We start from the raw sequence: 140,345 nt of genomic DNA on the forward strand, positions 1-140,345 counted from the left end.
TATAGTTGCAACTAGGAGTGTAAAGGCAGTTACAATTAGCAGTTATTAACTAAAATCATTAACTATAACTACTTAGACAGTTATCGATTAGTAACCTTAATAACCGTTTTTTTTTTTTTTTTTTTTAAAGTTAGAAAATTAAATTAAAAATCAAAACGTTGTCTTTTCTACGATAATACAATAATACCTTACTATATATAGATATATATACCGGTTAGCAATATTATTCGCCCACCTTTTCACTTTTAGTTGCAACCAAACCAATATGGCTATACCAAGAGCTATTTTTAGCCCTTGCCCTCCCTTGAAACTTAATTATCATTTAATTGACTACTTAGCGGGTAGCGATATTAACCGTCCTTTCACCCCAAGTTGCAACCAAACCTATACGAAGAGCTATTTTCAGCTCCTTGTCCTCCCTTAAAACTTAATTATCATTTAATTGACTACTCATGCTTACGTGTCTCTTAAGTAATGCCATTTATATAATGTCACATAGATGTCACGTTAGTCAAACCTTTTATATTCATATTCTTTTTTTAACGAAAAGATCAGGTATAAAATATACAAAAGATTAGATAGACAATTTTTTTTTTCTTCAATTAGAGTTAATTTTACTATAATTTTGTAAAGCTCATTAAGATAGGCAAATGAGCAAAATATAGAAAAATAAAAATGATAGAAGGCCTTTAGTTTGATTGCTAGTTAAAGAAGATGCATATTAATTAGATAACAAATAGGGAAAATTACATTTTGCCGCATGAACTATAATACTATGGCACTTTCTTTTCATGAATTGTCAATTGTACTACTTTGCTCTCATGAACTACCATTTTGTGCAAAAAATCTCATTCTGTCAGTCAAAGCCGTTAACTCAAACGATCAAAGTGACGGTGCGTTATAATTCATGGGGGCAAAGTGACGCAAAATGATGGGTTGACCATCTGAGTTAACAGCTTTGACTAACGGAATGGAGTTTTGGACACAAAATAGTAGTTCATGGGAGCAAAGTAGTACAGTTGGCCGTTAATATGACAAAAGTGCTAAGATGTTATAGTTTATGAGGACAAAAAGTAGTTTTTACTAACAAATAATATGGCATAATATCAGAAAATAAAATAATATAGAGTTGTTCTATGATGTTTATGTTATTAAAGTTCTTTCAAAAAGCATAAATGAAATGAAGTAAATTGGGAAAAACTTCCGCAACACTTCACTCACCAGGTTCCAAACTGCGGCAATAATCTCAATTTTCTGTTAATTATCTAGATTTGGCAGTAGCGTCTCCGTCAACAAATAGCAGGCCTGGGATGGAAACTGAGTAGATTGGGCCTGAGCCCTGCTACCTAGATGGTGGTTCAATGGCCTGGGATCATTTCCATAATTTCAAACTGCAGGCCCAAGATCAAATTTACCATTTAGGGTACTGATGGTTCAATAGCTAAAAAAAAATTCCCAAAGTGGTTAGGTACATCGCAATTCGTACACGCTAGGATTAATATAAACCATCTCAGTTTCCATGATGTTTTAGTGGGGTTGAATCAAACTATAACTCAATTGAACTTAAAAAAATGCTTGCAGTTTTCACCGTTTAGGTTTCTTTTGTGTGGCTCTCATTGAATAGGTACTACTATGATCATGCCTAAGTAAAATAGCAACTATTGATCTCCACTGCCTACCTTTTTTAGTAGGAAAAAAAATTGCATCAAACTTAGTTAAAGCGATTGCTTGGTTTTTCAAAAGTCATATCATAAATAAATTAAAAAAAAAAGGGTAAATTCACTTATTTCCATGAAGTTACGCGCATTTTACAAACACCATCTTAATGTTCAAAGTCTCTCACTTTGGTGTATCGAATTTTGATTTCCTTCTATTTTCCTCCTTTCGTTACATATTACAGTTAAATTAAACGGTTAAATGAGTAATTTCAGTAAGGGTATTTTAGTAATTTCACATATTTTTCGTTAGAATTTAACAGAAAATACACCAAAGTGAGAGACTTTAAACATTGAGGAGTATATGCAAAAGACGCATTACTTAATGGGGTAAGTAAAATTACCCCCAAAAAATTATTAAATCATAGAAGGAAAATTCATTAAAAATGTCAACTGGATAGAAGTTGGTGTGAAGTAAGGATCAAATTGTACGCATTACTATGGAGACCCTTCCAAACAGATTAGGCGGGGTGGCTCGCACTTAACATCCAGATTCGGTATAAATGTTTCTAGAAAACAAGGAAAGCCCCACTGTTCTTGCTTCTTTTTCTTTTTTTCTTTTATAAAATTATATATTGCACAAACACCAATGGATAATGTATATATCATCCATCGTCTTCACTTCATCTTGTTTGAATTTGTTGATTGACTTTAAGAGTTAACAAAAATTGAAAAAAGTTAAATTGGCGCCGGCGGGCTAACTAATTGTTACTGCTATGCTTTGATTGGACTTCAATTTTTTGTTGACTATCACCGACTCGATAATTAAATATGGGTTTTGTTGGTGCTGAGATCTTGTAAAATTCTTCTGGTCTCTAAATGTCAACGAGCCTATTATTAGCATATTTTCTTCTGTCTAGCTTGCTAGGTACTACAGTTTCTAATACCTGCCTTGGGAATGTCTTGATTGGGGGAAGATATTCGATTATGGGAGTTTTCAGAAATTTAAATTATTTTGGCAGAAGAAAACTCAAGATATATATTGGGCAATATCTGTTATAGATGTGCGAGGTCCAGTTGGCTCCTAATGAATTAGTTCTACCCTTCTGAAAAGGATCTATCCTTGCAATATTGGGCATGATTGAACTGAGCTATCATAGTATAACACAAAGTCAATTAAATCTTGCAAAGTCCTGAGATTAGGTTAAGTACCCATGAGCAACACACACAAGTTAATATTTGAACTTTCATCAGTGATCGATATATATATACATATTTCAACCCATGCAATAATGATGCATATATCCTTAGATCTGTGACGACCCATGTGCATATCATGTATACAATAACAAATGCAAGTCCCCCCCACGCACCATTAATTCTCATATACTGTCTGGGAAAGATTACATCTCCCGACATTTCCCTCCCCCACCCTTTATTAGTTTCAACAACGTACGACTATTTTTGTTTGTGGTTTAGATCTAGATCTTAGATTTACTTCAACATTAATTTCCACCTACACAAGTCACATGCTCCTCCTCAACTATCTCCGGCCACCTATCCTTCCACACCGACGTCCTTCATTACAGCACATGTATGCCAAGTGCCACGTGCCGCCACAGCGTGTATGAGTGCTATATGTGCCACAGCCCTAGCCTTTTTTTCTTTTTTTTTTTGGGGTAGATTTAACAAATCTTTACCCCTACTCCTTTGGCTCTCTTTCGATTGAGCTTTTTGTTGCAAATTAATAAGACTCTAAATTAATTAGATCTGAACCTCAGATACACCGACTTTACAAAGTGAGGACTCGTTATCTATTTGTAAATATATCTCTTAGTTTTCGAATCTCTTTCTGCAACTGGTTTGAAATTAAGAATATTTTGTTAAAGTAATGATTAAGTGATTAAATTTATCTCTTCCTATAAGCTTTAGAATGCCATCAATGAGTAATTATACCCTAATTAAACTTAAGCTTTTAAGATAATTGGTAATTTAACACATTTTGAGCGCCATCAATGACAGTCACAAATTTTTATCATGGGCTGATACAACTAGTTTTGTTACCAGCTTTTTTCTCACATCCTCCTTCTATCTTGAGGATCCTCTCCGAGGCTAGCTAGCTGTAGCATAGATTGTTGCATGAATAGTGTTATTTTGCTTCTTTTATTTTTATTTGGTTTCAGATTTTTTTTAAAAAAATGTTATGCTGTTATAGTTTCTTTTACTCATCTATATATATAACAATAAGAGAATTTTTTTTTTTTTTTAACAAAAAACAAAAAACTGGCCGGGTTTGATATCAACAGTAAAAAATGTTCAAAGTATGCAGGCAGGGTCTTTTGTATGAGAAATATGTGGACATAAAGAGACATAAACGTGGCGATATATTTAGACCAACAAGTAGATGTCCTGTCCCCAAAGTCTAGGTTTTAGATGTATTGGTTGGAAACCTATTGAAGCAAGCAAATCAGTTGTTTATCTGACACCACAAACAAAGATCAGTTTAGTATAAATATAAAAACAAAACAATTTATCTGACATCAGAGACTCCTAATTAATTTATTCAAATCTATATATGGTCCATCCGACAAGGAACCTTGGCTGAAGGACCATAATCACCGATTGTCTTCGTGTTTGAGTATGAACCGTTTACTAACAAATTGTAAGTAGATGGGAAAATGAGGGTTTAATTACATCATTTCATATGACTCACAGGAAAAAGAAAGAAATTAAGGTTTATAAAAAAAAAATTGGCCTCTTTCCGTTGGCAATTGACACTGACACTCCACTTAAATAAGAAATTAGGTTTGAAATTTTCTAGTTGTGAATTAAGCTGTAAGCACCATTTTGAAACAATTTTGTATCATCCCAAATTCCAGATGGCTGGCGCCTGCCACTACTGTATGATGGAAATCAAAACATGTTTTGGCCTCGATCGTTTCACTAACGTTTTTTGGACGGCGATTTTAGGGCCTGTTTGGGATTGCGTTTGAGGGGCCTAAAAGTGTTTTTAACATTCAAAAAGTCCGTTTGAAGAAAAAAAGTACTTGTTTGGTAAAAAATTAAAAGCACTTTTAAGAGACCAAAAAACTTAAAAATGGCTAAAAAACACTTTTGGCAAAAACTTAAAAATAAAGCTTTTATTCAAAAGCTCTTTTTGACTTTAAAAAGCTCTGTTTTTCAAACGCAATCCCAAACATGCTCTTAATCATGTTGTTAGGGGCTATAATAATAGAGGTATTTTATGATTAAAATACTTTAGGATAATATGTTATCTTTATAGATAAATTAAATATTAGAGATAAGCATTATCATTAGTATAATTTAAATATTAGAGATAAGTATTATCAGTAGTTTATTCTAATTAGTTTTTTATTTTACTATACATTGTAATCGTTTATTTAAAGACATCAAGCTCATTAATAAAAGGAATCAGAAAATTAATCCTAAACATTGAGTTTGAAAAGGGTTTTTTAGGTTTCCTCAAAATCCAAAAGGTCTAGGTTCCATTTGAATCTAAGTTCTAAGTTTCCTCAAAACCTAAAATCTATCTCCATTACGTATTCACGTAATACATGTTGTGGCACGTGACTTTGTAAGAGTTTTTTTTTTGTAAAATATTTTGTAATATTCTTAGCATTTCTGTTGTTTAATACATTGAAATTTGATTGGCATATATTTAATTAGATGCTCCAAATCTGGGTTCTAGACTGGTTGTGATTGGTGCTTCACGGCTCACGCACTGTGGCATATATTTTATGCCAATTTGATTGGCATAAAATACAGTGGTTGGTGCTACAGGATAACCTTAATTACTTTAATTAGTTGTTCATTTGAAGCATTCTTTCAAGCGTGTAGAGAATGTGTTAATATTATTGGTTATAAATGGTTCCGCTTTGCATGGGCGTTTGCTGCACCAACTTCCGCTCCAACTGCCCAACCCTCTCGGTCAAAAGACTCACGTCCTGATCATCTTTTGTCTCTTTCTAACGAAAAATCGAAAATATCTTTTTCCTATATATATATATATATATATATATAAAAGGGAAATCTCATTCATTCATAACAAATCAAAGATTACTGCTATCAACGATTACAATGTTATGAAGCCATATATATTTGGATTGCTATCTTTATCAAAGTATGTGCCACCATATTTACTTTCCTTCTTGTATGCTCCACAACCTAAGCCTTATAAGTGATAATTGTGCAAAATAATCTTAGCATCCTCGATCAACGTACCATATCTCTGCCACAATTGATCTTCGCTCCAAAAAGCATAGACTATCTCCATGGCATCATCACCTTTCAAAATAACTTTTTGTATACCCATGTCTCTTCAAAGTAGTACCGCTTTTCAAGCCGCATAAGCTTCCACAATTGTAGGGTCAGTAATATATGGGACAGACATACACATTGATGCCCGAACTTTACCCATTTTATCCTTAACAATTACACCAACACCCATCAATTTCTTAGATTTGTCAATTGCCGCATCGATCTCAGTTTATTTTATACACACCATCTGGAGGGGCCTTCTATCTTGTGATAACATTATTTTGTCTTCTTACCTCACTTTTTCCTCCTTGTTCCGCTGCAATATAGACCTCTGCAGCTTCCTTCGCACTTTTAACAAGTTGAGTTGGGTGCATTAGATCTTCCCCAAAGATGTACAACATCATTTCATAAAGTTGCACATCCGGTTAGTTATCTCGAACGCAATGAAAGTAATGGCCTCATGAAATAGGATAATGAATTAAAGTTGATCAAGCTAATTCGTGGCATGAAGTTCCTCCGATTTGTAATTTTGCCAACCAAATTAAGCAACAAAATATGACCATGAAAAACTATGGCATATATATAAATATGCTGTTCTAGTAGTAATACTAATATGCTAAGGTGGGAATAATTGTAGCATATTGATATAGCGTGACTTAGTAGGCTGCAGCGAAAAACAATAATAAAGCAGCGGATAACTAATTCCAGATATTGAGTTTATCAATTAATCTAAGAATTCTTCTAAAAACAATAGATACTCTCTAAACTTTAAAGGAAAAGATAAATAAACTTAACTCTGAGTATTCTCATTAATCAAAATCAATAATAATCAACAACTGAATTGTTAAAGGTTATAAACATATATTTATACCCCAAGACTCTTAGCCCTAAAATAACAATGAAATAAAGTTAATTTAGAAGTAAAGACAACTAAACCAAATAAAAGACTAACAAAGAAACCTAATTCAAATAAAGACTGAAAGATAAATATAATAACTAACAAAAAAAAAAGTGGGGAAGAAGAAGCATTATGCCATTACAAAAGTAAAAATAATATTGCCAATATTTCACAACTAAGGTTCCATTTCATCCATTGTCAAACAGTAAAAAATTGATGAATGATTTGATTTCTAAATAAATAATTAAGAAAATAACATTATAAGAATGTAAGTGCATGTGTCATGTGTCACGTTGAGTCCCTACTTGATTATAAAAAAGAAAAAAAGAAAAAAGAAAAATAAAACAAGAATATGTAGATTCCCTAGGGTCTTATGAATCCAAATTAAATGTATAGACATAAGTCCTTTCAAGCCATGCAAACAATAACGAAATAGCTTCTTCTTGCGTGCATGGAATGAATTCCTTTGACAAGTAGGCGCCTGCAGTTCAGCCTTAACGAAATACTGGCGTGAAGAAAGAAAAAAAAAAAAAAAAATTGTTTTATAGAAGTAATTGTCTTCGATCTCCTTTCTTACATATAACCATTTTTTTTTTTCATCAGTGATATATATATATATATTGCACAAATCCATATATATATCATCCCTCGTCTTGGCTTCAACTTGTTTGAATTTGTTGATTGACTTTAAGAGTTAAAAAAAATTGAAAAAAGTTAAATTGGCGCCGGCGGGCTAAGTAATTGTTACTGCATGTTATACTTTGATTGGACTTCGATTTTTTGTTGACTATCACCGACTCGATAATTAAATATGGGTTTTGTTGGTGCTGAGATCTTGTAAAATTCTTCTCGTCTCTAAATGTCAACGAGCCTATTATTAGCATATTTTCTTCTCTCTAGCTAGGTATACTACAGTTTCTAATACCTGCCTTGGGAATGTCTTGATTGGGGGGAAGATATTCGATTATGGGAGTTTTCAGAAATTTAAATTATTTTGGCAGAAGAAAACTCAAGATATATATTGGGCAATATATGTTATAGATGTGCGAGGTGCAGTTGGCTCCTAATTAGTTCTACCCTTCTGAAAAGGATCCATCCAGGCAATAATATTGGGCATGATTTAACTGAGCTATCATAAAATAACACAAAGTCAATTAAATATTGCAAAGTCCTGAGATTAGGTTAATTACCCATGAGGAACACACACAAGTTAATATTTGAACTTTCATCAGTGATACATATATACATATTTCAACCCATGCAATAATGATGCATATATCCTTAGATCTGTGACGACCCATGTGCATATCATGTATACAATAACAAATGCAAGTCCCTCCCATGCACCATCATGCATACATCTGACTTATCTTTAACCATTAATTCTCATATACTGTCTGGGAAAGATTAAATCTCCCGACATTTCCCTCCCCCACCCTTTAGTTTCAACAACTATTTTTGTTTGTGGTTAAGATCGATCTAGATCTTAGATTTACTTCAACCTTAATTTCCACCTACACAAGTCACATGCTCCTCCTTTACTATCTCCGGCCACCTATCCTTCCACACCGATGTTCTTCGTTACAGCACATGTATGCCAAGTGCTACGTGCCGCCACGGCATGTATGAGCTATACGTGCCACAGACCTAGCCTTCTTTGGGTTTTTTGGTAGATTTTACAGATCTTTACCCCTACTCCTTTGGCTCTCTTTCGGTTGAGCTTTTTGTTGCAAATAAGACTCTAAATTTAGATCTGGACCTCAGATACACTGACTTAATAAAGTGAGGACTCATTATTTATTTGTAAATATATCTCTTAGTTTTCACATCTCTTTTTGCAACTGGTTTGAAGTTAAGAACATTTTGTTAAAGTGATGATTAAGTGATTAAATGCATCTCTTCTTATCAGCTTAAGCTTGTTAGGACAAGTGGTGATTTAACATGGTATCAAAGCTAAAGGTTATGAGGTCGAACATTGACTCTGTCAATTTACCTCTCATTTGAATTAAATATTTTACGTGTTGGGCACACGTGAGGGAGAATATGAAAGTAATAATTAAGTGATTAAATTTACCTCTTCCTATAGGCTTAAACTTTTGAGATAATTGATAATTTAACACATTTTAAGTGCCCTGAATAAGACTCACAAATTTTGATCATTGGCTGATACAACTAGTTTTGTTAGCAGCTTTTTTCTCACAACCTCGATCCTTCTATCTTGAGGATCCTCTCCGAGGCTAGCTGTAGTATAGATTGTTGCATAAATAGTGTTATTTTGCTTATTTTTTTATTTGGTTTCAGATTTTTTCTTTTTTTTTTTTTTTCTTTTGTTATGCTGTTATAGTTTCTTTTACTCATATATATATATATATATATATAGACCAACGAGTAGATGTCCCCAAAGTCTAGGTTTTAGATGTATTGGTTGGAAACCTATTGAAGCAAGCAAATCAGTTGTTTATCTGACAGCACAGACAAAGATTAATTTAGTATAAATATAAAAATAAAACAATTTATCTCATGACATCAGAGACTACTCCTAATTTACTCAAATGTATGGTCCATCCGAGACAAGGAACCTTGGCTGAAGGACCATAATCTCCGACGACTGTCGATCTTCGTGTTTGAGTATGAACCGTTTACTAACAAATTGTAAGGAGATGGGAAAAATGAGGGTTTAATTACATCATATGATCATATGACGACTCAGAGGAAACACGAAGAAATTAATTAAGGTTTGTAAACATAATTGGCCTCTTTCCGTTGGCAATTGACACTGACAGTACTCCACCTAAATAATAAATTAGGTTTGAAATTTTCTAGTTGTGAGAAGTAAGCTGTAATTAAGCACCATTTTTAAAACAATATTTCTGCATCCCAAATTCCAGATGGCTGGCTGGCTGCCGGCTGCCACTGTATGATGGATATCAACGTACATGTTTTGGCCTCGTTTCACTAACGTTTTTTGGACCGTTCTTTTTCTTTTGTAGTTGAAAATGTTTTAATTAATGTAACGTAAAAGCTGTACAGTTGACTATTTAAAATACAGTGGCTTGTGCTACAGGATAACCTTTTACGTACTTTAGTTGTTCATTTGAAGCATTAATCTTTGAAGCGTGTAGAGAATGTGTTAATATTATTGGTTAAAAATGGTTCCGCTTTGCATGGGCGTTTGCTACACCAACAATTAATCCGCTCCAACTGCCCAACCCCTCTCGGTCAAAAGACTCACGTGACTCACGTCCTCTTTTGTCTCTTTCTAACGAAAAATCGAAAATATATCGATCTCTCCTATATATCGTCATTTCTTTTCTTTTCTTGGTTTTGGCTTCAATTTTTAATTTTCTTTATATATTTTTTTTTCATATGTATCTGTTTTGATCTAGTTAAAGCGCGCGGTGAACTTCCTTAAGGCATGATGTTTTGATTAAGTAATTTTGTTGTCCAAATTACTAGCAATTTAGACAACAAATATAGGAGCGCTTTTATAATGGTTTTTGACATAATAAAATTTGGTTACTGTTTGCCACGTCAGAAACCATTCGATTTTTTGTAGTGTACCCAAGTAAGTTTCAGGCTTCAAACCCGCGTACTCTGGCATCAAACCCCTAGCTTGGTACTTTCCCACCCCCTTAATTCCTCCTATTTTCTGAGGGAAAAGGGTAGAGTGTCAGTTGGAAAATGAATTCTTTCAACTTTATGTAAGGGGTCATATAAAGAAGTGCTAGAGAGCCAAACATTTGAACCCAGAAAAATTTTAAATTGACGTGACAAACTGTAAGTGGCAGACAAAGGAGAGAGAATTACATTTTTTTTAATTTAAAAACTGTCACGTTAGTTTGAAAAAAAAATTAGTGTTCAAGTGTTTGGCTTTCTAGCACTTTTCGGTCATATAAAAAGGTTAGGTTATGTTCTTATATATATATATATATTTTTTTTTAAAAAAAGTGAAATCTCATTCATTCATAACAAATCAAAGATTACAACTACCAACGACTACAATGTCATGAAGAAATTTAGGATACTCATCCATCCAAATTTTCTCCATAGATGTTTAATTTGGACCGCTATCTTTTCCAAAGTATGTGCGATCATATTTGCTTCCCTTCTTGTCCATGCTCCACAGCCTAGCTAAACTTGATAATTGTGCAAAATAATCTTAGCATCCTCAATCATCGTACCATATCTATGGCTCAATTGATCTTCGCTCCAAAAAGCATGGACTATCTCAATGGCATCACCTTCTAAAATAACTTTTTGTATACCCAGGTCTTTACCAAGTAGTACCTCTTTTCAAGTCACATAAGCCTCCACCATTGTAGGGCCAGTAATTAATATATCAGACAGATATACACATGATGCCCGAAACTTACCCATTTCATCCTTAACAATTACACCAACGCCCATCAATTTCTTAGATTTGTCAATTGCCGCATCTTAGTTTATTTTGTAAACACCATCTGGAAGGGCCTTCTATCGTGATAACATTATTTTGTCTTCTTACCTCACTTTTACTGAGCTATAGACCTCCGCAGCTTCCTTCACACTTTTAACAAGTTGATGAGTTGGGTGCATTAGATCTTCCCCAAAGACAACATAATTTCTATCTTTCATAAAGTTGAACATCCGGTTAGTTATCTCAAACCTAATGAAAGTAATGGCCTCATGAAATGGGATTACGGAAGTTGATCAAGCTAATTGTAGCATGAAGTCCTCCAATTTGCAATTTTGCCAACCAAATTAAGCAACAAAATATGACCATGAAAAGACTATGGCAGTTGCTAAGGTGGAAATAATTGTAGAATATATATACTTTTTGATAAATAAAAAAAAAAGGGAAGAAAAAAGAAAGAAAGCATTATGCCATTACAAACGTAAAAATATTGCCAATTCACCACTAAGGTTCCATTTCATGATTCCATTATCAAACAGTAAAAAAATTGATGAATGATTTGATTGCTAAATAAATAATTAAGAAAATAACATTATAATTATGGAAGTGCATGTGTCATGTGTAGACCTTTGTGTCCCTACTTGATTATAAAAATAATAATAATAAAAAATACAAAATACAAAATAAAAATAAATAAATAAAAACCAAGAATACGTAGATTCCCTAGGGTCATATGAATCCAAAATGTAAGAGATAAAGTCCTTTCAAGCCATGCAAACAATGACGAAATAGCTTCTTCTTGCGTGCATGGAATGAATTCCTTTGACAAGTAGGCGCCTGCCATCTGTTACGCAATCTGATTTTGAAAGATTCAGCTTAACGAAATACTGGCGTGAAGAAAAAAACAAAACACATAACAAAACAAATGTTTTAGCCGGATAGAAGTAATTGTCTTCTATCTCCTTTCTTACATATAACCATTTTTTTTTTTCTAATAGAAAAAGCAGGTAAGCTACTCTTTTTTTTTGCATGCCGTGATTAAATGTGTTGCGAGTCGCACAGAAAATGGCTTAGATGATGGGAGAATTGTAAGCATTTTCTTAAGTCTGATTAAATTATGGTCTCACTCAATCTTATTACGACATTAGTAGAACTTAAAGCGGTTAATATTAATAGGATTACAAATTATCATTTCGAGAGTCAAACTCTCACCCCTAATATATACACAACCACTTTAAAAAAAAAAAAAAAATTGAGATTGTTGAACCAACACCATTGATAATTCTTACATATAACCGGGAGAGTTTGACTAAGACCAATTACACCACGTCCTCCAAGACTAATGTCAAAAAATGTTTGGCATACTTTTAATAGAACAATTACATTTTTATATCAACAAGAGTGGCATCTCTTAATTATTTTACCAATTATAAACGGACTCTTTAGTAAATGTTGTAGCATCCAAATCATTTTCCAATATCTTAATTAGTGAATAATGTCAAAGGATATATAGGTCATTTCATAGAAGAGTGGCGTACGTCTCTCATATTTTAACGAGATGGGAGAGTGTACCAATCTTGATCGACCAAATAAAAATTGAGAGTGATTATTTAATTAAGACAATTGACGACAAGAACTCCCATTAAATAGCGAGCCGAGTCTTTGCTGCAGCAGGGGGAAACAGCAAAAAGAAAGCAAACTTAGATACATAGATCGAGAAACAGGATATGGGAAGGTCTCCTTGTTGTGACGAAAATGGCCTCAAGAAAGGACCCTGGACTTCTGAAGAAGATGAAAAGCTTGTCCAATACATCCAGAAACATGGCCATGGAAGTTGGAGAGCCCTCCCTAAGCTTGCAGGTATTAGTTTACAAATTAAACCCACTACTCTCTCTCTCTCTCTCTCTCCGGGCTTTTTTTTCATTTCCTTTTTCTCTTGGCGTGCAGGTCTTAACAGATGTGGCAAGAGCTGTCGGTTAAGATGGACAAATTACTTGAGGCCGGACATCAAGAGAGGGAAGTTTTCTCAAGACGAGGAGCAGACAATTTTACACCTCCATTCTGTCCTGGGAAACAAGTAATTAATTAATTAATTAATTTGTTTCAATCTTGACTACTTGTGCTTATTTTTGATTAATTATCACAAACTTACTAATTTTATCTGCATTTGTTTTCAAGATGGTCAGCTATTGCGACGCACCTACCAGGCCGGACTGACAATGAAATCAAGAATTTCTGGAACACACATTTGAAGAAGAAGCTGATTCAGATGGGTTTTGATCCAATGACCCACCAACCAAGAACCGACCTCTTTTCCAGCTTGCCACACCTCTTAGCCCTTGCTAACCTTGGAGACCTGATGGAGCACCACCCATTTGATGAAAATGCTGTGAGATTACAGGCAGAAGCTGTCCAGTTGGTCAAGCTTCAATACTTGCAGTATCTTCTCCAATCCGCTGCCAACATCACAGACAGGGAGACTAATATCAATTTGTTGAATTCAAGTAATCCTGCTATCAAACAAAAACCAGTTTTAAATTCATTACAAGCGGAGAATCCAGCAACATTTTCTCTTGGAAATGATACCACTCAACCACTCCACCACCCAAGCTTATTATCTCACCTGTCTTCAGACCCACAAGTCCCTTTCGGTTTTCAAACATCTTTCAATAGTCAAGGAGATATTAACCCACCTGAAGACTCTTCATGGTTATCCCCATTTCCCACCACTTCTTCTCTTCTTTCAACCATTATCGAGGAGACGTCGATAAGCAACCTCGGAGATGCTACTAGCAGCACCTCTAGCTATGGAGGAGGAGCTTCTTCAGGCTGGCCTGAACTATTTTTTGACGACCATATTATGCAGGAGATTCTTAGTTAATTATTTCAGTTTTCGGGAGATTTGGAGTTGCATCACCGTGTATGTTTGCTGTTACGTACTGTTTACTCTCGCTACAAACACTTATTGCATGTATATAGCACATCAACCTCATGCGTGCTCGAGTACGTGTATGTTATATATGCATTTATATGACACTCATATAATACGTATTATCTATATAGTCTGTGGATAAATAAAACATGTTTTATGGTTTTTATGAGCAGATCTAGAACTATATATATATTTTCCAGTGTACTATTTATCGCTAACGGATACTCAAAGGCCAGAGCCCATCCTCTTGGAATAGGATCCTCTCCAATTTATTTGAGCCGGTTAGTTATATTTGAGATATATTTTTGTCTTTTTACTTTTTGAGATGACAAAAATACTCTTACAATATAACTAACTGGATATTATTCATGATCCTAATTAATTCCATCCTCTTGGCTTCATTGTCAAGAGTGCAGCTTTTCATGGAACTGATTTAATGATGCAAATGATTAATTATTTCGTTAAACTTCCATTGGTGAACTTTGAAAGAGAGAGAGATATGGTGGGAGAGAGAGATATGGTGGGGGGGGGGGGGAGTAAGTAAGAAATAACAAAGAATAATGTTATTTAGTAGACGGTCATACAATTTGGATGACATGACAGTGAAAATCAGCCTTTACATCAACAAGGTCTTGTAAAATAGAAAAATCAATTGTTGATTTTCACTGTCATGCCATTCCAATTGTATGGCAATCGTATAACAGTTTACTAAACAACATTATTATTTTATGGCAGTTTTATAGCAGTCTACTAAATAACATATCTTTTATAGAAAACAGTATATATTATTTAGTAGATCGTTATACAAGTAAGATAAAATGACAATGAAAGTCAATTTTTAGATCAACCGGAACTTGTAAAAACAAAATTAATAGTTGATTTTTACTGCCACATCATTTCAATTGTATGACAATTATATAATAGTCTACTAAATAGTATTAGGATTCTTATTTCTTTAGTGAGATGATTGGACATAATTCTTTTCTTGCAAGAAATTGACTGACATGCACACGTATCACCTTCAAAGTTTCAAACTAACTAATCCATTTATTATGAAGTAGCTAGTCTTGGTCTTGGTGATGAAGCTAATTTTTCACACGCACGTGTTGTTATCGCAATGGACTTTAATTAACCAATTACTTATATATATATCTTTTGTGAGTAACCTGCATATAGAGTAATCGCAGAAATTGATTGATTTAGGTCAAGTGGTCGTGGTTGTCAAAGCAACATAGAAAAAAAGGATATGGTTAGGTTTCTTCTCCATCCTTATTAAAAAGAGAAATGGAAATTTTCACCACCTAATCCTACCCCATTTGTTGAATGCTACTGATCAACGTTTCTTATGTCATGGCAATCATGTCAAATAAGATTTTCATGTATAATTTATACATGTTATATATATATACAAATATAGCCAGCGTGACGAAATATAGTTGAATTGGGACTCCATCATCAGATCTTACAATATATATAGAGTTGGTGGCAACGACATGGAAAACATGGGCAGTGGCAACATCAAGACAGGGATGTTTTGTTTTCGAGTAATATAACCTTATATACACTAATCAGATTTTCGATCGTATTTTATAATTAAATATGACATTATAAGTTTTTTTTTTTTTTTTTTTTTTTAAGTGAAATCTCATTCATTCATAGTAAGTCAAAGATTACAACTATCAATAATTACAACGCCATCAAGAAATTCAGGTTATTCATTCATCCAAATATTTTTCGTAGATGTTTGGATCGCTACCTTTGCCAATGTACGTATGTGCCGCCATATTTGATTCCCTTCTGGTATGCTCCACAACCCAAGCCTGGTAACTATGCAAAACAATCTTTACATCCTCGATTAACGTATCATATCTCTGCCACAATTAAACTTCACTTCAAAAGGCATGGTCTATCTCTAGAGCAGCAACTTTTAAGATAACATTTTCTTAGAGTACTAGCAGCAACTTCCCTTTGATTTTTCTTAAGTTTAGGGCACAAAACTACTTATTGCTTCCCTATGAAAATATATTTTACAATACATTCCTTACATTTCCCTATACCATTAAAATATTATTTCTTTACAAAATACAAATTTCCTACCTACCCTCACATTTTTCACAAAATCCCAACACAATCTTCAATTAAAGACAAAAAGATGAAAGAGAAGAAAAAAAAAGAGAAATGTTTATATTAAAATAATGTGTAGGGAACTACTTTTGGTTCCCTACACATTGGGAAACACTAGAACAACCTTTGATGGTCAGTTAAATGTAGAGAATCTAATATGAGTAGATTTTTATAATTTTTTTGAAATTTTTTCTAAACATAAAGAAGAGAATGAGATATGTTTTTATACGCCCAGATCTCTGCCAAATACTTGTCCCTTGTGCTTGTTTTATATTTCTTGAATTTTTTTTTTCCTTTTTTTTTTAACTTGCTAGGGACAAAACGCCTTTTATGGTTTACCTGGGTTTTTTATTTTATTTTTTAAAATCTCTCTATCTAATTTCAGACTCCAATAATCAATATTGGTTGGTTGGGCAGGCCCATCTGCAAATAGCACATGAATAGGCCTACTCTGGAAGTGATGGGCCTGCCGTAACTCTATGTATCAGTAGTAGGAGATGATGATCTATCTAGGATTCAACCTACCTAGAATACTCAATTATTCTTATATCACTTTGTTAGAAGAAAAAAAATTAAAAAAAAAAAAAAAATGTGTCAATAATTGTTAGTGCTCATAATTAAGTTATATTGGTCACATAATAAAATCGGATTAATTAATATAATGGATGGTTGATGAAAAGAGATGGTGGGGAAGGGATCAGGTGAGGCCCATGACCATCAAAACAATATCAGGTACGTAGCATACAAACAGAAAAAGACGGACCACACCCCCCGGCCCCCACTCCCCACATGACATGTGGTGACATTTTTCCAGTCCTGGAGTCCTGACTCCTGACTACAATCGTCCTTTACACGAATTCCAGGGGGTGATCGATCTTCATTATCTTGACCAGACGGTAACGACCACTCTTGTTGCCGAGCTAAATTTTGCTGATCACTCACTTTTTTGGGAATTTACCTCTCTTCTCTCTCTCTCTATCTCTCTCTCTCTCTCAATGATGGTGAAGGTCAACTCTGGGCTGTAATTCATTAGGAGCAGGATCCACGGCAATTTCTTAAACAATTTTGATGTAAGGTCAGCAACATGCCACGTCTTCTTTCATATTCTTTTCTTTTTTTTTTTACTTCTCTTTCAAACACAAGACCTTAATAACGTGGCATATTTCTGGCCTTACAAATGATGCTACTTTTTTTTTTTTTTTTTTTTGGGTAATTTTACTTATCCCATAAAATTACACGCCTTTTGCAAACACTTTTCAATATTCAAAGTCTCTTACTTTGGTGTATCGAACTTTAATTTCTTTCCACTTTCTCCCTTCCCTTAAGATTTTTTCTGTTAAATTCTAATGAAAATGTGTAAAATTACTAAAATACCCTTACTAAAATTACTCATTTCACCGTTTAAATTAACTGCAATATGTAACGGAAGGAAAAAAATAGAAGGGAATCAAAGTTTGATATACCAAAGAGAGAGGCTTTGAATATTGTGAAGTGTTTGCAAAAGGCGCGTAATTTCATGGGGTAAGTGAAATTACATTTTTTTTTTTTTAAATGCCAAATTATTACATGTAGTAAGAATGTAAATCAAATGACTATTTCAGTTTAAAAAGAATTATGGTGGTACTTGTCGTAAAATTAAATACTGAGGTGTACCTTTTGTTGAAGTTTCATATATTTTTTCTTGGACATTTATGTAGAAATTAGAATATGAGTTTTTAAATATTATTTAAAGATAAAAAAGCGACAGTTGTTGTGTTTTTAAGCGCTTCAACATGGATTTTTGTTTTTTTAAAAAATGGACGCAATGCAAGTTGTATAAGAAAAAACTAGATTTGTTCCTAAGGGGTAGTGTTGTTACTATACATAATAATGATGAATAATATGGAATCTAAAAAAAAAGAATTAAGATACTGATTTACATAGTTCGGCAATGTGTTTACATCTACGTACCACAGAAAGTGCGGTTGTATTTTATTATTAATAATTTAGGGTTACAAAATAACACATATATATAGGAAAACCTTAATTGTACTGATGTATTTTGAAAATTATCCCCAAAGTACCAGTAGACTCCCACTCTATGATTGTCGCTTCACTCCATTCTGTTTACTTAGCCAACCACTAGTGTTCTAATATGAGCCACTAGTTCTAACAGGTAGCTTAATCGGTTGAAATCCACACCTTATAAAGTGGAAGTTTCTAGTACAATCTTCATATTCCTCTTGTGTGGACAATGGACATGTGAAAAAAAAAAAAAAAAAAAAATATTGAAATTGACCACAGGACACAGATTATCTAAAGTTGGTTATATTTATAAGGGTAAAAATAAAATTGTTTTTTCACATTTTCAAACAATTGGACCCTTCAATAAAATTAAGGGGAGAAGATCAAGTCTTTCTTATAAATGCCGCATAATGCATTAATTAGTAGCATTAGATTTTCTCATTATTGTTTCTACACGTACTCACAATTTAACAAACAATGGTTTATCAATGATGAAGACTCTCTGGTGGACTCAGCAGCATAAACATTACACACGATCTTTCCCCTTATTACGATCGGGATTCAGTTTCTCTTTAGAGACCAACAAGATTCCGACACTTAAATAATATGGTAACACATCGGTTCCTTTCCGGACAGCATGCCCATGTGGAGCTAAACAATGATTTTAAAACATTAGTACGGCAGCTGTGATTAATTAGGAGTCACCTAATCACAAAAATTAATCGGAGAATATATATCTACATACTAGAGAATGTGCATGCATGTTATCTGGAGTACATTTCGTACGGAGAATATTATCTACAAAACCCTCTCAAACAACTAGAATGTTTGATAAATTTCAAAAGTTTTTTTTTTTTTTTTTTGGGTCAAAACAATTATAGCAGCTTTTTTGAGACGGATTTAGCGGGGACTGTCAGTGGCCTTGGTCCCCCCAAATTACAAGAAAAACAAAAATTTAAGACAGAAAAATAATAATTTAAGATATTTTTTATCAATTGGTCATTTTCCAAAAAAATTTTGACCCTGAGCCCCCACTTAAATTTAAAGTCGGCTCCGTCCTTGATTGTAATTGCATAATTTTACCTTCGATTAAAACAACTAGCAACTTCAAGTTTCACATAGCATAAATGGGAACCAATTATAAAAATTGAGCAAATAGAGTATGAAGATATACATGAATCTCGTACGAGAAGCAAAAGGACAGTCTTTTGCAGTGATGTTATTGTTAGAAAGAACAGACAAAAAAAAAGAAAGAAAGAAGAAGATATTCTTTTAAAGAATTAAAACACAAGAATTTAGCTTGATTCGACAAAGAAATATATATATTCTGCGAAAATTTTCAGTCTCTCTCTAAAATCTTTAACTAATTTATGATACAATACAAAAGCACTAAGCTTAATTATTTCCAGGCAAAAACATTCCTATAAAATTTAGGATTCACAAATAGAGTTAGAGTCTGTTTGTGATTGCGTTTGAAATGACTAAAAACACTTTTAACACTCAAAAAAGTTCGTTTGAAGAAAAAAATTAGAAGCGTTTTTAAGGGTTCAAAAAATTTAAAAATTATCAAAACGCACTTTTAGCAAAAGTTTAAAAATAAAACTTTTGCCCAAAAATTCTTTTTGACTTAAAAGTTCTATTTCTCAAACGCAATTACAAACAGACTCTTAGCCTATAACCTACAAATTAGTATTCTTAAAAAAAAAATGACAGTAATTTTTAATCCTAAAATAACTTGAGTTCAATCAACTCATGCTGATTTATTTATTTATTTTTTAATAAAAAAGTTAACGTTGAGTTCTAATGATAGATTTATAAAAAGATGGCGACAGAGACATCATTAATCAGCTTTTACAGCGACACAAATGGAATCTCGGGTAGCAAAGGCCCACCTCATGAGAAAAATGCCAAATCTCATGCCTTTCTCTCCCACTTGCCGTCGCCCTCCAATATCCGAGCTTCCAATGCTAAGTCCAAGTGCAAATAATATAAGGATAAATCAATCATAAACAGAAATGATAGGGTGAATAAATTCTTTATTTCTTTATATTTGGTTTATATATTTTTATAAATTAAATAAATTAACTGTTAGATTTGGGAGATTCACTTATGTGGATCGATTCACATAAGTTAACAAATTTAATGATTAAATGTAATTTTAGTCATATGATTTGGGTTGTGGTAAATAGCTTTTTGAGTTGTGATTAATCATTCTTTGGAATAAGGAAAAAAATAATAATTGCATTTAAAAAGGTTGACAAAATCATTTAATTTGCTAAATAGGGGTGGTTCGACCAGATACAAATCTCCTGGAATTCTTATGAGAATTTTAGTTTCTAAAATTTCAGATTCAAACAATTTATTTTCATTTAAGAGTCATTATCCTGCCACGTGTCCTATTACTAATAAAATAATGATGATTATTAATATCATTAAAAATTTATTAGTAGTAAGACACGTGGCAGAATAATGAAACTTAGATGAAAATAGATGACCTAAACCTAAAATTTTAAAAACTAGAATTCTCATAAGAATTCCAAGGAATCTGGATTTATGGCCTTACAGTGATTTGGTTATCCCCTATGAGCATTTCTAAGGGTACTTAACCACTTTGTAGCTACCCCAAAAGTAAAATATAAAAAACAAAGTTGAGAAGATGGTCGAACTACCTCCAATAACTATGAGATGGTTTGACTATCGTTTATGTGATTAATCGCCTTTTAAAACTTAATAAATTATTTGTCATAACTCCAAACATTATAATATCATAAATATAATCCCTCACAAGTGGCACTGATGGCACCAAGCAAAAACAACTGACAAAAAGAAAAAAAAGAAAAAAAAAGAAGAAGATAGATTTATTAAAGAGCAAATTTCTGTATAAAACAGAATCATTGTTGGACAATAATGGATAAATGTCTAATCGCTCGCAACGTGGTGCTCCCAGTCGGAAAATAGTTTAATGGGCGCCCGCATAGCTTCAAAAGAACGATGATAATGGGTAGAAATTCAAGGCATCTTTCGATTGACAATTTTCCACCCTGTCAAACAAAGGATTAGAGAAGTGGGTGGGATTTGTTGTTGAGGATAAGAAAAAAAACTAAATATAAATAAAAACAAAATCTGCAAAAACAAAATTTTGTGGCTGCAATTTACCAGTCAATTTGTATCCCCACCCCCACTAGCCAATCGTCTTCACTCACCCCCTTCCAACCCCATCTCTCTCTCTCTCTTGCAGAAAGCCCTTTTGTTGCAACTAGTCCAAAAAAGACCAAACCCCATATGCATGAAAAAGAGACTCACCCAAAAAAGTGGGAAAAATGAATAAATAAATAAATAATAATAATAATAGTAGTAGTAGTACTATGATCATATCGGAAAGAAAAGTAAAAGATAAGTGCAAAATCCATCCACACCAATATCAAATGTGCTTTGTTGTTGCTTATGCAATAAAATCCCATCCTCAAACTACCATAAAAAAGTACAGCGGAAAAGGCAGAACGCAAAAATTAATTACAATTTTTTGGAGATGTCGTCGGGTGGTGGTTGTAGCATAGTATGGTTCAGGAGAGATCTGAGAGTAGAGGATAACCCGGCGCTGGCTGCCGGAGTAAGAGCAGGCGCGGTGGTTGCCGTCTTCGTCTGGGCGCCGGAGGAGGAAGGCCACTACTATCCCGGTAGGGTCTCACGGTGGTGGCTCAAGCACAGTTTGGCTCACCTTGATTCCTCCTTGAGGAGCCTCGGCACTTCTCTCATCACCAAGAGATCGACCGACAGCGTTTCTTCTCTTCTTGAGGTTGTCAAGTCAACCGGTGCTACTCAGCTCTTCTTCAACCACTTATATGGTCTGTTTCTGTTCTTCCCTTTTTTCTGTATTTGAATAGTATTTTGAGCTCCCACGGATTTTGATATTCTTGTTTATGCTTTTGGATCATGCTGACTCAACTTGAAAACTTCATATGCTTTTTCAACACTTGTATTCTTTTGGGTTTTCTTTAATTTATCATCTGGTAAATTGGAATTAATGGTTTCTTTCAATAAGATAATATGTTCTTTCTGGGTGATTTGTTGCTCAGAAGCTGTGTACAGTAATAAAAATGTAGGATATATATTGGATTTTCCTTATCTTTTTCTGTTCATCTGTTCATCCTTCTACCATCAGCTAAATTTCTCTGTTTCATTTGTATCTATTCATCTTTCTTTAATTAAGAAAAGGTAATTAAAAGGTATTTTTGTTCATCTTGTTATTATGAACAAGTTTTTGTGCCCTCCGAGAACAAGAAAATAAAATTTTACCATAACACCAGATCACACCAAATCTAACAGGTATGGACTAAAAAAATCTCTTCGTTTACCTTTTATTCTCTCACTTCTCTTCAGACAACCACAGAAAAACCCACTGCCCAAACTTGACCCACCGCCCAAGCTTGAAAAGAAGAGGGTGAGAAGGCTCTCGAGTCTGGAAATGAAAAAGTTCCATAAATATCAAACACCCCAACATTGAGAACCACGAATTGGGTGTGGAATGCTTGCAAACTTTTGTATCTTATAATTTAGAATCAGTCAATATAAGGACTCCTGGGCGGTGGCGGTGGCGGTGGGTTTTTCTCAGGAGGTGGTTGTCTGAAGAGAGATGAGAGAATAAAGGTGAATGAGGAGATTTTTAGAAAGAAAGGCACATTTATGCCGAGACTTTATTATAGAAGTTATTCTCTGTCCAATTAAAGAATTGAAGAAAACAAAATTGACTTTTACATTTTATTTATTTATTTGGTGGAGAATTTGTGTTTTTCAGATCCTTTGTCGCTTGTTAGGGATCACCGGACAAAGGAGGTTTTAAGTGCCCAAGGCATAGCTGTACGTTCGTTTAATGCAGATTTGCTCTACGAACCGTGGGATGTTAATGATGATCACGGCCGCCCATTCACAACTTTCGCCGCCTTCTGGGAAAGATGCCTTAGCATGCCCTATGACCCTGAGGCTCCCCTCCTCCCACCTAAGAGGATAATTTCAGGTTAATTTTCTTCCATTTACTTATTTTCTATACATATTACATATAGTGATGAGATCTTTGAGAGGTTATGTGTACTCAAATTATTAATTCTCTTGAGTTGGGAAATCTTATGCTTGTTCTTATACGAGAAATGTTACTTACCATTCTTACGCGTCTATTTGCTATATATATATACTTTTTTTGTTTTAAAAAAAATGAATATGAATGTGCCTCATAGACAAAAATGGTATGAGATGAACACTTAAGAATACAGTAACATTATTCTAATTCTAATGAGCAAATTATTTTGCACCATTAGAAACATCAACAAAACCCTACTCTAGAATTCGGAAAATGTTAGGTAATTTTTTGGTGTTCTTTTGTCCTAGGTAAATATTATTTTTCTAAAAACCAAATGAGAGAAATAAGGGTTACTTTCTTTTTTATTTTTTTTAGAAAATAATAGTCACTTAGGACCTGGAGAGCACCTAGCATTTCTTAGAATTCTTAGGGCATTCTATTGTTTTGAAATTAAAGGGTTTAAATTTTGTCATATCAATATTTATTACATTTAAAATATGAAAACAATATAATAAAGATGAGTTATTAAAAGTAAATATGTTAATAAATGTTAATGTGTCAAAATCTGAACCATTTAATGTCAAGTAGATTTAAAGAAATCTACTTGAAATGCTCTAAGAATTTTAGAGAATCTTGATCTCCACTCTGGTTTTTGACCCTTAAGGTTTATACAAAATTCCACTCTGGTTCCTAATATTTAAATTCATAAACAAGCTTCTAAATTATTAATTTATTACTGTTAGTTGCCGTAAATCATTTGAAGAGTTAGATTCCGACTTTTTAAATGTTATGGACTATATTGAAACTTCTTCTGAACTTTGGGGACCAAAATATATGTTTGTCCAAGCTTTTTTATGCACATGGAATTCAAGATACTATAGAGCCATTTGAGTGACAGAGTATTTTTTTTTTGGAGGAGTTGGTATTGGTCCATAATAAACACAAAGTTGATAGAGATTATTAACGAGTTTTTCGCTTAAGAAGAAGTTTAGGGGAAAAATGTAATTAACCCAAAAGTAAAACTTGTTAGATTTGATATAAGTTGAGTCTAAAAGACCATTGATTATATTTTTTAGAATGTAAACAATTATATTTATCAATATAGTATGTTTGAAAAAAAAAATGAGTATTTTAAATTTCCATTAATGTAGGGTGAAAATATTACTATATTGAATCATAAGCACCTCTACGGTTGACGATAAGAGGCTCTTATGATTCGGTTTGAATTTTTTTTTTTTTTTTAAATCAGAAGTAATGCTATTTAGTAGGCTGTTATACAACTGGAATGGGATAACAGTGAAAATCAGCCTTGGAATTAGCACTTGTAAACAAATAAAATTTTAAAGCCATTTTTTTACTGTTATGCCTACTAAATAACATATCTTTTGACAATAAACTTTGGATTGTGGGATTAGCTTTATGCAAAGAGTATGAATGGGTAGTTTTAGTAAGGGAATCCATCAATAAGGGGAAATCTCCTACTTGTATCTAATTGATAAGATAACTATCTATTCTTGATCCATCATCAGTTAAACGGAATTAACTCCTTTAACTAACTACCTGAAGAAAACAGAATACAGTAAAAGGTTCTTCTACATCAAAAGTGTATTTTATTTCCATATCATAAGTCTTGCAGTAAACTCATGACATCTCTTGCACTCTTCTCAGGTAATGTATCAGGGTGTCCATCTGATGCATTAGTCTTTGAAGATGAATCAGAGAAGGGAAGCAATGCACTTCTTGCTCGGGCATGGTCACCTGGGTGGAGCAATGCTGACAAGGCTCTGACTACATTCATCAATGGACCATTAATAGAGTATTCTAAAAATCGCAGGAAAGCTGATAGTGCTACAACCTCATTTCTTTCTCCCCACCTGCATTTTGGAGAGGTGAGTGTGAGAAAAGTATTTCATCTTGTTCGCATCAAGCAGGTTCTCTGGGCCAATGAAGGAAACATGGCTGGTGAAGAGAGTGTCAACCTGTTTCTCAAGTCTATCGGCCTTAGAGAATATTCAAGATACTTGAGTTTTAACCATCCTCAGAGTCACGAAAGGCCTCTTCTTGGGCACCTCAAGCACTTCCCTTGGGTCGTGAATGAAGGCTATTTTAAGGCATGGAGACAGGGTAGAACTGGTTATCCATTGGTGGATGCTGGCATGAGAGAGTTATGGGCCACTGGCTGGCTGCATGATCGGATACGAGTAGTTGTTTCTAGTTTCTTTGTGAAGGTTCTGCAACTTCCATGGAGATGGGGGATGAAGTATTTCTGGGATACACTCTTAGATGCTGATCTTGAAAGTGATGCTCTTGGTTGGCAGTATATATCTGGTACTCTTCCTGACGGCCGTGAATTTGACCGCATAGATAATCCACAGGTGCGACCACCGTGCGAATAGATGTATTTAATCATTATGGCTATTAAATCACCATTTATCTCAAAAGCTTAAACTGATAGAATATAAATTTTATCATTTAATTTATATTCTAACACTAGCCAAGGTTCTTTTCTTGACCTTCTAAAAACAGACAAACATCTTTCAATTTGCACCATTTGTTATTTACTCATCTAAATAATTCTGGCCTTTCAAGATTTTAGATGTTTCACATAGGTCAAGATTTTAGTATTCCTAATAAATGTTTTTTTTTAACAATAAATCGAGTCTTAGTGTAACTTCTTGTCAGCCTCTACACCTAAGTGCAGGAGACAAGTTTGAGGTTTTACTGTCCTAATCAGTTACGTGACTGTCAAAATTTGATTTACTGAAAGAATCCTTAGTACTTTGAAGTTTCCAACAAGTTTATATTCTTTGTGACCTCTATATACTTTTCAATTGATCTCCTCTTTTTTTTTCTTTTTTTTCTTTTTTCTGTGAGATTGCAATTATAAAAAATTGACATTTGATTTAAGTTGTTATATCATTACAGTTTCAGGGCTACAAGTTCGACCCCAATGGAGAATATGTACGACGTTGGCTTCCTGAACTTGCCAGGCTACCAACTGAATGGATACACCACCCATGGAATGCACCAGAACCTGTACTCCAAGCTGCAGGAATTGAGCTGGGGTCAAACTATCCTCTTCCGATTGTAGGGATAGATGCAGCGAAAGCCAGGCTGCAAGAAGCACTATCAGAGATGTGGCAGCAAGAAGCAGCTTCAAGAGCTGCAATTGAAAATGGAATCGAGGAGGGGCTTGGAGACTCCTCTGAATCAACCCCAATTGCCTTTCCTCAAGATATACAAATGGCGGAAAATCATGAACCATTGAGGAACAACCCCCCTATGACAATTCGTCGCTATGAGGATCAGATGGTACCAAGCATGACTTCTTTGGTGAGAGTGGAAGAGGAAGAACCTTCTTCGGACATTCGAAATTTGGTAGAAGAGAGCAGAGCTGAAGTGCCAATGAATCTGAATGGAACTGAAGAATTAGCAGCAAGGACCACATTAAACCAAGCTTTTCTTCAGACCGTTCGCAGCAACAATCTGCCACAACTTAATACTTCAGTAGTGATGCGGAATGCTGCTGAAGATTCCACAGCAGAATCCTCTAGTAGTAGTAGGAGAGAGAGGGATGGAGGTGTAGTTCCCGTTTGGTCTCCTTCGACTTCTAGTCACTCTGAACAGTTTGTGGGTGATGAAAATGGCATTGCTTCTAGTTCATCATACTTGCAGAGGCATCCTCAGTCCCACCAAATAGTTAATTGGAGGCGGCTATCTCAAACCGGGTAAGAACTCTTGAAGCATTGCTATTAAGTCCTTGTTGATCTAAAGGCTAATTTTCACTATCACGTCATTGCAGTTGTATGACAGTCGTATAACAATCTATTAAATAGCATTGTGTAAGGACCAATGTGTCAAAACAAATGTCATTGAGAGAACAAAATCATGTTTATTTTTCTTAGTTGTCTCTCTCTCTGTGTTTGTTTAAAAAGTCCTCAAAGTTGTGTAAAGTTTTCTTTTGTTAACAGGTAGAGCATATGGCACAAGAAGTCTAGTAGCTCAGAGGTGGAGACAAAGTATCATGAACTCCTAAGGGTCAAAGGGATGGTGCAGCAGCATCCCACATACATCTTATACCACCTTTTCTTTTCACCCGTCTGACTGATGAGCTGCAGACCTTCCATGCTGTGAGATTCCACAATGATACAGAGGCAGCTCATCTGCTAGGCGCTATCCTTTATTGTTGTACCACATATATATATATATAGCTTTGCTGTATAGTTGTAAGGGGAGAAGAGAGCCATATTATAGGGTTGTGTAGTTATCCAATAAACCAGGTTTGTACTTTCTAATTTTATTAATTAGGCTGAGAATACATTTTTCTTCTGCCTTGAAACTTCGCTGACCACCTTAGGTTTGTTAAACACATTTACATTTAACTATGCTTCAACAGGCTTGAAAAATTATAAAGATTTCATAATCACCAGAAGCTCATTGCAGGGTTCATAGAAAGCTCCAATGATTGGCCTGCCAATCCAATCATCCATATAGGACAAGTAGAGCTGAACAATGCTAAAGGTCAAAGGCCTCATGTTGTAACTAGTCAGTCAACTGGCACCATATAGTGCTGGAGTAGTCCAAAATATCTGCAATTACAATGTGAAGATAGAAGCCCTTTTCCTTCTCTATATAATTTTCTTCTTTTTCCTCCCCTCCCGGCCAAACAACCAAACAACCCAACGATCCAACAGCCTCAGACCCAAGTACGCCCTCACTCAAGTATGACGCCCAGTAGTTGTGCCCTTGGTCCTCCCAAGACCGACGGACTTCTAACGACTTCTTTTAGGTTTTGCAAGAGCTGCTCCTCCTTAAAAGGCGGCATCAAGGCTTTGTTGGTTTTGAGCACCAACATAGTTCAATATTTTGGTTGGTAAGTTAAGCTCTCCACTAACACCCACAACAGACCCTACTAAGTACTAATTGTCTTTAGGGTTTAATTAATCAGTCAAACTGGCCGACTAAGAGTGTATACTAGTATTACTTCATGGGGCAATTTATGCTAATGAGTCGTCAATTTTTTGTCACATTAAGTTGGAGACACTTTGATGCCATTAGATGATTCCCAAATACTCACGCTTATGACATCCAAATCTGCACCTTTACATGTTGAACTAGTCCGGCTTCCAATATATCATGAACACTTAACCATATTGGTAGTTGGTACGCTAAGTTACATATAAAATTCATTAAAACTTTTTTTTTTTTTTTTTCAATAGAAGAAAGATCCTTGACATTTCCACTTTCTGTAAGAGATTTTCGCTCAATTGGACCGGTCGAAAGGACACTTGCAAGACAAAAAGAGAGAATTTAAAGTGACACCAGTAAAGAGTCTCTGATGGTTAAGTCAGTAGAGTATTCATAAAGAGAAAGTAGAATAAAGAGAGTTTAGGGAGAAAAAGACTCGTATCTGATATGATATGGGAGTGATCCACTTCCTTTATCTTAGACTTCTGGTTTAGTTACCACTTAGCGAGCATACGATTGTGGAAGCTCTTAGGCTTTTTTAACCTTCCTAATGAGTAGGCTTTTTAATTGTCTAATGGATCCAAAGCTCTGAACATGTGCCTTATTTATGGTATCACCAATAAAAGATTCTCCAAACTAATTGCAAATCAAGGGTTTGGCATGGTGTTGTAGCTCTAGAGGTACAAAATTCCCAATTAAATTGTTGAGTTAATTTCATGCAATTACATCACTCAACCTCCATGAAAAGCATTATTGTGTAGCATATAATAGCACTTCTGTTAACCATTTATTTATTATTATTATTGGATATTGTAAGATTTTGTACATTAGATTCAGATTTACTAAAGATGGTCAAATGTCTTGGCACACAGTTGGACATATTCTCCTATGATAACGTTCTTGTAACTTTGTTTGATTTTATTGCATTTTTTATTCTGGAATTTAGCTGGTAGGTGGGCAGGAAGAAGAAAAGAATGCATTATATATATTATGATAGTCTAAAGAACTCTTATTGGTCTCTAATTTGTTGCCATACTAAGAAGCAAGAGATTAATGAGAATTCTGTGGTGCTGAGATTAGAAATGAAAGCCATAGCCATAGAGCATGAGGTCTAATGGCCTATCATTGGTAACGCAGCATGCGATGAGCCATCAGCCTAATTAATCTTCTTTTTTTAATTTCTATCTTTTCCTCTTGCGAATCATCAAAGGCTTGAGCATTTTCTAATTCAAAGCAAAGCATTGGATTCCCACTTGGGACCATCCCATAAGTCAACTACTATAAACCTCGAAAGAGAGATATCATTATATCAATCCCTTACTTATAGGGAAAAACAAAAAAGATTTGGGCAAATAATATGATGATCACCTTAACAAATTTGGTTGTTTATGAGGTTTATATAAATAAGAGCTACTTATGCATTGGTTTAAGTCTGTTTGGTGTAGAATCTGCTGTTTGATTTGAAAATTAGTTATAAATTAATAGATTTTGTATGAGTCTGGAATATAATACGTCATCTTTGACGTTTGTAACCTCGTAACTTCGGCTATGGTTGCTTCAGAGCTTTGCTCTATGTTGTTTGAACTTTATGCTCGTTTATCAATGAATGAGATTGAACTGTTTTTTTTAAAAAAAAAAAAAAAAAAAAAAAAAAAAAAGTTAAATGCTAGGCCTCATTTTGCTAACCATTTCTTAATCATCTTTTTTTTTTTTTTTTTTTCAAATGAATTCAAATCCACCATTGGATTTGTAGGTCTACATGTGAGTTCTACATATTCAATGATAAATTTATTATTATTTTTTTTTAAAAAAAAAAAAATGTATGGAGATGGTTAGGAATATGAAGCCTAACATTTCTCCCTTAGAAAACCATAGAGTGAGAGAGATGTGAGTTTGAGAAAGAGAACAATTATGACTTAATTGTTCTTTCTTTGTAAATGCTGTCAAATATAAGTTTGATTATTTCCTTGTAGACGTGGTCAAATATGATATGAATTATGATTCAATGTATAGTGCACAATCGATAAGAGAATCTAAAGAAGCAGAACAATTTGTGGCCTCTCTCAAAATGGCCTAAGTGATTGCAACGGTTGGATTTATATATAAATTTAGAATTAAGAATTCTTTAGATTTGAAAAAAAGAAAAGAAAAAACCAACAACAACATCGTTACTAACAAACTGTTAACAACTATTGCAGCCAAATGTTTTCTAAAACCTTGCATAACGGATCCTCAAACTGCTGAGGCAGTAGCAGCTTGAAAAGTAGTAGATTTTATTTGGCAGCTGGGGTTCATGGACATCGATCTCGGTTGCGGTGATGCAGGTTCTCTGTAGTAAAGAAAGTAGTGGGGCGCAATTTGGTTATCTTATGGATGAGGCTAAGATTCTCCTAGAGAGCTGTCGAATGTAAAGTGTTCAACATGTGAAAAGATATGGCAATGAAGTAGCCTATCGGTTGGCAAGATTGGCGTTGGACCAAAATTTAGAACATATGTGGACAGATTCGTTCCCTTCTTGCATTAAAAAAATAATAATAATACAAACTGTTTACATACTTGAAACAATGCATGGCAAAAACATTTGTACATTAAAGAACAGTTTTATGTGAATAATATTATTTTACTCGTTGTTTTATGAAATTGAATAGGTTAAATTTAGAATTACCTTTTTCATTATATATAGCATTTTAAACGTGTGTATGATAAACGTGTTTTTTCATTTGATATTTTGAAATATTACGTGGTCTCAAAGGATGTCCGGGTGGGAACATTGGTGCACTTGTGGTCTGCCGGCTGCCGCCCCTGACCGACCAAAGGAAAAGATATTTTAGGTTAGATACAGGTACGGAATTAGAATTTTAGGCCGGGTTAAAACTAAAAAATTTAAAAATTTAAAAAAAAAAATGAAAAGGGTAAAAAATTAATTTTAAAGAAAATTTTATAGATATTTTTAAAAAATTTGGGACCCCCTCCTCAAAAAAAACCAACCTAATTCTTGTTAAAGTAGTGATTAAATAGTATTTAATAACAAATTAAATCAACAATAATCACAAATCAAATCTTCATTAATCAAAAGGATTTATATCCTTAACATGAACGGTGCGTTAACGATCGTTGATATTGAACATATCGAGTGGCTGGAGTGAGCTAATGGCATCTGATTTGAAACATCAGTACTCTTAAACTTTAACTTCGTCAACTATGGCCGGAACTTGAACATCTACAACTTTTTGACTGGCATCAGAGACTTTGACCGGAATTTTGACACTGGCTACTATAGCCGAAATGAGCAAACTATGAGCTTGAAATGGGCCAAGGGCCAAAAAAATTTGCCTCTTCGGGCTTTTTTTTTTTTTTTTTCTCGGTAGACAAGCAATGGATCTCATAGATCGTTTTCTTCTCGATACATGTTAAAATCAGAGAGAAAACGATTAGAGGAGAAAAATGAAGTATAGAAAAAAAAAAATTGCAATTTAAGATCTAATAATTGACATTAGTCTGTTAGCTCTGATACCATTATGCACTTAGTTATGTATACATACTAGAAAACATCTACACATTTTCCTTCATAATATCCTATTTAAGTCATATATTTTATTTCTTTTTCTTCAATTTTTTTATTTGTAAGTTTTTTTTTTTTTTTTTAAGAAAAAATATTTGTGATAATCCTATTCTCCTAAAAGGGGGTAGTTGTACCCTGAGTAATACCCTTTCAGGCTTTCAAGAACCATAGAGGAAAAATAATAATAATAATAATAACAATAATAAAGAATGAAAGAAAAGTTTAGCACTGTTTCTTTCATTCATTGTTGAAATTGTACGATATAAAGCCTAAGATGTTTCAACTTTCAATAAATGTTTTTGAATTGTATAGCATATCTGACCCTTCTGCCAAGATTCCTCATTTTTTAACTTATTTTTTTTTAGCTTTGGAACAGTTTTTTCTTTTTCTTTTTTAATGTCAATTCATTCGACTTTTATAAAATTATTTATATTCTTATTTTTGACCAAGAAAAATTCTTTCTTTTCCGGCTAACGTCTCAGAAAATAATAATAATAAGAAACAAGAAAGTGAACTTGTACGAGACAGCATGCGAAAGCAAGCAGGAGTTCATTTTACTTTCTAACCATAGCAGTTAAAAATATTTACTGAAAAAAAATGTAATTTTTTATTTTAATTATTGTTTTTTCTATACAAACTTTATCAGATTCTCTATTATACTCTCTATTTTATTTAAATATTATTTTTCAAAGTTTTTATTAAAGAAAGAAATTAAGAAGGTAAATAAAGAATTAATTAATTTTTTTTTTTTTTTAACTTGTCCACACATAAGGATGACTCGAACTAGAAATCTCTGTAATTGGGCTATCCTTTAGAGAGAATTAATACTTTATTTGATATATCAAACAAAAAAAAAATAGACAGAAGAGAAAAATAACTCATATTAACTATATTTAGCTAATATGAATTATTTGACTAATTTGCTGGCCTATGTAGGTTTATGGGGAGAAGAATAAATTTAGAGAAAAAGGCATGAAGAAAAAATGCCATGTTTGCATGTACTAATTAAGTTGTACAAAATATATCACACAAAATAAGATTACAATACCTCTTTGTGATTCATAAAAGATACAATACCTCTTTACAATGCCCTTTGCCTCTTCGAGATCCATTATAGATGGGATAGATTAAAGAGTTATGGTCTTTTTGACTTAGTCCTATGCTTTCTTCAATATTGGTTAAATTAAAAAATTTTAGTTTCTACAATTTAATATTTATTTTTGGATCAAGCTTTATAATTTCTTACACCTTGCATGCTTCTATAGTTCTATATTGAATAATAGCTGGCCTTGTAGGAGCATATATCATAAGAAATAGTCAATTAGGATCATCCCAAAGCAAAAACATTTGAACAAGTCCAAAAAAAAAAGAAAAAAAAAAAGAGAAAATCAAAGTTGTCATTCGTGAATGAAGTCAACCCCTCACCCTCTCCCCAAAAAAACAATAAATAAATAAACTCAAGCATTATCATACGATGTATATATAATAACATAAACAAAAGAAGAGGAGTAGAAAAACAATTAGAATATTAATTAAATTATTAAATTTTTGTTTTATATTAACTCGTGAAAAAATGTTTTGAATTTGAACTTTGTCTTTGTTATTTATTTATTAAGGAGAAATTTAAACCTATACGTAAATTTTAATTGAAGGACTAATTTATATTTAGTTTTAATAATTCTCAAAACAACTACTGAATATTCTGTCCCCAAAAAGTACCTCAATCGGCTGTGAATCATGTCTCATGAAGCGGAGATCACTAGTTCAAATCTCCTTTTCCTCTTTTTCTGTGTGGACATGTAAAAAATAAAAAAAATAAATAAAAAATAAAACTAGTGAATATTCTAAAGATAAATCACAAATAAAAAATAAAAAAATAAAACAAAATAATTAGGACACAAATCAAAGGCTTTTTTTAGTCAATGAAGTCTGGTCGGTCGTGGTCAGCAAAAGCATGAAACATCAAACACAAGGAAGCTTCTTCTCGTGGCCGTGGGGTCGGTCACCGACTCACCCGCCCTTTTGGTTAATTCTATGTATTTTCTCCATCTCTTTTTCGCTAGGTTTTTGAACTATGAATTTGTCTCAATTAAATTTTAATTTTGGTATATATATATATATAGCCACAAAAACAAAAAGAAAAAAGAAAAAAGAAAAAGAAAAAGAAAAAGATATTCAACTCTAACACACCAACCAAATCATTCATATATAGCGAAACATATATATTAGAAAGTAATTAATTTGATAGCTTTTGCAAAACTTGTGAATAATAGATTTGACTATAATTAATGACTTGAGAATTTGGTCAATAACTATTCTTATTATTATATGTTGTGCCCCAAGCTTGAGCGAAAAATTATCAACTGATTTATATTTGTAAAGAATGCTCACAAACAAGTTCGTAAACAAGATTTGTAAATTAACAGGCTTGTTAACAAACTCAATACTATATATATATAAGAAAAATAATTTATATATGTGTATTAAAATAAAGAATATATATTGTTTTTAACTTATGTTATACCAGGATATATATATAGATGTGAATAAACAATTAATTTTTTTATTCTGAAAACAAAAATATTAACAAACAATTTAAAATACAAAAATAAATTTCTTTAGAATATTCGTTCAAATTAAAAAATACAAAATAGTCCTCAAAACACGTTAACGAACATACTAATAGTCTTATATATCTTTCAGGGTATTTCTTTCTTTCCTTGGCTCTCTAGTTAAGGCTCATCTCCACTCTTATTGAGAAAGCTCCCCAATGCATCTCTAATATTATATTTGTTAAGCGTTGTATGAGTTGACGATATATGAAAGTTCGCTCATTTTATCTATAAAAAAAAAACCATGAAAGGAGTGTGAGAGCATTTCCAGTAAAAGTAAGCAAAATAGTTCGCTCGTTTTATCTAAAAAAAGGTGTGGGAGCATTTCCAGCATAAGTAGGCAACATAGCTACTGAAAAAGTATAAATTTTTACTTTAGCTACTCATTTTTTCATGTACACTTCAACAGATTCTCTATTATATTTTTTACTTTCTTTAAATATTATTTTATATGAGAAAGAGTGAAAGAAAGATAATGAGAGGGACAGTAAAAGAAAGAAAGTGGGAAATAACAAATAATAAACAAAGTTTACAGTGTAAATAGTAAATAGGTTAATCAGCATTTCACAGTAGATAAAAAGAAGTTAAGTTACCTATTTTGTTGAGGACGAAAAAATACCCATAATAGTTAAATTTGACTACTCTTTTGTAGATGGTTGGTCCTATAATTGTATACACAAAAGCTTCCATAGTTTTTCCTTTCTTTTTTAATATGGATAAAAGTACAATGCTACAATACCATGGAAGGGTAATTTCTTTGAACATTTACCGTTTACTTTGTTAGTGGAGCCGCATGAACAAATAAAGAAAAAAAAAATGTTGTACTTACAAGGATAGAACTTAGAAGCATAAAAGCAAGAGCCAAACAGAGAAATCAGACTCAATAGTAGAACTGGAAACAGCAAAGTCAACAGGAAAGAAGTCCGCTGGGCAGCCCGTTTTCTACTTTATTATAATATCTTTTTTCGCATTGGCAAAAGTCCAGAAACGGTTATACTCATCACGGAGAATTGAGGAACACCTTCGACTCCTTCCTCTCAGGCTCTCATAAACTTCCTTTTATATATAATTGGTTTTTTCTTCTCTTTTTGAGATAAAGTTTCAAATATTCTCTCTCCCTTTCTCTTCTTTTTTATTTTGTTGGTTAGGCCTTTTTCTTTTTCTTTTTCTTCCTTTTTTTTTTTTTTTTTAAAATAATTGTCATTCTTTTATTGAATGACTTGTGCGAACTAATAAGGAGAAGGAGCAGAAGTATATACAACCAAAACAACAAGCTCAGTCATTTTTGGCGTTCAATTGGATCGGTAAGATGAAATTCTCGATTACCCAGTTCCTGTTTTTTCTGTTTTCGGCTTTTGTGGCTTTCTGGGTTTTAGGGTTGTTTTTAAAGGTTGTCTTTTTTTTGTGTCATATTATGAATAATGATCGAGTATGTTTTTGATGATGCAATTTGTGAATTTTAGGGTGGTGGGTTGGTTTGAATTTTTAATTGGACGTGGCTACAGGAGTTGGATGTTGAGAATTTAGCTGAAGAAAGTTGGAGGGACTGAGGAATTATTTTTATGGATAGGTTATGCTGTTTCAAATCTTCCTACTCTCAGGTAACGATGCTTTCTCTACTAAAGTTGGAGGGACTGAAAAGGCATGTCATGTCTGAGGACTTTAGTGTATGTGCTCCACTTTTCTTCGTGGGCTTGTCGATTCTGGGTGAATATGATAATTGTGTGGTTTCATTGAGTTGAAAAATCCACTTTTACATGTTTGATGTTATGCTACATCTGTTATGATAAAGTTCTCCAAGGTATTTACTTCTTCGGTGAGTTTGATGGGAATAACTTAGCCCATAGTTTGACTCTTGTTTGCAGGGTTGCTGAAATTGGGTGTAAGACATTTTGCACCATTAAGCCACATATTTTAGGATGGGCTGATGCTCTGAATTGAACCAACTGCATGTTGAGTGAAGGATCTTATACTTGGAAGTTGGAAGTCCACAAATTTTTATTTTTTTATTTTTCTAAGCACTTTGATGCCCCTCTTTGCACCCCCACTCTCTCAACCAGCACAGACACGTAGAGTTACTGAGACCAGAAAAGAACGGGTAAAAAGAGAAGTAGAAAAAAGAATAAATACAAAATAAGAGAGAAAAAGAAAAAGGAAAGTTCCAATCATGATAACTTTCAATGCTTCATTTGTTTGGAATGATATTTTTTAAGAAATATGATAGTCATTTATTTGTTTAATTTTCTTCCTGCTGCCTTATTGCAACTAGTTTTTGTGTGCTTCCATACCTGTAACTGCCTCTAAACCATACTATTGAGGTTTTTCTTATTCGTAATTTTGCTATCTAGCTTGTAGGAGTACGTTCCTCATCTAGCTCTGGTAAAGGAAGAAGCCATGAGGGGTTAATGAAGTATGGTTTCAGCCTAGTAAAAGGGAAAGCTAATCATCCAATGGAGGATTATCATGTTGCTAAGTTTGTGCAGATTCAGGAACATGAGTTAGGGCTGTTCGCTATATATGACGGCCATTTGGGAGATAGTGTTCCTGCCTACCTACAGAAACATTTGATGTCCAATATCCTAAAGGAGGTGGGTTGTTGCTTTGAAACTTTAACAGATAATCATAGATTTCACTCTTGCTCAGTTACATAATAAATTTGAAGGGATGTGTTCTTACACTTTAATTTGATCATTCTAGGAAGAATTTTGGGTTGACCCCAACAGGTCAATCACAAAAGCCTATGAGAAGACAGACCAGGCAATTCTCTCACACAGCTCTGACTTGGGGCGGGGTGGATCCACAGCTGTAACGGCAATTTTGATAAATGGCCAAAAATTATGGATAGCTAATGTCGGAGATTCGCGAGCAGTTCTCTCAAGCGGGGGCCAGGCAATACAAATGACTATAGATCATGAGCCCAACACCGAACGAGGCATTATTGAGAATAAAGGCGGTTTTGTCTCAAACATGCCAGGTTTTATCACAACCATGCCTCTTTAAAGAGTTTGTCTGAATGCCTACTTATCTGAAGTTGATATACACATGGCTGATATTTTCCCTGAAATAATTAACCATTCAGTATCTGTCAATCATCATTGAAATGGAGTTGCAGCTCTTTCTTATGCACTTAAAATTGTTGGTAGATCTCTATACTTGAAATATAATATAAAGAAATACAATTAGTTATCTGATTATCAAGGATTGTTGTAGCATCAATGAGATTTTATGGTTAGGTGGCCGTCCATTTACTGTGATATGCACCAAAATAATATTGGAATTAAAAAATGAATCATGTGCTTCGTTTCATAGCTTGATCAAGCCTGGAAACTTCCCAGCTTATTCTTAAGATATTTCGTGTTGGGATGATCAGTTTTCTTGTCTTAAAGCATAACTTTGTTGATTCACATTTCAAGGATTAAATTATGTTGTATCCCTGCTTCTACCATGCAAATCATATCCCAGTCCATTAAATTAGTAGCTTTTTTACCCATTAAAAAAAAAATCATTCTTTCTGAGTTTGGTTGTTCAGTTCAAATTTCTCTTATGATTACCTCATTGAATTGTCATGACTCTCTTTTTGGGGGCTTCAATGATGGATCTCTAAGGTACCTAGACGTTTCTCATGTTGAGAGGTTGGATGGATTTAATGCTCCATACTTTGGATACAAGACCACCCAGAAAAAAAGAATTAGCGTACACTATCTATTGGGCACAAGTGCAATAGTGTGATACCCAAAATTATCATGATATATGTTAATTCCTACATTTGATGGGAAGCTTGTGAAGGTTTTGCATGGATACTAAACTTAAATTATAACTTTGATTAATTATTTTGGAGTATAGCGTAAATATGGTTAGCGTTTCTTTGAATCATGACAAATGGTATTAGAGCTTAACTAGCACAAATAAGTTGATTGTGGGTTTTTGCTCTCTAGTGCAGCCAGGTTGATTGGGTAGAAGACATTTTTTGTTTTTTTTTTTAATATCATAAACCTCTTGGACGGGATAACACAAAAGTGTGGATATCCTTCTTTGCTATTAAGAATTCAAAAACAAGAATATTTTCCACTGTCCATGCGGAAGGTGATACTAATGTCATTAAATGGATTACAGTTGTAGGCTTGTGGAGTTAGTAACTTGGTACCATACCTTTGTATGTGTCTTGTACCTCTTGGTGGTCCTGATGCTGTTTTATTGTTCTCCTGAGAGAATATATTTTAGTTAAATATCAGATGACACCAAACTTTGGCTGGGTGAGAAAATTTTAGGGTTTTCCTTCAAAATGGGACTTCCAATTCTTAATATGGAAGTGGGTTGGTCCCTAGTGCATCTATCTTCTGTTAATGTGCTGCTCTGTATGTCTTAGGTGTCTCTTGATTTCTCTTCAGCTTCCTTTGACAAGTCTTTGCTGCACAGCAATCTGCTTACTATCATGTTGATCATATCTAAAAGTAGATCCAAGTTTAGGAAGAAGCTCTCGTGCTAATTTTTACATGTTTATATTCAATTTGCTTTAAACCATGGTAAGATTCTTAGCTTTTGTTCAATGTACTCTTACCATTGGTTATTCTTGACCACTTCATCCTTGTCTCAAAGGCACATTGGAGGCCTTCCAGAACTTGACATGATGTTCTTGTATGTTAAATAAATATTGGGACTACAACATCCATAATATTAAATGAGAGTTTTATATATGGTCGCTGCCATAATTGATGTTTGAAGGCTGGTTCCTGTTGCAAATTTTAATTAGTTCAAATGATACCTTGTTTTTCTTTCCAATAATGTGAAACATCTTTTATTTAAAGTCCTTATTAACTCCAACGCTAGTTGCCAATGATAAGCCAAAGATGAGTGTATCATTTGTATGCATCATCAGATGCAACGTGGCAGCTTTCGTGAATGAAACAGTAAATCCTCTGGTGTTCGTTCATGTTAACAACCCCTTGGATATTGTATGCTTTTTGCGGTGCTTTGATTTAGAGAGTTTGGTAGTTGGGTGATGTTAATCCTGATTTCTGCTGCACTTTCTTATCAGGAGATGTCCCTAGAGTCAATGGGCAGCTGGCCGTTTCTCGTGCTTTTGGAGACAAGAGCCTCAAATCACATTTGCGATCTGACCCTGACATACGAGATACTATTGTAGATATCAACACTGATATTCTAATCCTTGCTAGTGATGGTCTTTGGAAGGTAATTGTTTTACTTTCCAGATCTGTTTCCTCGCTGCATTGATAGTAGCCACAGGTTCATGCAAAAATAGCATATGATTGGTGATGCATCACATTTCCTATCTTCTGTTTTGTGAGAAAATCCTTCCTGTGCTGTGTCATGGGGCTTGCGGTAGAAAACGTTTTAAAAAGATCATCTTTCCCTTTTGTATGTTATAAACAGGTAATTGCCAATCAAGAAGCAGTTGATATTGCAAGGAAGATCAAAGACCCACAGAAAGCAGCTAAGCAATTAATAGCTGAAGCCTTGAAAAGGGACAGTAAAGATGATATATCCTGCATTGTTGTTCGATTTAGGGGATAATACCTCAAATCATGTTGCTCTGCAAGTGCAGTATAAACCTATAATAAGAGCTTTTTTTTACAAGGGATGCCAATTTAAGGTCTCAGACCGACAGCAAATAGACCTGCTTAGGGTAATGCACACCGAATCTTCAGAGATAAGAAAAAGGAAGGATTCTCCCAATGTAAAGTTATTTTCTCCATCGGTGTTTGATATTGTTTGATTTATTTTTGAAAGTGGATTAGGAGCTTGATATGATATATGTTGTGTTCTACTCTCACGCTCTGTTTCCCTGAGGCTGTGTAGATGAAGAATATGCTTATTGTTATGATTGGAGAATTTGCCTGTTGTTACATCAAACCAAAATTTGTGGGTACTTTTATTTTGATTATTTCAAGTCTTACAAAATAAAAAAAGGAAAATGCAAGATGCTGATGATAAATTTGCTAGTATTAAATCTACATTTGGGTCATTTTCTTTCTAGCTATTGTCAAAATGGAATGATCAAAGTTTATTTTATTAGTTCTAATTGTTGTTTTAGTGATTTGGAGAGCATTTAATTGGCCTTGCTATCATTTTCTTTCTAGCATTTCTCAATATAAATCAACATCTATTTGGTCCTAAAGATAATAATTTCTATAAGGTCTTGGCTTGTGCCCACCAATAAGAGGTTGACACCTTAGCTTGGAACAAGAAAACAATATGAGAACAAATCACCGGATCATATCAAATGTAAACCTTAAAAAACTCATCATTTACAATTTACACTAACCACCCATCTGCCGCCGCTACCATCACCCAATTGAATGTCGGGCGCCACTACCTATGCCGGTAAGTTATTCCCCCTATCTCTCTCATCTACTACCCAGACCGTCAAATTTGTTAGCTTCCTCTCTTTCTCTGAATCTACCACTCAACCATTGATACATCTACGCCCAGATTGGATCTACCGCTTAACCACTGATACCTCAATTTTGCACTACCTATGCCCACCGCAACAAGCTTAGACCAAAACCACCATTGGATATTGCTTGATGAAACTGCGACAAAGAGAGAGATGAACCTAACTGAGCTTTGTGCGATGAAGTTTGTGCCCTCCAGGGTGGTGGCGGCCGGCTTTCGGCTAAGTGGCAGCGGTTGCGTGAAGGGTGGTTAATGTAAAAAGTAGATGATTTGTTTTTTTAAGGTTTAAATTTGGCATGATCCGATGTTTTGTTCTCATTTTGTTATCTTGTTCTAAAATGAGGTGTTAACCTCTTAATAGTAAGCACAAAAGTCTTAATTTATACTAAGACCTTATAAAAATTATTCTCCTAATAAAATATGAAAATTGGAACCTATAGTCTATAGATGTTAAGTTTGGCCCACGGCAATTGCCTCGAAGTTTGCTACTGTACTGGAATGGAATTCCCTCGATGTGAAATGAAATTTCGTTTGTTGGGGCGCCAGCCGCCAGAACTAGAAGGCCCAGAACGGTAACCAGTTCGTTCGTATCCAAGAAAGCTTACGAAAGCTCTCCGTGGCAAAAGTGGAGCCCACAGCCTCGCTAATCCAACAGCCGTCAGTGCTCGTTTCAGTCAACATCACCCCTCATGTGACCTCGCTCACGCATAATTCCCATCCAACGGCGATTTCTTCTCTAACCCGAGTACCAACCGCTGAGATCTCACCTCCCGAGGATCCAAAGGGTTCGCAAAATCAAAGCCCCGTCTGCCACCGTGGATCATACCCCCACCCCTCCAAAAATCACATCCAACGGCCCGATCGCCTAGTACCGCATATCAGAAAGCGGTTGGCAAATTCGTAGGCTTGCATTTGCAAGAGAGAGACTACAGCATAGAGAGTCGCGTAGAGAGAGAGAGAGGCGATGGAGAAGGAGAGAGAGCAACAGGTTTACTTGGCGAGACTTGCAGAGCAAGCCGAGCGATACGATGGTATGATAATCTGTGGATCTCTGTATTTCTTCTTTTTTGTTCTTGATGAGGAGCTTTGGTAATTATTTCTTCATTTCGATTATTATTTGTCCGATCGGTGTTGTTTAATCATGTAAGTAGTTATGATGTGTTTAACCAAGTGTTTCCCTTCTGGATTTTTGACTCTACCGAATCCAACACAAACTGAATTTTAAAAAACTTAAAGATATTTGGTGAAATCTGATCAAATCCTTAAGCAAAAATCTCAGAGAAGACGACTTGTAGCTTAGTTCATCGTAGCTCATTTCGAGATAGCAGATGAGAAATAACTCTTCCGTAAAGTGAGCTTAATGGTTTCATTTCCGTTTGGAATTTGAGCAATAATAGGTTAGGAGAATACTTCTACTATAAATGTTTGAAGAAAGCTGAAGAAAAGGAAGGTATCGTCTATGAGTGTTTTTCCTCCCCCTTGTATTTTTCCAGAACCAAAAGAAGCGTTGATTATGATTTGTGATTTACTTAGCATTTGAAATGAGTCTGTTCATCATACTTCACTTCCTTAGAAAATTGTTTCGAATGTGGTTTTGTGAAATCTTTCCTTTTCGTATTTTGAAGCAGTGTTGTTTGTGGTGCAAATGTAGCGCTTATTTGTGTTGATAGTTTTATCTTTTTCTCAGTGATTACATCCATGAAAAACGAAGTTGAATCTTTATGTTATGTGGGGCATCCAGAGGTGGATTTATGCCTCTAATCATTATTGCAGAGCAATAGCTGGCGATGACTAATTCTTTGACTTTTGATTTTTATTGTATGTTAGATGTGATGGTCCATTTGTTTGTATTATCTTGAGATGGTTGAAGCGATGAAGACAGTTGCTAAATTGGACGTGGAGTTGACAGTGGAGGAGAGGAACCTGGTGTCTGTTGGGTATAAGAATGTTATTGGGGCAAGAAGGGCATCATGGCGGATATTGTCTTCTATTGAACAGAAGGAGGAGGCCAGAGGGAACGAGCAGAATGTGAAGAGGATAAAGGAGTACAGGCAGAGGGTTGAAGATGAGCTTGCAAAGATCTGCCATGACATATTATCAGTCATTGACAAGCACCTCCTTCCATCTTCCTCAACAGGGGAGTCGACTGTTTTTTACTATAAGATGTGAGAATTCTTTTACTGTTATTCTACTTGTTTTAGGTGGTGAGATACTTTGAAATAATGACCTATTGATTATCAAAATAATAGCATTTTGGGTGGAGATTAATGGTTTCAAACCATTGAACATTAATTCATGCAGCAGTTTATACAGTTTGATTCTTGGGCAATGATGAGGGTGAATAATTTACTTGCCTTTTTGTGTATACATTTTCCGTATTGAAGGGGATATTGGTTTTGGAAGCGCTTTATCATGATATTCTATATTTCTTTCTTCCACAGATTCTGTGATTATGCAATTTTGGTTTGTATATGAAACATGTGTATCTGTTCGTGTATGAAGAATACATCTGCACTGTGATCCTTATATTTCACTGTCGCAGGAAAGGAGATTACTATCGATATTTAGCTGAGTTTAAAGGGAGTGATGATCGTAAGGAAGCTGCGGATCAGTCACTGAAGGCCTATGAGGTGTGTGTAGTTTGGCTTCTCTTGCTGAAGCTCCTTTGATCTCCCAGTATTTCACTTTTCCCTCCCTTTTATGTTTCCATTATAGTTATACATTGCTATCTGGGTTTCCTCTTATGCTGCAGGCCGCTACAAGTACTGCTTCTTCTGATTTGCCTCCAACTCATCCCATCAGACTTGGAATGGCTCTAAACTTTTCTGTTTTTTACTACGAGATTTTGAACTCCCCTGAGAGGTTGACATTCATCTCTCTCTCTCTCTGTCTCTAAGTAGAAGTAGTAGTGCCACTTCTGATTTTGTTTAACTGTGTCTGGATTGTGCAGGGCCTGCCACCTGGCTAAGCAAGCTTTTGATGAGGCTATTGCTGAACTTGACAGTCTCAACGAAGAATCCTACAAGGACAGTACCCTTATTATGCAGCTACTTAGGGATAATCTCACGTTGTGGACTTCAGATCTGCCAGATGAGGGAGGTAATTGTCATTCATCTCTCTCTCTCTCCCTCTCAGTTTTCTGTACATTTTATTGCTTCTTTCTTTCTAAACTTAAATTCTGTTATTGGTGGAAAAGAAACGCAACTTGATGTATAACTGCTTTTAGCAAGAAGAAAGCTTAAAAAGCAACACTTTTTATACTTTCCTGTAGCCTAACTTAAAGAGTTTACGTGATTAAAGATTTCTTGTTCAATTGTAAGTTTGAATAGCCGTAAAGCATACACAAAATGGGATCTGAAAGTATTTTGTTGTGGGTTAATCTTTGCAATGGGCACGCTCATATAATTCAAATTTTGATTTTCAATATGATAATTCATATAAGACCTTTTAGGATTGTTTTTGTCATAATTATCTGGTGGCATGTGAGGTAATTTTTCGAGATTAGCCTCGAAACAATTCCCAGACCTGGTGCCTTGGTATGCACTTCATGGCACTGGATTTCATGTGCCTTATGGAGTGATATCTTCAGCCATGTTGGGCTGTCTTGGGTTATGCCTAGATGAGTAGTAGACTTGTTTGCCTGTTGGAGATTATGTGGTAGCCTTTAGAGTGCAACTATGTGAAAGATGGTGCATTCATGCCTTTTGTAGTTTATTTGGAGGGAAAGAAATTATAGAAGTTTTTGAGAACCGCAAGAGGACGGTGGTAGAGCTTCTTCAATACTCTTTACCTTTGGACCGTTGTGTTTGTCTATCCTAATTTACTTGGTTTCCATAATTTTTTTGTTCTTTTTTTTTTCTCCTTTTAGCTAGGTGTTTCTTTTGTATACTTTTTATGTACCTGGGTTGCACTTTTCACTTTTTAATGATATTTCAATTACTTTTTTGAAAAAAACTACTGGATTGCATTAGGTTTTTGCTTTTGTAGAGATAAACTTGAGAGGCGTATACTCTTAAGGCCTGATGTTCATTCCAAAAGGGACTACCATCAAATAATTGAATAAATTTATTTTGTTTGAGATGTCTAAAATGTCAACTTAGTTTCATTATTATCATTACTATCATAGATTTTTGGTTTTATGAATTTTACATTCTGATTCCTTTTATATTGATTTGCTAAATTTGCAGGTGAGCAACCGAAAACTGATGAAACTCAAGCGGAGGTGAGATATATTTGATTTCTATGCTGCCTGAGAAAGAAAAGACCATTGTCTACTTGTTGGTTTGGCTAGTTTAAAATGTTTATCAGCTCTCTTATCCCCGTTTGTTTCGGCATAAAATGTTTTTTGTAAAATGGTCTCCCTATTTTTGAGTGTTTGACACGGAGTAAAATGATTAACCAAAAAATGTTTTTAATTGATCAAAGAAAGTAACCTTCACAAGGTGTAAAATGATTTATGCTTCTTATCTACGTAAACTATTTTTGGCTACTCGTCCACACTCCTAGGTAGGCAATTGTGAGAGGGCTCCTTATAGGGTCTATCTACTTGAGCAGGTCTTAGGCTACCCGAACACTTGTTCGGGCAAATGAGCCGCATAGTGTGTTTTCGTCCCCTGCAATTTTTGTTATATTGATTTGGGCAATGTTGTTGTGATTTTTTTTTCTTTCCTTTGGGCCTTTTAATACCGTATATGGCACAACATTAATCTGCATCGTAAATCACGAACACATGATTCTAAGTACACAATGTGGAAATCTTTAAAGTTTTTGTTAAATAACTAGAAAAACTAGTTCCAGCACTACTTATTACCTAATTTGTATTATTTTAATGTTGATTGATGATTGTCGAACTATATTTGAGATGATTTATCACATGTGCATGGAAGATTTGTTTTGAAGTTTGTGGTATATAAATGAACATATATGATTATTATTAGTCAATATGTATATATTTTAATTACACATAATTTTTAGGTTGATTTTGTTTAGTTTTTTTATATTAATATTTTTATGTTATGAACAAAAATTGATATTTATAGGTTAAAATATGATTGAATGAAAATATAAGAATTTTTTTAAAAAGTTTTCATATAAGCCAAATGCCAGAAAATGTTTTCTGACTAAAAATATTTTCCGACATAAAACATTTTAGGCCGAAATAAACATGGCCTTATTTTGTTTTTCAAATTGATTTTGTTTTTCATTTTTGTCCCATAGATTTTGTTGTTTTCTTTTTGGATCAATTACTCACGAGCATTGAATTTGCAGAGTTAGTTGGAGAGAGTAATTCTTTGAACCTGGGTTCGATGAAGGAGGAATGATAGGGTTTCCTGCCGGACTTATCTCCTCACTAGCTGTAGGACTGAGATTTGTGACTATTGGCTTGTATTAATTATTATCTGGTATTCTAAATATTACAATATCTGCTACATTTGTGATTGTTATGGATATTCTATTGGCATGATTTACCTTGTCAAAGTTGCCCATTATGAACTTGAGCCGCAGGCTATTAGGCTGCCTCCTACCTTTTCTGCTTATCAGTTGCAACTGATTGTTTCCCCTTGTTAATTGGATGCTTGGTCCATGGACCTGAATGATGTTTTTGTTCTTAGAAGTAGCACTTGGTTTCTGTTCAACATCCAGACACATAAATCTAATATTTCTTAATTTAATTTGCCATATTACAAGAGGACATTGATTACTGAGAAGCTGATTCTAAGGGTTGTAGTATCTCTGGAACTGTCGGAAATTAAAATTGTTTAATTGCATGCTAGAATGACAATTTGTCTGCCTTCGGCCCTGTCTGAGTAATTTTAGAAATTTCTCGCATGTCCTAAAAATAAGGTGATTTTTAAAATTATCATTTGATCAAATTTTAACGGTGATTAGTTATGAGTCAATGATGATTTTAAAAATTGCATCGTTCTTAAAGAGGCCCAATAAGAACTTCTTGCATTATTCGCCATTTCTAGCCCTTTCTAACTGTTGGTTAATGGTTATTATCAAACCTGGAATTGCATCACCAGATTGATGTTGTTATTATGTAGATTTTTGCCTTCGAATCTGTACCTCAAGGGTTTTTAGGTCATCTACTTTGAATATAGTTGATTGGCTGATATACTGATCAGCAGTTTAATCACAAATCAAAACGAGTTGATTTGGGCTGAATGACACTGATCCAGTCAATTAAGAGCGGAGCAAGCAGATGGCTTATTACGTTCATCCTGCAGCATCTTTCACGTGCATTTGTGCAGATGTACTTGGATGGTAGCTAAGTGTTTTTATTTTTTTATTTTTTGGTGCAAGTGGTAGCCAAGTATTTAAGTGCTCACAGGTGGAACTTGAAAGCATATGACATTATATTTGTAGGAAACTATATAATTTCTGATATTAATGTTGCCGAAAATGAGGTATCCAATACCTCTGTGCCTAGGGAGTCACAAATTTAACCGCAAGTGAAAAGTTACACGTCAAGCCTTGAAACATAGAATGAACTCCCAAGAGTTGATAACATATCTTTGTTTATGCCTCCCTTCTGTGTTTAAGTCGGTTGTGGCTTTGATGCTTGGGAGACGGGGTGAATGGCGGCTGCTGCAGCCGGCAAATCCACCAGAAAGGATATCAGGTGCTTACAGAAATCCTTGGGTTTCTCTACATTGAAGGCATGCCCAGCATTCTTGATTACTACCAGGTGAGCATTATCCCCCAAGTGCCTGCATTTTCCATAATACCCAGTTCAGAAAAAAGAGTCGATCAAGCTTCGAAATCAAAATAAGGGGTCAAACTTAGGGTGGACCTTTTTAATCTGTAAGCTAGTTCCAATGGGAATACTTGATCATGCTCTCCCCAGATTATCAACGTCGGCTGCATGAAAAGTGAAAGAAAATTATCACCCATTTTGCATTAGATACTTTAATTTGTGGGGGAGAGAGAGAGAGAGAGAAATGTCGAACCTGAGAAATTTTTGGAAGGTCTGAAAGTTTCCGATCTTTTGGAATAGCTCGGATCAAGTCTCTCTTCTCCTCCACATATTCCGTGCACATTGACTGCCCATATCATTAAAGCCTTGTGAGCAACTCATTGTGAAACTTAGCCCAACCAAGAAATGGATGAGAAATGAAAAAATAAAATTTTTCTTAGAAAAATGTTTGGTTTTCATCTTATCTCCATAAAAAATAATAATAAAACATGAATTTATTAAAAAAAATATATTCCCGTTAATATTTTTTTTAATCTTTTCTTATCTTATCTTATGGTTAAAAGATTGATGAAAAATGAATGATTATGTGTCATGTGAGAGGTAGTCCCAAGTTTTTAATGCTGACTTGGTCCAATAGAATACAAGTTACTAGAAGTAACTAGATGTGTCATGTGAGTGCGATTCCAAGTTTTTAATGCTGACGTGGTGAAATGTGAATGGTCCAAAAAGATGCAACGTTTTTCCACCCAGAAAGGGGGGGGGGTGGGTCTCTCAGATTCGATCAAGAATCAAAAGAGAAAGATAAGAATGAATGTTGGAGATGGCTTACGTCAATGAAATCGGCGAGCAAGCAAGAGGGCAGCAATCCCACTGGAGGCGGCCTGAAAAACGTGTAGCCCGTCAATTCCCGAAGCTTCTCGGGCGTCTGCGGCACCAAAATCCTCGCCGCCTCCTCCAAGTTGGAGACCTTAAAAACTCCTCCCCTCAGGTCCTTCTCCTCCATGCACACCCCGGCGCAGCATATAACCACTCTCTCCACCATCTCCTTATACTGCCACGCTATGCTGTATCCGACGAACCCGCCGTAGCTGAGGCCCACCAGGCTCAGCCTCCGCACCGAGTGGGCCTCCATGACCCGCATCACGCACTGGGCTTGGAACGACTCGGTCCGTTCCGGCCGGGTCGTGACCGAGTCCCCGAAGAAGACGAGGTCGGGGACGTAGACGTTGAAGAAGGGGATGACGTGGCGGACGACATCGGCCCACTGCCACAATGCGTTGGCTCCGAGTCCGTGGATGAGTAGAAGGTTGGGTTTGCTCTCTTTGCGGGCCTTGGGGACCCAGCAGTGCATGACGGTGCCGTCTTTGAGGTCCGTCACGGTGGATTGGAGTCCCCACTTGGTGAAAGCGGATCGATAGCACCAGTTCTTGTACTCCGTGAAGCTGAAACACTTGGTCATTTTCGAAACTATTTGAGTAGTAGAAACTAATCGGTCTTTTTTTTTTTCTCGTGGTGTCCGATCAGTGATGCCGATTAAATTAATGAAATAGTGGGTTGAAGATATAAAGAAGGGCAGGCGGATCTGGGTTTTGTGTGTGGTGGGGGCCGGGGGGAGTAAAGAAGCAAAGCCGGGGCTGGTAAGAACAATGAATTAGGTGAAGTAAATAAACCTAACTACTCACTCAGCCTACTCCAATGGAGTCTGAAGGCAAGATTCGTACGGCCTAACCCGGGAGAGCAAAAGTTAACAAAAAAAAAAAAAAAAAAAAGAATCAAGAAATTTGGATTACGTGTTGTATGAATTGATTATTCTTTTTTTTTTTTTTAATATAATGATATGATTGGAAGTTTTTTTTAAAAAAAAAAAAAACAAAAAACAAGTGATCGAGGAATTTCGAAGGCAAGATTTGTCACATCACGTGGTCTATTGTTGATCATTGAAGGTTGGGCTTGGGCTTACTTAAGAATTGTCTAGTAAAAACACAGACTGCTAAAAAAAAAAATAATGAAAACTGAGGGCTGTGAGGTGTGCTGGGAAATCCTTTTCCATTCATGTGATATGACAAACTTGGAATTTTCTCACCAACTCGAGCAAAATCATTTATTAAAAAAAATAAAGTTCTCAATAATAGTGTGACTTCGTTTGAGTGTTTGTTTAATCTGAAAGGTAAATTATTAATAAAAAATTATAAACAGAAAATATTAAAAATTATTTTCCCCATTACGTTATAAAAAACATTATTAAAGGAATCCCCTTTGAAAAATTATTAAAAAACATTTTTCAACAAAAAGCATCCTCTATAATGTTTTATCAAAGGAATTTAATATACCCCTTCTCTCAAAAGACAGTTTGACGTGTAATTTTCATATAAAAAAGATAGCATAACACTTATATATAAAATAATAAATTGATTGATTGATTGATGTGTGCAGTTATCTTTCGACTTATTTTAATGGAGTAGTGATTTAGTAAATATTGGCGTGCATGAACAGTATGCACGCCGGTATTATAATATTATAAAATATAATTAAAATAATATTTAAACAATTTTTATAAACATGTTCAAGGTTTTGTCCACAAGTAATGTAAGATTATTCCTCAACCCTCATATGCAGGCAAGTATTTTTTTTGGTTCTTGTCACGAGGTAAGTAGTGTGACCTTCATTCGTCTTGTGGTAGGCTTTGATACTATGAAGAAATTTGTGGACCTAACTCATCTCATAAAACCGGTTTTATAGGAGAGGGTTGTTCATTCCTTATAAATATGTCCAATGTCTTTTTCATAAGCAATGTGAGATTATTCCTCAACATCCTCCCTTACATGCAGACCGGTATTTGTTCTGGTCCTTGTCTAGAGGTAAGTAGTGTGAGCTTCATTCGTCCTGTGGTAGGCTCTGATACCATGAAGAAATTCGTAAGCCTAACTCATCTTATAAAATCACTTCTATAAAATAGGGTTGTCAATTCCTTATAAAGATGCCCAAGGTTTTGTTCACGAGCAATGTGGGATTATTCCTCAACATACCCGAGGTCTTGTTCATAAGCAATGTGAGATTATTCCTCAACGCTCTCCCTTACGTGCAGATAGGTATTTGTTCTGGTCCTTGTCAGGAGGTAAGTAGTGTGAGCTTTATTTGTCTTGTGGTAGGCTCTGATATCATCAAGAAATTCATAAGCCTAACTCATCTCATAAAACTGGTTCTATAAAATAGGGTTGTCAATTCCTTATAAAGATGTCTAAGGTTTTGTCCACAAACAATGTGAGATTATTCCTCAACACCCTCCCTCAAATGCAGGCCTGTATTTTTTTAGGTCCTTGTCATGAGATAAGTAGTGTGAGCTTTCATTCGTCTTGTAGTAGACTCTGATACCATGAAAAAATTTATGGGTTTAACTCATCTTATAAAACCGATTCTATAAGAAAGAGTTGTCAATTCCTTATAAACATGTTTAAGAACTTGTCTACAAGCAATGTGAGATTGTTCCTCAACATGTCCTACACTGTGCTCCTCTCAGATGACTTGCATAATAAGCTCCTTCAATTGCTTCTCAAGGGTTGTTCATTCCTTATAAACATACCTAAGGTTTTGTCCACAAGCAAATTGGGATTATTCCCCAACAAGTCCTATACTGTGCTCCTCTCATATGACTTGTATAATAAGCTCCCTCAATTGCTTCACAAATCACAAGCCTTGACTCAAATTATGTCTCCAGAGTTTCCTCTTTGCGTATGGGATTACTAACGGAGGCCATTGCATAAGCTATTAAATCATAAATTTATAGCACTCGCTTTTGGTTGCGTGTGTAGGGCATGCTCTTTTTTTCTTTTTCTTTTCCTTTTTTTTTTTTTTTTTTTAAATATGTTCATACATAATTCTGATTCAAATTAATGAGCTCTGATTCGTGGGCATGTTACTAGCTGATTGTATTCAAAGAGTATATATTTCTCATATATAGAAGACATTTTTTTTTTTTATAGATTCAGTTGAGTTTGGAGAAACCGAATAGAAATACCCCAAGATGTGCAACCAAACAGCACTCTCTTCTTCCGCCAAATAACCCACACGACACAAATCGCGAAACAGAGACAGTCACAGACTTGCAGCGCCAACGGCTGCTTCCCACGGCTGCATCCCACGGCTGCACACCGTCTATTCCAGCCTTCGCCACTACCGCAGAGAACGCCGTCAGCCATAGACTTCCGTTCCCGCACTCAGCTCAGCGACACTGCTCGGACGTTGCATGTCAGGAGCCCCTGCCACGCGTGACATTGCAGCCCCACGCACAGCCAGTGGCGGAGCCACGTTAGCCTGTGGCACCCCTAAAATTTGAAATATATATATATATATACCCAAAACAGACTCTTTAGACACGGCACGCCCAAAATCAAAGTCTCTCTCTCTCTCTCTCTTTCGTTCTTTCCATCTCACGACAGACGCTCCATCCTGGCATCCTCCAATCGGCTTTGACAGAGCAGTCGAACTCGAACAGGTCTTGTTTTGGTTTTCTTTTGTTTTTTGTTTTGTTTTCTTTTTCTTTTTCACTGATTCACTGAAGAAAATGGTGTTTCATTTGGATTTTGGGTTGATTCAAATCGTTTCAAAATTATGATCTTTGTTAGTATTTGCTCCTTTTCTTCCTGTTATTTTGTATAAAATTCGTTTTTTGTTATATGTAATGCTGTATCTTTTCTTTTTCTTTTTTTCTTTTTTTTTGGTTGGGGTGGGGTGTTTGGGGTGGGGGTTGCTGGGGATGTAGAATCAGGTTTTCCTTTAATGATTTGAGCATTGTTTGCAAAGTTCATTAATTTTTGGTTGGCATCATTTTGTGGTTTTTCATGAATTGTCAGTGTCCCTAATTAGAATTTCAAATTTTATGTTGTTCTTCCTTTATCTTTTATCCTTTAATGTTGGCTTATATAACTTAAATATCTCACATGTTCGTAGTGATTTGAAAATGTTGTGTTCTTGACATCTTGTAGTTGCAGTATTATGATTGCAGAATCACAAAATCATATCAGAGATCAAACATTGATTGTAATTCTTTTGATATAACGCTACTACTACAATTTGCCCTTTTTCCGGTTAAGAAAACTGGGTTTTTCTTCTAACATTTCAAGAGTTTGTGTGGCTGCCATTAATTGCTGATTGTGGTTTCCAAAAGCTTTGACTTGATTCGTACAGTTTAATGTGAACGAAATAATCTGCAACACTAGGAGTAAAATTTGATGCAATCTCAGCCTTAACAGGCATTCAGACTCTCTTTAGATATGTTTTTTACTCTTGTGAAATTATGTGCTTTTGTTAAGTAGTTGAGGATGGTTCCTCTCTCTCTCTCTCTTTACTGAAACCTTTTTTCTGTAAGTCTGTGCAGGCAATTGTATCCATAAAGAAGGGTGCATATCTTTTGAAGTGTGGACGAAGAGGGAAGCCCAAATTTTGCCCTTTTAGGCTTTTTACGGTGTGTACATGACTTAGCATCTTTGTTTAGAATTATGAGAGTGTTACACTTTAGTGTAAATGCAGGTTTATAGTGCTTCACATTTATAGTAATGATATTTGCTGGATCAATGGTAATGAATTGTGTTTGAGCAGCTAGTTCCCCTATAAAGGAAAGACCTAACTAACTCAATTATCTTATCATGGAGAGCTGTGCAATCTTTGATAAATTTCTTTCCTAAAACATGTGTGGGATCTTTTAGACATTTGAAGCATCACTTGTTGTGGATAGCCTGCTTGTAGCATTTCGTTATACAAAATATGATTTAGATTCGATACTTGACGATTTTGTACTTCTAAGAGACCGTAAAGTGTAGCTCTAGACACCTTTTTTTTTTTTTTTTTTTTTTTTTTGTATTTGTCTTTTTGATATAGTGCCGGCATGTTACATTTCTAATATATCAATTTAAACACATATTTATGAACTTTTATAGATATATTTTTCGTGATGCATGTATTGTGTGAATTACCAAATTTTTAGGGCACCAAAATTTTTTTTTGCAGTACCTCCAATATAAATTGTCTGGCTCCACCACTGCGCATAGCGTTACCCGCCGTGACAGCAATCACCAACACCCACGCCCAGCGGAAATCAACCCACCCTTTGCACGACTTCTGCACAGGTAAACCACTCTAGAACGGTGGCTTATTTCGCTATAGAAAAACACCTCAAAAAAGAACTCCTTTGATACCGGATGATAGGAACCCAAGGGTTTCTATCGATTAAAAATCATAAAATACATAAACTGAAGGGATAATAATCGACCACCTCCAATGACCACTTCGAGGAGGTCTGGGCTCCACAAATTGCTTATAGCAATTGATTGAAATTATTCTCTTTGATGGATTTGCCATACAGCATCTACATTGGAGCAAAACAAGCCTAACATGGAAATAAAATCAAAGGAAACGTAATAAGCAAGCATACTTGAGACAAATTAGGAGAGAAATGTGGGGATTATTTGAGAATTCTACCATGTTTCTCAAGCAATCCCATTTATTGTCTTTATAGAAGAAAAAAAAAAAGTAGAAAGAATTGATTGATGGTTGATTCTACATGCTAATGGGCATCGAGAATGTGTAATGAACATCAGTAGTGATGACAATGGTCTACGCGTGAGGTGTGGGAATCCCAACTGAGAGCCTATTTAATTCGTCTTTTGTCCTTGGTGTTGCCTGAACAGGACTCAGGTTTGGGATTTGAGACGTAACTTGAATTGTTATATGTCGTAATTCTATCTGAGGCTGGACGACTTGGCAAGGCTTATTATTCAGTTAGCTTGATTAAATTGGTATGTTTCATATTGTGCTCGTGTTAAACACGAGCCAAATTTGAAACTAAGCGTAGATGCGTCATGGTATATGATATGAAAACCTATAATGGCAAAACTTTTTTCAAATCGGGTGTCTCTCTCCCCACTCACGTACCAACATGGCCTCTTCTCTTGCTTCTTTTCTTGATATGCATCTTTTTATTCATTATTTTCCCTCTTTACTGTTGTTTGATGGGTATTCTAATTGATTGATACCCTGACATCAATTTCAAGATCTTAACCCCCCAGAAAAAGGAGAGAAGATACTAAAAAAGATTGTCCTTTGAGGTCTAATTTTATGTTTCATATTTATGGATTTTTGTTCTGCAGGATGGCTAGTGCTGGAGAAGATTTTTCTCAGTTTGATATTTCAAAAGAGGTATAGTTTTGTGTTTCACCTTCCACTTGATCATTCTTATGTTTTTGGGTTAGAAAATATGTTCCTTCTAATGCACAAACGCTATTCTTCCCCAGGAGAAGGACAAGCTTGTTGCGGAAGTAATCCGTTATGTCCTTTTCAAAACCCACCAAAATTTAGGGTGCCCAATTAAGAGGGATGAGCTCACTCAACTGGTTACTAAAAACTATCGTCAGCGTGCTCTTCCGTCTTTTGTGATTAATGAGGCTAAAGAAAAGCTCTCAAGCATTTTTGGCTATGAGATGAGGGAACTTCAAAGATCTCGTCCTTCCTCAGCAAATCAAGGGCGCTCTTCCCAGCAAAGTGAGAAGCTATTACCTTAAAGTTTATGATGAAGCATATCATTTTGTATAGCAGGCGTGAGGTGTTAGGCTCCAAACATGTCTGCCCATGTGTTTGTTTGAGTACAAATCCATGTTTTGCTTGTTACAGAGGTGTGACAGCTCTGAGACTAAATGAGGTTTCCATGGTTAGGAACAACAGTAAGGGTGGTCCAATGTTTTTGCTTCATTTATTCATTTTTTAGGTCCCTTGCCTTGTGTCCCTTGATTTGACCATTTTACTCAAAGGACAAACTTGTCTGTGACTTCGATTACATTACTTTTAGGTTTTCATTAAATAGCATGCCTGATCTATTTTTCTGATAAGTTGTAGTGGATTGGCTGTGATCCAAATATAGGTTTATCTTCTTCATATTTGTAGTATTTTGCATTTGAATTCAGTCCTGGATAGACAAATTATAAGAAATTGCAGTAGTGTTCATGGGTTGGCAATGGAAAAGATAGGGCCAGCAGGCCAGATGTCTTAAGTAATATATTGTGCGGTTTCATTGCATATGTGCAAGCATGTTCACGTTTTGGGATAATTTGGTCTGGAACAAAGTCACTTGTGCACGACAGTCACTTGAGCACGAGGCACATGAATATATACATACATAAAAAATATGAATAGATATATGTATTGTCCATACATACATACACATATTAACTTATATATTTGTGTGTTTGCGCGCGCGCATTTTGATACATTGGATCAACAAAGTGCAGCTTGATCCACCCTATGAAGCTTTAGATTACAGAGTTGGATTATGAGATCAGGATTTTTTTCTGTTGCTGATTTCACCAATTAGTTGCTGCCCAGCTGATGATCCACTGGATCGTCACTTCTATTTCTTATTTATTACTCGGTTGTAAGAACTTCTACCTCTGGCCACCCTGTAGCAGGCCTCTTCCATAAGTGGCTTCAGCTTCCTTTCCACCTCCATGTTTTTTTTTTCCAGCACCCCTGATCACCACTATGATCACCACCTTGCTACTGAGATTATACTTTTGTAAAAGTAGTAAAAAATTATCACCGCCTTGCTGCCGGAAGCTACAACAATCACTGAGATTATAGTTTTATAGTAGTAAAAAAAAAACTTTCCTAAATGCACTCAAAGCCTATTGATGTGTTTTAATAAGGAAGAATAAGAATCTTGGAGTATCTTGACATGTTCCGCACCATCTGGAGATGGCATGCAGTGCCGAGATATCTTTTCCCTTTTTATTTTTTTATTTTTTTATTTTTTTTATTTTTATTAATTTTTTTAAAATTTTTTTTATTTGGGGTCTAATATAGCTACATTAATCCATTGCTCCAGGTGTTGCAGATGCAAAATCCTATGTTCTCATAAGCCAGCTACCTGCTGATGTCTACAGAAAATATGTTGAGGATGTAAATACAACGCACCTGACTGGTTTCACTTTCGTCATTCTTAGTGTTGTATATTTAGCAGGTGGCAAAATTCCAGAAGGTATATTTTCTGGTTAAATTGGTATTATGTAGTGACCCGGAAAGAAGGCAGAATATTTCTGTTGGAAACATGCCCAACTTTCTTCCAAATTCATGGTTGAAACTTTCATCTTTTGAAGACCCTGCTCATCTCTTAGTGGACTCTCTTGCCTCATGGCGATCAGTGGGTTATTTAGTAAAATGTGAAAGATCAGATTGTTAGCATCACCTCATGAAGTTTTTGGCTTACGATTCTCACTTAAAATTTTGAGGGAAAAACTGCCATATGTTACTTCACTTCTTATGCTTTACTAACATAATCGAGCTTATTCTTGTGGTGAACTCATTGCAGAGAATCTTTGGCATCATTTGAGGCGAATGGGATTGTCTGATAGTGATGAAATCCATCCGGTCCTTGGAAACGTGAAACAGGCATTGGAGACACTTGTCCAGCAAAGGTTAGAATTGTTTGATTGGGTGGATTTTTTATTGGGAAATCATGATAAGACCCCTAAACGATTTTAACATTAAGACTCTGGTTTTCAATTTGATAGATTTTTTAGATCCAAGTTTGGGTTCAACATAAATGCAGAGAGAAATGATAGGGGTAATGACTCTTTTATTAACATATGAGTACTAACATGATGTAGAGCTTATTCATTGGAGATGATCAAAACAATAAATAAAGAAAAATGCTACGAATACCAATGAATAAGCTACACATCATGTTAGTACCCCCAGTATTTCTAAAATGCAAAACTTTCAGCCACTTTTCTGTCAAATAAATTACATAAATCGTCTGAAATTACAATTATGTCCTTCACATAAAAAATAATAATAAAAGAAAAGAAAGAACCATGGAGGCCGTGGACTAGGTGCCATGAAAGCCGACCCCCATTGCCCCCATGGCCGTGGAGGACCAAACTTCCCGGGCCATGACTGGATGACAGCCCGTGACTAGATTCCTCCATGGCCATGGAGGGACCTCCACAAGGACCACAACCATCGACGTCGACCTCCATGGCTGTGGGCCATGGAGGACTGATCTCCAGGGCCTCTAAGGCTGTGGCCGTGGAGGTCATCCACAGCCACGGAAGTGCCTCCTCCGTGCTCATGGAGGTATTGGCTGTTCGCTGTTCTCCATGGTAATGGAGGCCATGGGGGTCGACCCTCCATGGCACCCAGCCCACAGCCTCCATGGAGGACCTCCCTGGTTATTTATTTATTTTATTATTATTATTTTTTAATATATATTTTTTTTATTTTATAAATTATGTTAGGGGTACTTTAATATGATCTATGTTACCTATTTGACTAAAAAGTGGACAGAAGTCTCGCATTTACACTGAGGCCAAACACGGGTCTCAAATTGATTAAATTAGAAACTGGGGTCTTAATGTCAAATTGCCTAAAGCACATGGAGGGCTTTTCATGATTTTTCTTTAATTGGTCATTTGTGTTGCTTTTAAATGATGCAGACAGCCAGTTGTATTAATCCCATTTCTTGCTTTTTGGCAGATATTTACAAAAGGACAAGGTTAGTGGCCCTGAAGGTAATACCTTGTTTTATGAACTGGCTGAGAGAGCTTTAGATGGACCAGTCAATGAGAGGGTTAAAGAATACATATCTCAGGTATTGAAAAGCAAATAAGAGTATTTCATTAAGCAATGTTTATATTACATAATCAGTTCTGTTTGAAATGCATAAACTCTTTAATAAGTCTATGAGAATTAGTATTACTTTACAATTTTTGTTCGAAATTTGACATTTTTGGTGAACGGATGAATGTAGCTGCTAGTGGAGCTTTTCCACCTCATTGATATTCCAGAGTCTGCTCTTTACTGGACATGGTTTTTGTGCCCATGTTCATCTGATCAGAAGTATCGGTGTGTAAAATATCTCCTGTTGAACCTGTTTGATGGTGGGGTTGTTGCTGCATATTTGCAATCTTGTGTGGCTCTAGGTTGTAGCGGATATAGGACATGGGGACTAATCAATAGCTTCTTAGGGTTGGTTTAAAAAGGAACAAAGGATACTTCTGATGCTTTAACTTTGGCCAGATAGGTAATAACAAAAAGCATGGAATTTGTTGGCTATTTAGTTTTGATTTTTATGAGGGTTATCATATAACTTGAGTAAAAAAAATTTAGTCAGTTGATGAAACGTTGCGATGTAAATGTTTGTGACGCTGGCACATGATAAATTGATAAGTGGATACTTCTTTTGGTAAAAATCTCATCCAATGTTATTTATATTTTTGGTCAGTATGGCTTTCTGAAGGTATTTTGTGTTGGCAGACTGTGAAGAAAGATGCCACCTCTGTGGACGTTGACTAGTGTTCTATCGCCATCTCTTAGCTAACCCAATTGAGGTAGAATATGATTGTGTTTTTTTCTTCTTTTCCAAGTTACTTCTGTTTTGCCTCTACTTACCAAAGGAGGCATGATGCTCATGAAATATCCTTTTGCCTTGCAGACTAAGGATTATGGAGTTTGGGAATTTTGGGAAGTTAACTGATAAATAGTAATGTGGTGGAGTCCCTGCTTGATGTATATGCTCTGAAGACATTAAGGTAACAGTTGGCATGAGTAATCCAATTACTTGTCGGGTCAGAATTCCCTCCATGGACTGTATCTGATTTATGGCCAATATATATATCTTTTGCAAATCCGAGGCTCGTATTTTCCCATGTCATTTAAGATCCCTCTAATAAATAAAAGAAGAAAGAAAGAAAAATCAATGGAAGACAACTGATAGTGTTTTCAATCATCACAAAACTCAATCATCACGAAACTGATCGTTGACATCAACAACCAATCAACCACACCCCAACCATCTCTCCCAACTTTCACTTCACACACACCAAAAAAAAAAAAATTGTTGATTGCTTTTGAAGATGAGAGCTCAAATTATTGGGTGAAATGAGTTTCCAATTGATAATGCAGCTGCCTGTAGCCATCAAGCCTTGCCTCAGATTGTAGGCAAACGCATTGGATGCTCGAAGTAATTTGGTTCATTTGTCAACTGTTTATGTGCAAACACATGATTTATATTTATCTAATTATGAGTCTCACTATAAATCAATTCGACCTTCTTTCTTTTTTCCCCCTTTAAAAGATAAAAAGAAGATCAAGCAGCTATAGCAACATATCCCCCCCTTTTAAGAATTGAACCCAAAACATCCTTGGGTAAAATTTGTCCCGAGATCAATCTTGATATTCCGGTAGATCTAGTCAAATGAATAATAAACCTGTGTAGGACGTTTAATATTCCAATACCATATCGTTAATAATTGGGATAATTTCACTGAAGACTCTTGAATTTTCACTCGATTTGACAAACTTCCCTTAAACTTCAAAATTTCTTAATTTAGTTCCTTGAACTTTCAATTGCTCTCAATTTGAACTTCTCTGTCAAATTTAGCTGTTAAAAATACCAAAAAAAACTAAAATATCCTTGATTTTTGTTTTTTTTATTAAAAAAAAAAAAACCGTTTTGGAATTAAGGGTAAAGTTAGAATTTTATAAAAAAGTTAGGATTATAAACGTCATTTAATGTCTAAAATATGACAAAGCGGTACAACTTGATTGGAATTGAAAGTTTAGGGGACTAAATTGAGAGATTTTGAAGTTTTGGAAGGAGGTTTGTCAAATCGGGTGAAAATTCAGGAGTCTTCAGTGAAGTTACCCCTTAATAATTTGAAGGAAAATAAAAAAAGCTTAAAATTTTGTGATAAGTTCTATTATCAAATCAAATCGATCCCTTTGTTTAACTCTCTACAAATCTTCTTTTTCCTTTTTCTTTTTTTTTTTTAGGTGTCTTTACAAAATTATAATTCTACTCCCATATAAAAATTATTTAAAAAAATTAAAGAAAGAAAAAAACAAGAGACTCCAAAGACTCCCCCTTTCTTTCTTTTTTTGAAGGGGCGATAACCGCCTCTTGCATATGAGGGTTACATCAACTTCGTGAAAAACCACCATTTTTTCTTTTATGGCGGTTTCTTTTCTTTTTGTTATTTGAAGTGGAATTATAATTTTGTAAAAAATCCATCCATCAGAAAAATATATAGTTTCTGTATCAGGATTGATTTGATACATACCTAAACCTCAATAATCTTTCCCACAATTAAAGGAAATAAAATTAGAAGTTTGGTCTATTAATAAGGAACTATTCACAAATTAAGCTTTTCCAATGCCAAATAAATTGTACTCTAAATCAAATATAGACTAGCCAGAAATGAATAACTACAAGATAAGAGTAACATACTTCAGCTTCATCACAAGACATTTCAACCCAACGAGAGCTCTATAATGAAGGTTGTTATGACGATTTTCTGAAACAAAAAGAAGTGGCACAGTAGATTCTGAAGCCAAATGTTTTGTGGGAAGATTCAACGCTAACAGAGAAAGGTTAACGACATTCACCCCGACTGGTGCCGGGATGTGCCGGCATCCCCAATAGAGACGGTGGCAAGGGACTTGGAAGCCCATGCCCTGGCATTCATTGCTCCTTCCTGCAAATTGCTTCTCTTGCAAGGCTCCTTTAGAGAATTGAATAACTGTATTGCTCGCCTCAGATAGGTCAAAGGATGTTCCCACAAACTCCCTAATCTCACATTTCTAATGTGTCTTTGAGCACGTAAAAGTAGAGTTGGAAAAATAAAATATAGTAATCTCAGAAGCACGAATGCGGTGGCCAAAGCCAAATACGTCTCCTGCCGAAGCAATTTCTCCGGAGATCTTGCCCATGAGAATGGGCAGCTTTCCTGCTCCGTGTTGTCGTTCTTTTCATGATTTGATGTACACCCAACTTTGTCCAGAGATAGTTGATCCAATGATGCAATCTTAATGCCTAAACACAATCGTTCAAATCAATAAATATTGGAAAGAAGAAACTTCAATAAGATCGTGCAATAAAAGCATATGGATAGAGAGGTAGGTATTCATTAAAAAGATCGGCAGAGGAAACAAGTTGGGGATTCATTACTATGCACGCTGAAGCAAATCAATAACAATAGCAATAAAAGCATCCACACCTACTCTTGGTAAACCTCCTCCCCTGCTCAACTCTCTCTCCCATGCATGTGTGGATAAAAATTTTCCAATAAAGCAAGTGGGGTAATAAATAATGAGAAACATTACAACTAATTGGCCTGTATAGCGGCACACCCAGCAACTTCATTACCGAAATGGAAAACATCATAAGGAAAATATTCAGAAAGGCAAGCAAAGCATGTCCAACAATCTATGAGATATTCTGATTAAGTTTAATGACATAAGAAATAATTTGCTTTTCCCCCTTCTTTTGGGTAAGGAAGTAACAATTTGTTTGCAACTGATAAACGGAAAAAGTCCTTCTCTTCAATAACTATAAGAAGCAGGAGCTCATTATATTTTTAACTCTCTCTCATCTACAACTAGCTGCATTAATTCATCATACACAAGTAAATTAAGAATCCAAAACAGACTTCCATAATAACTTCCAAACCGAAAAGGCTTACCAGTCTCATCACTATAGAAAGAAACGAGAGAACCAAGGGTCCGGGAGCCTTGATAGCGAACACGCATTGTGGAGTTCAAAAGAAAAAGGGTAGGAAACCCATGAACTCCATACTTAGAAAGTATGCTGCAGGCACTCAACCAATGTTATTCCCAACTCCCAAGATATAATTACAAAATGCAAAACTAAAAGAAAGTTGGTCATATACAAACCTTGGCCTGATGGTCGATTCCTCAATTGCAAAATGGGGGATGGAGGGATACAAAGAAGATAGGATGGACAATCTTGGTCTAAAAATCCTGGAGAAAGGGCACCAAGATGCATAGAAGAGCACGGCTACATATTCATGACTTTTCGTGTGAACTATATTTAGTGCCCTTTGCAGTGAAACTTCATCTCCCTTCACAATAGCAAAAAGTGTAAATTCCCATTAGAACTATACTGAAACATTTGTAAGCAAAGCAAAAAGATTTATAAAAAGCAAGGCAACTTCTCAGTTAGAGTGTGCAATATTTCTCAGTTCCATTAGTTGATGTATAGAACCTTTCAACGAGATAGTGTCACCATGTCAATAGTGATAAATCATGAAAACAAAATAAAAAGATAAACCTTCGGCACTATCCTATGCGATGCTGCCTTCATTGTGATAATCATAGTTAACCTTTCTATCACCCGCAATAACTTGCTTTAAGTTGTAGTGACATTTATGTCCAAAGAAACTGCCTTACAAATTTCAAAGAAACGCAGCAGAAGCTAGAGAGGGATTCAACCACTAAAGCTATTGGCTTAGGTACAGCTCAATTAGCACTGAAGAGCTATTTTCTTAGTATCTTAAGCAATAGCGAAGGCAAATTGTTTATTTTCCGAAGCAATAGCAATGCCTCCAAAATGAAGATCAAATACATGTCATTGTTTACAATTAGGCAATCCTTCAACTCACAGTAGCAATACAAAATCCCCAGTATTATTTTACGAGCTCTTGACTCTAAAATCAAATTAAAAGCCTCATTCAACATTAAAAACCCAAACTTTCGAATAACCTAATTTGATTCCTAAACAGTACAAACAAAGCACAAATGAAATTTCCAATTCCCATAATCCAGATACATACTGAAAATAGCCACACCAGATGCTTGAATTCACCAAACACTTCTTCCCCCAACACCCCCCCCCAAAAAAAAAAAAATAACCCAAAAGCAAAATTTCCAAAAACCCACCAAGAAAAAAAGGAAAACCAAAATAGAGAAGGATTTCAAGACCAGAAATTTAGTTACATGAAAATCCAGAAGATTAAAAATAAAAATTCGAAAGATACCTCCGTTACAGTAACGAGACCAAGGGATTCAGAACCACCGTCTAAGGGACAGCTCCAATCCCGAAACCGAAACCCAAGGATCGAATCGGCTACAGACTCCGTAGGACAAACGGTGCTCGGAGATGAAGCCCTAGAATGTTCGGCGGCGCATGTTAGCCTCGCCCACACCACCAACACCACGACGATCCCCGTTCTCCAACCCCTCATCCCCATGAACCACAATGACCTCCTTGATATCAACCCAAAACCAAACCCTAATCGCAAAAAATTATTCTGAAAAGTCAAGGTCTGGACCAGAGGAAAGAGAAATTAGCACATTTGAGCGTTATAAAAGATATTTTCGAGCAATTAGTTTATCATTTCAATCATAAACTAACGGGTTTATGGGAATTTTAGTTAATTAATCCATTTGGGCAATCAGAGGAGGAGGGGATGATGAGGGGAAGGTTGGTTGGGTCTGGGATAACGAAGGCGAAGGGTGCGCACGGTGGCTTTGGTCAGAGCGCGTGTGCGAGTGCGGGTGCGTGTGCGTGGGGGTTATCTTAGTTACTATGACCAGCTTGCTATGTAATGTTCGGTTGGATTGTAGACAACCTGAAAATGATATGGAAACACAACAGAAGGTAGCCAACAATCGTGGTGATGATTCGTGGAGAGCCTCCCCGATTTTAACCCCTTTTTTTTCTCCCCTTTTATGTGCACCTTTTTTATGGAGGAAAAATATAAATTTATTCTTTTAGTAATATTTCAATTTACTCCTTAATTTTTAAAGATGAATGATTTACGTCAATATTTTCTTTATCTTTTTTAAATCTCATCCTACAAATTTAATATATCAATCATTAACTTTGTGGAATCATATACACTCACATAAATTCAATGATGAATTTATCTATTTACTGTCGAGATGGTTAAAAATATAGAAAATTCTATCGTTTCTCATTTTTAAATCCTATCTTTTTTCTGCGTTTGTTTATTTTATTTTACTTCTTATGTCTAAAATTTGCTCATGTGGCATTTAATGTCACGTAAGTAGTTTTGTCATATCACTTAAAAAAAATGTTATATTTTATTAAAAAGAAAAAGAAAAAAAAAACCCAATAAATAAAGGTAAAGGGTGGCAACCGTGAGTAATACTACACCACCCTTGTTTCCTCTCAAATTTAAAGCTGATGTGGCGTGATCTTTCAAAAGAAAAAAAAAAAAAAAAAATTATTTTTATGCACCACATGTTATTGAGTAATGTTATAAATATGACTTCTATGATTCTATTGCCCTTTTTATCCCCCAAAATGTAACATAGAATAAAAGGGGGTTAAAAGTCCTATGTATAGCATTACTCCATGCTATAAGAGACTACGCGATATCAACTTTGGAGAATACAAGCGCACCATATCGATGACCATTCCTTTGTTTGGGTTAACCGCGCGAGCCACCACCATTTAGTGGCCAACTTAAACAAATGGGCGTTTTGTGTGGTTATTCTAATTAGAGGGTTGAGGTTGGCCCCGGGAGGCACCCCTCCTATTTTTTATTTTTTATTTTATTTTTTTGCCTTTTTTCTTCATAATTTATTTTTTAATAAAATAAAATTGTTATTACTCAACAACAATAATAATGATATTTATTATAATTATTATTATTACTATTACTATTATTGATGATGTAATTGATTGTGCGATCAAGTTTAATTAATGGACACTTACAAGACAAGTACAGTCAGTCAGAGGCTTGTTGGGAGTTGCTGACGAAAGAACTCTATGATACTTAAAGCTAACCAATTAGGAAATTATGCATCGTTGAGTGCTAGGGTTTTTGTGAAGATTGGGTAAGAGAATGGTTGTGTGGTTGTATCTTGCCTAGTGGCTCATATTTTCTTTTTGTGGAGCATCCACTGATGGAGTATGGCTTTAGCCAAATAGTGTCAAATTTTGTGCTTGCAAGGGGTTATGACCTTAATCGGAGTTCAGGTAGGAAATCATTGATGGAGTAGGCATCCTCAATGGTATAATTCCAATATCTTTTAAGTAATCATTATACGAAGTGGCTAATCAAGTAATCTGGGATTTTTGTTCTATTTTCTTGCATTGGTCTTCATGGTTTGGCCAAGACTTGCGATTTAAGCGTTATCACCTTGACTAGACCCTAGGCTCTCATGCCCGTGTTTTTCGACTTGGGTGGTCAAGCATATATCTATCTATTAGTTACCCCCATTCGGCCATTCCCATGTCTGGCCTATCCACTTGGTTTGGTATTGGAAACTTGCTCAACTACTAGGCCTTCCACCCCTAGGGCAAAAATGGGGTGGTCGGTCATCTCCTATGGTCAAGATGGGGTGACTTATTTTTTTATTATTTACTTTTTAAAAAATTCTAAATAATATTTTATTATTATTTTTAATTATTAGGACACGTGTCCTATTTGTTGGTCTAAAATTTCTGAAAAAAAAAAAAAAACTTAACCATAAACTGAATACTCTCTAATCCATTTTGAACTAAAAAGGCTCCGGAGTATAGCAATTTCCACCTCTAAAGTTGCAACAGGGCATTTATTGTGAATGTTAGGTGATAATTGTCGTGCAACATGGAACATGCAACATCTTAATTGCTTTGAGAATTTGTGTGCCCGTTGACTTGGTTTCAAGCCTTGTTGTCTAGGCTTGACTCCATCTCATCAAGAACCTAGGCTAGAAGCCTAGAATCCAAGTCTTTTCCATATTCCAAACCGGTCCCGACCAGTGTCCACCCCTAGGATTTGTTTGATAAATAATTTTGTTTTGATTTTGATTTGATACTATAGCAAAAAGTGATTGATATGAAAAAAAAAAAAAAAGTAAGAATGTTTTTTTTTTTTTTTTTAAAGTGAAAAAGTAAGAATATTTGGTATAGAAAAATAAAAAATTTTGTTTTTTAGTGATTTTTTTATTTAAATAATAATAAAAAATAATTGATATAATGTAAAAAATAAGAGAATATTAAAAAAATGAAAAAGTGAGATGAATAGTATAGAGCCAAAATCATGGCAAAATCGTTTATCAAACAGAGCCAAATCCCTCAATCTAGAGGCGTTAACCTCTTAATTATTATTATTATTATTTTTTGGTAACTTTTTAGGATAGTTTCACATAAATTTTGTAAACAATCGATTTAAAAATAATTTTTTTTTTTTTTTAAAAAAAAAGGAAAGGCAAAAGAACCTATTAGAGATTGCAAAAATTAAGAACCCAATCAATGATTTGACACCAACCAATAACTCAATGTAATACGTTAGTATTTTTCCTAAAATTTGACCAAAAGTACTTGTTAAAAGCAACTCCGTTTTATTTTAGAATGGAAGCTACATAGACAGCGCCACCTAGAGGGGGGAGAACAAATCCTCCCTGGTTTTTCTTCCCCTTCCTTTCCCGCGTCTTCCCTCCCCCTCTTTTTTCCCTTTTGCTTGTCTTTGCTTTCTACTTGTTTGTTTGTTTTTGGCACACTTTGTTGGTTCCGTTCTTGGGAGATTTACTCAAACTACCCACAATTTTTTGAGTGCACCGCTGTCCGCTGATCTCCTCCACGCCGCTTTGTTGTCCATCGTCCACTGCCGGGTCTATTATCGCGCCCCCCACCGCATTTTACTAGACCTATTCGCTTCCAACATCAACTTCGGTTTCTGGCAAGCACGCAATCAGCCTTTCTTCCGACTGTCGTCATCCGCCTAGTGTGCTCTTGTTTTTTGGCTTTATGGTTTTTTTGCTTTCATTTTCCCTGTATTTTTCTGATTCTGTTGTTTTTTCCCTTGTTATTTGTTCCTTATTTTATATTTCCTATTGCTTTGTTGTTTGTAATAAGGCTATATTCTCTTGTTGATCTGTGAGGTATTTGTTTATGGTCCAAACCCATGGATTGTGAAGAAGATTTATATTCTAGCTTTCGGGTCGAGGAGGAAGAGATTCGGCATGAGGGTTTTCTACTCCTAGGTCGAGGAATAAGAGCTACCTATGCATTAGAATAAGTCTGTCTGGAGCAGATTTGTTGTTATATCTGAAGATTAGTTATGGGTTAACAAATCTTGTTTGAGATTGGGATGATTATATCTTTAATGTCATTTTCGACGTTTTGTATCCTCATAGCTTCAGAATTTTTTGCTATGTATTGTAAGAGCTTTATGCTCGTATTATCTTTGAATGAATGTGACTGAAATATTTTCCTAAAAAAAAAAAATAAAAAAAAAAACTCCATTTTTTCTCATATAATTTATTAAAAATAAAGTGAACCAAGCTCGTAAGTCACAAAACCCTTTGGGTTTGTCAGGAGCACCTTACTAGCCACCGGAAGTCTCCCGCCAGCTGCACGAACTGATTCCAACTTATGTACCCGCAAAAAGCACGTACAATTTTCCAGGTTCTCCATTCTCCATTGGTTCATGGGGAGCTAGAGCTCAGCTTCTTGTTTAATTGTACGTTAGATGGGGATTGGGACCAATCCAAACAGTGAAATTTCTTACAAAAAATTGATGGGATTTGAATTAGCTTATTAAATCAAGATACAAACAATTGACAAGGTTTACAGAAACTAGAATAGTCCAGATAGCATAGCACATTTAAAATAGCAGCGACCTCATACATAACTGGGGCACAGAATTTTAAAAAAGCCAAACACCGTGTCAATTTTTTCCTTTTAAGGTAGGCAGGCATTGTAGCCTCCACTTTGTATAAAAAATCATTTCATCCCATAAGCATTAGTGGTAACGAAGAAAAGCACGAGTTGAAGAAAATGTGCTTTGAAATCCAACATACCTTATTTGTTATGTACTTCATCTTCATCACAAATATATTGAAAATGATTAATTAACTAGTATTATCTAAAATAGAACTTAACAAAATCATCCTTTTATTTCTGGGGCTAATAAACAATTCATTGCTATTATATATATATAAGCTTTTTTCTTTCGAAAAGAGAAAGAAAGAAAAAAGCTTAAGGTAAAAGATGCAATCAATACTCAAGATCTACCCTCAAGTAAACTGGCATTCTGGCAACATGAAATTAAGTTTTCCTGACACAACCTCACCTCTAAAGAGCTCCTGTGACAATATTGGTCGGGTTTTCAAATCATTCGCTTTAATTTCCCTCGTGTAGTTTGAGACTTTTCAAAAGTGATTAATGCCTCGTAGCCATTGCAATTTCAAAATTTCCCTTACCCCAAAGTGAACTGTCCCTAAGGCCAGAAAACAACTCAAATTTTCTTGGAAAACCATTATAAGATCTCCTGCAGAGAGTCCAACACACTTCTCCCTTAACTATTTGTGAACAAAACTAAAACTTGAGCCTGTGGCATCTCTAGAAGAAAAGTATCTTATTTTCTTAGAAAACCAGAAGTCATCAACGTCGAATTTCCCCAGATCTATTCCCTCTCCGACACTATGAAGATCATATATGATCTTGAAGATTACAGAGGTGGTAGTGAGTTGGCAATCTCTGCAGGCAAGGGAATCACGGCAAATGCTCAGAAGAAGAAAAAAAGAAGAAAAGTCCTGTAAGTAGCTAGTTTGGACTTTGTAGAGCTCACTTAAAGAGCAAAAAGGTTATGCAAGTACTTTTCCCTGGGTCAGCCCAAAAAATCATTCACCATACACTTGGCAATCCTTTTTTTTTTTCCTTGTGGGGTAAAAGACGGGTCCTCGAATAAAGGAACCCAATAACTCTGTCGTCAGTATTCTGATAAACAATCATTTGGACCCAATGGGTAAAGCAGAAAAATGAATTATGCGCTGAGTGATCTCCAGCAAGAAACAAAAGAGAGCACCATACCGGATTAGCAAAATCAGGCTCATGCATAGGACCACCATGTGTAAACTGACAAGTCTATCAATATACCATTGTTGTCTTCCAACCAGTGTCTGCCATTGCCTGGAAAATATAAAAAGCAATCAATGTGATCCATCATTAACAAAAATATTAATTATATCTTTCATTTTGGAATGGGGAGGGGGGTGGGGGGGAGTGCGTGAGAGAGGAAAACTATAACTAAATGGTACATTGGAACAAGAAAGCCAAATACCAAATGAACTTTAGAGCAAACAAACCCACAAGCCAAGAACAAGTGATAAGAAATATCCCGAAGAAAAGGTTATATGACCTTTAATGTCATCGAAATTGTAAGTTGTGCATATCTTTGGTTGCAAAACTTGCATTCATCTAGTTAGTCAAAAAGAAATAAGAATGCTGCAGCACTTGTGCATCGTTGGTCAAAGTATAAAAAACCTTTAAAAGGATCAGCTTATCCCAACACAGAACAGATGCATCCATCCATGAAATTACATGTAGCAATTACCTTGTAGCTAAAATATTATTCTTCAGAGGAGGTTGGGTATATGAGAAGCACATCCTTACAGAAGCAAGGATGTCACGTTGACAACTACAGTAGATTGACTTGCCTGGAGTACTTAGCATTGCAGGTTGCGCACATAAAACCCACTGAACCTGATTGCATTTCAGAGTTGACAGATTCTAGATAAAACTCATTTCTGCACCAGACACACATGGTCCTGACCTGATGCCTGCCCGCTAACTTTGGCAACAAAGGCAAAGCTTCCTTTTTAAGCCAATAAGAGGAATCTAAATCCTCCATCTCTACATCATATGACAAAACCTTTGATTCCTCTGGTTGAGAGCTTCCCTGTGATGTCAGGAAATTGTGTTCTGGATTTCCTGTCCTACTTGATCTTAGCCCGTCCAAACCTGATTTTCTGTCAAATCTCTCATTAGCACTGAAAAATTTGTCTCCACCCTGTTCATTAACATACAAAGGTAGCATGTGATTATTACTTGCGATGAATGCCAATACAACACAGCAGAACCTTTTCAGCAATTTAAAGCAAATGTTAACAAGAGAAGATAAAATCTTTACCACTGAGAAAGGGGGTGGTAAGGATAGGGTCTATGTAGCACAATCAGGGATGCATAATTCTCTCTACGTAAGCAATCTAATTTGTGTGTGCGAGTGTTTGTGCATTTCTTAAGATATGCAACCAAACGTTAACACGAAAAACCATAATATCCTTGCTGTAGAAGGGATAGATCACCATAAATAGAAGGCTAGTTGATCTAACATCCAGTTTTATAGATAAACTGAAGGATCTTAACAAATTGAAGAACATAATTGACACATGGCGACAAATACGATCAAGTGGAATAGAACATGACAACAATGTGGCATATACCCCAAGTATCATCTGGCATTTTTTTCTCCACTTGAAAATTAAATTATATGAAATTAATTGCTCTTATAGTCCCACTGGCTACCACCACCTGTAGAAACCCATCAACCACTGGTGTCATTATACCCCACCCAAAGTCAGACCCACTCTCTTTTTTTACCCTAATCCCAAACCTCATCTTCAATTTGAGAGAGAGAGAGTTGTGCGGCACACAATATCTCCACCTTCGACACCCCCACCACTGTACTGACAATTACCACCATACCCACACCTAAACCCAGATCATACTCTCCCACTAATCCTTCGAACCTCACCCTTGTACTGCATCTTTCCTCACTATCGATATCGGCCTTGCAAGTTTCACTGCCATGAGACAATTCTCTCTGCCACAGCCCACCCTTTTTTTTTTTTGTTCCATTAGATTCCTCAATCAACTCCTAAACGTCAAATAAATTATTCTTGAACCAGCCATTCAGAGAGTACAATCTTGAATTCCATTCTCAGTAACACACCACATTACTCCCCTTATTTTCCACATTGGCGCAAATGTCTCCTCCTAATTCATACATGCTACGTAACTTATTTTCATAGTACAAATAAAAGGTGTTAGTATCATAGATCATCAATATTGAGAGTTGAGGAAAGATTATATAGAACTGGAGTCACTTTCACAGCATAGAAAATGGCATAGTTGACGGCAAGAAACACATGCTGAAATTAGTGGGAATTGATGATATTGGGAAGATTAAGAATTGAATATCCTTGTGTGCCATTTCTCTCTCTCTGAGCTCTCTCTCTTAAATTGAGATTAGTTTGGCCATTGGGTGGAGAGGAGAGAGTTGATATGGGCATGGGTGTGGGTAGATTGCTGGCATTAGAGGTCACTGGTGACTGTGATGGCAGTGGTGGTTACAGAGTTTGAAGAGCAAAATCCACATCTTTTCTTTTTTATCTTATTTTTTTGTTATTATTTTCAATTTTCATAGTTAAATTATATAAAAGGTGAATTTTTTAAAGAGTTACGTGGCAAATGCCATATGACACGTTGTTGGGATAATGGCATGTCAATGTCTGTTCTATTTTATGTCATCATATTACCAATAAGAAAAACATTTATGTCATCATATTGGTTGGCACACTAAAATATGTTTTGGTGTAGATGCAATTGAATCATTTTAAAAATTGAAGGATTTAATTGACACAATTAGAATTATAGGGATGCAATTGAAATCTATCAGAAACTTTGAAGACCAAGGCATATTTCAAACTAAATTCAAATAATAAAAAATAATAATAATAAAAAAAATAAAACTAGAAATTGAATTTAGGATATAAACTGACAGCATATGAGTAAATCCTATGGCATGTGCACGAGTAATCCAGGACAAAAAAAAAAGGGTAAAAAGAAACTTAATTAAGTAAAAATATTTTGTGGTTTACTCTCATCAAGTATCTAACATTTCCATATTTATCCCCATCAACAACCAGTTGCTTCAAAAGTAGTTATGCTTCATACCTTGCTTGACATTACATCAAAGAGCGGAAAACATCCAGATGATTCCACCAGTGGAGATGAAGTATTGGCTAAACCACTCGGCTGGATATTTTGTTCAGTAGTTCTCCACATAGGCTCTGCCACAGAATTCTCATTTGATTGGGCAAGATCCTCAAAATCAATCATTACTGCGTCATCCCTAGGCTTCTCCATGTCTTCTGACCTGTGCCACTTCCACACTCTGCTCATACAGACCCCATTCAACTTATTTTCAATTTGATCAAAAGCAGATGGACAAGGAAAGCTGTTTTTAGAACCTCTTTCATGTTTAAGCTCCCCCACTGTGCTACTATAAACATCAGTTACCTTGTTATCAGTGGAAAATGTTTGTTCATTCCCAGAAAGAACAAGGGAACAACCTTCAGAACTTGGTCCCTGCATAGTGCATGTCACGTCTTCATCCATTCCTTCGTGGGTGCCAAAAGAAAGAAAAACTTCAGTGTCCCAAAAGCTCTTAACTTTCTTATGTTCAGCCTCTTCTATTGAGCTACCGGAAACCTTATTCACATTGTTTATATTATCATGGTTTTGTTCGTAACCAGACTGTCTAAGTAAACCCCTTTCAGACACTCCTCTTGCCTGTTTAAGCTCCTCCAATGTACTATTGCAGATGTCAAAATCTTTTAAAACATATCTATGCTCATCTGCAGATAAAACAGGTAAAGAGCCTTTGAAACATCTTTCCTGCTGACTGCAAGCAGTAGTATCCGCATCTACACCAGTTTCATTCCTGTCAAAAGCAATATTTAACTCAAGATTCTTACGGTTACTGACGTCATCAAGCTTAAGCCCCTCCACTGCACTAGTAGAAGCTTTATTCATATTATTGCCAAAACGAGATTTTTGCTCATTAACAGACGAAGCAAACATATGGCTTTCAAATGTTTTTCCTTGAAAAGGTCCATCCAGTGTCCAAGATGGACTCTTATTTGTGTTTTCAACAACACATTGTTCATTGCAAGATGAAATGAGTAAACAGCTTCCAGAACTCCCTTCTTGCTCACCGCTAGTCACAGCTTTATCATTCTGTGAAGCAAGATTGCTCCCAAAACCAACTGAAATTACATTATTCCCAGAGATATTTACTTCATCAAATCTAGGCTCATCCAATGTGCCAGTACAAACATAATTCAGATTACCTCTAACAACACATGTTTTCTCATCAGTAGATGAATTACATAAAACACTTCCAAAACCTCTTTCCTGCACAGACTCCAACATCGAGGAACTCAAAATTCCACTCCACTTATTTGCTAAAGTTGATCTTTGTTCATTTTTATATGGAAAAAGTGAAAAGCCTTCAGAACTACATTGCCGCTTGACATTAGGACAAAGATCCTTGAGCCCACTGTCATGATTTCCAAAAGCAGATACTGACTCATTATTCTCAAATGTATAACCATCAATATCTTCACCACTACATGTTTTATCCTTACCATTCAAAGCAAGCAAACCACTTTCAGAACCTATCTGTGGCTTGGGCTCCTCCACTGCTGGGAAGAATACCTTGATCGCATTGTTTTCAACAGCAAAAGTTCTCTCGTTTCCAGGTGGAGCAAGCGACCTACTTTCAAAACTACTTTCTGCGACATTACTATTAATTCCACTATGAATGCCCTTATGAAGGTTTCTTTCATAAGAAGATTCACAAATACTTCTACTCTCATTAATGGAAGCAGTTTCATTAACTGAACAAGCATTCCATCTATCAACAACAACAGTAGCCACGTCTACCTTCCCCAAGTTATCACTATTCATGTCACAAATTTTATCCCGCTTATCACTATGTTCCTCAACCAAAGCTTGGTCATTTTTGTCAGCCTTAATGGTTTCCTTGTCATGAGATAAAAGAACAAGTGCATGACTATCCACATCACCACAAGTTTTGATGATAGTATCTGCTTTTATTAACCCATGAGAAAAACCAGAACTCAGTTCATCAATGGCTTCAATGGAAGTTTTTGCCCCGTCAATACCAATTGATTTGTGCATCTTTGAGGTTGATAGCAGAACTCTAGCAAGAGCAGGGTCAACATGCTTCTGCTTGCTTATTACTTCTCCTGAAGTGTCAACACTCTTCACATAGTTCGGCACATGGACCCCAAAATGGCCATTGTATTGTTGCCTCTCATCAAATATTTTATGGCAGAGCTCGCATTCATATTTTCCATCTTTAATTATTACACCATTATTGTGACCTGTTATCAGATGGCGTGCTAAATCATTCTTCTCATCAAATGTTATGGTGCATTTGTCGCATTTTAAAATTTCCCCAATGTGAACCACTGGATCCCCTGTCTTCAAGGTGTCCTGCTTTGCATAATCAGTTAATATAGAAGTCATGGGTAGTGGTGAACGGCTAACAAGGTCATCAGCATTCTTTCCATCTTCAAGTTTAAGAGCTGCATCCTGTTGCAAACCTTGTAAATACAAATATAAAAGAAATAATATGCGTAAGACAAAGATCCCAGACACTGACTTACATCTCCACGATCCATTTTCCTGGACAACTGAACATTTTCATCAATATGACCAGATCTTGGTTGGTTCGCATCTTGGAGTCCAAAAAAGGAGAGCAAGTATGAAGAAACTTCCTTGCACGACACAAACTGGTGTCCATTAGGGCTGGACGGTTCCGAAGTGAGGAAAATTGTGTAAGAAAAACACAACCATTAAAACTAAGAATGCATGAACAAGCACTATAATTCGATGAAACTAGCTTCGCATTTTTATTCAGCATGCACCCTTCTAGCCAGTATAAAATAGAAAAAAACAAAATAGAAGATACATAGCAATCTCAACAGATTTCTTGATATCTAACTTAAAACACGCAAGGTTCACAGTCACTATAATTACCATATCTGCCACAGTATAATGAAACAACACATCATATTAAACACACACACACACACATTTCAAGGTGAGATTGCTGCTACAGCTTTCCAAATATCCATTCACTTCATAAGTTTATGCGCCCTAAGTTCAGAATCAACTTGTGTTATGCATGTCACTGCAAAGAGATTAAAAAATACAAAGGAGGCCATGTAAACCAAGAAAGGCCATTTTAAATTGTAGGATCAACAAGAGATTAAATGTCACCGTGAAGAGATTCAAAAATATAGAGGAGGCCATGTAAACAATGGTGGTAAAACCATTGAATATTCATCACTATTAAGGCAGGGTACTGTTATAGTTTGTATGAACGATTTAGACACCAAAGGTGGAGGCTATTAAACTTATTCCCTTGTGACCTACCACACATTATTATATAGGGTTAGAGAAATATTGCAATGACCAAAAAATCTCCAAACCCTAATAACACTTACCCTCAAGCTGGAGCATATATATCATATAAGTCCAACTTGGAAGAAACAAGCAAACGAAAAACAACTAGAAAAACATACTCTAAAACTCCCCCTCAAGCTAGAACAGCTTGGAGCACACATTACAAAGACTACTAAAATTAAAAATAGGGTTAAATTCTCCATACCCCCCTAGGGTTTTCCAACTTTATTTTTTCCCCCCTGTGGTTTCATTTTTATCACAGGAAGTCCATGTGGTTTTGATAAGTGACCAAGTTAGTCCATCCGTTAGGACTGACACGTGGACCAATCAGACGTCGTCGACACGTGGCACATATTTAATTTTTTTTTAAAAAAAATGTATTTAAAAAAAAGAAAAAAAAAAAAGAAGAAACGGAAAAAAATTGGGGGTGGCTCGGCCACCCCCTTTGGCCATGGGGGTGGCCTGGCCACTACGCATGGGGTGATTTCGGCCACCCCCCTGGGCACCAGGGGGTGGCTCGGCCACCCCCTTGGAGCCCAAGGGGGTGGCTGAAACCACCCCCATGGCCAAAAGGGGTGGCTCCCAAATGGCCAAGAGCCACCCCCAATTTTTTTCCGTTTCTTTTTTTAAAAGAATAAAATAAATTTTAAAAAATAAAATAAATATGTGCCACGTGTCGACGTCTGATTGGTCCACGTGTCAGTCCTAACGGTCAACTAACGGATGGACTAACTTGGTCACTTATCAAAACCACAGGGACTTCCTGTGATAAAAATGAAACCACAGGGGGGAAAAAATAAAGTTGGGAAACCCTAAGGTGGTATGGAGTATTTAACCCTTAAAAATAATAAGAAAATATGCTAAAAAACTTCAACGCTGATCGAAAACTCATCGAAAACTGCAACAAGCGGTCGGATCTATACCAAGGCCGATAGGATCTCATCGGAAAACAAGGACTGGTCGAAACCTATCACAAAACACCAAAGCCGGTCAGATTTCGCTGCAAAACACCAATGGTTGATCGCTGCAAAACACCAAGGCTGGTGGAATCTTGCTGGACAACAACCGGTCGGAGACCACCGCAAAAAACTAACAATGATCACATTTCACGTGATCAACCAACGAGTCTTGCCGAAACTACTACTGAAAAAAAAAAAAAAAAAAAAAAAAAAAAAAAACCCTTTCGCCGGAGTCTCACCAGAGATAGGCAGACCACGCCAGAAATACCAAAAACAGAAGCAAAACCAAACAAAAACCTTCACCGAAGATTGTCGAAACTTAGCCGAAGACAGACAGATAGAACACGTCGGCAATACCAAAACCAAAAGCTTAACCACAAAGGAACCTTCACCGGAGACCTACCAGAGGCTCACCGGAGACACTCTGAAACACGCCAACGTTCGATAGACCTCACTGGCGATACCAACAACCATGGCTACAGACCCAAGCAACGATCACAAGGCAGCAACTATTGAACATGCCGACCACCACCACAACACACGCTGGCAACCACCATAAACGCGCCTAGCAACCAAATACGTCACCAACCATCACAGAACACGCCAGCCAACCACCACAGAACACATCGGCCACCATCACAAAACACCAAAAACAAACAAAATCTTTTTTTTTTTTTTTTTTTCTTTTCTCTTGGTTTCCAAGAACAACTATAAAACTTCATCAAGGCACCGCCCGTGTGGGCACTATGCCCACATGGGCGGTGCTGCCACCAAAAGGAGACTAACTAACAATAGGACGAGAAATTCAACCAAAAGAAAAAGAGCGGAAAATTAACACAACAAACAAAGGACCAAGGATTTAAACCCTAAGGCTCTGATACTATGTTATTGTTTGTATGAACGATTTAGACACAAAAGGTGGAGGCTATTAAACATATTCCCTTGTAGCCTACCACACATTATTATATAGGGTTAGAGAAATATTACAATGACCAAAATATCTCCAAACCCTAATGACTCACTCACAAACCCTAATAACTCTTCTAACAGGTACAAACAAACTACAGGCACCACTGTCACTGTATAAGACCAATTCACATGTCAAAACAATTTATGTACACCTAAGAATTTTAAGAACAATCATTGATATGGCTGAGACACAATCTGCTTGGGTCAAATTGGTTCAGGTCAAAGACAGAAAATCCAAAAGGCCACAATAATCATCCCAATCCATAAAAGGAAAAGCCAGTCCAGGTTCTAGCTCATTTTAAGCTAAGCTAATTAACTGCCTTATGCAAACATAACATGCTAAGCCAAACCTTCCTAATCAAGAGAACATAAAATATGCACACAAGCATGTCAATAAGAGGCAGGACCTGGATAATTTTCATACATAAAAGAGTGTCAAATATGGGGATAATTGGGTCAAACAACATGTTGCTGGAAAGAAGGATAAGCTTAGCCCTTGTAAAGAGTTCTTCACAATGTCTTGTTTCACACTGAAGAATGTGTGAAAGCAAGTTGAAAGAGAAAAGGGGTGGACACCAACTATTAGCTTACATTAATAGTCCAGACAAATTCGGCGGACAGATTGGAGGCCACGCAGATCTGGCGGCCATCCACTTTTATTTTTATATATATATATAATAAGGTAGCTTCTACACCTAAAAAAATGAGCATGGGTGTTCAAAACATTCCTATATAAGGTGTGGAAAGTTTTTCTTAAAAGTGACATTTGTGTTGTGTTTCGTGAAAAGTATTGTGTGTTTTCACTATTATTTTTTACTTTTTTTTTTTTCAAAAAAAAAGTGTTATGTAGTGAATTTTTCAAAAAATTGTTATTTGAAAAGTGCATTAGGGTGATTTCAATGTTACTAGATTCCCTAATGAGAGACCGGGTGAAGCCCGTTTATGCCCAGCTGTGGAGTTTTCTGATTTCATTTTTTATCAAGGCTTGATGGGCCTCCCTCTTGTCTGCGGAACTTTTAGCTAGTCAAATAATCGGGAATCACCCTCTTGATCCAGAATTGATGAATTTTTGGACTAGAATTGAAACAAGGGTGGGACCCTTATCTTTTCCAAGGCACTCCAAGCTTCATTTTAGCTAGCAAGATCAAGGCTTTGAAAGTTGATTTGAAGAGATGGAATGAGGAGGCATTTGGAAATGTAGAGAGGAAGAAGTAGATCCTTTTAGAAGAACTTCGTGTTTTTGGTATCATTGAAGAAGGGAGGGCCCTAGATGTTGATGACAGTTTGCAGAAGGCAGAATTTATTAGCGAACTAGAAAGATCCTTCTCCTAGAGAAAGTGAGCTGGAGGCAAAAATTTAGGATCTTGTGGCTTAGGGAAGGTGACAAGTGCACGAATGTTTTTCACATAATGGCTAACTCCAACAGAGGAACTCCAATGACTCCTTGTTGATTGATGGTGTTAAAGTATTTAATTAAATAACTAAATTTACCTCTTCTTATCAGCTTAAGCTTTTGGGACAAGTGGTGATTTAACATGGTATTAGAGCCAAATATCCTAAAAAGTGAAAATACTTGTTGAAAGTTTGCCAAACAGGATATAACTTTTCTTCTTTACTTCATCTTTGAATGCTACCCGTCCTTCAATTAGAAGTCCTATATTCCCTAATATTTCCAGATTTTTTTCCTACCAAACCCCTAGCCCTAGCTATCCCAAAACCCTACAAACCTCTACCACCAAATAAGCCCTAGCTAGCCCAAAGGTCCTTCATTGTTGTTGTCGACATCAATTTTGGCATCAAAGTCCGTTGTCCTCCATCATACAGTTACAGTTGTTCTATTGTCCAAAGGAGAACCCATGCAGGCAAATTCCATGAAGAATCCTTATAAGAAGTTGGGATATGGCCGGTACTTTTTTCATTGAAACCGATCTATAATTGGCTGGGACCTGATTCAACTATGAGAGGATTTAAATCTGACCCACCAAAAGACCAATGCCTTCAAATGTGAGCCATGGCACGGTTTTTACAGGAAATTTTCCTTAACAAATGAATGTTCCAAATTTACCTACTGATTAGATCGACTACCAATGACCAAGTAGTGGGCATTAAGTATGTTCAATGGCTGGTCCCTTCCCACAAATTAATCAAATTCGCAAAACTCTCACCTTTTGTTGGGTCCTTTCTTTGATTTCCCTACTTTTATATCAGGGGAACTTTGGCATCCTACAGGCTTTTATGGTAAATATGGCTTCAAATGACACATTATATGCAGCATCATTGACTAGGAGAACAAAGTTCAAGAAAATCTTAAAGGCAAATGGTTGAAGAATACTCAATAGTGATCAATATGCATGCATGTAAATACATAGATAACCAATAAATGGACAATCCATCCATTATGTTTACCAAAATAGGCCCGGAAAAAGGGGGGGAAATCATGAATTGAAGCAACAAAAAACAAGAACTTGAGTTGATGGTTTACGAGAAAAGAAAATAAAACAAATGATCCTTTGGCAAGTTGTGGCAATGCGAACTACACAAGGGAAAATCTTCAGAAACAAATAAGTCTCTGCATCTTGAGGCTTACAACTACACAAGGGAAATTTTTCAAAGGTAATACAATACAGTCATGTTCCATAAATGCCAAACATTGCACGAATAATGAATAGCTTGGAATCAATGGAAGGGAAAGAAGAACACAGGCTAAGGCAGTCAAAAAAAGACACCACGACTGTGAGATAGAGCTGGGTGGCAAAATGGTTTGAGTAATCATTCAGAAGTTAGTTTATATTTTTATTGAGATGGGCCCTTAACAGTGGAATGTAAAATAAGTCCACAAATACAAAAACATTAATTCAAACAAGAAAAATAGATAAATTGTGTGAAAAATCATGATATGCAGCACAAAAACTCCCATAAGGTACTTGAATTTAAATTAATCTAATGTTCTACTTCGATAAATGGTCTTCTCTTTTTCATCATCAGACATAGTTTACCAAATCAAAATCCAATTTCAAATAAATAAAAAGCATATATAAATTGGTAGAGTAAGAAAAATCATCATAAAAACCTTATATAACGGCGACAATGCAGCCATACACGGCTGGCTCTCTTCTTGACAGTAAGCATAAGCTTCCACCCCTCAGGCAACGCGTGGCCGAAATCGCTAGCCAGCACAATCCTCCTCTTCCTACTCCTATTCATCGACTCACCAGGCAACACACTCAAAAATTCTAACAACTCCGCCTCGGTCTGCAACCCCTCTGTCCTCCTCTTCAACTCCTCGCCATACGGATCTTCCACATTTGCCAATGCAGCCACGTCCTCCATATCCCCTTTCTTGTTCACCATCACCATCTCCTTTTCTTCCGCCACAGCCATCTCTCTCTCGGACTGACGGCTATCGATCATTGGATTCTCCTCCTTTCGCGGTCGCCCTCGCTTTCGCTTCTTCTCCCCCTCGCTGACAACGACATCGACTGGAACATTTGGCTCGGCCTTATGCTCCGACCTTGGCTCAATCCTCCAATTCTCGTTCTTCCGCGGCCGCCCCCGCTTCCGCTTCTGCTCTCCACCACCATCGCCAGCAGCACCAGGAACAACGTCAATCGGCACATTTTGAAAGCCCGCACTCCACCAATCCGGAAGGGCATCTTCAAATTCTACTCGGACCGAAACTAGTTTATCGTCGTCATCTGCGGTGGCGGGATTTTCGGCAGTGGAAGCTTGGGCGGCGAAGAGTTGTTTGAGAATGGAAATGATCTGGGAGTTTTCTTCGTCGAGCGGTTCGGGTATTTGGCGCGGAGTGGAAGAGAAGGGGGCGGGAGTGCGGGTGCGGGTAGGGGAAGGGGTAGATGTGGATTGGGGCTTGCGAGGGGCTAGGCGGAGCCGAGAGTAGGTCTGCTTGCGGCTACCAGCGGATTCGTTGAAGACGGAGCGGTCGATTTTCGGGATTAAAACGTCGTCGTTATCGTTGGATGAGTAAGAAGAGGAGGAGAAGAGGGAGAGCGAGTAGAGCTCGGACTGAGAGAGGAGGCGGAGGTCGATCAGAGGGAGGGCTTCGAGGTAGAGGTGGTCCACGACGGCAGCGGAGGCCATCACATCGGGTCGCGTGAGAGAGAGGGAGAGAGAGAGGTAACTGCTCGGGAAAGAAGCAAGTGGATCAATGAGTGATTTAATTGGAGAGGACGAGAGAGGATTTCGTGACCCAAGGGATCGCTGTGCGTTGATGAGACTGGGGTGAAGAGGCGCCACGTCAACTTCGGTCAATCTAGATTCGAGATTTCGATTAGATTAAAATGATCAATCAGGATTTTGGAGATTAATTAATATTTTTGCCCACTTTGTCAGCTTCTCACTTTACACTGCCCTTTATTTAAGAGGTTTGATATGAACACAACACAAACCCAACTCAAACCCAACTTCTTTCTTACGTGTCATTTAATTTAATTTTTTTTTTTAAAAAAAACCAAATCAAACCTCTCTAAAAAATTAAATTTTCAGAAATCTAAAAATCCTCTCTCACTCCCTCGCTCTCCCTCCCGCGCTCACCCTCTCTCTTCCGGCGAGTTCATCGGCCACCGGAAATCCCCTCTCACTCCCTCGCTCTCCCTCCCACGCTCACCCTCTCTCTCCTCCGGCGAGTTCTTCGGCCACCGGAAACCCTCTCTCACTTCCTCGCTCTCCCTCCCGCACTCACCCTCTCTCTCCTCCGGCGAGTTCTTCAGCCACCGGCGAAGCTGTCCGTTCGTCGCAAGGTTCTGTCCACTGTCTGTCTCACTCTGGCGACGTCTACAGCCACCGGCGAAGCTCCTGTCTCTCTCTCACTCCTGCGAAGCCGAAGGCTCTCTCTCTCCTCCACCGGTGGTAAGTAATCCCTCTCTCTCCTCTACATTCAAAATCTAGGGGTTTTTGATTTATGTGTATTGGGTGCTAGAATAGTGTATTAGATTTATGTGTATTTAGGGTTTAGATTTCTGTTTTTTTAATATTATTGGGTTTGGATTTTTACTTCTTTTTTCGTTGGTTGAGGCTGTGTTTGTTCATGCTCGAGAAAGATAGTTTTTGGTCAGATTTCTCATTTGCATTATCAATGAGTTTGAATACTTTCTAATTTTGCTCCTATAATTGCTGACTAGACATGGTTGATTCGAATTGCATTAGATTTATGCTAGAATGTATTTCTCTGCTATACACAATTTATGCATTACCCAGATCTCTGAAATAGGAAAAAAAAAAAAAGGTTTAAGAGGTCATGTGTAGTAGCCAGGATGGATAAATTGAATAGGTGTTGCCATGTTCCTGGCTGGCCTGGCTTGGCCTGGCTGTGGCCTAGTCATCAGATCTCTAAGATGCTGTGCAACGATGGTTGCCATGTTCTTGGCCTGGTTGTGGCAGAGTTGTTTGTTGATGATGTTGGTGTTGGTGTTGGTGTCCTCGATGATCAGTGTCTCTCATGCTTGCTCACCTGAAATGCAATGACATAATCTCATGCTTGTTCAGCTGTTAACGAAATTTGTTGCCTGGAGATGGAAAAAGAACCTTGACTTTGGGAGCAAAATTTGATTCTCTTAAAAAAAAACCTTCATTGATTTGGTAATTTCTCTCTGATATGTTTTTTTTTTTTTCCTTTGTAATTTCTCTTTGATGTCTTTCGTGGATATTCAAACTCGACTTGCTGAAATCAGTTTGGGATTTTCTGATAAACTCATATGGACTGCTTCTAGGAAAGGAGTATAGTTAGTTATGATACTTGGGAGGCTCTTAGGGAAAAGAGAGTTCAAGTTGAGTGGTGAAAGTTAGTCTAGTTTTCTCTAGCTATTCCAGGTCTAGAAGTTAGTCTGAAAGTTGTATTATATACAGATCCAAACCATTTTATTTATTTATTTATCTTTGATCATAAAAATTTGGTCCCAGGGTTTGCTTTTTTGCTCTTTAGTTGCTTTCTAACTCCATCTATGCATGTAAATATGTACTACAAGTATGGAGGTACTCTAAAATGCACTTGTGATGCAAGTTTGTTTGTCTTTGTCCATGGATCTTGGTTTGTAGGGGGCCTAACTAAAGTCTTTTACTCTTTTTCCCTACTTGATCAACTTTGTGCTTCCCTGCTTGGATCTAATCTGTTCAGGATATATATATATATTTGCAAGGTTTTGTATAGTTTTAAGCTCAGATCCGCCTGTACATGCTCCTCTCGCACCCACACGATATACTAATGGCTTCATTATCAAGGTGTACTTGGGCTTTGCCTTTGGCTTCATTCCTTTTTCCTCTCTTCTTTTTGAAACTACTGATATCATTAATTATCTGCAGCATTTGCTCTATATATATATCTTGAAGAATTCCTTTCTCAGTATCTTTATTAATTATCTGGTGTTTGATTCATGTTGAGACTGATCAGGTAATGAGCTGACAAAAGAGATAAGGAATTAGCAGCATCTTTCCTTTTCTTTCTTGTTACCTAGCTCCCTCTATCCCCAGTTGTGATTTTATTTTCTTTAATTTCAAAACCATTTCCTCTAATTTTTTTTCCCCTTTGTCTGTTGATTTAATTTTAGAATAACAAACATGTTATGCGGATATACTCATGCTGCATTGCTGCTAGCCTATGTTTATTTAGAATTTGTGTTTTCTGTTAATAAACACTAAAAAAAAAATCACTTTTATTCAATCAAGATACTTTTTTCAAACTAAAAGCAAAAAACACTCTAAAGAACCCTTTATAATGAGACATTTCATGTTAACCAAACTTCAACTTCGTAAAAAGATGATGATTTGAGTCCGTTGTGTATGAATTATTTTTAATTATAAAATAATCATGATATATAAATGTGGGTTTGTAAAAGTTCTGAAACATCATTTGAAAATCCATATGCTTTTTAAGTAATTAATTGTTTTAGAAAAGCTTGATTGCGTTAAGATCTACATTTTTTTTTAAAAAAAATTGCTGAGAGATTGTGGTAGCATCTAGATGAACAAATTATTTGTAAAGCTTATATGTCATTAAATGTACATGGTTTAGTATGAGCTGACTCATGGTATGCTGCAGTGATAGTGGGGAGCATTTTCTTCACAGCAGTCTAAAGAAAGCTGTGGTTATCAATTTGAATGAAAATGCTGTTAAGCCTTATTACTCTTTCCCTCTTTATGTTAATATTTATTTTGACCTTATATTCTAGAAATCAATGCCCAAATCAGATTTTGAAAGCTGACCAACTTTGGAGTAATTTAAGTGCTCTCATGTTTTTACATTTATCTGGTTAGTGGTGAAATACTTTGAGATCATATCCAATCTCTTGCTAGAAGCCCTTTGTTTAATAATTTATGTGGTTACCTTTATGTCAAATTTTAATTGTCAATTTATCCCAAAACATACAGGCTTTGCAAGTTGGATAAAGGCAAATCTAGCTCAATTCCACTGCCAACAACTCAGGCCTCAAGGATGCCATTTCCTGAAATACAGTACCCTCAGCCCGCTTCACCTGTAAAACTATTGGGTCATGCTGGATGGTTGCTGCTATTGAGACAACAAGTGTATAGCAAGGTTTTTTTAACAGTAAGCTGCAGTTTGAGATGTTGCTGGTTGCTTGGTTTGCTATGTGATGGTTTGGCTGATGTAGTTTGTTACTTTGCTGGTTGTAATCTATATAGTTGTAGTGTTCAGGAAGCTTGTTGTTTTCCTGGAGTTTTTGGCTAAATAGCTAGAGTGCATTGTATTCATTAACTTTTTTAAATGAAAGAGTTACTCATTAATAAAAGAACGACCTTGAAAGGTGAAAAGCTCTATGCTTTATCATTCATTTTTATGTTGGTTTATCTTTGTTCATCGAGCAGGCAATAGTGAGGAAGAGTACAGATGAAAAAAAAAAAAAAATAGCAATTAAATAAATGCAAAACGCCCAGAAAAATAGCTAGAGTGAATCACTGACAATGCCAGCAAAGCTTCATATTTTTACCGGTACAAGGTATTCTCCAGCGTCAAACGCCAGGAATACAATTCCCCGCGTTTGCTCTCTTCCACGGTGTTTTTTGGGCGCCGGGAGAACCTATTTTTATTTTTGTAGTGAGCATATATTATTCTTCATTTTATTCATTTTTAGCCTTTGACTGAAGGGAGCTCAGGCATTTGCTCTTATTTTTATGCTCACCTTTTGAATCAGTTTATTTTTAATGTAATTTTTTTCTGATTATGTTGTGCTTGAAAACCATTAATTTAAATATATGATTAACTACTTGAATCAGAACCAAATTCTATCAGATTTATGCTCTACCGGAGCTAACTCTATCTAATGTACCCATAGGGTTCATATCACATGGATTTATAGTACACATTTCAAAATTAAACATTTGCATTAGAAATTAAACGTTTGGAATACACATTTTCAACACAACTCCACATTTGCATTACAAATTAAAAAACAACTAATACAAATCTTCATGGCAGCCGTTTATAGTACACATTTCCACCATTACATGCACCACAAAAGTGGTTCTCGTTATCAATGGGTATCCAATCAAAGGCCGTTGCACCATTAGCGTATTAGTCTTCAGACTCCATTACAGCACCCATTTGTCCAAATAGTCTTCAGACTCACTCTCATTAACCTGCAATTTGAACATAATAAAGCAATGATTGAAAAAAAAAAAATAACTAGCAAAAAAGTGCAAACCCTTTATTTTCCAGTGCATAGGGACACCTGCAAACAATTGCATTTCAAATTCTAGGGGTTCCTACCTACAACACAAACAACTAAAGTTGAGAGAAGTTTTTGAGAAAGGTAATCAAAGAGCAAGATCAAGCTGATAAGTTTTTTTTAAGCGAGTAGATTAACTCAAATGAACATTGTCATTTAATCACAACAATCAGCAGGTTCTACAATACTTTTTAAATCTCCTTGAGATCATCTACTGGGCCCTTGCAGTTCTATTTCACAGCCATTGCAACAAGAACAGTGGACTAGATCTAGTTGTACTCAAGTATAACATTTGAGTGAAAGATTTGCATAACTTCTTGATGGGTCCAAACAGTACAGATGGGTTCGTGCACAACACTTGCAAAATATTTTCCATCCAGCATTAAATATTGCAAAGTTTTTTATTTCTTTTCTTGGACTCCTAGATGGATAAGGGCCAGATTTTCAAAGTTATTACTGGCACAACAGCATCAGAATTTTAGTTATGAACAGAGCCTAAACTACATGCTTTCAACTGTTTGCAAATTTTCAATCCAGAGGAGGTGCCTGACCTCGATAAGAGAATTTTTGATTGTTCAACCAAGCCTTAAAGATAAATATTAGAACAGATCCCCATATTTCGAAGGTCCTCTGTATTGTTGAATAGGTTTTGAATCTACCCCAACGACCACCAGGTGCAACAGAAACCTTTTGTCCTAGTTGTGATAGAAGAGACAGATATTTGAGCTGGCATTCGACTATCTATCAAACCCTACTTCAATTTACATGACATAGAATGAAATCATGGTTTAAATACACTTCCATTTTTCTTCAATTTTTTCATATATCTCTTCCTAAGATTCCTACACCTCAATTTCACTAACACTGATATTTCTCCATTGAGCTCTGGCTCAAATGACACTTCCTCCCTGCAAAGAATGGGATTGAGGGTGAAGCGATGGTTCAAGACCCATGGGTGCATGGGTAACTTACCAATGAAAAAACGCTCATATATATTTCTCTCAAAATCTCACATAAGATGTGTAACCCACCTAAACAACAACACTACCACCACCAACAACAATAAATTTGGGACACACTCAAGCTGCCTTGCTTCGCACAGAGTTGGGTCCTTCATAATTGAATCCCAGACCCCAATTCCAAATCTGTACTTTTCTTAACTGAATTCAAATTCACTAAACCCCAAATCCAAAACAATAACAAAACAGCCAAGCAAAAATTTTCTTTCAAATTCCATATAATTGAAAACTCAAATCAACACCCATTTCACCTCAATGGATTCTCCCTCAGCTCGCTTGAACCAGGCGTCTTCTTTCCCAATCTCCTCTACCCTTCTCTTCCTCCCCACCTCCTTCGCCACAGGATCTTCAACTTCCGCCACCACCTCCGCCGCCGCCACACCATTCCCGTTCACATACTTCACCAAGCTCCCATTCTCACTCTCAGACACACCCACACCGCCATTCGAGTACACGCCATACCTCGAACTCAAACCACCAGCAGCTCCATTCCCATTCAATTCCTTGATCACTCGCCTTTCCCTCCCACTGCCACACCTTCCTCATTCACAGCCCTAATTCGAGTCCGAACAGCAAGACTGTGCCTCCGACTTCTACACAAAGAATCCTTAGAGAAACAAAGCCGGCGCTGGGGAACGGTTATCGGGGAGAGAAAAATGAGTTCAGGCAAAAGTAGAGAAGTCCCCATACATAATTAAGTTTAACTATCAAGAGTTGCAAAAAATTTAGAGAGTGAACTATTTACTTCAGATGATATAGAAAGATGTAAAAGCAGGGAATCCAACTTCATCAATACTATCATCAAGCACTATATATGTAGCAAATCTGAAATATAACCATAACAAGCTCTTAATGAGATTATTTATACAGCAGTACAGTGTTGATGCAACTATTACTACTAATCAAGTGTTTTGTACATATAACCATTACTGGTTGTTGATAAATAGAAAAACTAGGATAACTCACTACAAAAGTATACCATTATTGGTGTACCTGAAGGACATATTGTGAAATTCTTTAGTAAGTTGATCAATTTAAATGATAAAACAGGTTTATCCTTGGAACAATGAACAGTGCCATAAGTCTAAAAATTTGATTTGAACAGAGCAATGAGGGCTTTGGATGTTAAATCAGACCTCCTACATCTTCTAGTGCAGATACTAAATGGCCATTTGGACACCAATTGCATGCAAAATAATCAATCCCATTACCATTCATATGAAAAATCCAAGCAAGTAATAAGAAATAAACAGTTTCATTTACAAGAAGATGGCAGTGCAAGAACAGAAATCTAAACCCTAAATACACAAAAATCTAAACCCTAAATCTAAACTCTAAATACACTAAAGCCCTATTATGTTCGAAATTCTTCAAAGCTCTATTCTTCAATGCTTCGAAATTTCACCATGAAATTCAAACCAAAAACTATTTTTCTAGGGCATGAACAAACACAGCCTCAACCAACAAAAAAAGAAATAAAAACCCTTACCCAATAATGTTCAAAAAACAGGAGCCAATAGTGTTCAAAAATCTGAACACACAGAAATCTAATACACTATTCTAGTAGGCAATAGTGTTCAAAAAGCCCTAGATTTTGCACATGGAGGAGAGAAAGGGATTACTTACCGCCGGTTGAGGAGAGAGAAAGCCTTCGGCTTCGCCGGAGTGAGAGAGACAGGAGCTTCGCCGGTGGCCGTAGACGTCGCCGGAGTGAGAGAGACAGAGACGGAACCTTGCGCCGGAGTGAGAGAGACAGGAGCGACGTACGGACAGCTTCGTCGGTGGCCGAAGAACTCGCCGGAGGAGAAAGAGGATGAGCGCGGGAGGGAGACCTAGAGACTGAGAGGATTTTTGGATTGTGAAAGGGGAAAAGACGATGGTATGGTTTAAAATTCAAACTTTTATTTAAAAAAAAAAAAAAAAAAAGACACGTAGGAGAGAAGTTGGTCTTGAATTGGGTTTGTGTTGTGCCTTTAACATTTTTCTTATTTAAAGATGAGAATGGGTTTTAATAAATGTGATTTTAAAATTTATTTTTGTTAAAAAATATTTTTCCTATCAATTGAATGTTTGGATATCATTAACATACCATTGGGGTTTCATGAATAAATTATCAATAAGGACATTTATTTATAACATAAAAATAATTAATATCGTCTATAACCCTCCATTTTAACACCTTTGCAAACAAAACTAATAAGAGTTATAATTTGACATTTTGAGTTTTCTACCAATGTTATCTTTCCATATTACTTGTTTCTATGTTTTTTTTTTTTTTTTTTGTCTTTTGAGGTAAAGATTTTGAATAGACATATAATAAAGACGAGAGGTTTTTAACATATTTTCGGTGGTTATTTTTTGAATTTTTTTTATTCTCGCTCGAAAATTTGCTAATTATTGCCCCAATTATTTATTTTGTGAAATTGTGATTTTATTTTAAATTTGTGCATTCTCAAATAAGCACTTCTAGCATGATTATAGAAATCGCTATTATTATTTTTTTTTCAATTTTAGATTATGTATTTTTTAATCGCAATACCAAACGCTTTGTATTTGCGATTTCTTTAAAAAATGTATATTATTTTTTATGAAATTGCAATTCCAAACGCACCCTAATTGAATAGAGTCGTTCACAAATAAAGCTGGAATTGATTTTGATTAGCTCAATTTGAGATTAGTTTATTTATTATGGAATAGGTCCGAACAAATTTTTAAATTCATTTATTAACTTTTGATCGGTTTGTATAAACTTATATAGCTTTTTTTTTAAAGTATTATTTTTAACTTTGTAATGGGAACATTTAAGTATTTAATATATATATATATATATATATAGAGAGAGAGAGACCAACTGTAACTATTCTACTTGAGCGTGACCAAAGTAATACCTAACCTCTGAGAGCCACACATGAGGAGTCCAACTGTAACTATTCTACTTGAGCGTGACCAAAGTAACACCTAGCCTCTGAGAGCCACACATGAGGGGCCTAGACGATGATAACCATAGGTGTTTTTTTAAGTCCGACTGAATCATAGCATGACCCGACCCCATTAGAACATCAATAAAAATCTAAAGCGACTAATTTATACTAATCACGCACTCATGATTCACAGGGGATTGCACAACCCTCACAGGCTCACACAATGAGGGTAATAGTATTAGTGTGTAAGGCCACAAAGCAGGTGAAAAGACAAATTAAGTTTAAAGATAATTATTTTGAAAATAAATTTTATGTAATCATGTAAGTATCATTTTTTTAAAAGGGAAAAATTCACTTCACCCCCTTAAAATTTTAGAAAATTTTTAATTTGAACCCTAAAGTTTAAAAATTGGCCATGTAACCCTCTAATATTTCAAAAAAATTTAATTTAAACATTTCGTTACTAATTTCCGTCAAATTAGACAGAAATCTCTAAAATTATGTAATTACCCTCAGACTTTTTAAAAAAAATTTCCGTCAAATTTAACGGAAATTAGTAACGGAAGGTTTAAATTAAAAATTTTTGAAACATTAGGAGGATACATTGCCAATTTTTAAACTTTGGGGTTCAAATTGAAAAAATCCTTAAATTTCAGGGGGTTAAGTAGATTTTCCCCTTTTTTAAAGCATAATTTGTCTTTAAAGATTTTTCAATCAGAGGTTCTTTATGTATGAAATTCCAAGAGAGTTCTCAAAGAAGAAGAGATTTATTATGTAAACATTATTTTATTTGGAACTCCAAAAGAGTTCCCAATAAGGTCAGAAATTTAGTTATGAAGCATTTCATTAATTATTGGAGAATTTATAGTTTATTTTATTGAAATTCCAATAGAGTTTCCAAAGAAGAAAGAAATTTTACTATGAAAGTATTTCATAATTTAAAGTTTCTTTTATTATGTATGCACTTAATGAGTTTCCAAAACTCACCCCTTTTCTCTCCATTTTTTTCCCAGATAATGTGAATAAGGGTATAGAAGGCCAAAGTTATCAATAAGTGAGATGGATCTTGATGAGAACTTTAGAATGAGTACCTTGCGGAGCATAGAATAGTTATTAAATGATGTTTATTAACAATAGAACGTTTATTGTAAATTAATAGTTTTGGGTGAAATGAAGCTCTCTTGAATTTACATAAAATGTATTTCTCATTGCTTTGGATTTACTGGTGAGTTTATAAATATTATACTATGCATTTGAGAATACATAATCTGCACCTTGGCCCAATTTGGGGTTGGGGTGTGACAGAAGAAGAAGATTTTATATATGTATTAGAAGGACTTTTGGAGAGATTAGATGAGGAGGATTTGGTAATGGCGACTACTATAGCAAGAAGAATTTCGCTTCGAAGAAATACATAAGTTTTTAAAAGTACCTACCCTATTAGTTAGAAGCGCAAAAGAGTCAGGTGGAGGAGTTTTCACAAAGTTGTACTAAGTATGAGAAATCATAATGAGCAAAACCGAACCATCGTGACCCCGAAAATTGAAAGGACCCCGGCCTACCAATGCGATAAAGGTAAATTGAAATGCAGTAATAGACAAATAAAAATAGAAGATGGGAGTGGATGTGATTGTCAGAGACCATGGAGGGATGTTTTGGCATCTATGTGTTCCCCAAAGCCTGAGACATCTCTAATCCAACAGTTGCTAGAGCTTTTGCAGCTTGGAAGGTTATGGAATTTTGCAGAGAACTAATGCTTCAACATGTTGTAGTGAAAGGAGATGCTTTAAAAGTAGTGCATGCTTTGCGAAAAGAATGAAATTGTTGGAGTTGGTATAGACAGTTTGCAATCCTAAAAGGACTAAACAACAGGCAATGATTATCATCCATGGTCTCCAAAAAACCATGAACAAGTCGTGCCTTTTCCAAGGCTGCACAAGGCGGTACTAAAATGCAAAAGAACTCAGTCAAGAATCCTATGCGGTAAAGGCAACAATCGTGGTTAAGTGATTGTAGCAGGGGTGGCACTGTAGAGAACCGAGAAGGAGCTGTTGAACTACCTGCTACAAAAATCTCCCCCACAAATTCAGACCAATTCAAAACAGGGGGACTATAACCCACGGAAAGCAATAAATAAAGCAAAAACCAACTAAAAGTACAAAAAATACATAAAAGCAACAGAAGGACAATAACAGAACATGATTATAGCGGATAGCTAGGGATAACTTTAATATAATTGGAAGGTTACTTGATGTGTAACTTTGGCCACTATATATATGGTGCCCTTTCCTCTTTCTAATAGATCAAATGCATTAAACTTAATTCGATATGCAAGCTTTTAGATATAACTAATTCAACGGTTAAATCGTCACTTATTATAAAATCTTAAGCTTTTTGATGAAGAGATGAATTTAATTATTTAATTTAGATTCTAACACTCTTCCTCACTTGTGACATCAAACTTCATTCTAATAAGTGAGACCCAACACGTAGAATATTTAATTGAAATAAGAGGTGAATAAGTCTGAACTCAGGACCTCTGCTCTGATACCGTGCTAAATTAACAATTATTTCAAATGTTTAAGCTAACAGGAAGATGTAAATTTAATCATTTAATTAAATACTTTAACACTCTTCCTCATGTATGGGCTCAAACTTTGATATATTTTTTAATGAAAGCATGAGATTTCACTTAAAAAAAAAAAAAAAAAAAATCGTTTTAATAGGTGATGCTCAACACGTAAAATATTCAATTGAAATGAGAAGTGAATGGATGGAAATATGGTTCGAACTGATCAAGATCTTTGGCTCTAATATCATGTTAATATCGCAATTTATCCAAAAAGCTTAAACTTATAAGAAGAGATAAATTTAATTATTTAATTTATATTCTAATATGTTTTTGATTATTACCTTTTCGACTGGTGCTTTCAACATTAATCAAAGAAATACATTATTAATTATTACCAACCAATGTGAATACAAATGGCATCTTTCTCAACTATCATAATCGACAAAATTTCAACATAGTAATTAACCCTTTAGAAATTCATCATTTGGGTTTTGGCAAAGGTCACCACAAAAACAACCTTTCATTTAAATCAAACATTTTTGTTATTCTTTTTCGTGTTCTGATTTTCCATCCTGAATAAAAAAATATTTTTAATCTTTTTTTTTCTACGGTTAGGATCAACTATGGGAAAGACCCGCCTTTATAATTCCCCTTTTCTCCTCTCCCGCTTTGAATATATATATATATTCGAAAGGTTGCATTACTTCATATGTAACTTTGACCATTTTATATATTGGGGAAAATCCACTTTAACCCCCTGAAGTTTAAGAAGTTTTTCAATTTGAACCATAAAGTTTAAAAATTGGCAATGTATCCTATAATGTTTAAAAAAATTTCAATTTAAACCTTATGTTACTAATTTCCGTTAAATTTGATAGAATTTTTTTTTTTTTTATTAAAAAAAAAAAGCCTGAAAGTAATTACGTAATTTCATAGATTTCCGTCCCGAATAAAAAAATTTTTTTTAAAAATTAATACCAAACTTTGCTTTTTCCACATGCTTGGTGAGAGGCTTAGAACGTGCAAAAAATATATGGCTTGTATATATATATACGTTCAACATCATGACGAGTCGACGACAACTTCAAGAGAGCAAATTAAGGAAGTTGTATTGGTGATGAAGATGATAATGTTAATTTTTTTTTTCTATGTTAGTTCTAAAGTCATGCGGATGAGCTTCCTCCCTCCTCTGTCCCTCCTTTCTCAGCATTTCCCCTTGCTCCTCTCTCTTCCCCTTCGAGTGATGCTTTATATTATTTAAAACCAGCATGTTATTTTCCTTGTCTTCGAAAAAACACACAATTTAAACCGAATGGCCATTTTTCTATGGATACAATTGGTTTTATACTTAATTTGTCTGCGTTTAGAATGTAAACGCATCATACTAGAACATGGTATAATTAATTCTCTCTCTCTCTCTCTCTCTATATATATATATATATATATTTTAGGTGAAGAAAAATTTTACCTAACCCTCCTGAACTTTCAGAGCTTTTGCAAGTATTCTCCTAAACTTAAAAAAAAAAAAACTCTCAATTTTGTATGTTTAATTTTAAAAGGTTTGTAATGTTACTTTTCGTTAGGATTTGTTGTTAAGGATGCCAAAATATCCCTTTAAAAAAAAAAAAAAAAAATTGTTGGCGGGCTGACCCACGATCGATTGACACACAATCAAACTGTGGGTTCCATTTTTTTTTTATTTTATAGAATTTTTAATTATTTTAAAATTAAATAATTTTTAAATACATGAGTATAATAAACATTTCACCTATATATACTACGTCTGGTTTAACCTCAAACCCGATTTAACTCCAAACCTTAATGGTAGGGTGACATTACAAATTTCATAAAGTTGGATATATTAAACTTCGAGTTCTTAAAGTTTAAAGGATGATTGCCAAAGTTGAATTAAATGAAGATTTCCCAAAAATTTATCAACCAACATTTTATAGCCTATGGGTTTGAAATTGTTATTTTTAACGTAGTGTATGTGTCTAAGACCAAATTAGTCTAATGTGGAAGCATTTAACTAGGCTATAATTATTATTATTATTATTATTTTTCCTTTGAAATAGATTCACATATAAACAATCAAATAATTGAGTGATTAAATCTCAAAAGAGATAATAATGATTAATATAATAACATCATCGGAATTTAGTAATTTAATTTTTTTAATTAAATAGTAGCTCAGAATATTATATATCAATACTCATATGAAGATTTCTAGATGTTAAATTTCTAACATTTCCAATTACCCCATGAGATTCTAATTAAGAAAACCTGTTTAATTTTACGTGGCAGGTGAGCATGACAGAGTGAAGAAACCTGCTGGTAATAACACTTAAAAAACATGTTGTGAGTGTGTTGGAATAAACCAAAGCCAACGAGGTGCACTGTACTTTGTATTAACGAATAATAAAGTTTCATGCTTTGTGGAGATGCAATCTTCTTTAAGAATCGTCGTATGTTATATACTAATTATATGCCATGTAATTAGATTGGATGGTTATTAAATCTAATGAATTTGATTACTATATTTATTTATTTATTACAATTCTCCTTTTTCTTTTTTTTCTTTTTTATTTTATTTTTAATTTTTTATTGTAATGTTAGGTATGTACAAGCAGTTATTGGTTCTAGCAGCTAATCGCAACCTCCTAAGGCGGTTATGAGATTTTTTTTTTTTTTATAATCAGCGGTTGATAACCACTTTTTATATATAGACCTATTGATAGTATTTTGGGCCTTCATTGAGCATTATTTTTGGGCTTATTATATATATAAATAAAATACCAAAACAACGTCGTTCTGTATATTATTATTATTATTATTTATATACATTATATATAAGGATATGCAGTTAGCGGTTTTTAACCACCTCCGTTTACCCTTAAAACTGTTATTCGCCACAAGGGTGGAACTATAACTTTTAGTTTGGGGGAGCAACATTTTAAAAAAAATTATTGGGGTGGGGGCAAATTGTAATTTTTAAAGGTCTACTCTTTAAAAAAAATTATTTTTTTATGGACCACCAAGCCCCCCAAGCTATATGGGTGGTTCTGCCCACTCTACCAGGTTAGCAGTTATTTCTAGCTGTCTTCAAAATATCTTATCTTTATTTTATTTTTATTCCACCGTCTATTTATTTTTGTATTTCATTCTTAATTTCTTCATAAGCAACAAATTGTAACTCGCACCCGCCTGCGTGTGGTTTTTTCGCGCTCTGGCCAAAATCATCCGGCAGTCTTCCTCCGATGGTGTTTTGTGGGCTTTTGTATTTTTTATTTTTTCCTGTATTTTGTGGTCCTGGCCTGTTAGGTTGAAGATGTGAATAATTTCTTGACTTGCGAATCAAGGATGATGAGTTTTTATAGGAGGATGTTGCTACCTATGTATCGGATTGAGTTTGTCTGGAGTAGACCTCTTGTTACAACTAAAGATTAGTCATAGGTTAACGGATTTCGATATCATAGATAGGTCTTGAATATCAAATTGTTATGTATGCATCTATAACTTATAATCTTATAACTTCGGTTATGACTTTTTCAGAGCTTTTTCTCTGTAATGTAAGAACTTTATGCTCGTGATTTTTCATCAATTAATGAGACTGAAATGATTTTTCCTTAAAAAATAAATATCTTTGATCACCAAAGTGACAAAAATCCAAAAATAATCTATATAATATAATTTACCAACCTACAACTACGTGGCCAAAAAAGTAGGTACGTGGCTACTCTTAATATCTATAGACTATAGACTATAATATGTCGCTGAGGTTTGCCGTCCATGTGCGTTCTGTCTACATTCCATCTTGTACATAATAAATATGTCTATTTTTGGTGGACCACTACAAATTATTAATGGTTGCAAATCTTTACATATGGATACATTAATTGAGTGTACATTCATCGGGGTGCAGTTACTTCAAAGCCCATTGGACTTAAAAATAAAAACATAATTTACAAGTGCGTTCTAGTCATTTCACACCACATACTACTTTTTTTGGGATTTGGGAACTTTTTTACCTTATCCTTCTTGCGCATATGGAATTATTTTCCTCATCTATAGACACCCATTTTATTGGTTTCCAAGAAGGAAATTATCATGCATTAATATTATATTGGCACCTCGGTCTCCTCGGTTTGGAAGGAAATTATCATGCATTAATATTATATTGGCACTTCGGTCTCCTTGGTAGGCTGAAGAAACTAATTGTAGTTATTCTAATTAGGCGTGACTATAGTAGCACTTACTCATTATAAGCCGCACAAGAGGGGCCTAGGCGATGGTGGTAACGCTCTCTCAAGTTCGATTGAATTATAGTCTAACCTGACCCTACTAAGGCAGCTAATACTAATTAAGCATATGTGAAGATTTTTCATTGTGAAGATTCGAAACATGCCCTAACCACTTTGAAAATTTCCAAAGACTTAGATCATTAAATCACAACCCTTGATGGTGCATCTACCTAATTAGATCACTAGTATATGTCTCTCCCTTTTTTAGGATTATAGAATTGAAAGCTTCTTGATCTCTTTATTAAGAGAAGAAAATTTCAACTCAAAAGGGTGTCTCTCTTTATAAGGGAGGGTCTTAATTTCTTAATATTAGTACGAATAGTAGAGAGAATCGGGAAGTAGTTGAAAATGCTTACAAAAATACAATTAGAAGCGGGCATCCCACTTAGCAAGCTGATGTGCTCTAAAATTTATATGTTTGGAGATTTTCGTAGCACTCCAACTTACAGTTATCTCCAATGATTGGAGCAAATGTCCAATGCGAAAAAAATTTCTGTTGTTGTTGTTAGCCAGAATTATGATTAATGAAACTCCTTCTAAGGCCATGCTTGTTGAATGAATATAAAATGGTGTCAACCAAATTGTAGCTAGAGCCGATGCCATTCCAAAGATAGGCACCATGAAATCAATTAACTGTATAATTTATCTTATATTTTAATAAAATATCTAAAGTATTTGACTCATTTGATACAGAAATATCTTTTAGAGATAACTTAAATTATTTAAGTGCATAATTAGTTATATTCCGGAGGTGTAGGTAATAGGTTGGAGCCTTGGAAGGGGACAATGTAAAAGAAAAGAAGTTGAACACGTAAGAATTCAGTGAGTGAGAATGAGATGATCAAAAGGTGACAACTTTGCGATTATTTCACGGATGACGTGACACGCATTAGTCTCGATCGTATGCATGCGAAAAATGAACACGACAAATAGTGATGTTATATGCTCATTTTAGCTAGTATTTTACCATGGGTGCCACTAGAATTGGCTGGATAAATAATAAGACAGGCATATTCTTATGTTTAAAAATTAATTACATAATATTTTTTTACGGAGTAATTCTAGGTGGCTTACTTGCATCATACTAAGAATGATGTGGTTATTAAAATCATCATTAGGTTTGTAATTGATCATTATTAAATTTTGATCAAATTGTAATTTTAATAGCCACATCATTCTTAGTATGACACAAGTAGACCACCTAGAATTATTCTTTCTTTACGCGTTTGTATTATAATTTATTTATTTTTTTAAAAAAATTATTCTTCTAATTTTATTAATTAAGTTTTTGTTTGGTATGTTGTTGTAGACTTTATGTCCAATACGGAGTTTAATTATCTCCATTCAACATGTCGTAATATTTTTTATTTAAGTGTTATGGAATAATAAAAGCGATGCAAAAAATTATTTTCAAACTTTGTGATTTTCTAAAGGTATATGTAATATGTTTCCTCTACAAATCTAACATACTATCCCACGTAGCACTATAAAGTGTTTTATTTAATTTTAAAAAGTAACTTCACTTTAAATCCTTGAATTACTATACGATTGATTTGACAAGTTCTATCAAACTTCAATACCTTTTAATTTGAACTCTTGAACTTTTAATTGTAGTCAATTTGAACCCCATCGTCAGATTTTAAACGTTAAAAGTAAGACAATGACGATTATACCCCTGACTTTTTTTTTATAAAATTTTAAATTTACCCTTAATTTCAAATTTAAAATAAATAAATATAAACGAAAATCATTGATATTTTGGCCTTTTTAGGTATTTTCGTTAAAAGTTAACGGCTAAATCTGATGGATGAGTTCAAATTAACTGCAATTGAAAGTTAAGGAGTTCAAATTGAGAGATTTTAAAGTTTGGGAGCTTATCAAATCGTGTGGTAATTCAGAGGTCTAAAGTAAAGTTACTCCTCATTTTAATTATAATTTATAAGCTACAAAGTGTTGAAACTTTTACATGAAGAGATACAAAATACACTAACGATTTTTATTTAGCTAATATGTAGAATCTTCTTCTTCTTAAAGCTTTTTTTTTCCTCTCTTTTATTGGAAGGCCTTAGACATTATTAGACAATGACCAAAGTGACTTCCTATTATATTATATGCCTGCCTAGCCTGCCTAGGTGCCACTCTGGTGCTGACATTAAGCGAGTCGGGTTATTTAGTTTCTCACCAAAAATAAGAAAAATACAATTTTGTATTCTCTCCAAATGCCATGTCAACCGAATATGTTGAGAGAATGCAAAATCAACATAAAAGAATTTTTATCCATTGAATTATGAGTAGTTCTTTTTTAAAAGATTCATCACTATTTGGGAAAGTCAAGCCCAGAAAGAACTAGAAAAAAGAAAAGAAGAAGAAAAAAAACCATGGCGGCTCGTTTATGTTCCAGAACTTCGGAAAAGGAACGATTAAGAAGGAAGATAATAATAGTAATAATAATAAAAAAAGGATAAAAAGAAAAGGTAATGTAGAAAGATATCTATCCATTCAGAAACATGGAAAATAATCTCCGTCCGTATGAGGACAAAAGCTTAAAATGAATAAAGTAGTGGGTAAATAAATCAATCAATCATTTTCCAATTGGGGCAGGCGGCAGGCCCTTGCAGCGAAAGGATCTGTGTCCAGATTTTTACAGTTTAGTTTAAGCTTGATTCGTGCTGTAGCTCTACAGTAGGATATCTTGGACAAGATTGATATACAAGGTAACTGTAACTGTTACTGAATGACGGACAGAATAATTGTTTACTATATGCTAATAATAATAATAATAATAATAATTAATTAAAACAATTATTTGTTTATTATATGCGCGTATGTGTATCAGTATCACTGCTTCGTGTACGTTTCTATATATAATACTCCTACAGAAAATCCAACTCCTCAAACATAATAAAAACGTCAAAAGAATAAGACATAACAACCACCACCAGATCTCTCTCTCTCTCTATCTCTCTCTCTTTCACGTCGTGGTGGTCGTCTGCTTCTCCGTGATCTCAACAAATTTTTGTTGTGTGTCACCTGAGACTCATACTGCTGTAGAAAGGGAAATCGTTTCGGTGGACAATCTGGCGGAGTTCAGCTTCAAAAGGTGCGACTAATTTCAAACCATACAGCCAAGATCTTTTTTTTTTACCTGTTTCCCTGATATTTGATCCTTGCAAGACCAACATCTCTTGGGTTTTATGTTAAAAGTTCCAAACCAAAGGATTCGGCTACTCGTATAATCAATCGTATTGCATGGGTGTTGGTGTTTTGGAATTCTCTCAATAATGATGATCTTTTGATTTTATGTGAATTTGCAACCTCGATGTTTGATATTAGGGTTCTGCCATTCTGAAATTTTCTTATATGTAAGCAGGAAGGTTTTTGAAGAAACTCTGTTTGGTGAAGCTTCTAGAGAGAAGCTGCTGCGCATACAACTCTGGCCGACACGCTAGAGATATCTTCCCAATCCAGAGCTAGTGCTGGTCCTTTCTTTTCTAATCTCCGTTCGTGCTTGATTTGGGCTCTGTCACTGGTTTCACAACTTCCCATTGATTATGGCTAACCCTTAATTCAAAAAGAAGAAAAAAAAAAAAAAAATTCCAATGTGATCCTGCCGTAGTTAAATAATTTGCCACCAGAGATGTGAGCAGCAATAGCATAAAAGAAGAAGAAGAGGAAGACGAAGAAGATCAGAGAAAGACAAGAAGAAAAAGTGCATATTACTTCCGTTTTCCTTTGGAATTTGTGCAAGCCCATCTGCTGAAATGGCAAAATTCAATTGTTTCACTTTACGAGTTGGAAGGAAGAAGAAAGATAAGGTGAAAATCAGTTGAGTTTTTGAATTAAGTTTTTCTTTTTTTTTTGGGTGGGGGATTCATATATCGTGTGATTTTCTAACTTCACCATGTTTCCTTTGTTTTCTTTAGGGGAATGAGGAATCTGAATTCAAGAACTTGAAAACCCTGCAAGTCAAGATTGAACATCCTGTGAAATCGTCTTTGGCTGAAGAGTTGAAATTGACGACTTTCAGTGTTGAGGTACCTTATACTGTCCACAGCACCTCTCAATGCAGCGTCAAGGTTATGAGCCATGAGAGTCCTGTTGGGGTTGAAGCAGCAGAGATAGCTTATGAAGGGGAAGATGAGCACGAAGATAACTCCCCCCCGATCAAGAGGGACTTCACTGACTTGGATCCCACAGCTCATGAAACTATTTCTGGTGATAAAGATTTTTATTTTATAAACAAAAACATGGAATTCTCCGATGCAATATTTGATACTCAGGAGAAAGAACATTTTGATGATAAAGCTGATGAGAAGAATAGTGAAAGGGGTGTCAATATGATTCAAAGCGGACATGTTAGTGATCCTGGGATTGAGAAGGCCGAGTTCTGGACTTCCCCAAAGCTTAAGCGCTCCTGTTCCAATGTGGAAACGAGGAACATGCTTTGGAAGATAACTGATCATCAGTTGCCTCCTTCCAAGTCACAGTCTTTTGAAGAATTGCAGGAGTTATCTGAAAAGGTGAGGGAGAATGTTGATCCTGGCAGCCCCAGGTCTATACTGACCCACTTCAGTGCAGACAGAGTGATGTTGAAGAAGCATTCTTCAAGCCAAGTTCTCCCCTCCAGCAGTAGAAGATTGTGGTGGAAATTGTTCCTATGGAGCCATAGAAACTTGCACAATGCGCGGACCCTGAAATCACACTCGCTTCCTGCTCATGCTGCTCTGAACCCGCAAGGTGGATACTCCTCAGATACGCTAGAACCAAACCGAGCTAGGGAATCGAGCAAGATGGCATCACCTGGATCTTTCACTGGAGAATCCTTGAACAAAGGCCACAATGACAACAACGATGGATACAAAAGCTGGTATGCTTTTCAGAATGGAGTTTCCGGTTTGTGGCAGCAGAACCAATGGGTTGCTTTCTCTTCAGAATCATCCCCCTTTGCAAGAGTGGATAAGTGGGTGAAGGATCTCGAAACCCAATATCCACTTCCAGAAACTGATAACAATGAAAATTATGAAGGCATTCTCTTCCCAGCTTCTCCCGAGACTGATAGATCCCCAGCAAGAAGCACTACCCACTTGACCCGGCGGCATGATATCAAGCTTTCAGAGGAGATTTTGCATGCCAATAGTATCATCCAGTCTCTGAATTCATCCTCGACTGTGGCTCATATCTCTGGTATTGGCTTAAAAGTTATCCCCACCATTTCAAGCTTCCCCAGTCTTCGATCTGTCAACTTGTCAAATAACTACATAGGTAATGCTCCGGCAGAAAAGGAAATAGTTTCAGAGGTTATAGATATCCAAAGTCATACTTGAGCTGATTGATTTTTGTTCTTTCTCAAATTGCAGTCCAAATTACTCCAGGATCTCTCCCAAAGGGCCTTCACACGCTCAATTTGTCGAGAAACAAGATTAGCACCATTGATGGACTCAGAGAGCTAACCCGATTACGGGTTCTTGATCTCAGTTACAACCGCATCTCTAGAATTGGACATGGTACTTATCCTAATTTTGCCTGTTTATATGACCTTGTATGTAATTTTTAGAACGATATTCTAAATTTTCACTCTCAATTGTAATAATCAGGGTTGTCGAACTGTACATTAATCAAGGAGCTCTACCTTGCTGGCAACAAGATTAGCGATGTGGAGGGGCTACATAGGCTACTGAAGTTAACAGTCCTGGACCTGAGCTTCAACAAGATAACTACAACAAGAGCACTGGGCCAGCTTGTAGCCAACTACAACACTCTGCAGGCTCTCAATCTGTTAGGGAATTCAATCCAGAGCAACATCAGCGATGAGCAGCTGCGCAAAGCAGTTTGCGACCTCCTTCCAAAGCTAGTGTACCTGAACAAGCAGCCAATTAAACCTCAGAGGGCAAGAGAGGTGCTGACAGATAGTGTTGCCAAAGCTGCGCTTGGGAACAGCAGTTGGAGCTCTTCTAGAAGAGCAGGAAAGAGAGTAGTGAGCCAGGGCAGATCAGTTACTGCCACTGGGCATAAGAGCAGTGCAAGTGTTGCACAAAAAAGCAAGAACAGATCAAAGAGCCGAACTCATTAGCACTTACCCCTAAAGATAGCACCATCTGCACATGCTTCTTCATCCCATTAGGTGTTTCCCCGTTCTTCCAGAATCTAATCTATATTTCGATTTTCTGAAGTGGTGTTTCTTTTTCTCCATTCCTATCTTGAAAGACAGTTTGCAGGCGAAATTTTTGTTTTCTGAAGTTTTTGTTTGCTCTGGTATGAGCATCATATTTGGACAAAACATCTCATGTTATATCAATATTTGGATATGTTGTGGTGTTACCAACTTGCACTTGCATTAGCATCCATGTTATTAACTTGTAAAACTTTGTTGGGGGAGTTCAAGGCAGCTAATTATTTGTCGGGAACTCAAAGCAACTAATTATTTCTTAGATAATGTGCCTACCTATTTGTAGCTTTTTGTGGAGATTGTATCTGTCTGTATTATCAAATTACATGCTAGCTACCTCCAGCTAAGATATTTCCAAAAAGGCACGAATTGCATGTGAAACGACGAATTGATGACAAAACATTCCAGAGTAGATGAAATGGGCACAAGGAAAGAGCAATAGACCAGTCCACCAAGTATCACCTCATTGAGAGACTCACCAAGTGGGTCAGCTCCAATCTCACAACTGAAAGTATTACCCACATCTCTCCTCCCCTAGTGTAACCAATCTAGTCAAGGTTTTCAAACCGTCTTGATCCCTTTGATCTCATTATATTCTCCTTGTTAAAATATTTTCCAACCTTCTATATGTATAAAACCACCAGAGTACCAAAAAATACTACTACAATGCACCGACTGCTGCAGACCACAAGACTTTGCTTTAAAGACCGGTGCAAAAGGTTAAATAATTTTAAAGTTTACATTCAGAGGACGTTGGGCTATAAATAAAAAATTCAGTACAATGATGAAAGGCTTTGAGTAGAACATATGGACCATAAGGGTCCTACTTAGGCATGTGCATGTAGTTAGTTCGCAAATCATAAGCATGTACGGTGAATCCTCAATCTGTTGTCCTACTTCCTAGTAGAACTTTTCATTTGCTCGTGTTTAATTCTGGCAAGTGTTGTGTGTTTAATGTCAATCAACAGAACTCAACCAGTGCTTTGGGGCATATTTTCAACCACATAATAGTCTATGGCCTTAGAACCATAGGTTCATCCTAGTTGACATAAAATGCCACAACTGGTGCCTAAAACAAGACTTGATCTGTACAGGTTCTAGCAGAAGACACAGAAAATTACTAGTACCATTTTGGATATTAGTAGAGAATGATACATAATGTGATTCCCCAACTCATAAAATGTTAACAGTTAAAAGTTAGCATTCCATTAGTGAGCATAATTAAGAAAATGGCATAAATTATGCTGAACATTGATACAAAAAACACTAGACAGAGATGTCAGGGATCAAAAGATAATACCTTATATATCTACAATGTAAACTGCTTTAATCTTGTGTTCAGGAGTGCTACTCCACCACTAAAAGCACCTAACAATGAATCTCTGACAACCTCCTCAAACCCTATTACCGATCCATCAAAAGAAATCCAAATAGTCCATCTCTAAATCATTTCTTCTCCCTTTCCCGCATTTGAGCGAATTTATACAGCTTCTCGTTGAAAACCACCTGCGGATCCTTGTGTTTCAAAACCCCATTCTCATCATATGCACCTTTCAAGAAAACAACCCAGTTCATCTCCGTCCCCGCCAAATAAAATGTCCTAGGCTGCTTCAAAAGCATCTGGTAAGTATGCTTAGTCAAACTGAACTCCTCCTTGAACTCCACAATGTGATGTATAGAAGCCCTCTTCTCCAATGTCAAGTTCAAGAGCTCGTGCAAAACCCCAACCCTATACTTCTCCGCCTCCAATGTCCAAACATCCAATCTCGACCCGTCGGAGTACGGCGACACCAACGGAAGTGTGTTCAACAAGTTGAGCTTCCTGGTATCGTCCTCGTCCAAATCCAGATCCTTCCCATGCTTCATTGGAAACTTAAAAGCCCTCTTAGCCCTGTCCTCATCCACCACGAACTCCCTCTCCAACGCACTCACCGCCAGCAACGGATCCCAATTCACCAATTCGAGCACTCTCTTCCCATCTCCTTCAACCACGATCCGAAAGTAATTCGGGTACTGCTCGACGCGGTCCCGAAAATCCTCGGGAATCCCAAACACGGACCTGCAATGGTAAATCTTGCTCAAGGGAATGCGCTTATTCGCGGACATCATCAACAACTTGCGCACCGTGGTGACCCTATCGGCCTCCATGGAGTCGGCGACGGCTCGCTCCTCGTCGAGCAGGTCCTCCATTAGCTCCGTGAAGCCGAACCACATTTTGCCGTCGGTGTGGCGGTAGGCCTGGAAGAGCAAGGGGTAGCGCTCGATGGAGCGGGCGACCTTGCGGCCGCGCGGGAAGCCGAGCTCGCGGTGGAGCTTGCCGGCGTCGTCGAGGCGGAGGACATGTTCGGGCTGCTTGGAGAGGAAGTCCTTGGACTTGGTGACGAACCGCAAGAAGGCATCGCGCTCGACGATGTGCTCAAAGTGAGGGATGCGATTGGGCTCCGAGTTGACCAGTTTGGTGCGTGGGCTCTCTTTCTTCGTGTGTTTCTTCTTGAACTTTTTGGGGGTTTTGGTGACCAGAAAGGAGGTAGAGAATGGGGAGGTGAGGAAGGGCTTAGAGGGGTTGGGGTTAGGGTTTAAGAGTAGCTTTAGGGTTTTGGTCAGGAGGAAGCGCCAAGCCATGGAAGTTTTTGAGTTAACTACTGGTTACGCTTATATATACAGCGAAAGTGATGATAAATGGTGATTTAGGTGCTCAGCGCCTTGATGATTTCTGGACGTATTAAAGGTTAAAAAATAAAAATAAAAAACAAAAAATCCGACCTGCCGGATTCGAACCAGCGACCTAAGGATTTCCCTGACGGGTGTTTTGACCCACTACAGTCCTCCGCTCTACCAACTGAGCTAAGGTCGGTTATTGACAACAACCATGGGTAAAATGATATTTAAAACATATTTCATTGGAGACACTACACTTTATTCATATCATTTTGTTGGTGACTCGATCCGTGCAAGGAATACTTATATAAAAATAAATTAAAAAAAAATCCTTGTTAGGAATTATAGATGGAATTCACGTTTGATCAGAGTCCAATTATGTATCACATTTCATGGTTGCATCAGATAGTTTGCTATGGGTAGGCCGTCTTGGCCTTGCTGTTTAGGTCATTATTTGCGACTCATAGCGAGCAAATGCTACCATGATTACATTCAAGTAAAATAGTTACAGTTAGTCGTTTCACTTACCTTTATAAATAGATAAAAAAAAAAAAAATTGTAGATTTTATTTAAAGCACCCCAATGACTCACATCAACACCAAAAGATGAATCTAAGATCCCTTACTGTTTTTTTTTTTTTTTGAATAAATCACTGCATTCTTAATAAAATTAAATTGACGGAATCAGAGCAGCTTGTTCTGCCGTTAAAATCACTCGAATACATTCATGTGGTTCATATAACCACACACTATCCATGACCTTATTCGTAGCTAGACGTGCAAGAACATGAGCCCCTTGGTGTTGTTCACTCAACATATGTTGTGAGCGCATTTGCGAATGTTGAGTCTCATATTGAGAAATTATAAAAAAAATAGTAATGTTATAAGGAACAGTAGCATTACTCTAAGGAAAAATAGTAGGTAGAGCTTGTTTGAGATTGTGTAAGCTTTTAAGTCAAAAAAGGCTTTTAAGCAAAAGTTTTATTTTTAAGCTTTTGTCAAAAGTGCGTTTTGACTATTTTTAAGCTTTTTGGACTCTTAAAAGTGCTTTTGAGATAAGAGTAGTAATCAAATATGTATATTAATTTTAAGTTTTAAAAAATACATATTAATTTACTCTCGGTAAAAACTCCCAAACGGTTTATCTACTAACAATATATAAGCAATGAGAGGCTTCTCTATGTGGATCCCCACATTTTTGGAGTGGAGGATTATTAGGCTTTTGGGTTGAAATTATCACATCAATGCCAACGGATAATTCTTCTGCCTTCCATTTCACCACTGGTTTTCGAACAAGGTTTCCATTTGCATTTCTCTGTCAACTTTTGCCTTATCTTTGCCATTCAGAGCATGCGGCCCAATAATTCTTTGTAAGCTTCAATACTAAACCTCAGAGGAAGGAACTTGCGCGAAACTTCAAGCGAAGAAAATGATCAAGAAAGTTATTTGTTCTACGATGAACACAAGAAAAAGACACAAACAGAAAGAAACAATATCTTCACAAGAATGCACTGCCAAGCACTTTTATATACTAGAGCAAACAGCAGCGGATTATTCTGTAATTATCTTGACAATCTTAATCATGTGGTTGTATTGTTATAATGTGACATCACATGGAAATTTAAATCAAATCTCATCCTATGTAATTACATCAGCCCTATGTAGGCCTTACGGCTACATAGCTTTGGTGGTTGGTTCCACTAACATTCTTTTCTTTTTATCTCTCTGTTTCTGGTTTCTTCTGTTCAAAAATTCTCAGTGTCTCCCTTTTGATGGTGGAGCTTTTTGATGCTTAATTAACATCCAGAAAATGAATATGGATACTATGATGTAATTTCTTCGGCTCCCTCTGGAAACTCATAATTAATTTGCTTGTCTCTTAAACAAAGGTTTCTGGCAGATAAGAAGTCTCTCATCACTATTACTTTCCATCTCTACAACCCGTGCATCCCACTTTAGCCTTGCTGTTAGAGCTCTTGCTGATTCAATGAGGGAGGCTGTGTCACGGATTATCACCCAACCCTGCAGCAACCGTTGGCGTCAGCATATTTAACATGATAGAGCGAACCCAAAGCCGTCCAGCACAGGAACCATTACAAGCATATTGGGTTCTAGTGGGTACTCAAAATAATAAACTAACAACACTCATTTTCAATACAACCCATCTAGATGTGCGATTTCTGATAATATGATATTTTTCCCTGCTATGCCTTTTATACATGATTCTGAGTATTTAAGAATCATAAAACTCACAATGACTGATTAGAAACACATAGATATTGGTCAATAGAATATGAAGAATTGTAATGTTTGTGCTCATAAAGTGAATACAACTAACAAGAACAAGTGTTTACTGCAACACGCAGCCAGCACGACGTCACTTTCATGTTAGTATAAATGTACTGCATTAATCCTGTCTATCATTCTTATAATAAATAACCAACACAGAGATTTGCAGAAGATGTACTATGAGCTAACTCTATGAATCTAAATAACGGAAGCTCAAGTACACATATGGCAACGGTCAAATGATTTTGACATGTATTTCATAGAAGAAGAATTTAAGGTTTTAAACACTTGCAACAAAAGGAACGCAACTTGAACAATCAAATGATGAAAAAGGCATGCAAGTTGTGCATCATGAGTTCATGACATGTCTATCAGAGATCCAGCAAAAGAAAAAAATGATTAATAGAACAATCGTATGGTAGTGGGGATTATTGGGAGGATAGAATTGGGTGAAGGAAAAGATGGATGAAAAATCCCTCTAGGCTCACTAAAACCAATCAAATTAAAAGCTTGGACAAACTGAGGGAGATAAGAGGTGTTAGCAATAATTTGGGGTATTGCCTTTTCATGATCAAATTAAACCATTCAAGCCAAGGTATAAAGGGTAAACTTATATCTTTACATTTTCTTTCCTTTCAATTCTCCATTCTTACTACCAATCTGAAGGAAAGATTATCACCTACCCTCCCCCCCTCTATCCTTCCCATCCCCCCTTCTCTTCCTATTTCCTCTATGTCTATAGAACATAGCTGAAAGTTTGACATATTCAAGGAGTGGTTAAAAAAAGGCTTTGTGGATGATTCAATATAAAACCCCCATAGGCGATTGATTTAGCAGCCGCACTTGATCAAAATGTAGAAGGAATTACAAAAATGTCAATATTTTGTTGAATAAGACAAATGAAAATTACAAAGTTCTGTTATACTAACAGCTTGTTACACCCAGTAAAAGGAATGAAAAAGACAATAGAAGGCCATTCAAGGCCACTATTCCCACATTCTAACATATGCCATACGCAAGTTCATAGCATCACATGATTCTTTTTTCTTAAAAAAAGAAAAAAATAGACACAAACAATACCACCTTTCATGGTCCTTGAAAAAGCTTCAATTTTAATAATTCTCATTTTCTATGAACTTCTAGCAATTAGTCTTAAGTTCTTAAAAAAATTACATATAAGCATGAAAATTATTTATTCATTCTACAATACGACATCAAAATGCAAATTACATAAATTTAGCTACAGAAAAATGGTATAGTTGTTGATTTAGGGGAAACTCCTCAATGAAAAAATGTTTATGGCGTGCAATTTCTCACATAATTTCATATAAATCAACTGCTTCAAGCATGTTTAATTGATTATTCTGCTACACCTTTGCCATTAAAAATTTATTTCAAGAATAAGGTGATCAATGCAAGGTAACACTATATATGCAACATAAAGAAAGAACTATATAATTTGGTACCTCTGGTCGAAGTAATCGATCAATCTCAGTGAACAGATCAAGTGAGGTGCACCTGTGCTGCTGACCAATTTCAAGAGATAGAAGTCCTGCTGCATGTACCAAGTCATAAGTTCTAGGATATGTTGGAAAAGATTCACACCTGAAAGGGAAGTAACATATATCATAAATACAGGACAAAAGTATAAGCAAACCTATATTATTTTCAATAATAAGAGATATACAATACAGTGGCTGAATTTTCAGGAAGCAAATTACACCTAATTTATTCTGTATAAAATTATAAATCTATGTTACTCAAAAGTATCATTCCACAACAAATGCTAAGTTTTTCATGGGTTCCTTGAACCGTATTATATAATACTGATATAGTGGCATATCCCTTAGCATGCATTACTTCTTTTCAAGGTTATTCTATTATTTTCAGAAACTTCTTCACCAATATTCCCAACTAACTCCAGAGCTCCAAAATATTTGAACGCTAAAATATAAATCCAAACATTGTTTCTGTTACTAAGCAGCCTCTAGTTCTCACCTGTAACATATCCAAATTATAAAATTGGAAGGTAACCACTGACAAATTAAATTAAATGCTAATTTTCCAATCAACAGTTCCATCATTAGACCTGTAACACAAGCAAGTACAGTAACAGGATTAGAAGCTCAAGCCCCTTAACAAAGTTAGTGTTTTCTGCATTCTGTTTTTAGATGACCCACGAAATAAATTGCCCAATTTAAAACTCCTGAACAAGGCAGTTAATTGAGCGATATCTGAAAGGGTTAGGTTGATGCACTTCCTCATGAATGTTTTGTCTCTAGAGAGAAAGAAAACGTGCAATTTGGATCAGTATATGACACAGTTGTGACATCAAAGATTCAGAGTTACCAACCAAACTAATTCAGCTGATACACTATCCTTGCATATATATGAAGCCCTGGAGCAACAACATGATATTTGGTTGAGATTCCATGTAAGAACACCAACATGTATGGGATACACTGAAAGAAAAATGATAAGAAGAAGGTGGCATTACCAATCATGCAATACACCAACAAAGCCCCTGTCCATGATCAAGGGAAGGTAGTTGGGTCTGTTTGTAGGAACCACATTCATGACCCACACAGACTTCCCGGCTTCCAATAATGCAGAATTGAAACCACCAAAATTAGCATTCATGTCTAGCACATTTCTAAGCATGTTATAAGGTGGTGAAGGATCCTCATCGCCAGGTCTCTTTGGATGATCGGAGAATATTATCGGTGACAGAAGAGACCAATAATTACGGACTGCTGCTTTCCAGATGTCAGTATCATCAGCAAATTCTTCAGGGTGCAAACCTGATAAAAAAAATTTAAATATTAACATATAAAGGAATGGATATTATGGACAAATATTTTCATCCTCTGTTTTAATTTTATTTGATTTGCATGTTGCTCCAAGCTGTGTGAGCAAGAACAAAAGAATTACCATAGTATGCGAGTTCACTCTTGTTCAAGGTAGCCCTTGATGGCCATGTTTTCCCTTCTTCAATAGGAATCCATCGGCGGCTCTGGGTTCCCCCTATGCAGGACTGGAGTGATCGATAATATGGAGATTCAATATCGTGGCTTTTGCTGCATATAGAAGGGCCAGAGCTAGACTTCCTACAAATACAAGTGGATCATACCATGAATCAGGATTATTACTTATGGACAACAACACCCATATCTATCTAGACCTACATCGAGATCTCTGTGTGTGGGGGGTGGCTGGGGTTCAGTGGTTCAGGGTATCTTATGTTGGTAGCCTTACCGCAAACTGTAACAATTCCTTTTACTAGTCTTTTTCCATACTATAGTTTCATCTTGTTGTGACAGCATCTCCCAGCAGAGATTTTCTGCAAAACCACGAACAAAATTCCCAATTTTCTGATTCTCTTTGGTACGGTATCTTCCTTGAACATTGGTAAGTGGTGATGTCCAGACGAAGTATCCACCGGGCTTTAAAACTCTATCTACTTCAATCAAGTAAATACCATCTGTACCAAATGACATGACTATACAGTTACAGAGGTGAACATAAAGAGCTATAATACGAGTTAAACATTCTAAGATTAATTCAAACTATTATTTGGCATATCAAAAGGACTAGTTTTCGAAAGTAATAATTAAACAAGATACCCCAGATGATAGTAGCAGAATAAATGCTGTTAAAATAATGCACCTCCAATAAGGAACTTTAAAAAGTCAGGATAATAAATTTCAGGCCACTAAAGACATCTAGCCTCCAGTTTATCGAGCTCTTTGGTGATAATTAGCTGGTTTTTATTTTTAAGTAGACCAGAATAATTTCTTTAATGAGCCAATTAACATATAAACCAGTTATCCTAATTTAGGATTAGATTACTAAAATAAGTAGGCTATGTATTCTTCTCTGCAATTCCACCTCCTCGCAACATACATTTGAAAGGAATTAAATTTTTGTTAACTTCGCATTGTATATTCTAGATATTCTTCCAAGTAAATAAGGATATCATGAGCTACTGTACCAATTGCATTCACAAATGAACTATCGAAAAGGAAAATCAAGTTGATCAAGGTTTTCTTAAAAGTATATTAAATCAAAATTCAGATAGCAAATAGTAGCAAATGAGTCAACCAGCCATTCAAAATATGCTCTTGGCTACAAAACTTGCTAGACGACTTATCCTCTTCTTTTTCTTCTCTTCTCTCTTTCTCACAGATTTCTCTCACAACAGCAACAAACACAGCAATCAGCACTCCACAAAATCATTGAGTCAATTGCAAGAATCTCTCTCTCTCTCTCACTATATATATATATATATATATATATATATATATATATATATATATATGCCGTTAATTTCTCTGTAAATTGTACGGACACTCTCACTGAGATATTCTTTCACTCTTTTTTTGAATTTCTCTCCTCTCTCTCAATATTCCACCTCCAATTCTGCCTCCTCTATACAATCAACACCGCCTCCCAGATGTGAAAACCTCCTCCATCCACCAACACCTCAACCTCAACAAGCAAACTCCTCCACCTCTAGAAATCAACAAAGCAGATCTCTTAAAAATCAAATTGCAAGTTAAATTGTTGATCTGGATACCCCTCCGAGTCCTTGGTTCAAACTCAGTCTTTATGCAAGTCCCACGACATGGGCCCGATAACAGTCAGATTTGCAGATTGTGGAATGAGCATTTTGATAATGCTCAGATTGCTTCATTCTTAGTAAATTGATGGAAAATGTTATTTATATGATTATAAAATGCTTTAAAAAATATTGATTTTCATTGCAAGCCAACAATAGAAAATAATTTCCCAAAAATTTGCATAGTTTCAGCCAAACAATGAAGGCATCATTTTTCTGAAAAACATTTTTTTTTTTTCATTTACGTCGAAGCAAATAGTCTTAATGATTTAGCAACTCTAAGCTTTATTATATACTTTGGTATGTTCATCAGTTTAAGGATGTAAAAACATAAGATCCACTAATCATTTCCTAATACTTCCAGGAAAAAATATGAAAGCGGATATTTACGTATCTTGTTCAAATTGGGTAACAATATAAAAACTTTTGTTTTAATACTTTCTAGTAACTTGGACACCAGTGATGTGGTACCCTATTGGAAACAAACTAAAATATACAGGAAAAGAAGAGAAGGAATAAAAGAAAGAGGAAGAAGCATGTTTGCCTTTGTGGATGAACAATTGCATGTATATTCAATTATGTCCTTCATGAATTTTTATCCAATTATATCCTAAAATTTAGTATCACTTTAACATTTAACTTTCAAGTTTCAAGTATTGATACCTTTTTGGTCCCAATCAATGCCACATCGTGCACAATGCAACATGTCAAAAGAGAGAGATGGATATGGTAACTGTTTTGAAGTAAAAGAACCAATCATAGCAGGAAGACCCCTTTCAAGAGTCAGTTGAACTTGACTGCCCAGAGCCTCATAGTTTGCAATGCACATAGTTAAAAGCTGATTGGAAAAGAGATGTGCTCCAAAGCTACCATAACCACATCCTATATCCAGGATGGTCCTAACCTGCAAAGTTTAGGAGATCATCACATTCAGTCATCATTTCAAACAAGGGAAGGCAATTTCCAAGCCAAGTCTTTAAAAATTTGTTCAAGTTGAGTAGTACCATAATCACACATTAGAAGGATACACATATATCACGATATACAAATATAAGGCTTTAATACATAGATTGGATAAAGATCCTTACGTTACTGTATGGTTTTAATCTTTGTGTCAAAATAATGACAAAGTAACCATAAGATGATCTGCCATGTTTGACAAATCAAGCAGTAGACACCAACCAGGATTAAATGTTCCATAACACAAAAGCAACTGATAAAAGCAGTCATTAGAGTCATGAAATTGCTGTAGAATTACCAGTCTTGCTGGAATTTGCTCAATGATTTATATGCCTGAAACATTTCAAAGTTCATGCGTCCAAGGTTGCACTTTCAGGGAAAGGTGCCATTCGATACATTCATTAACAAGCTGCTGTATTCGATAGTAAGAGAGATTCTTTCTTCCTTTAGTTTTTTATATATATATATATTTTTTTTCAACAGGATACCCTACAGCCAGGGGGGTATTTTGACATGGAACCTACCAGTTTATAATAATTAGGCACATGGCAATAAGTAAGCCAACCGCCAGGCTGAAGAACTAAAGTACAAAGGAATATGACTGATGGACAATGGAGAAAGACAACCAAAACAATAAAACAAAAACCATGTTTAACATGTGGATCCAAACAAAAAGTAAATAATTACCTACCCCAGCGTGAATGAAGTTAGATTCATTTCTCAGCCCAATCATTTCTGCAATCTGATGTGAATAGTCCTCAATGCCATCAAACATGAGAGAGGCTGAACGGAAGGAGATCTGTTCTTCCTCCAACATCATCATCCTGCAACCACAAGGAATGGAGAAATTAAAGAAAGATCAAGGGGAATGTTAAGCTCATATAAGAGAGTTGGTTAATAAGAGACTCACCTCTTGGTCAAGCTTCCGGAGGACATTACCTCCTGTGCGGTAATTTTAACATTTGCAAACCAGATGACATCTCTTCCAGTAGGCCACCTGAGAGGAATCTTGTAATTTACAGGTGGAAGAACCAAACAGTTTTGCCTCGGCTCATGCCCACAGAACCGGTCATATTCATTTCCATCAGAGTAACCCAAAGCAATATTCTTTGAAGCATTGAAGCAAGGAACATAATTTTCAAACTCCTGAGGACAGAATTCCAACTCTTTCAGCTTTGAGGAACCAAGAGAAAGCTCCCCAATATCCCACAAGTCTGAAACAAGTTGCTCTTGGAGTCGCCTATAGCCATGGAATATGTGGCCTCTTGAGGACGTTGAAATAGAAATCGTCCACCAAAAAGATCCAGTGAGAGCAAGAATTACAATCAATACTAAACTGAACTTTAAAAGCAGCATTGCTAATTTGTGCCGACTTCTCGGAGTTCCGACCACGAAGGAATCGGATGCAAAACCATTATCGGTAATACCACATTTGGGAGTAGAATTATCTGGGAGAAGCAGCCGAAAAGGAAACCTCAAGGCTAAATAACTTTGATCAGAACCTCTTCTATCCAACTCTTCCTTTTCTGGTTTATCTTTCATTTGAGAGTCCCACAAATCATGGCTGCTCCCAGAGATCCGTACCCCAGATACACCTCTATGCAGAGGCCTGGACATCCTTTGACCTGGAAACCCCACCGCATGAAATTCCAAAAGAGAAAAAAAAAATTACTCCTTTTACAAATAAACTGACTAATCCACGAAAGTTTTCCACTCTAGATAGGGTTAATAAAAAGAAACAGAGAAACCCTCCACTGAAAAAACTAGTGAAAGCCTATGAACACACATGCCCAGAAACGTTATTCACTCAAACGAGTCAAATCTTAAGAAACAAGCAAACCCAAAAGAGTGTTTCGTTCAAGCGAGCTAAAACATGGAATATAAGGAAATTTTATCATTGGATACGCCCCCAATTTACAATACTAGATCCACAAACCGAATCACCAAGAAGAAACTCTCCCAACAATAATGTAAGTATGAACCCAAAAAAGGAAAAAAGTGTAATTCAGATTGACAAAAAAACGAAGGGAAAGTAAAGCAGGTACATTTTTATATAACAAACCAAGAAAATCACCATCAGTGAGTTCCGTAACCCCGAAGTCGCAAAAAGGCAACTCCATTTCCGTTAAAGAAATTCACTTTGGTTCACCATATCTCCTACTAAAATCTAAACCAGACCAAGATTAAACGAGCAGACCCCATTTAGATCAATTCAACGGGTCTCAGAAACCAGCAATACATCAGTTGAATATGAAATCAAGCGAAAGCTAGAGGAAGTTGTTGAAAAGCAAACAGTACCTTGCTCTATCGGCGGCAGAGCCGGAGAGAAAAACAGAGAGAAGGAGAGTAGGAGAGAAAGCAAAAAGGCCCGAAAATCAGCAAGAATTCATGACTGGTATTAGGCCACAACAAACAACCTTGTTGTTTTCTTTAGCTCTTTCTCTCACTCTCTTTCACTGTGCTGAATGCTTAGAGAGAGAGAGAGAGGGAGAGGGAGAGAGTGGCAGAGTGAAGAAGCAGCGGATTTTGTACCGATCCAATCACGACAGAGCGAGCTCGTGAAAGCTAAATTGTTTTTTTATTTTATAGTATCTGTTTTTATTTACGAATCTATACAAATTTTGCATCACAATAATAAATGTGACGTAAAATAAGCCATACTGTACACTATTGCTAGCTGTTGTATTATTACTCTGTTCTTCAATACCCTTTCTCCTGCCAATGAAGCTGCAACCCCAACTCTTAATTCTCTCTCATTAATATATCCCACCACAACAACCCAAATCCCCATTTCAAATTTCCAAACTCATTAATGAGAGGAAGAGAAGGACCTAATCATCCACCATTAATTTTTGTTTAATCACTCCAACATGTCAATGAATGACCTTTTTTTGGGGCATTTTTAGTTGAATCTGATGATAATTTTAAGAGTTACGTCGATGAACATGAAAGTGAAAGCGTGAGAGCGCAATTGTGAGTAGGGTTAGGCCAACTAGCATTAACAAGTAGAGGCACAATGGACAATTTTCCTTGCTGGCTACCGCAATATCTATGAATATATGGATGGTAGATCTTGAGAGAGTGAAAACTGTATAAAAGATTAGTAGGCATATGGATCACATTTGACTTGCGCCTGATTTGGCGGGGCTTGACCCATTTTTATTGATAATGTTTATTTAATGCTACATTCACACTTGCGTGAGCTAGCTCTCCATCGGTGGCTCCACACTCAATTAATATCTCCACGCTCTCCCACGTGTAAAGAACCCAATACCCAATATTTTTTTTTTTTTTTCCAATTTTCACATCTAAATTCAGTAGCCGCGAATTTAGAGCCCACAAATTAAGCCACGCTTTTCAACCGAGAATGCCCCAAAAAGGGTAACATCGTAACTTATTTACTTTCATTGCCGTGTAGACGGGTACAAACTACACCGCATCACACCTTACAATTGCTTTAAAACTGTATTAATTTTAAATTAATTAAAAAAAAGATTAGGGAATGATACGTTTCATTGCATAATTAGAGGAGAGATTAGAGAAGTCACATGAGACGATGATGAATTGAAGATCAATTTGGCGCACTATAATTGATTTTTTTCTTCTTGAAAGGTGGTGTGTGACCGAAGAGGGCCCACCGGGCCGCGTCGCTCTGTCGGTGGAGCCGTTTCGTGACGTGTTGGCGAAAGATGGACCATTGAGATGTGCGCGTGTCACGGAATAGCAGTATGAGTTCTCATGGTCTCTCTCTCTCTCTGAATTGTCCATTTGTAATGGCGGTGGTGGTGGTGGTGGTCTTTACGCGGTATTTGAATTCCGAGGGGAAGAGCTGTCACGGGGATTATTGTTTCAGGTGGAGTCATCACGGGGCATTAACCTGGGGAGGCTGGGACCGCTGGGTCCTACGCCTAAAGTGATAAGATTTCTTGAGTGGGTAAAAATATCCTTCGATTTTTTTAGCTTTTCACTATTTCATAATTAACTGCAAGGTAATTATTTCATTTGATATGACAGTGTCTTTTATAGTTATCTTTAATAACAATATTATTGTTTAGAATCTAGATTGTTTGAAATTCGAATAATAAATATGAACAAGATAATTTTTTTTTTATTAGGATGGGGTTTACTTGAAAGTTTTGTCAATGAATATTTTTGGAAAAATTACACTTTATCCCACTAAAGTTTAGAGTATTTTTCAATTCGACTTCTAAAGTCTCAATTTTGACAATGCACTCCTCCCAAACTTTCAAATTTTTACAATTTGACTAATATTATTCCAAAATTTTCATATTGTCCATAATTTTTATTTTTATTTTTTATAATTAAAAAAAATTTGGGGTGCAAAAATGGGCAGATGGCCATAGCCACCCGAATTTTTTAAAAAAAATTTTTTTATTAAAAAAAAAATTATGGGCAATATGGGAAGTTTGTGATACAATTGGTCAAATTGCAAAAATTCAAAAGTTTGGGGGTGCATTGCCAAAATTGAAACATTAAAAGTCGAATTGAAAATCGCTCCAAACTTAAAGAGTAAAGTGTACTTTTCCCAATATTTTATATATGAAGTATTTTGTCAAAAGAATACAAATTATTTAATGTGAAAGGTCATATTATTTTTTAGTGTTTTAAGCTTGGATAATTAATGTTATTTTTTATGATACAATTGAATTGTCTATTAACAATGCTTGAACATATAAGTTCAAATGAACTCTATCTCTTTATTTTATCTGAATACTAATAATTCAAACTAAATTACTGAGATTTAGAATTATCTCTTCCTCATGCACCAAAATCCAAAACTAAGTTCCAAGGTTGTTTAGTAAAGCAGAATAATAGTTATGGCACCCTTATCATTGACACCTTTAAGCCTACTTTTACCGTTTTCATAATGATTGCGAATATTATTAACTTTTACAATACCTTAATTAATTATTATTATTATTATTATTTTGGCATTTAAGGGATAAGGGAAGTGGGGGTGGTTGGAGAGTAGTGGTTAATATGTACATTCATATGATATGTTACGACTTTGTATACTAGAAAAAGTCAAAAAGGCAATATCCAAAATTCTCAACATTTTGATATGGGATTTAGCTTACATGTTAGCTAGCATGTATACGGTAGTGTAAACAAATGTCAAGATTGAATTTCAAAGTTAACTTACTTTGAGAAGCTTTTAATAGGAGAGAAAATGAAGAAAGATTTTGAGAGATTTAATCTTGACCGTTGCTTAAACTACAACATACATACTTTTATTTTAAAGCTGGCAAAACAGGTACCTGACAAATAAATAGGTACCTATTTATACTATGCATGTAACTATTATTTATAATGCCTAGATGAACCTTATTATAAAAAAACATGCATATGATAAATGGGTCGTAAATAGGTCATGACAGGTACCTGTTTTGTTAGCCCTGACAATTATTTTAATAACAACATGTAAACTGGATCCATTGATATGATACCATTTTGTTGTTTTACCGAGAAATGTAATTAATTAAAAGGACAAATTTTAGAATATATATATATATTGAAAAAGAAAGAGAATATACAAGTTCACATAAATACTTAGGTTGGTAAGCCATATGCTTCAGAATTCAGCTTTTTAAAGCGTATAATAAATTCCCATATGATTAAATTTTTAAAATCTATTAAACAAATACATTTATATCAGATAATAAATGATAAGGGTTTGACATAAATTATAGCTTGCATAATAAATTTATAGAGAAGATATACTCCAACAATTAACTCCATCAAATATTAAAGTGGTGCAATATATAGCACACCAAGTTACATTAGGTTCATTTTACACATGCACATCTATATTTGGTTGATTTTTTTTTTTTTTCTAATTTATATTTAGTTGAAATTGAAGGTCCCTAGTCAATAGTTCAATTATTAGCTTTCTTGTGATTTCCTTGTCTATAAAGACTTCAACCAATGCCTACCATTTGAGAGCTATATGTATTTGACTATTAATGCTATTGTTGATTTCATAATTAATGGTCAGTTCTAATCTTAGTGCATCCCATTTTAGGTTGGCTAATTGTCCAAGATAATTATGCATAACGTTTTTATTTTATAACTACCTCCACAATATTAATTGATAATTTTAACCAAATCTTGATTTTTTTTTTTAAACTACTTATCCAATAATTGATTAGACCTGTCATGTCAGTGATAATTATAGTATAAAACTATAATTTATAGCATTACTCTAATGCATTTACTGAATTTTTTTTTTTTTTTTTGGTTGAAATGCCCATACAAGGCGAGGGAAAGAGAAGAGAGAAATTTCATGAGGAGTAATTTTTAACCAATTGAGCTACTTTTTGGAAACATTAAATTATTGTACACAACGTTTTTTAATTACTAAATGGTGCAACTAATCATTGCCTAGCAAATGATGCATTATCCTGTAGCATAGAATATGTCCTTATTGAGGAAATTTCCAATTCTATTTTAGACATTATCTCTATTGAGCATTGTGCTTAAGTTATTTGATATCTATAAATCGCTCTATTCCTTTAAAAAAAAAAAAAAAAAAAAAATTACTGAATGGTTTATTTGTGTGGGGAAAGATGATAAAATTGAGTGTTTCAGTTTTTTTTTTTTTTTTTTTTTTTCGTTTAAAGAATTATGGCCATTTTTTAGGTAAATTAATTAAGAGCCATGCAAGAAGATTCTTCCACCACTTGCATCCTAATAACAATAGAACATAATTTTTTTTTTCTTTAATTTTTTAATTTTTTGTTATAGGCAACTTTTATAATAGATAATGGATCAAGCGATCTGTGATATCCATGCATGAGTAGATCAGATGCCCCAGGGCCCAGTCCCACATTTCCAGCTCATTCCTACAAACGGACCCCACCCCTGGAACCGATGATATCATGTCCTACGTTTCTCTACTCATTAACCGAAATGGACGCAGATTTGCAGCCGGTGGAGCATTTCAGGCAGCAGGCAATACCACCTCCGTACCAAAATTTCTACCCTACCAAGTACCAAGTCTTCAATATTTATTGCAATCCACTCTGCGGTGATGGTAGGTATCCAAAGTTAACTTAGGAAAGCCGATTTGGTGGGGTTGCTTTTCTGCCATTTTAATCATTTTTTTGGCCCACTTCAACCGTAATTTGCTGTCTTACTGATTCCCTAGTTAATCTTTTTATCATGTATTTCCGCTAATTTTACATTGAAACAAACGGAGCGTTAGAGAAAACTAAGTTAGATATTTTCGTATGAAGAACGATGTAGGAGTTAATTAACTTTGGACTAACATTACATTATTGTATTATTGTAGTGTTTTTAATTTATTAGGCAGATTCCACACTTACCACCAAAAACAGTTCATGTGAGGTGGGCGGGTGTGTCTCCATCTTAGCAAATTATCGTTTTAATTGACTTGAAACATCATGTGTTGAACAAAGCTCCAGTACTGTCCACGCATGATGTTGCATGATTTACGCCTAATACCAGCGGGTCGGAGCCGACAAAATAAAAGGCTAAGGTAGGACCACCATGATCATCGCCATGGTCGATCTTGACTGTCCACACCGGCTCTTTAAGCCGGCAAACAGAAACCCAAGAGTCAAGAGAGATCCATATACCTTTACAGCAAGCGGGAATCAATTCAATCCAATTTGTGCATCTTTTTAATTTGTCCTGAGAAAAGAGAAAGAAAGGTTAAATGGATTGACAGCAACAGGGTCATTTGACAACAAAAGAATCAACAACTAGCAAAAATCACTTTAACGCGCTTTGGTGACATATCAAATCAAGTTCGTATTTAGAAAATATCCTTCACTATGGAGGCTTTTTGGGTCTTCATCTGTCAACCTGTAAAGCATTAACTTATATATATATATATATATATATATATAGCAGCCACAGCTACCGGCCCACCTCCACCGCCGGCGGCATGATTTTTCTAGTTTGCTTTTCAAGTCTCCACCAGGGCACTTCATATATAGCTATATCTTTGCTGCATGCAATATTCTTCTTTTCATTGATCATGTTTGGTCCTTTATTCTTGCCAAATATATCCGAGTGTACGTACCAAAGGCCTCAATTTCTAAAAATTGGATAATAAACGATTTGGGCATATTGCCCTTTGGGTCGGGACGGAATCACAAAAGCATAAAGATAATAACTCTGCTGTCGAGGACTACCCATTAGTATTGAAGCCTTTCTTCTCAGTTTTTTTTTTTTGATTGTTTCCCCGGAATTGAAAACTATTATAGTTATCAAATAATAATTATATAGTAGTATGCAATCAATTGAGCTAAGAACCCCTTTGATTGTTATGGTTCATCTAAAGTCATTTTGTTTTGGCTATTTTGACGCCTTAACTGTTAAAATATTGATTAAATAATTAAATTTACCTATTTCTATCGGTTGAAGTATTTTTGAGATAATGAGTAATTTAACATTAACTTATATACGCTGATATACATATATAAGATAACGGATTTCATATTGTGGAATTATCAATTGATTTTAAGACCTTGTTTGATTTTCTCAAAACACTCGCTGAAATCCTTGTGCATAGAGGCCAAACTTGAGTTTTCTATGGGTTTTTATAATAGAGCCACAAGGGGTCAAAGCCAATAAGTGTCAAACTTAATATTCTGGACATAATAATATATATTATACAAGTCTTAATACTTTTTGAAACAAGGGGTAATTAAAGTTGTTTTTTTTTTTTTTTTACATGTGTTCACACACAGGAAGAGAAATGAGGGAGAATAATTCGAACTAATGACTTCTACTTTATGAAATTATCAAGCCAGAATAACTCAACAGATCAAATTAATTTCTTTATGGTATCAGAGCTTTTCTGACACGTACGTCAAATTATTTTCTTTGATGGATTCATCGTCTTCCACCGCTTCTTCTCCTGCTATTAAATCCGCAACCAATCCTGTGATCAACCCATCTCCTGATTCCTTCATCAATAATTCATCTCACCTTGTCTTGATTAAACTGTAGCTTGACAATAACTTGACCAGGGAAGCCCAAATGGTCCCGAATCTATGTTTTCATTGATGAGCTCACCTATCTTTGAAGCCTCGACATTATTAAAAAATACAAAACGTAGCTCACTCATCTTTCAAGTTTAAACAAAATCATCAAAATGTATCAATAAAATATTCTTTCCAAGGTGGAATTCTTTTGTTTCTATATCAAGTACAAGTGAAAGAGATGAGTGAATAAATTAAGGGTAAGCAGTAATCCGAAACTCGTCGTTTTGTCATCTTATTTTGGTACAGAACGTGGGGTGGGGGTAGAAAAAAGAAACAAACAAACAAAAGAGATGAGAAGGAAACATCCCGAAACAAGGCGAGACGAAATTACATACCGGCTGCTGAAGATGAATCAAAAAAGTGTCTACAATGCTTTGCATCTTAAAACTGTAAAGTGTATATATATATATATATATATATATTTTAACACGTGAAATATTTAGTTAAATGAGGGTTGAATGACAGAGTTAAGATTTGAATTCAAAACTTTTGGCAATGATATTATATTAAATTACTGCTTATCTAAAAAATCTAAATTGATAAAAAAAATTAATTATTTAATGTATACTTTTAATACAAAATACATTTTAATGGAATCTGACCCCCTAAAATTAGAGTGTTTCAAATTTTGGCTTTGTCACTTCTGATTTGATCTGAAAATGCAAAACAACCCATCTCTCTCTCTCTCTCTCTCTTTCTCTCTCAAATTTTGAAGATAATGTTCTTGTCAATCACGTTTCAAATTGAGAACTTTGAACAAAATAGAATTATTAGTATTGTCGAGATTATGTGCGATTTAGTGAAAAGTAAAGAGAGAATAAAGAAAATTTATGTGATTAGACAGTTTGTCTACGTCCACGAGCGAAAGCTAATTTTTTTCCAAGTTGAAAAAGAATAGATTCCAACTTATATATATATATATATATATATATATATATATATATATATATGTTGGAATTAGTGGCTCATATTAATACTAGTGGAATGCCAAGTAGACGAGAGCAAAGTGAACATTGCGATAGCGACGTTCACGAAGTGGGAGTTTATTGGCCCATGGGCGTAATTAAGTTTGTGGGGGAGAATGATTAGGTTGTGGGGGTACGAGGGCGTTGCCCCCGAGGTACAGTATGGGGTATTTTAAGGATTTCCTTAATAAGTCCGTAGGGTTTAGGGTTTTTTTTATATATATGTATGATGTAACCCTGAATTATTATGAGTAAAAATACAGCCGCGTCTCTGTGGACGTAGGCAAATTGCCGAATCACGTAAATCTGTGTGTCGACTCTCTCTCTCTTAATCTCTCTCTTTTCGATTCTATATTGTTCATCAATTATTGTCCCCGTATAAGACCATAACTTGATTCCTGCATTGAAATTCTCAATATGTCCTTACAATATTGCGAGGGGCTTGCATTGCACCTCCAACCTATTATTCAATCTTAACATAACAAACTAAAATTAAGCCACAATGGACCACATCGACTCGCTCGTTTCGTTTACCCTATGCTCGTTGCACTTATATAGTCTTTATATTATACACCAATATTTTATCCATGTTCACAGTCCGAGCTTTTGTCCACAAGAAACATGGATAATATAACAGATTGATTAAAAAAAAAAAAAAAGGAGAAAGAGCAATAGCATTCAGTGAACCTATGATTTTTCTGTCGTTTCTGGGAAGGCTTAACTTACCAAGAACCTTATCCCACCGTAAGACTAAAGTTACTATTTTTACTGAGTTATATGGTATAAACATATAACAGGTAGTAGCTATATAACATGCAGATCTATATAATTTCTTCTTACTAGACCAATATTTCACCCTTTCTACCGTGATATCAAATTCGAGTTATTGGGTTTGCGTTGAATTTAGAAGTCATGTAAAAAATTATCAGTCCCCCTCGTACCGGTAAACAGTCGTAGACTTTGATGTATTATGAGTTCAAGAAGGATTCCTTCATTTTTCTAGTAGCTTTAGCATAAGACAGAACAATTCATTTCAACATTTCATATGACTCTAATTAGCCCATCGAGGGAACGATAAGCTGATTACCAATCAATTCAAGCCAAATGCCACGAAAATCAGTTTTGGATGGGGGAAACAACATGGGGACAACCTTGGCCGCATACACATGAGGTGCTGTCTTGTCTTAATTTGTACATCGAATGGCTGAGACAATATTGTTTAATTTCCATCAATTTAGATTGAAAATACCTAACCCAGAGGATTAGAAAGTGAAGGAGCCCCACCCCCCTCCAAAGGAACTTTGTGGAAAATGAGCCATAATTTGGCTGATGACGACCACGACAATGATGTTTTTGGCAGCAAAGCATGTCATCATGTATGATAACAATGCTCATGGTCTACCATGTTTACCAAAATGAAGCTGCAAGTCTCCCATTCAATGCAATAATAATTGCACAAGTGGCAGCCGCAGCACGTAAGTGTAAGCTCCACTCAGCCACAAGAGCCTCTGGACCCCATTGCATGTGAGTGTTAATCTGAGGGAACTTCTTCTCTGTTTTTGCTGATTAAGCATGGTGAGTGTTGAGGTTCAATAATGCCGCTTTTCTCACTTTGATGGCTCTTAAAACATGTCTTGCGGGGTGTGATTTCGAATGCCATAAAAGGCTTTGGCTTCTTTCATTGGACACCAATTGGTTGTCAGATGAAATGGTCAAAGGTTCGAGTCGGATCCATCAAATGGTATCAGAGCTAGGGTCATGGATTCAAGTCGCGGGAGCCTCATGTTGAGAGAGGAATTGTTGAGGTTCAATAATGTCACTCTGCTCGCTTGAATGGCTCTTCGAACATGTCTTGCAGGGGTGAGATTTCGAATGTCATAAAAGGCTTTGGCTTCCATTACTGGACATCAATTAATTTTCAGATAAGATGGTTAAAGGCCCAATCCAACAGTGAAGAAAGAAATATTAGGACGGTCACAAATCAAGTAAGAACAAAAAATCTTCGGCCAGCAATGCTCACATTCCTTCTAAAAGATTATAACATTAATTTACAATGGCTATGCAATCTAAGTTTCTTGTATAAATACGCCATGCCTCTTCAGAGTTATGGATTGTATATGCATGTGACCACCTCTCCACATCGCCCGGCTACAAGGCTCTCTCATCGATGAGTATTATATGGATGGAAAAACTTGCTCTGGGATAGAATAATAAGATAATATCAAAGAAGAACTGCTTCTGTGAATAATATCGAGGTACAAGGTAATAAACAGAATTTTGTCTCTTAGTATTTCAATCATATAAAGTACTGCACCAACCAACTTTCTGCATTCTGCATAACAAACCCGGAAGGATATAAAAATATAGAGAAAGAATAAAAATTCTTAACTCAGAAAAGGGTATAGAATTTTAATAAAGATCATGGGAGATTGATATATTTGAGAATTTTTTTAGCGAACTCATAATATAGCACTTTGAGATATGCACCACTCAACTCAAAAGGTTAAGTCTATATGAATCACTTACAATTATGACATTTTTCTAATGTAAGACTTAAACACGTGTATACTTAACAATCTTTCATTCATGTGTGCGTTAATCACCATATCGCTATCCTTCCCTTTAAACAAAAGTGTCTTTTATCAATTCCCTCTCTAAGATCATTTGTAGGTTATGTGAATTTGCTTACGCCACGCATCTTCGTCCATTCTCGAGTGACTCTCGTTTGTACTTATGTCATAAACCCGTTCGTACCCGCAGTTTGCACCTTTGTCCCTACTACAGAGATCCTTGTTTGTGCTTGTGCCACTCCACCATACCGCACATCATCATTGGTTCTGAATCTTCTAATTAATGCCACTTATTATGAATATTGACACCTTGAAATCTTTTAGTGAGCCCATATTATAACATGTCGAGACGCCACTCAATTCAAAAGATTAAGTTTATAGGTTTGAGAATAACTATACAATATTATCACTCACATTTATAATATATTTTCTTTCCAATATAAGCCTCAAACTTTTCTACATCCACTTACTCAACCTCAAACTTTTCTACATCCATATACTCAACCTTTCACAATTCAAGAATGAAAAGTTTAGTGGTCATGATATCTTGGCACTCAAGGCATGGGTTAAATCCATTACCACTCCTGGTCCCATACCATTGAAAGGCAGTAACATTCAAATGAGCCAAAATCGATAGCCAAGAGCCGATATGATTACTTTTAACTACGATATTGCCATAACCTGTCAATTCCTTTTTGTCATTACCAAGCTACTTGTGCCGGTGGCAGTGATGTTGGTAGAGCCCCATAACAATATATATCATGAATGAAAGAAGGTGATTCTGCATGGATTGCCATTCATCTCGTCAAATTAACATTTATCTCAAAAGTTTAATCAAATTTTTTTTTAAAAAAATCGTTTAATCAATATTTTAACATACCATCAAATTCATTTGAGACCTAAACAATGATTGCAATCATGCTGCAAAATTTGCCTTCAATTGCAAGCATTTCATTATTGTTGCAACAATTTCATGTGAACATAAAATTTCCATTTCAGCAGACACCAATATCTATACATTTTCTTAACTCCTATCTCCATAGCTCTGATCACCATGTTATTTGGGTTTTGCCCATTGAAAATTCACTTTAATGGAATTTATCTTAGACTTGAGTTAAGGTAGAGATAGAAATTGTTAAATTACTAGTTATTCCAAAAGCTTAAGTTAATAGAAAGAGATAACACTCCCCTTCACGAATGGGCTCAAACTCCATTTTTAATAGGTGAGGGGTCTAACACAGAGTCAAGGTTTGATCCTAGGACCTTTGGCTCTGATACCATATTAAATTACTAGTTATCCCATAAGCTTAAGAGGTAAATTTAATCACTTAATCATTACTTTAACACTCCCCCCACGTGTGAGCTCAAACTCCTATTAATAGGTGAGGCCCAACACGTGAAATATTAATTTAAATGGGGGGTAATTTAACGGAGTCAATGTTCGATCCCAAGACTTTTGGCTCTGATATCATGTTAAATTACTAGTTATCCCAAAAACTTAAGCTAATAGCAAGAGGTAAATTCAATCACTTAACCATTACTTTAACATAAACTTCAGTTAATTTAACACCATCTATTAAACCCACTTCACATTTGGCCCATTTGCACTTGTAAATATTAAGAATGCATTAGCAACAAGAGAGTAAGCATTAACTTAACCGACAGACTTGGAACCATGAAAGCAGCATAAATATTGTCTTTAAATATTGCACCGACGGACCACATGCACCCATGTGAATGCGAAAGGGACGGAAATCAAATGTAAAAACCCAAAAAAAAGGATGGCTTAGGGTTTCTAGCTCTGCTGTAAAATATTTTGATACAACGATCATAGATTTTAGAGTAAAGTTAGAGACCGTACTTTTATTCTCTTAAAATTGATGTGAAATTTAATAATAATTTCAAAAGACACATTATTTCTAGATGCGACAATAAAAGTGAACATACAAAACCCGCCAGCCTGCTCGGACCTTTACCCATTATCACAATGATATGGGCCACAATTTCCATGGACTTCGGCTTTCACAGTCTCTAGGAAAATCTGTCATTTTTGTAGTCATGAATAAATCGTGATTATCGCAATTCTAATGGACCTCTTTTCAGATGGGCCATTGTTAAGAAAGCCATGAGGTCTTGGGCCCCGTACTCATGAGGCTAGCCATAAGGCCTATTCCATTTGAAAATGAGCGAGGCCATGTTTATGTGAATATGATCTTCTCTAATTAGTTATATTTGAGGAGTATTTTTATCTTTTTATTTTTTGAAGAAATAAAAATACTTCTCAAATATAACTAATTCAAGAATAAGTTTCATGGTCAATATTAGATTTCACACAAATTCTTATAGGACTATGACTACTAATACTTTTCATACTTGAGAATATTTCCTTATACTACCCAAACTAGGAGAATCTAAGAAGATTTCCCTACTGACTCCAAGGGTTCATTTGGTTTATAATTTTAAAAGTGCCATTTAAAAATAACGATTTTAAAAATGTGATTTTTAAAAACATAGTTAAGCATTTAGCAAAATTGTAGTTTAGCCTTGAAAATCACAGATAGCGTCTGCCGGACTAAATCCTTGCCAATAGATGAGAACTTCTTGGTTGTGGATGTGCCACGGTAATCCAAGGCAGCTTGAGTTTGAAGTTGTGGATTCTGATCATCATACTCCGATATCATTGAGATAGTAGAAACATTGCCACCCACATTACATTCTGTTTAAGTAAAGACACATGAAAGATTGGGCGTGCTTTCGGGTAATTCCAAGTGATAAGTTGCCCCAATACGTTCCAACACCCGGTACGGGCCATATTACTTGGCTGCCAACTTCATGTTTGATTGTTGCTCCAATGAATGTTGCCTATAAGGTTGGAGACGTACATAAACATAATCTCCAAGTTGGAAGATACATTCTTGATGCCCTCCTAACAAAAGTGGTTGGTCAAAGCTTAGGCTAGCTATGACTTCGCCATTGGATACAAGAAGGGATGTGACAAATACAGCACTGGCCAGTGGGTGCCCCTTCGAGACACGACCAAGAAGGGCAATCATGGGCCATATCACAACCTGTTCCTCAATGGCTCGAGCCCATCAAAGCCGAGTTTGTAACCGATCCAGATTTAAAGGCTTTATTTCAAAGTATGGAGGGTGGGGAAGCTATTGGGCCGTGGGCTCATAAGAAAGGCCTCACTTTTTAAATGGGACTAGTTTTGGCCACGTTTTTGTGTCCCTTAGAGCACTAACAGCAGTTTTCCAACCATTTTTCCTTAATTTAGAGAATAAAACTACTTTTTGATTCCCTATAAAAAAACACTTCACAATAGATTTCTTTACTTTTTCCTATATGAATTAAATACTATTTTTTTTTATCATTGCAATCAATGAGAGAGGAGAGCAGAAAGAGAATTGTTAGGACATGTGAAGGAGAAATGAGAGAATGAGATTGTTTTATAATTTAATAATGTATAGGGAGTCTACAATATTTTTCAATGCATTGAGAAACATTGTAGATGCCCTTTGATGTTGGTTAAATTTGGGGCTTGGGTGCTTTTTTGTGGTTTTTTTGGAGATTTTCCCTAAACGTCGGGAAGAGAATGGGTTTTAGAGAGTCTGTTGCTAGTACTCTTACTTATGATTAACATATTTTGAGATGATATGCGAGGAGACACTTCAAAAATTAAATAGATAAAATTCACTTATGATTAACATAAGGTGTTTTAAATAGAACTCATTTCATAGAAAGACTCGTCACTTAAACTAGTTAGTTGAAATTTTAATTTGAATAAAATGTTCACACTTCGCACTTCACAGCAAAGCATGACATGGCAGGCAAGGCAAAAGTGTAGAGGAATATCCTGAGAAACAAATTTGGCGGAGAATATAATTAAGTGGTAATTAGGTGTTGAGACAAAGAGATCGTTTAGAATAATGAGAAGAGGTTGTGAATTTCATGAGTATGGAGAAAAGTAGAGAGAAGATGGGTGATGATGGGTGCCGTAAGTGGGAAGTTTGAGAAAGAATTTGGATTGGAAAATGGAAAGGACTTGGTTTCTCCACAGAAACTGCAGCTTTAAATAGCCATTGTTTTGGTGGTTGTTTGTTTGGTGATGGAGTGGGTGAGCAAGCAGTGGGTCACCACCCTCATTTCCAATGAAAGTAAAAAGAGAGAGATAGAGAGAGAGAGAGAGAGAGAGTCGTAGGTGTAAAATAAAGTAGATGGAAATCCAGCTCATAGTTCTCAAGGAGTGACAGGACCCCACGTGGAAGGGACTGCCAGTTCACGGACTTGTACAGTTTTTTATTCATAAAAACTCCATGTCCCTCTAGCTGTCTCCTCGTCCCTAGGGCTGGCAACAAGCTAGGTTATGACTTTCTCCGTGCGTGTGTGCGCTCATACGTACCCTCACAACCTTAAAGCAATATCAATTTATGCGTCTTCAACTCATCTTTGACCATCTCATTTTGTAAAATATGTTGAATGAGAACTTTTACCATCTTATTTGAGCATCAATTAGGGTTCAGCCGGGAAAGCCAAAACCTTTATGATATTAAAAATTGCACTTCATAAGGCAAGTTTTAAGAGTCGTCAATGTGAGTAGAACGACATTACTGTATCTCAAGTATCTCAAGATTAGGGTGTTAGAAAGAATTTTCATGTTGGATATAAATCGTGTTGAGTCATGGTATAAGACATCTATATAAGTTTATAATCACAATTTGATCTATTTAATTAAACAAATCAATCCTCAACCTTACTTGCTAATTTTTCCGTTGAGATCGCGAGTTATGTCAAAAATTGATAACCCTTAGAACATTCACATTGGTTTATGTATATTTTTATGCAAAATCACTAATCAAAACCCACTTTATCTAATTTAGCTAATAAGTTTTAAAAGATACCATACATCCGATTAAGGATTGTATTTATCTTAAAAATCCTATTTTTCAACTTTTAAGAAAAAAGAGATGTGAAGAGAGAAATAGTATAAGAAAATTTTGGGAAAAGAGAGAAGTGTAAGAGAAATAGTATGAGAAATTTTTGGGAAAAGAGTGATGTGGAGAGAGAAGTAGTATATTAATCAGATAGATGTGTAAACAGCGCCTGCTACGTGCCCCTACATGTAGCGGTGAATTGTTCACAAAATTGTGAGTGCTCTTATGTTGCGTGTTGGGTTCGAGTCGTTAAAACATGTGTATAAGACTTTATAGGTGAAATGTAACCCAACACACCCAACACATTTAATTAAACGGATGAGACCCCTAAATCCTAGTCCTAAATATGATAATTATTTGAATTAAAATATTATTATCTACGCGTTCTTTACCTACATAATTAAAAATTATAGTTTCAAAAGGACTACAACATGAAAATGACAAATGTGTATTTTCAAGGGAAATGCTTAAAAGTCATAGGCCAGGAGGAGGGTTTGTGGATCTCATTTTGAGCCGGTTGTGGACAAGATAATGGTCTTCCATTAGCATAATGTGATCTAAAATTAGTTTTGTTTAAAATGGATTGACCAGGGAATGATTCGAGGGAGATGGATATAATTGTATAGTTTAGATTTTTGTTTCCATCGTAGCCGCCCGACCCTCGTTGCACATGATTTTCTATCTGCCCCAACTCCCCTTTTAAAAATACACTTTGATTTTGCCTTCTTAACTGTTTTATTCGTTTCTTCTGCTGTTTGGAAGTGTTGTTTTCAACCCTTTTTGATGATCAGAGGGTTGGGAACATGGGATCACGTGTGGAATTTGATCAATTACGAAAGAACAAAAAAAAAAAAAACACACACCACAAAAGTATAATGCAAATGCATGTACGAGAAGTGTGTATAAAACTATAGGTAAATCATAACTCGTTCTATTTAATTAATTAAATGGATTAAACTCTTCAATTATAATTTTCTAATTTTATATTGAGTTCGTGTCGGGTTTATGGATCATGTCAAAAACTGTTAGTCATTATGTTGGGTTCGGATCATATTTAACAAAGAGTATAATAAGACTATATAGGTAAACTCTAACATGATTCATTTAATTAAAATAGTCGAACTTCTTAATTATAATATTTTAATTTCGTGTTGAGTTTGCAGGTCAAATCAAAAATTTCTAATCCTAAAGAAAGGTGTAGATCTTATTGATCTAATAGTCTTTTTTTTTAAGACAAAAAAAAAAAAAAAGGAATACTCAATTACATTTCTCTATTTTTCCCGTACCTAATTCAATGAAATCAATAAAACAAATTTAATGACATATATATCCTCAACAGTAGCATGACAAAAAGGTTTTTAAGTATCATAACTAATTTCCTATCAACCGTTTTTAAGAAAAATGGTTGTGTTTGTACATTTTGATTCATATCTCTCATTTATAAGTTCTATTTGCATTGCATGTGTCCAACAAAAAAACAAAAAAGTTATTGTAATTACTTCTTTTTTCTAAGTTAGTTGTTATTACTGATAATTTTAATATGAAACTACCGATATATATATATATATATATAAAAGTATAAAAAATAACATTTAAAAAAAAAAAAAAAAAAAAACATGTCCCACCAATCACGTCCATCGAATGGTGTTTTCGATGATGCTAGCACGGTTAATCTTTACCGCGTGAGCTGACACCAACAATGTGCGTGGGGGCACATCTTTGTATGCACTCACAAACCTTGTATTATTATTCTTATTGAAAAATATTTTCAACAAAAAAAAAAAAATAAGACAATTTTTTTTTTAAAAAATTAGGTTAAAAGAATTTCTTTTAACTTACTCTATAAAAATGACATGTGTTTATTTTTTTAATAATATATGAGATGCATATGAATTTTTAATAAAATGTATTTCAACTTTATCTTTATTATTAAGAAAAGAAAAATATTAAAGTCACAACACAAATCTAACTTATGACCAACTTTTCTTCTACGTATTATTTAAAAAATAAAAATAAAAAATTGATAGAGAGAATTTTAGAATTCTGAAAATTTGGGAAAAAATACAATTTGTTTAGTTTGAAATTTAAATTTTTTTTATACGTAGGAGAGAAGTTGGCCATGAGTTAAGTTTGTGTTGTGTCAAGTTTGTATTGTGTCTGTATCAAACCTCTTAAAAAAAGATGTATATCTTATATATTCATAGACACATATCATTTTTATATAGACTAAATTAAAAAAAAAAATTCTCTAGAGAGAGAGAGAGAGAGGGAGAGAGGTCAAAACCAAAAGACAAGCATGGAGGAGAGAGCAAAAAAACAACTGGAGAAAACATGGTAGAGGATAATTGATTGGAGGGTGGTAGGGTATACCAATGCGGAGACAGAGGGGCAGGCTGCAAGTGCGTTAGTCGCGCAGCTGTCATTCGGTTCTACAAAGCCCACCTCCTCCTCTTCTTCTCCATTTAGCCAGCAAATCAGCGTTTGCAGCTGTCGGATCTTTCTCTCTCCCACTTTTTTTTTTTCCTCCCTCTTTCTTCTCTCTTGTACTCTCGACCAACCCACTATTTGAAACAACTCATCAAAAATAATAACGGCAGCAACAACAACAATAACGACATCATAAAATATATCCACCTCTTCAATGATTCTTCTGCTGTAAAGAGAGAGAGAGAGAGAGGGGGGTGTGTGTGGGGGGGAATGGAGGTGGAGGCCGCACATATAGAGCTCAAAGCAAAGAAAATCATGAGGTGGAAAAGAAGATACAGCTTAGCCCAGTACTCTTGTCAACGACACGAGTGAATGTGATCATATAATACCATACATTTTGTTTGCGAGATTTTTGATGATTTAGATGCCATGGCTTACCCACATTACCGATCACAGTTCGGCGACACCACGTTTACCAAAGTCTTTGTTGGCGGCCTAGCTTGGGAGACCCCAACCGAAGAAATGCGCAGATATTTCGAGCAGTTTGGAGAGATTCTTGAAGCTGTTATAATTACCGATAAGAGCACTGGAAAATCTAAGGGATACGGATTCGTAAGTACATATATTTATTTATTTATTTATTTTCCTTCCGTATTTTATTCTCTCGTTCGTGGGCCAAATCATATTGTACCCAGGTGTTTGTTGAAATGTTTGATCGTATCATCATCGCCAGGTGACATTTCGTGACCCGGAATCGGCGAGGAGGGCTTGCGCTGAACCGAACCCTGTGATCGATGGGCGGAGGGCCAATTGCAATATCGCTTCGTTTGGACGACCCCGACCGTCGCCGCCCCGAGGTTCTAAATTCTATGACAATATATTATTATGATTATTAATTTTTACTCCATTTTCAAAATTAATTTGTTCACTTTGGATTTATTTGTTTCAAATACAGGAAGAAATCAAGGTGGTAGTTCTTATCAAGGAGGTGCACCATCCTATAGTGGAGTCGTGGCACCGTCTCCTGCACCGCCCCCACCTCCTCCTCCTCCTCCTGTTATTTACCCACCCTACGGGTGAGTTGCTTTTTTATTTTATTTTTTATTTTTATTTACTTGTGCCGCCGAGTAGTGATTACCCACACTTCCCATACGATGGGGCAATTTAGCAATGGCAAGTGGTCCAATCTGGGACAAAATACATTTGCAAGACAAAAAAAAGTTGTGGCTTTTCAAGCCTAGGCATTTAAGAGAGTTGGCACTATTACATTCTGGTACAAGAAGAACAATATAAACAAAGTAAATTATGCAAAGTCAAATTTAATTAACACATATTGTAATAAGAAAGATCTCTCAAGGATTGAAATCTGGTTTATCTAGCTGAATTTATGATAATGATCAGTATAATTAAGGTATCTACCCATCTTGTTGAATCACTTACTTGAATAGAGTGAGAACCAACGTTATAGGGGTGTCTTGTTATCTGCAGGGCACCGACAAATTAATCCACAATTGCCACGCAGCTGCCACTCATATATACCCAATATATGTCATCTCTGTGTATCTTTGTGGCCAAGTTTCTGCTCCTTACATTTGTTTCTAGCTTTTATTTATGTTTACAACCCGATATATATCCAATGTTATTATTGTTATTAATAGCTTTCATACTGTGGTGGAAAAAGAAAGGAAGGAAGAAAGAAAGGGAAATTGATTCAAAAAGTCATTGAGTTTGACCCGTGACAAAGAAGGATTTGAATTTCTAATTTTTACACACAAGTAATTTTCACTTTTTGACAAATAAGTCTTTTTTTTTTTTTTCTTCAACTTTTAATAAAAGTCATCTTGTCTGCATCAAACCAATAAAATATGTCACGCCTATGTAAATTTACGTCACTATGCCACGTGAGCAATTATGCTTAAAAAAAGAAAAGAAAAAAGAAAACAGAGAGAAATGGAGGAATGCTTCACTGCATTCTACAAACCATCTTTCCACCATCTCTTCACTCTAGAATCTTGATTTTTTCAAAAAAATATAAATAAATAAAGAGAGAAGAGATGGTGGGGAGAGGGTTGGTAGAATGCAAAAAAGCATTCCTCGAGAGAAATGAGAGGTGGGGATGGATATCCACCCAAACTGCCACCTGCTACCTCTGCAGAGGGGGTTGGAATTCCACCCCACATTGGTGTGGATTTACTCCCATACAAAGGTGATCACTGTGCAAATGTGAGCGGGGGGACCCTACAAAAGGGGTAGTGGGTGTGTTGTCACCCCCACAAAGGTGCATGGGTGGAGTTCTAGCCTCCACAGCCCCTTTTCACCGCATAGGGTGAAGGTAGGCCGGGTGGATTTTCACCCCACCACCTCTTTCTACCTTTTTTCTTTTTTTAATTATTTTGCACATGCAACATCTTGACGTAGTTTTGGATACAAGTGAAACTTATTTATTTATTTATTTATTTTATTGATTTGACTTAAAGAAGATGATAGTTGACGGGTCTTCGATTAAACGGTGGATGAAAAATATGAAAAATTGTCACAAAACCAAAACTAAGACAAATTGGCATGGAAAAATTGGAAAGAAGTAATTTTCTCTCATCTGTACGACTCTACTCATCAATATTGAAACCACTGTTGCAGGTATCCAACTTACTCTCCTGATTATGGCTACCACCAAGTAACTCTCTCTCTCTCTTTCTCTCTCTGAAGAAAATAATGGATGACAGTTGTTTGACATTAATATTGTTGAATATTTGGGGAATTGCAGGCTCTGTATAACCCACAAGTTCAACAGCCACAATACTACCAGCATTTGTACGGAACATCTTCTTCTAGCATGGGCATGGGCTCTCCCTATTACTATGGTTACTCTTACCAAGCCCCAAGGGGTTCATTTTCTTCAGTACCCCAGGGCCAACGCCTCCCCGGATCTTCCTACATATACTATCCCATGCAGATGGACAGCTCCCTCTCCACTACTTTTCCCACAAGGCATCCCTTTCCTTCTTCTACTGGTAACTATTTTATTTTCTAGCTCCTTAATTCCCTTTTATTTTGTTTCATATATATATATATAACGTAGACAGAAATTATAAGTATGTTAAAATATATGTTAGGGTTTTGTATGTATAACATGAGCCACATGGATAAACGGACCCAACCCACGTGGATGAGCTGTGAATGCTTATGCTACGACACATGTAAATGGGTCAAGGGAAAGTCATGACAGAGTAGGCTTAGTGTAAACCAATAGTGACTGCATGTGGTTTCAGTGTCAAAGGTGATGGTTGATTCCGGAGATACAGTCAAGTGGTGGACGAAAGAGGCCCCACATTGCATGTTAGATACTGTTGCCCTTTTAGGCTATGTACATAAAAATAATCATATAAATAGATATAGAATGAGAAAAGGCATGTGGCAACAAAAATTGTAGCTGCTTCCAAACATTATACTCGCTTTCAGCTGAAAATATTTTGTAGTGTTTAACTCGTATGTATGAAAAATCAAAAGAGATTGCTTCTTTGCATTCTAACGTTCATTTTAGTTAGCATATTTTATTTACTATAAATTTGTTGAATGAAACATGCCAACTCAAGAGAGACGTATGCAAGACAGACAATAGAATGCAAAGAAGCATTTTTTTTATTCCTTATATTTTTATATAATCTGAGTAGCTGCGAATAAGAGAGAGACTGTGAAAATGAACTATGAAGGAAGAGAGTGTAAGAATAAAAGACTTTTGGATGTAGGATTAATATTTTGTGCAATTGCTTGAAATTTGGGTAGATAATTGTGAGAGAGTTCTTGTGGGGTTTACTTGTCCGAACATGTACTCAGATAGTCTGGACACTTGGACATGCATGCTTTATAAGAAGCCTTCTCACAATAGCTCATGCGGAAGTGTGGGAGAGTGACGAAAAATGATTTACATTAATGAGAAACATAAACTATTTTACACATTATGAATTTTTATTTTTATTTTCAACTGAAAATGTTTTTAATTGACCAATATTTTTCGTTACATGAAACACTTTAAAAAAAAAAAAAAAAAAACTCTTTTCATAAAATATTTCATTGTTCTAAGTCAAAATATAGTGGAAAGTACAGAGCCAATTCACATCGTATATATAGATCCTAACAGCCTACTTTTTGGAAGAATTATGAACCGTACTTCTAGCTCCCTCCCCCCACCCCTTTCATCATGACCACCATATGTAATCATTCCAAGATAGTACATGGAAACTGGAGCTTTGATGCATATCAAGAAAAAGCATTTTCTGCAAAGTTTTGTTTTCACTATATCACCATGTGAAGAGGCCAAATGATTATAACAGCACCACCCCGAATCTCACCAATATGACTGAAACAGTAGTACTATATATAATGTGTATCAAAATAGCAAGATCTATGAAACTTAATTTAGATCATGAGATGTACATTAGTGTTGATTTAAACGTTAGATCTCTCTCTCTCTCTCTCACTCTGCTCCTGCCTTTTGTTAATTGCATGTGCTGATAACAATTTTGGAAACTGTGATGATTTGCTTGATCAGATTCACAGATGGCAGCACAGCGAATTAGCTCCACGACAGAAGCTGGAGTTGTTTCTTCAGAAAGTCCAAATACCTAAAAGAACTCATCAATATGTAGATGGCTTGGTTAAAAGCTTCAATTGTATAATATTGACAAGTTTATCATGTCCATCATCTCTTTTTTCCTTTCTGAAATTCTCGACGATTTATATGATTCTTTGGTCCAAAGTTGTAGCATCACTAATGCTGCCAGAGATTTCCTTGGTTCTTCCCAGCTATGGCAGGAAAAGATGGACCTATCAACTCCCTTTTGCAGATTTTTCCCCCATTTTATTCGAGCTCTTTTATTCTTCGTCATAAGAGGTTAACATCTTTTCATAAACTGTATGGACAAGATAGGAGGGAAGTTCAGACCCTCAACAAGAAGTTCTAGATTTTAAACATGCTGATCTGAAAATAATATATATATTTTTTTCCTCTCTTTAAGGGAAAGTAATCTGGAAATGAATGTGCATGATCTGTGGAATTTTCATAGAATTCGTAAAAGATCCATATGCACGTCACGAGCACAAATTAATCATTTTCATCTTAGAATGTGTTAGAGAGATTAATATTTGGGGGAATCTTTTTAGTGAGCCCATAATATACATGTTGAGACATAGCATAACCTAAAAGGTTAAGTTTATGGGTTTAAGCTCAACAATGCTATATCAACTGCTCACACGTCTTTTATCTTTCCAATTTGACTTTATCATTTTTCACACTTACACATTATACTCAACAATTTTTCACTTATATGTGAGTTCATCACCATATTGCTACACTCTTCAAACAAAAGCCATTTTATCAATCTTAATTATGAGCCATCTCCAAGATCACTTGTGAGCTTGCCCTTTGTCCCTACTCTATATATGGACTCTTGCTGTGTCTGTGCCGTGAACTTTTTTCCTCCTCCTTCTCCATGGACCCTCGTTCATGCTTACAATTTACATCTTTAAATGAACTATTGTCAAGCTCATGCCATAAAATTTTGCCCTTCACTCTAAAGACGCTCATCCATGCTTATATCTTGTACCTTTTTGTCTGTACTCCAAGAACCTTTTATTTGTGCTTGCACCATTCTACCATACCGCACACCATCGACTCTAATACTAATTGTTAGAGAAATTAATATATTGGAAAGTCTTTTTAATATGCCAATAATTAATATAGCATATATGTTGAAACATCACATAATTCAAAAGTTTAAGGTTATGGGTTTGGGCCAACAATAATATATTAATCTCTCCCACTTCCTACATTTTTCTATGTAAAACTCTATCTTTTAATTTTTACCCTCACACATTGTACTTAATAGAATGCAATCTAGCTCTTTCAAACAGTACTATATATATATATATATATATATATATATATATATGCTAGGGTTGACTGTTGAGAACTAACCAGTAACCAGAACAAATAATAAGTTGCCAATGATTTTCAACCCTCTGCGGTGCATTCTTGCTAAATCAGAAGCCATGGGCCACAGAAATTAATAAGTTTTTTCCTTCAATACCTAAAACAGATAAACAGTACATGCAGGAGGGTATTATGACCCCCTACAACAAAGGTTCTTTTCATTGAACTGCAATATTCTCCAGCCACGTCCTCCCTCTCTCTCTCTCTCACTCCTCAGCTTTACCTCAAATCTTAATACCACCCTTCAAGCAAGGCTACCAGAGCTTACAATCTCGTTATAAGAGCCTCTTAATTTGCCCTACTACTTACTTGCTCAGACACCCACAACCTTTACTTGTATTGCTCTTAATTAATAAAACCATGAAACCCTTCGAAATCCCATTTACCTTTCGCCCGCGGCTACCTTCTCCTTCAGATCATACTCAGCCCCTCAATCTTTTTCCAACCATGGCCCAGAATTCCAATCTTCATCATTCTCTACCTTTCTCTACAGCAGACGAAAACCCTAAAGAGGATATCACCGTGGCCTTAAACATTGGCCTTCCTAATTATAATTCCACCCCCTCAATTGATCCAGACCAAACGGGAAATGCAACTATTGTAGCAGCTAATAATTATTGGATACCTACTACTGAAGAAATCGAAATTGGGTTCACTCATTTTTCTTGCCATCTCTGCTTCAAAACCTTCAACCGCTACAACAATCTTCAGGTGCAATTGTTTAATTACTTTTTTGCCAAGTAACTTACTGCTCAAGTAACATGTGAAAGTTTGCTAACGTTAATTTCCATGATTTTAAAATTTTTGATGGTATATACATATAGA

General features: G+C 35.7%; 14 protein-coding genes and 1 non-coding gene across 23 annotated transcripts in view; 9 read left to right on the plus strand and 6 right to left on the minus strand.

Annotated features, from left to right (window-relative positions):
• Window positions 1-12,902: 12,902 nt before the first annotated feature.
• Window positions 12,903-14,322, plus strand: LOC132190066 (transcription factor MYB93). The gene is made up of 3 exons (XM_059604947.1): window positions 12,903-13,084; window positions 13,172-13,301; window positions 13,403-14,322. The coding sequence occupies exons 1-3, from the start codon at window positions 12,952-12,954 to the stop codon at window positions 14,103-14,105; spliced, it is 966 nt and encodes a 321-aa protein (XP_059460930.1). The 5' UTR covers window positions 12,903-12,951; the 3' UTR covers window positions 14,106-14,322.
• A 7,175-nt stretch (window positions 14,323-21,497) lies between these two features.
• On the plus strand, window positions 21,498-27,688 carry LOC132189368 (cryptochrome-1). Its single transcript, XM_059604087.1, has 5 exons — window positions 21,498-22,129; window positions 23,080-23,298; window positions 25,027-25,733; window positions 26,284-27,086; window positions 27,330-27,688. Exons 1-5 carry the CDS (start codon window positions 21,814-21,816, stop codon window positions 27,331-27,333), a joined length of 2,049 nt encoding a protein of 682 aa, XP_059460070.1. The 5' UTR covers window positions 21,498-21,813; the 3' UTR covers window positions 27,334-27,688.
• Window positions 27,689-35,404: 7,716 nt separating this feature from the next.
• LOC132189150 (probable protein phosphatase 2C 9) lies at window positions 35,405-40,291 on the plus strand. Of its 2 annotated transcripts, none has more exons than XM_059603728.1 (6): window positions 35,405-35,804; window positions 35,964-36,101; window positions 36,849-37,088; window positions 37,198-37,474; window positions 39,536-39,690; window positions 39,892-40,291. In XM_059603728.1, exons 2-6 carry the CDS (start codon window positions 36,063-36,065, stop codon window positions 40,030-40,032), a joined length of 852 nt encoding a protein of 283 aa, XP_059459711.1. In that variant the 5' UTR covers window positions 35,405-35,804; window positions 35,964-36,062; the 3' UTR covers window positions 40,033-40,291. The 2 variants fall into 2 exon arrangements, with proteins under 2 accessions (XP_059459711.1, XP_059459712.1); XM_059603729.1 differs by having other exon boundaries at window positions 36,006-36,101.
• A 1,382-nt stretch (window positions 40,292-41,673) lies between these two features.
• LOC132189154 (14-3-3 protein 7) lies at window positions 41,674-46,451 on the plus strand. The gene is made up of 8 exons (XM_059603736.1): window positions 41,674-41,945; window positions 42,656-42,657; window positions 42,775-43,079; window positions 43,457-43,544; window positions 43,667-43,776; window positions 43,865-44,013; window positions 45,102-45,136; window positions 46,183-46,451. The coding sequence occupies exons 1-8, from the start codon at window positions 41,879-41,881 to the stop codon at window positions 46,186-46,188; spliced, it is 762 nt and encodes a 253-aa protein (XP_059459719.1). The 5' UTR covers window positions 41,674-41,878; the 3' UTR covers window positions 46,189-46,451.
• Window positions 46,452-47,288: 837 nt separating this feature from the next.
• Window positions 47,289-49,344, minus strand: LOC132189151 (uncharacterized). 2 transcript variants are annotated; one of them, XM_059603730.1, is made up of 4 exons: window positions 48,444-49,341; window positions 47,868-47,960; window positions 47,711-47,778; window positions 47,289-47,627 (listed from the first exon to the last, which is right to left on the minus strand). In XM_059603730.1, the coding sequence occupies exons 1-4, from the start codon at window positions 49,071-49,073 to the stop codon at window positions 47,456-47,458; spliced, it is 963 nt and encodes a 320-aa protein (XP_059459713.1). In that variant the 5' UTR covers window positions 49,074-49,341; the 3' UTR covers window positions 47,289-47,455. The 2 variants fall into 2 exon arrangements, with proteins under 2 accessions (XP_059459713.1, XP_059459714.1); XM_059603731.1 differs by lacking the exon at window positions 47,868-47,960 and having other exon boundaries at window positions 48,444-49,344.
• Window positions 49,345-51,591: 2,247 nt separating this feature from the next.
• Window positions 51,592-59,283, plus strand: LOC132189152 (uncharacterized). Of its 4 annotated transcripts, XM_059603734.1 has the most exons (11): window positions 51,592-52,106; window positions 52,989-53,075; window positions 53,618-53,736; window positions 54,757-54,805; window positions 54,901-55,147; window positions 56,484-56,636; window positions 56,967-57,072; window positions 58,133-58,247; window positions 58,407-58,501; window positions 58,913-58,986; window positions 59,091-59,106. In XM_059603734.1, exons 4-10 carry the CDS (start codon window positions 54,758-54,760, stop codon window positions 58,917-58,919), a joined length of 771 nt encoding a protein of 256 aa, XP_059459717.1. In that variant the 5' UTR covers window positions 51,592-52,106; window positions 52,989-53,075; window positions 53,618-53,736; window position 54,757; the 3' UTR covers window positions 58,920-58,986; window positions 59,091-59,106. The 4 variants fall into 4 exon arrangements, with proteins under 4 accessions (XP_059459717.1, XP_059459715.1, XP_059459716.1 ...); XM_059603732.1 differs by having other exon boundaries at window positions 58,407-58,986; window positions 59,091-59,283; XM_059603735.1 differs by lacking the exon at window positions 58,407-58,501 and having other exon boundaries at window positions 51,593-52,106; window positions 59,091-59,283.
• Window positions 59,284-60,743: 1,460 nt separating this feature from the next.
• LOC132190559 (5'-adenylylsulfate reductase-like 4) lies at window positions 60,744-64,065 on the minus strand. Its single transcript, XM_059605586.1, has 4 exons — window positions 63,433-64,065; window positions 62,330-62,517; window positions 62,119-62,243; window positions 60,744-61,469 (listed from the first exon to the last, which is right to left on the minus strand). Exons 1-4 carry the CDS (start codon window positions 63,643-63,645, stop codon window positions 61,039-61,041), a joined length of 957 nt encoding a protein of 318 aa, XP_059461569.1. The 5' UTR covers window positions 63,646-64,065; the 3' UTR covers window positions 60,744-61,038.
• A 4,561-nt stretch (window positions 64,066-68,626) lies between these two features.
• LOC132189168 (uncharacterized) lies at window positions 68,627-81,583 on the minus strand. Of its 3 annotated transcripts, XR_009441014.1 has the most exons (6): window positions 80,472-81,583; window positions 74,672-74,813; window positions 72,150-74,597; window positions 69,748-70,203; window positions 69,225-69,323; window positions 68,627-68,891 (listed from the first exon to the last, which is right to left on the minus strand). XR_009441014.1 is itself a non-coding variant. In XM_059603753.1 (4 exons), the coding sequence occupies exons 1-4, from the start codon at window positions 81,497-81,499 to the stop codon at window positions 69,832-69,834; spliced, it is 3,990 nt and encodes a 1,329-aa protein (XP_059459736.1). In that variant the 5' UTR covers window positions 81,500-81,583; the 3' UTR covers window positions 69,515-69,831. The 3 variants fall into 3 exon arrangements, 1 of the variants encoding a protein (XP_059459736.1); XR_009441013.1 differs by lacking the exon at window positions 68,627-68,891 and having other exon boundaries at window positions 68,945-69,323; XM_059603753.1 differs by lacking the exons at window positions 68,627-68,891; window positions 69,225-69,323 and having other exon boundaries at window positions 69,515-70,203.
• LOC132191019 (uncharacterized) lies at window positions 81,567-85,196 on the plus strand. Its single transcript, XM_059606038.1, has 3 exons — window positions 81,567-81,640; window positions 81,905-82,267; window positions 84,782-85,196. Exons 1-3 carry the CDS (start codon window positions 81,567-81,569, stop codon window positions 85,098-85,100), a joined length of 756 nt encoding a protein of 251 aa, XP_059462021.1. The 3' UTR covers window positions 85,101-85,196.
• A 14,618-nt stretch (window positions 85,197-99,814) lies between these two features.
• LOC132189219 (uncharacterized) lies at window positions 99,815-103,228 on the plus strand. Of its 2 annotated transcripts, none has more exons than XM_059603838.1 (5): window positions 99,815-100,010; window positions 100,281-100,725; window positions 100,834-102,172; window positions 102,268-102,414; window positions 102,505-103,228. In XM_059603838.1, the coding sequence occupies exons 2-5, from the start codon at window positions 100,672-100,674 to the stop codon at window positions 102,978-102,980; spliced, it is 2,016 nt and encodes a 671-aa protein (XP_059459821.1). In that variant the 5' UTR covers window positions 99,815-100,010; window positions 100,281-100,671; the 3' UTR covers window positions 102,981-103,228. The 2 variants fall into 2 exon arrangements, with proteins under 2 accessions (XP_059459821.1, XP_059459822.1); XM_059603839.1 differs by having other exon boundaries at window positions 99,816-100,010; window positions 100,281-100,735.
• A 996-nt stretch (window positions 103,229-104,224) lies between these two features.
• LOC132189220 (protein WHAT'S THIS FACTOR 1 homolog, chloroplastic) lies at window positions 104,225-105,770 on the minus strand. Its single transcript, XM_059603840.1, has one exon. The coding sequence runs from the start codon at window positions 105,696-105,698 to the stop codon at window positions 104,523-104,525; it is 1,176 nt and encodes a 391-aa protein (XP_059459823.1). The 5' UTR covers window positions 105,699-105,770; the 3' UTR covers window positions 104,225-104,522.
• A 63-nt stretch (window positions 105,771-105,833) lies between these two features.
• On the minus strand, window positions 105,834-105,930 carry TRNAY-GUA (transfer RNA tyrosine (anticodon GUA)). Its single transcript has 2 exons — window positions 105,894-105,930; window positions 105,834-105,869 (listed from the first exon to the last, which is right to left on the minus strand). It is a non-coding gene; the product is annotated as a tRNA-Tyr (tRNA).
• Window positions 105,931-107,230: 1,300 nt separating this feature from the next.
• Window positions 107,231-116,148, minus strand: LOC132189218 (probable pectin methyltransferase QUA2). The gene is made up of 9 exons (XM_059603837.1): window positions 115,899-116,148; window positions 114,511-115,225; window positions 114,292-114,424; window positions 113,304-113,544; window positions 111,278-111,503; window positions 110,954-111,129; window positions 110,520-110,823; window positions 109,489-109,627; window positions 107,231-107,755 (listed from the first exon to the last, which is right to left on the minus strand). The coding sequence occupies exons 2-9, from the start codon at window positions 115,215-115,217 to the stop codon at window positions 107,597-107,599; spliced, it is 2,085 nt and encodes a 694-aa protein (XP_059459820.1). The 5' UTR covers window positions 115,218-115,225; window positions 115,899-116,148; the 3' UTR covers window positions 107,231-107,596.
• Window positions 116,149-133,456: 17,308 nt separating this feature from the next.
• On the plus strand, window positions 133,457-138,521 carry LOC132190120 (uncharacterized). The gene is made up of 6 exons (XM_059605012.1): window positions 133,457-134,143; window positions 134,265-134,388; window positions 134,487-134,607; window positions 136,169-136,205; window positions 136,296-136,542; window positions 138,081-138,521. Exons 1-6 carry the CDS (start codon window positions 133,961-133,963, stop codon window positions 138,155-138,157), a joined length of 789 nt encoding a protein of 262 aa, XP_059460995.1. The 5' UTR covers window positions 133,457-133,960; the 3' UTR covers window positions 138,158-138,521.
• Window positions 138,522-139,834: 1,313 nt separating this feature from the next.
• The window catches only part of LOC132190643 (protein TRANSPARENT TESTA 1), a 961-nt gene continuing 450 nt past the window's right edge, over window positions 139,835-140,345 (plus strand). The window contains exons 1-2 of the mRNA XM_059605684.1: window positions 139,835-140,231; window position 140,345. The exon at window position 140,345 is cut by the window's right edge and continues 450 nt beyond it. Coding sequence (XP_059461667.1) covers window positions 139,881-140,231; window position 140,345 — 352 coding nt within the window. The 5' untranslated portion in view covers window positions 139,835-139,880. The remainder of the gene's footprint in view (window positions 140,232-140,344) is intronic.

This window comes from Corylus avellana, chromosome ca8 (assembly GCF_901000735.1).
Source record: "Corylus avellana chromosome ca8, CavTom2PMs-1.0".
Classification (NCBI taxonomy): Eukaryota; Viridiplantae; Streptophyta; class Magnoliopsida; order Fagales; family Betulaceae; genus Corylus; species Corylus avellana.

What these genes read in the sequence shown, in the direction of transcription:
- LOC132189368 (XM_059604087.1), top strand. Translation starts at nt 21,814, where the DNA reads ATGTCGTCGGGTGGTGGTTGTAGCATAGTATGGTTCAGGAGAGATCTG. An exon ending in ACCTAAGAGGATAATTTCAG is followed by an intron (nt 23,299 to 25,026) that starts GTTAATTTTCTT and finishes CACTCTTCTCAG; the next exon opens with GTAATGTATCAGGGTGTCCA. An exon ending in ACCGCATAGATAATCCACAG is followed by an intron (nt 25,734 to 26,283) that starts GTGCGACCACCG and finishes ATATCATTACAG; the next exon opens with TTTCAGGGCTACAAGTTCGA.
- LOC132190066 (XM_059604947.1), top strand. Translation starts at nt 12,952, where the DNA reads ATGGGAAGGTCTCCTTGTTGTGACGAAAATGGCCTCAAGAAAGGACCC. An exon ending in AGCCCTCCCTAAGCTTGCAG is followed by an intron (nt 13,085 to 13,171) that starts GTATTAGTTTAC and finishes CTTGGCGTGCAG; the next exon opens with GTCTTAACAGATGTGGCAAG. An exon ending in CATTCTGTCCTGGGAAACAA is followed by an intron (nt 13,302 to 13,402) that starts GTAATTAATTAA and finishes TTTGTTTTCAAG; the next exon opens with ATGGTCAGCTATTGCGACGC.
- LOC132190559 (XM_059605586.1), bottom strand. Translation starts at nt 63,645, where the DNA reads ATGGGGATGAGGGGTTGGAGAACGGGGATCGTCGTGGTGTTGGTGGTG. An exon ending in GAATCGACCATCAGGCCAAG is followed by an intron (nt 62,244 to 62,329) that starts GTTTGTATATGA and finishes GAGTGCCTGCAG; the next exon opens with CATACTTTCTAAGTATGGAG. An exon ending in TTTCTATAGTGATGAGACTG is followed by an intron (nt 61,470 to 62,118) that starts GTAAGCCTTTTC and finishes GATTGTGTTTAG; the next exon opens with GCATTAAGATTGCATCATTG.
- LOC132189219 (XM_059603838.1), top strand. Translation starts at nt 100,672, where the DNA reads ATGGCAAAATTCAATTGTTTCACTTTACGAGTTGGAAGGAAGAAGAAA. An exon ending in GAAGGAAGAAGAAAGATAAG is followed by an intron (nt 100,726 to 100,833) that starts GTGAAAATCAGT and finishes TGTTTTCTTTAG; the next exon opens with GGGAATGAGGAATCTGAATT. An exon ending in CATCTCTAGAATTGGACATG is followed by an intron (nt 102,415 to 102,504) that starts GTACTTATCCTA and finishes TGTAATAATCAG; the next exon opens with GGTTGTCGAACTGTACATTA.
- LOC132189150 (XM_059603728.1), top strand. Translation starts at nt 36,063, where the DNA reads ATGGATAGGTTATGCTGTTTCAAATCTTCCTACTCTCAG. An exon ending in TCAAATCTTCCTACTCTCAG is followed by an intron (nt 36,102 to 36,848) that starts GTAACGATGCTT and finishes TTTGCTATCTAG; the next exon opens with CTTGTAGGAGTACGTTCCTC. An exon ending in CTAGTGATGGTCTTTGGAAG is followed by an intron (nt 39,691 to 39,891) that starts GTAATTGTTTTA and finishes TGTTATAAACAG; the next exon opens with GTAATTGCCAATCAAGAAGC.
- LOC132189152 (XM_059603732.1), top strand. Translation starts at nt 54,758, where the DNA reads ATGGCTAGTGCTGGAGAAGATTTTTCTCAGTTTGATATTTCAAAAGAG. An exon ending in AGGGCGCTCTTCCCAGCAAA is followed by an intron (nt 55,148 to 56,483) that starts GTGAGAAGCTAT and finishes CCATTGCTCCAG; the next exon opens with GTGTTGCAGATGCAAAATCC. An exon ending in GAGACACTTGTCCAGCAAAG is followed by an intron (nt 57,073 to 58,132) that starts GTTAGAATTGTT and finishes GCTTTTTGGCAG; the next exon opens with ATATTTACAAAAGGACAAGG.
- LOC132190120 (XM_059605012.1), top strand. Translation starts at nt 133,961, where the DNA reads ATGGCTTACCCACATTACCGATCACAGTTCGGCGACACCACGTTTACC. An exon ending in GTTATTTACCCACCCTACGG is followed by an intron (nt 134,608 to 136,168) that starts GTGAGTTGCTTT and finishes CCACTGTTGCAG; the next exon opens with GTATCCAACTTACTCTCCTG. An exon ending in CTGATTATGGCTACCACCAA is followed by an intron (nt 136,206 to 136,295) that starts GTAACTCTCTCT and finishes GGGGAATTGCAG; the next exon opens with GCTCTGTATAACCCACAAGT.
- LOC132189218 (XM_059603837.1), bottom strand. Translation starts at nt 115,217, where the DNA reads ATGTCCAGGCCTCTGCATAGAGGTGTATCTGGGGTACGGATCTCTGGG. An exon ending in TCCGGAAGCTTGACCAAGAG is followed by an intron (nt 114,425 to 114,510) that starts GTGAGTCTCTTA and finishes TTGTGGTTGCAG; the next exon opens with GATGATGATGTTGGAGGAAG. An exon ending in ATCGATTACTTCGACCAGAG is followed by an intron (nt 107,756 to 109,488) that starts GTACCAAATTAT and finishes CGGTTGCTGCAG; the next exon opens with GGTTGGGTGATAATCCGTGA.
- LOC132189168 (XM_059603753.1), bottom strand. Translation starts at nt 81,499, where the DNA reads ATGGCCTCCGCTGCCGTCGTGGACCACCTCTACCTCGAAGCCCTCCCT. An exon ending in GGAAAATGGATCGTGGAGAT is followed by an intron (nt 74,598 to 74,671) that starts GTAAGTCAGTGT and finishes GGTTTGCAACAG; the next exon opens with GATGCAGCTCTTAAACTTGA. An exon ending in TTGATGTAATGTCAAGCAAG is followed by an intron (nt 70,204 to 72,149) that starts GTATGAAGCATA and finishes GTTAATGAACAG; the next exon opens with GGTGGAGACAAATTTTTCAG.
- LOC132191019 (XM_059606038.1), top strand. Translation starts at nt 81,567, where the DNA reads ATGAGTGATTTAATTGGAGAGGACGAGAGAGGATTTCGTGACCCAAGG. An exon ending in TGTGCGTTGATGAGACTGGG is followed by an intron (nt 81,641 to 81,904) that starts GTGAAGAGGCGC and finishes TTAAATTTTCAG; the next exon opens with AAATCTAAAAATCCTCTCTC. An exon ending in CTCTCTCTCCTCCACCGGTG is followed by an intron (nt 82,268 to 84,781) that starts GTAAGTAATCCC and finishes CAAAACATACAG; the next exon opens with GCTTTGCAAGTTGGATAAAG.
- LOC132189220 (XM_059603840.1), bottom strand. Translation starts at nt 105,698, where the DNA reads ATGGCTTGGCGCTTCCTCCTGACCAAAACCCTAAAGCTACTCTTAAAC.
- LOC132189154 (XM_059603736.1), top strand. Translation starts at nt 41,879, where the DNA reads ATGGAGAAGGAGAGAGAGCAACAGGTTTACTTGGCGAGACTTGCAGAG. An exon ending in ACTGTTTTTTACTATAAGAT is followed by an intron (nt 43,080 to 43,456) that starts GTGAGAATTCTT and finishes TCACTGTCGCAG; the next exon opens with GAAAGGAGATTACTATCGAT. An exon ending in ATTTTGAACTCCCCTGAGAG is followed by an intron (nt 43,777 to 43,864) that starts GTTGACATTCAT and finishes TGGATTGTGCAG; the next exon opens with GGCCTGCCACCTGGCTAAGC.
- LOC132189151 (XM_059603730.1), bottom strand. Translation starts at nt 49,073, where the DNA reads ATGACCAAGTGTTTCAGCTTCACGGAGTACAAGAACTGGTGCTATCGA. An exon ending in TGCTCGCCGATTTCATTGAC is followed by an intron (nt 47,961 to 48,443) that starts GTAAGCCATCTC and finishes TGATATGGGCAG; the next exon opens with TCAATGTGCACGGAATATGT. An exon ending in ACCTTCCAAAAATTTCTCAG is followed by an intron (nt 47,779 to 47,867) that starts GTTCGACATTTC and finishes CTTTTCATGCAG; the next exon opens with CCGACGTTGATAATCTGGGG.